Genomic DNA, 142,044 nt, shown 5'->3' on the forward strand with positions numbered 1-142,044 from the left:
TCTAGCCTCTGACCTCCTCATTCTGCTGAAATAGTTCTCTCCAAAGTTACCATTGAACTTTTAAATGCCAAGTGGCCTTTGACACTCAATCACCCTCTCCTCTCTGATTCTCCCTTCTCTCTGGGTTTGCAAGACACTACCGTCTCCTGGTTCTCCTCCTGCCCCTCTGACTGCTCCTTCTCAGTCTCTTTTGCTGGCTCCTTCTCTAGCTCATGCCCTCTACCTGCAGGTGTCCCTCAGGGTTCTGTCCTGGACCCTCTTCTCCCACTCTACTACTTCACTGGGTGATCTCCTCAGCTGCCATGGATTTAATGACCATCTCTATGCTGCTGAATCTCCATTCTCTCTGTCCTGCCCCAACCTCTCTGCTGATCTTCAATCTCTCATCACCAACTGCCTTTCAGAATCCTGACCTGGATGTTGAGTAGACTATTGAATGGAAGCTCTTTGAGCATAGGGACTGTTTTATATCGGTATTCCCAGCCCCTAACCCAGGGCCTGGCCCTTGGAAGGCACTAAATTAATACCTGTTGGATCAAATCAATCATAAGGGCCAGGGGTAGGATTTGACTCCAAATCTAGGACTTTTTCTATTTTGTTTCTCTAAGGGCATCCATTCAATGTACAAATATACCAGCAGACGAGAGGGTGAGGTAAGTTCAGGAATACTTTGTTCATGTGTTCACAATCCTCCTCTCAAGATGAGGTGGACAAAAACGTTGGGGAAAGAGGTAGGCTTTTGAGACCGTGTGTTTCTTCAACAAATGCTAAGTCCTCATATGTGCAGTGAACTGGAGGCAATACAAGGCTCAGCCACCTGGGGGTCCTTGCCCTCCTGGATATTACATATATGCAAATAAGCCCAGCAGAAAAGAGCAGCTAAGCAAGGGGAGTCTGGTGGCTGCCAGAATCCGAGGGGAAAGCACACATCCCTGAATACAGGGGATCAGGAAAGATAGTTTTGAGTTAGGCTTTGGAGAAGTATAAATCCAAAGGGCTGAGAGTGGACTGGGTGTGGTGAACTGGAGGGAGGGCAGAAGTGGGGATTTGGGGCATGAGGAGCATAAACCAAAGCAGAGGCAGAAAAAGGCCAGAAATGGCTGAGAACCGGGAACTACTCCAACATGGCTGGAGTATGAACTGAGTGAGATGGGAGAGAATGCCAGGCAAAGGATTTTCAACTTGCTATAGGAGACAAAAGAATCCCAAAGATGCCTAAAGTCACCTAGTTGGTTCCAGGCAGAGCTGGGCCTGCTCATTTCCTAATTTCCAAGGGATTTCTTATAGCAGCCTCCCTTTCTTGGAAGACCTGAGGAGGGCACTGAGGTTTCAAACTCAACGGGTGGCTCAGTGGACGGTGCCGCCACTAGCAGTCAAGTCAAGCAGAAGAGCAGCTTTGAAGTGGAGAGACAATCGATTCGTTATGGGACTTGGTATTGCTTGGTTCCGGAGTGGGGGTTCTTTTAGGCTGGTGGAGAAGAGGGTTATGGAACTATGAAGAGTGGACATGCTGGGAAATGCAGACTGGGGAGTCATCTGCATGGAAGTGATGGTTTAAAGAGGGAGATCCTTAGGACAACATCAGGGCCAAAAGAGGCCTTTTAAGAAAGAGAGCAGAGAGCAAGAGCCTGTAGAAATAAGCAGCAATTTGTGAGCTGGTGATACAGAGGCAGCTATGAGGAAGGCAAAAGGGAGGCAATCCATGGAGGCTCCCAGGCTTTCCAGCTGAGGCTTACCACTTCCCTCACTGTTACACATGGGGGAGTTGCTAGAAAAAAACAAAAACAAAAACAAAAAAAACAAGCAGCAGGTGGCTAAGAAAGAGTCACTTCTAAATAACCCAAAAGGTGTCTCCAAGGCCACTGGCAGGAGGCTACACTGATAGGAAACCTGGTTCCCTCCCTGTGTCTTTATCTTTGCACAACACAGGCCTAGAAGGGCTCTTTTGAGTGATGTTCCTGCTGTTTGGAGCTGTTAGTCTAGTGAAGCTGGTACAGAGTTTGGGAGAATGCATATCTTCAATCTTGCCTTTTTGCAAAGGACTCAGGGTAAATCGTTTTTAATGAGCACCAGCTCTTTTGGTAGTTCTGTCTGACCTCCCTTTTGTTTCTTTGTACAGCCACAGTCTGGAGACTCCAACCTTGGGGCTGATCGGATCCCATTGTTTGTTTTCTTCAGTAGTTTTTGCTCTGGATACCTGACCAACCGCAAGGGATTTGGGCAAAAGCTTCTGGCAAAGTGAAACTGTTTGAAGAACACAACCCTGGTTTTTGTGCCCATTTCAAAATGGGACCTTGGAGTCTGAGAGCCTGGGGTCCAGTCTCAGTCTGTGAGGAAGGGCCAACTTACTTTCCCTGTCTGGGGCTCAGTTTCTTTATCTATAAAATGAAGAGACTGGAGAGATGAATTCTACAGCCCTTCCTTTGCGTCTGAAGATAGCTCTTGCCTCATTTAGGACTCCTCTTTGCCATTAGTAATATCAAGGGGATGAAGTTAAGGAAAATGCTTATTTATTTAGACTTTTCTTTCAATCTGTTGTGAGCACAAAGATTTTTAAGAAAAATCAGTAATCACTGTAGGGCAGAAAACCCACAACAGCTATTTCAAAAGTGAGGCGAGGGGAAGTAGCCTAAAATGTTATGACCAGCAATTTCTACCCAGAAAAACTGATCTATGAGGTGTGATGTGACCCCCCTAAGTAAAGAGGTTCGTAGATGGGACTGTAATGTTTCTCGAGGACAGGACTCCTTAGAGATGGTATTTGGCCCAACTTCGGATGGGATACTGGGCTCTCAGACTCCCTTCTTCAGCGCAGATCAGGCACATACATTACTTTGTTAGTTTGAACTCTTCTGGGGATGGTTTGTCACTTCTACGAGGAGGTGACAGTTCCTAAATTCTTTTCCAAAACATTCTAAAATTTTGTCCTGGGAAGGAAAGCCACAGGGGTCCAATCTGTACCCAAACCAGAAGGTCTCTCTCTCTCTCTCTCCAAGAGTCCTTCTCCCCAACATTAGTTCCCTTAGCAATCTTTCTGAAGAGGTGCATCTGGTTTGGGGTTAATAAAATTACATGCTGTAGCATGCCATCCCAGTGGAGAGGAGGAGGGTTAGTCTATAACCTATTATGCTACAGATAATGCATTAGTGTCAGGGAAGCTCTCTACATTTGGAGATGGAGGAAAGAATGGAGCTTCTGCTTAAGGCTCTGGTTGAAGGCACCTGATAGGGAGCAGGACTTGACTTTGTCCATTGTAGGAGGACTTCTCCAAGATCTCCAATGACCATATGCAGTGAGTTTTTCTCAGTGTTCAACTTTTCCTTTGAAACTTGCTCTCTCCTATCTTGGCTGCAGCAATGCTACACTCTCCTGCCTCCATTCTCCTGTTCCCTTCCTAGAAAGGTCTCTCCCATCTGTTTTTTTCCTGGCCATTTCCCCTGCCACCACAGCACTTTGGACTTTCACTCCTGTATGAATTGCCACCAGTCTTCTTCTTAGCTCCCTTCAAGGTCACCATCTGGCTTCACCTTATTTCCTATTCACTTTCTGCAACCTTATTTCCCATCAGTCCCCACGGAACTGCCTCCTGCTTTTCGGAGCCCTGGATCCTGCTTCCTTCTCTCTAGATTCGAGTTCTAGGTATCCACTGAATCTCACCTTCCTTTTAAAGCCACCTCGGACCATCTAAAGCAGAATAAACCTTACTTCCCTTCATCATTCCCATGATGCACCAGAACTTGGCACTCCAGTCCTGCCTTGCACTCTTTTTAGTCTGGGTGGTATGTGAGCCTCCCTTTATAGAGTTCCCCTGACCTCAACTTTCTTATCTGTGCGAATTCTCGGGATGGCGGAGAGACCTGGGGTCGTTAAGTGGATGAGCCGGGCTGGAGGCTGTGGTCCAAGATCAACACCCAGCACCGGTCCGGGCTCGGGAGTGTGTGTGGGGGGGGCGTGTGGTGGAGACGGGTTCAGCCTCCGCCAAAATGGAGCAGCAGCGGCGGCTGGGCCGGCGTGGGGTGGACTGAGGAGGGGTGAAGGCGGGGCCGGGACCGGACCTCTTACGCGGCTCCCCGATGTCACTCACGCGCCGTTCCAGCCCCCCGCAGCAACTTGGGGTCCAGCTCCAGGCTTGGCATGGGGCAAAGAGAAGATGACTAAGCCCTGTGTAGGGCAGCGGAGCGGATCGGGGGGTGATGGGGAGGTAATGGGGGGGGGGAGAAGAGCCCCTCCCTTCCCGAGCCCGGGCCTGCCTTTTGCGGACTCATTGGCTCCCGGCTGTCACAGACGACGACTCGCCCTCTCCCCCCTCCCCCCCACCCCACCCCGCCCCAGCTGCTAACTTGCGCCACGGCGGGTTCGGCTCAGCTCCGGGAGCCAGTCAAGGGCCGGGCGCGGGCTCCGGATGGGGGCTGCTGATGTCACGCATGCGCCCCGGTCCCAGCTCCTGTTTGTCGCAATGCCCACTCCCCCGCCCCTTTACACCCCCCCCCTTGCGCGGAAGATTACATCGCGTGCTTCGGTTTTCATTGTAATCATTTGGTGGCTTCAGAGAGCCTACCCGAGAGAAGCCAAAAGTCACCTCCTCCGCCTAGGGACTTAATTGTAGCAGGAAGTAGTTCCGGCTGGTGTTGTCTTGGGTTGGGAGCCTCCACCACCGCCGCCATTTCAAGAGCCTGAGAGCTGAGGGGCGGCGCGGAGCTAGCGAAGCCCTGCGGTGCTTCGTCAGTACAGCGGCTGAGAGTGAAGCAGTCCCGGCTAGCCCGGCTGCTCGCCCGCCCGCCCGCCCGCCCGCCCGCCGGTCGGCGCTGCAGCTCGCTTCCCGTCCGTCCCTGTCGCCGACTTCGGAGGCGGCCCCGGTGGCGGCGGGACGCAGCGGCGCGGGGCTCCCCCTGGCCCGCCCTCCCTCAGGAGGCTCCCGATGGCGTCTTCGGTGGGCAACGTGGCCGACAGCACAGGTATTTAGGCGGCCAGGTGGCCGCGACTTTGCGCTCCCCTGCACGCGCGCTGCCGCAAACTCCCTAGGCTGGACAGCTGTCTCTTTAACCCCGAACCCCGCCATGTTAACCCTAGCCCCGCGGGTGCCCGCGGGGTGACCCGAGTAGGCGAGGGGAGGATTCGGGGCGCTACCGTTCCGTGCGCCTTCCCCTCCCTACCCCGGCACCCTAGGAGCCCCCACCGCTTAGGGAGAGGCTATCTTTCCCCCAGAGGAGGGCTATCGTGGATTGAGGGAACTCTGAGGCCACGCCCTCGTGTCCTCCAGGAGGAAACTGAGGCAGGCCCAGGTGGAGTGCCTAGCCCACGGTCCCGCGGCTAGCGGGTCACTTTCAGAGACCGGATTTGAACTCGGGTCTCGGCGAGGCCGGGCGCGGCGCTGTGCCCCCCTCCCTGGCCTTTTCCCCCCCCTCCCCCCTCCTCCCCTTCTCCCCTGCGGCGCCAGGCTTCCTGTGGCTGGGTGGTGGCGGCGCGGACCTGTGGGCCTGGGGAGGGAGGAAGGTGGAAATTTCCAGGGGCGCCGGCCCCCCCAGGGCTTGCCCTTTCCTGGACCCGCGTCCTCCTTTTCTTTGCAACTCGCTCTAGCCCGAGGCTCACAGCCCGGCTCCCTCGGCGGGCTCCGGGGCCCGGGGCCAGACTTCTTTGGGACTTTGCCCCTTGCTCTCCTCGGGGGGTCCCCCGCCTGCCCTTCCCCTTCCGTTGCTTTCCGCCTCATTGTCTGCTTTCCCGAGGTGTAAGGTTAATTAGCATTTGAAGTTTGCCTCGCACGCCCGAACCTTGGGGTAAGCCACCGCCCGGGCTGGCTGACTCCGAAATGGCCATTTTTCTTTTGGCTTTTGAGCTATGCGGGATTGGGAGCTCTCTTCCCCTCCCCTCCCCCCACTCCCCCAAAAGACCTTTTTGATTCTGGAGCCAAGTACCTTCCTGTGTTCAAACTTTCTTGGGCAGGGGCCCCTTTAAGATGACGGTTCGGAGCAGTTGCTTCATGAATGCTACAGAAATGGGTTTCTTTTCTGCATTGTTGAGCACCAATCACTCCTATTTGGGAACTATCTCATCCGTTATTTACAGCTCTAAAGGGTGGCATTTTCGGGCTTTTCCCCTCTCCTGAGGTAGTATTAACGCTGAGGATTTCGTTTATAACTCTCTTGCCAGGAGAATCAAACGAAATGCCATTTATCCATTGTTTAAGCACAGGATGGTGGATGCGATATTAAAAACACCAGCTATTAATATTAGTTGAGAAAGCTTCGATTTCAAGCATTAAGATGCTATTTACGCCGTTTTAAACCCGGTTTGTTAATTGAGGAAAAACAGCTGGAAGTGCTGGTTTTTTTTGTTTTTTTTTTTTAGTGTGCAATATTTGCTTCCCCCCCTCCCCCCATTTTCACAAATATGGCTGATGTTTGGCAGTTGAGTTTCTTATCCTCTCACTTTTGGTTGAATTCCATGGTCATTGTCTCCAGATCCCAAGCCTGCCATTTTTCCCTCCCGTGGAGCCAAGTTCTGATTCCGGATTTGTTTTTTCGACTCCGTTTTTTCCATTCTTTCGACCATCTTTCGACATATAATTTTAAAAATAGCAGAAAGTCCAATCAGAGCGGCTGTTTTCTAACCAATTCTGAGGGTACAGTCGCTTCTGGGGCTGTTCAGTTGGGCAACGCCATTTGAGTAGCCCCGTAGTATTAGCTTGAGTCATTCGTATTTTCATTTCGTTCTTGTTGATCTGAAAACCGTTTTTTCCCTCCAACGCCGAAGCTGTTACTTTAGAGTACTAAATTAGCATTTATTAAGTTTTGAAAATGATGGGATAGTTGAGGGAGGCGATTGTTACATTTCTTAGCTACTTTTTTTTCCCTTTAGATTTCGTTACTGACGTTTGCCTCCTCCTGATTTGTTTAAGATCAAATCTCCCCTTTGGATAATTATATTCGGCAGTACAGGCTGGCGTTCCTCTCCTCTGGGTTGCTGCACAAGCCAGCTGCACCCAGCACCTTCCCCACCTTGAACCTCAGTTTCTTCCTCTGTAAATAGAGACGATAATATTGCGCGAGCAACGGGGACCTCCCAGAATTGTGGTGGGGAAAGGTCCTTGTAAACGATTATGGAGAGGTGCTTCTATTTCATCCGTTTTAAGTGGTCTATTGGTCTAGGCTTGCAAAGCTCACGTAGATACTTTTGTGGTAATAAGATCAGGATTCTGCTTGGCTAAAGCCAAGTTAATTTTTAACACTGTAATTCCAAGTTGAAACTGGCAAACTGCCTCTTTGCCTGAGTGAAATGTGTTGCACTCGGGAGTTCCTTTGCAAAGGTTATTAATTGAATACTTTACCAAAGGTTTTGGACTGGATATCATAGTATCTCTTACTTAGCACTGCAGTCACAGGTGACTTCGCAACAGGCATATATATGGTTGTTTTTGCAGTATTTTAATCCTCCTGTAGAGCTGTTGGGAAAAGTGCCCCTTATACACATTCAGCAAGGATTAGAGGGGATACCTTGAGGGATTGGGGAGGGGAAGAGCAAATGGCTTCCCAGTCCTTCATTTAAAACTTTTTCTTGACCTGGTTTAAAGACTTAGGAATCTTAACAGATCAATTTGCCTTTCTTATTTTATCAACTGCCTTAAAAATAAATAGCAGCTTAATTTTCAAGTTATTTCTGCCCTCTAACACCATTGGCTTCTAGTCTCACTTAATTAGTTTCCATATTTCTTCAGGAATTTTATAGTTTCACAAAGTGGTTTAGGAAATCCCAGAAACCTTAACTTGGGAAAGCATGTTATAAAAATACATAAGCAGATTTACCCTCCCAAAGATTATTGTGGCCAATATCATTAAGCATTTTTCCATCTGTTTCAGAACTACACGGCTTTATCTTGTTTCTTAATAGAATAAGGTGGTAAGGTTGGGAGGACTGTCATTCTAGAGGAAGCTCCAGAAATAGCATGTAGAATTTAACGGGCACCTAGCGTCACTTCTAGAAGATGATCTAAAAATAACCATATGGCTAATTTATGGCACATGAGTATTTAAATACCTAATACTTTCTCGTTTAGTTTGAGAAAAACATGTTTCTGAATGTGCTCCTGAAATGTTTATTCTGTACTTGATGTGAGGATGGGCTATATTGATGTAGTTAATACATTCTAGTGCTTTACTTAAGGATTTTGATCTTTTGGTTCTATTTGCCCATTTTCTTTTTTTTCCTTTTTTTTTTTTTTTTTTTAATAATTTGTCATTTGTGTTTTCTAATGTTTTGACCTGCCCCCCCCCCAAAAAAAAAAAAAGAAAAGAAAAATGTTTTGGTGAATTCTCCACAACCAATGAAACCTATGCTTTCATATGCTTTTCTTCCAAGGGTTAGCTGAGTTGGCTCATCGTGAATATCAGGCAGGAGATTTTGAAGCAGCTGAGAGACACTGCATGCAGCTGTGGAGACAAGAGCCAGATAATACTGGTGTGCTTTTATTACTCTCATCTATACACTTCCAATGTCGCAGACTGGACAGGTAGGAGACTTGGGTTTATCCCTTTGGTATTTAAATTGCAGAATTTTTCGTTTTTTCCAAAGTACACTTGAGTTATTGATATTACTGCGTTATCCTCATACAAGCATGAAAAAAATGTTTCTGAACCTGTGTTGATTCATTACAATTCCTCGGTTTGTTATGTTCCACTTGTGCCTCCTGGCAGCTCCTTTCTTAGTTTTTATTAGGCACAGGCTTCACTGCTAAAGAGTTTAGGAGGGAAGGCTAAAGGGACTTTGCAAACTTGTCCATCTGGGCCTGTTATTTCCTGTTCAGGTTACAATCTGTTCTTGGTACTACTGTTTCTTTTCACACTTGAATTGATTGCCGTGGAGGAAATGAAGAAAAATGGTTCATAAGTGGAAATGCATAATGTGACAATAGGAAATGTATGTACTTCAAATAACTACTACCAAAACATAAATTTGAATCTTTTGGATCAAATTACTAAACCGAGTAAAAGAATTACGCTGCAATATAATAAATGCTGTGTATACTTGAGTACTCTGAAAACGGGTTTGGGGTTCATTTAGTGTTAGTGCTTTCACTGTTGGGATATTCTGGAGTGGAAATGTACCTATTAACTACTTACTGTGTTAATCACTGGTACCAAAAGGACAAAATTGATATAGTTCCTGCTCTCAAGTTCACATTCCAATTAAAGGAGACCACACAGAGAGTAGGTTTCATCTTCAGGCATAGATGGAAAAGCCGATAGTCCTTAAGTACAGGCTTAATCATATTTGACAATATCATGGAGGATGGCTTGGGTGGGAGTCCCAGTGGCAAGGGCCTAGCCATGGATGGGCCGCTAGTTGTTCCTTTCTGCTTTATGACCATTTCTTCAGAACGTTATACATTCTCCTTGGTGAGAGACATATGTTGAGAAGAGAGCCACCCAAATAATCTCTACAGGAACAACAAACTCTCAGTGCCCATTGCCCAGACTGATGTGCATTTGAATGGCTAGCTTATTAGTACAGCTATATATCTGTCTGGCTCAGTTACTACAGGTGTCTAATGAATTGGGCCCAGTATTGAATAGGAGATTGAATGGGCTAGATTGTGTTTGAGAAATTGTGTAGTACCTCTTGATTCCAAAGTGCTCTCTGATATATGAACCTTATTAGAACCATTTTTCTGTGAATCCTTGAAATACTGGACATTGAAGTAGAAAATTAGATGCAGTAACGCTTTATTTCTTGAGACTAGATAGATCATTCTTTATTCAATCTACTATGCTCAGAAGACTAAAGACTAGATGATGGAGTTCTCTCCTATCCCTCCCCCTCCTCCAACTTCTGAAAGCCAGTGCTTTTGTTGCTTGCTCTTTTCTTGAATACTCTGTTATTTAAGTTCTATGTAGTTTCCAAGTGTCTCCCAGTTAGGTGGATAATTGTCATGTGGTGAAGAGAGCCTGCTGCATTTTGGAGCCACAAGACCTTGGCTTTTGGCGTGTCCCTTATGGAGCCTGGATTTGATGAGTTTTGAGACTCTTTATAAACTGGTGCCGAAAGTTGACATTCTGGAATTTTGGAGGACTTGTTGTGGTAGACCAGGTCAGGTTTCAGGATGTGCCTTTCTCTAGATCATCCTCATCACCAGTTTTCTCTCTTTCTTTTCCAGGTCTGCTCACTTTAGCACTTTGGCCATTAAGCAGAATCCACTTCTGGCAGAAGCCTATTCCAATTTGGGAAACGTGTACAAGGAGCGTGGACAGTTGCAGGAAGCTATTGAGCATTACCGACATGCACTGCGCCTCAAACCCGATTTCATCGATGGCTATATTAACTTGGCAGCCGCTTTGGTTGCAGCAGGAGACATGGAAGGGGCAGTGCAAGCTTATGTGTCTGCCCTTCAGTACAATCCTGTGAGTAAAATTTGGTAGTGACTATCTTACTCCCACAGAAACCCAGGAAGCTGCTTTGGGTTTGCTAATCTGTTGCAAAGCCAAAAACAGCTTTTTGAGTTTGGAAAATGGGGTCTTTCTAGAAAATGAGCACCATTACTTTAAGCTGAGGTCTTAAATAAGCAAATTCCTCTAATAAGCAGAGAAGGAAAAGGATAAAATCTACCCTTGTTGCAGATACTATGTGTATGTAGTATGGTAGGCAAGGAATCGGATATCAAACACACTCAGTTTCTTCTTGTGGGTCACTCTGGTAAGTCTTGTTGAACTCCAGAAAATTCTCTTAACTATTGTAGCTCTCTGAATTCTCTCAGCTTGGGAATGCTAAATATTTGTGGCGGTGATTATTGAAACTTGGTAATAACATCACCATTCTTAATAGAACTGTTTTATGGACTGGCTCCAATCATATGTTAGGATTTGAAGTAATGTTTAGGAGCATGGTTATACAATAGGGGTTAGGGTTAGAGATAGGGCAAAGCTTTCTGTAATCTGGTAGAAAAGGGGGTAGGAGGTGGGAAAAATCAATGTGAAAACACTTGAAGACTTAATACTACTATTAGGTAGTATGTTATATACACTTAAGCTTCTAAGTGGTTTTTAGGGAGTACCTAAAATAGTGTGTTGTATTTATCTACTGTTGATATGTAGAATTTCTTTAGAACAGATGTCAAAGCATAACGTTAGATCCTTTTTTCTTCATCTTGTCATATCCAGCCAGCATAGAAGATAGAATTGCTAATGAGGTGAAAATGGTTTCACTAGGCTTTTTGTTCAGTTCCCATATTTCTCTTTATAATCGGAAATTAGTCAACAGATTTATTGCATATCCATCCTGTAAAAGATAAAGAGCCCTTGCTCTCAAGGCATTTACAACCTAATTGAAGAGTCATGGCACACATAGAAATAGAACTAGCGCTATAAGGCCTTGTGTCTAACTAAGGTAAGTGCTGAACGAATAGATACAGAAAACAAATGGCAAGCCTGGTTAGTTAGTCTGAGGATGGCCCAGATAAGGCCTTTGCCGTCTCATTTACCGGTCCAGTGGGTAGTTTTGTCAAAGATCTGAAGCTTTCTTAAATTAGCAGTTTTTTCTGTACTTTAATGCTTTGTTATTCTCCCTATACAAGGGGCTCAGCTCCAATAGTAAGTAGCTCTCTCAGTTCAGAACCTCAGTTGCTAATACTTAATGGCAGTAGAGAATGAAGGATAATTAATATGTTGAATGACTGAATTACAATTCCCCAAAATTATCAACGGTCTAGCATGATGGGCTGAATCTGATAAGGTAAAATTTTATATAGTCAAATATAGGACCAAGTGCTTAGGTTTAAAAACAAACTAAAATTCAACCAAACAGATACTTAGTGGTAGAAGTCTCAACTGTAGGATTTTTTTATGTTTTTTTTTTTTTTTTTTTGTTTTTGTTTTTGTTTTTAAAAAGATGATTTTTATTGGACTCAGTGAACTCAGTGCAAATCAGCAGTGTGCTCTGGCAACCCAGAAAGCTGAGGAGGTTTTTGCCTGCACCAATAGAAATCTAGTACAGAGGGAGGAGATAACTCCCTAAGCTGCATTGCTTCAATACTATCTGGGATGCTGCCCTTAAGGGATTTTTGAAAAGCTAAAGCACTTCTAGAATGGTTCAAGAAACTAGAAACTATGTTTACAAATGAGAAGAGATTTAGAGGAACTGGAATTGGTTAGACTGGAAAAGAAAACGGTTTGTGATTGCACTCTTCAGATAGCTGACGACCTTTCAGTCTTTTGGAAAAGAATTCCTTTTGTATCTACTGCTACAGTTTTTTCTAAACTATACTAACCTTTTGATCTCTGGATCCTCATTCTGTCAATTAAGATAAGAACTTACCCTTCATGCTTTGCTGTTGTCAATACTGGCAACTAAAGGCCTGAACTAAATTTTTTATTTGATTCCAGAAGGCAGAACTAGTAGCGGTGGGTTGTAGAGAGAAAATTGAGCATAATATAAGGGAAAACTTCAAACTGTCTCAAAGTGAACATGGGGTACCAGGGCCTCAACCCTGGAAGACTTCATGTGGCAGCTGCAAGCCCAATTGTGGAATATTTCTTGGGAGGGAGGGGAGAAGTGTTCCCGTTCAGGAATAAGTTGCTTTAAACAATTAATAGGTTCTTTCCAATTCTGAGGCTGTATAGAAATGAGAGTGAGAAAAGATGTTAGAAAAAGAACTGTGATTCTGAAGGAGCTTCCCAATTAGCACAAAGCTCAATGTAAATCTGTCCTGTCCTGCCAGAGAAGCAAGTTGGATTACTCTGAATCATTTATTGGATGGTCTCGTGCCATGTTCAAACCCCATAACATAAGAAAGGAGCTGCTTGTTTACCGGGTGAACTGAAAACATTGACATAATTTCAGCTTTTAATACTTATTCATCATGAGTAAATGTTCTAGGGCATCCTCACCTGAAGGTGCTAAGTGAAGGTGCTAAGAGTGCCTTGACCTTTGCCATTTGACTGGTTGAAAAAACTAGAAATAACACCAGGTCCTCATTGCTCCTGGATATCATTGTCTTTGTATAGTAATAGCTATGTTTATATACCGCTTATGTAACGCTTGAAGGTTTGCAGGGCACTTCACAAATATGATCTTAGTTGATCCTCACAGTAACCCTGGAGGTGGTTGCTATTCTGATCCCCAGTATACGGTTGAGGAAACGGAGGCAGAGACGGCTTAAGTGATTTGCCCAGAGCCACACAGCTAAGAATGTCTGCAGCTGCATTTGAGTTCCGGTCTTCCCGACTCCAGGTCCAGTATTCTATTTACTGTGCCCCAGCTGCCTCTAAATGGTCTGAGACACTCAGACAACTTTGCAATGGCGAAGAAGTGCTATATTGATGACTGTGATAGTCAAAGTGCTTTACCACATCTGCATTTTCTAGAGTAGTGATACAGGTAACTTTGTATCTAGTGCTATCTCATTTCTAATAAAAAGGTATGCCACATTCAGGCCTAATTTTTTTTTTTACTCGATTGGAGCAATTGCCTTGATACATTTGAGCTGTTAGATTTTTTTTTTTCCCCCTTTTTGCATCATCAGTAGCTTCTAGTAATGTTTGGTGTGTTGACTTAGCATAAATGCTAAGTCTGGCATTCCCAAGGTGCTTTTTGCTAACAGTCTTGATCACAGAGGTGATGGAACCGATTGGGGATTATTTCTCGGCAAGGGATTGTCCTCCCGGGCTATTCTGGAAGTTTCACTTTTACTGTGATTACCCTTTTTCCAGTGACTGGTCTGTTCACTATTTTGGCATCCTGATATCAAAAATGTCAGGGGGCTGTTACTTCTGCAGCTGAGCTCTGACGGACCATTCATTTCTATGCTTTTGCTGCTGTTGGTTAAATTTAGCACATATGTCAGAGGTCAGTAAATATTTGAGTGCCTACTGTGTGCATTGCTAGAAGCTCTGGGGAGATCTCAAAAACTATTGGGATTCCTTTTCTTGCTTATGATCTCATGAGAGAGGATATACACATGAGAGAGGCAACAGGTACAAAGGAAACTGCTAAAGCTAGCTATAATGTAAGCCTGCTGGAGAACTTTGGAGAAAGGGTCGGAGCTCAGACCTGAGGTCTAAAAAGCAGTATTAGTCATCTTAAATCCCTCCAAGGATTTTCCTTTGTTGTGGATGACCATGGCCTCCTTCAACAACCACAGCAACGGCTCTATTGCTGATACCCTAAAAGAAAGTCTTAAGTTGGCTCAACCATGATATCGACCCAGTGTAGCAGTTCTCCTAATCTTTGCTTATAGTTAAGACTTGATGATTCTGAGAAGCAATTGAGAATTCAGTATTGTGCATCGGGTGTCGTTCTTGGCACTGCGAAAATACTAGCTTTGGGGTGCCAGTTGCTAGGATATTTAGTTAAGACGAGTCCACTTATGGACGAACGATTTTTATTTTGTTTTTTAACTGTTGAGGCTGTTTGGGCAAATCAGGACAAATGCCAAAAATAGTCCAAGGACATCGTTCGCTGCAGTTTGGGTAACTGCATCTGGTTACCATCTGTACAAATTCAACTTTCTCTAAGGAGCAGAATTAACTGCTATAAATTTCAGTTAGCCCACCCTAAGCTGCCCACTGGTCATGCACTGAGAGTGCTGATGAATAATACAGTGGTAAGCAGCAGTGGGGGAGGGGGGTGCGAAAAGTGTGGAAAAGGACAAGGAGTTGAGTAATTTCCTCTTACATAACAGCTAAGTATAATTTTCAAGTTTCTAAACTTAAATAGGAAGCTCAGGATCTGGCTGTTTTGTCTTGCAAGTTTTTCTGTGTCAGTGGAAATTTGCTCTTTAGTATGACTCAACACTGTGGTGGTTATGACGAATGAGCCCATTAAGTTGAATCTGATTATTTGGTTTATGACCACTGATCTTTTTGAGGGCCAAAGGAGTGTAGAAGTCCAGAGTGTGAGGGCAAGGTCTCTGAAGTTATGCCCCAACAAGAGTATATGCAGTTAATGATAAAGTGTCTCTGATTTCTAGGATTTGTACTGTGTTCGCAGTGACCTGGGGAACCTGCTCAAAGCCCTGGGTCGCTTGGAAGAAGCCAAGGTAGGTCTTGCATAGAATGCATTTACACATCAGTGTTTTGAAAATCTGTACTCTTGCCATGTCTTCAAATCTTCATTGAATTATCTTCACAACCAGTCCTGAGAAACTGAGGAAAAACTGACAGCATGAATCGCCTCAGTCTAGAGCAAGGCCAGGCTTTGGTGCTCCTGCTCTAAATGTAGGGGTAAAGCAAGGACCTGCACATTGTGGAGTCCTGCTGAGCTAGATCACCCCTAGATCACTGGGCTCCGGCACGATCTTATCTGGGCATTCCTTCATATGTGAGGCTTGCCTGCTGGTGACAAGCAGCGGCGCCATTGAAAATGCTGCTCTTCTAAGTCCTTTGTGGCTTGTAAGTGGAGAAGAAAGTCATCAGAATGTTACCCTGTAATACTGGCATTTAAACTTTTTATTCTTTAACCTTCCTCCCCTCATCCCTGCCCCCTCCCCCCTTTTTACAGTGGAAGAAAGGCTGGTTAATGATCACAAATTCCATGATTGGCGCCTCCCCACCCCCACCTCCCCACCTTCCTTCCTCCCTCCCTCCCTCCTTCCTTCCTTCCGGTTCCCCCTCCCCCCTTCTCTGCAGTTTCCTTTAGTCTTCTCCCTCCCTTATTTCCTTCTCTTTCCCTGCCTGGCTCCCTTGAAAAAAACAAAACAAAACATCAAAGGGCAGAAGGACAAAGCTGGTTTGTTTGGGAAATGGACTGATCGAAAGAAAACTTGCTAAAGTGGAAAGGTGGCTTTTAGCAGTCTTTTGTTTCCAAATGATGAGAATTTGAATACCAGGTTGGGTTTGAAAGCTTTCGGCCTAATTGAAACCTTAAATTACAAACTGAAATTGTCTTGTTACAAGCCACCTTACGCAATCGCGCTGCAGGGGTGAGGAGTGGGGAGAAACCAGAGAGCCTCTGAACCTCCCACCTGTTGCTCTGAGCCCCACGCGCATGCTGATGCGTGGAGTGTATGCGCAGCGTAGCTGTCTGTTTGATCACCTCATGGTAGGGAGAGCGAAGGCTTTTCTTCGGCACCACGTGATGGGAAAAAGCCCTGGTGTGTTTTTTTTTGGTTGTGTTTTTGTTTTTTGTTTTTGTTTTTGTTTTTTTGCAAAGTGCAGAGTTCATAAATTCATTGCACTGGCCATTTGGATCAACCCGCATAGGTTTCCACCCTATGAATTCCATCCGATTGATTAAAAACGAGCTGAAAAGATGCCTCGTTGGCGATTTCCATAGGAACTAGATCTTCCAGGCCCGGTTCATTTTCATCCCACCAAGCGGACAGCTAACACGAATTGCACTTCACTGCAGCTTTAGAGACCGGTTTAGGCTGAGACACTGCGCCTGCCTTAGGTTGCTGACTTCTTTATTTCAGAGCTCTGGAGACACCTAGTTTGAAAAGCGTTATACTGGTTTTGTGAGAACTTAGTAAACAAGACACCTATGGAGTGAAATGCAACGTATTTCTTTTGCAATCAGTGCATTTAAAAATTCAAGCCAGCAAATTCTTAGCAGCTAGAAGCAAATTTGTTTTACAGCAATCTCAGAGCCTTTCTTCCAGCAAAGTCCCTGCTGTATGCAATAGTCCTGATTATAACCCTCTCCCTTCTGCATGACTCCCATGTTACAGACTGAGACTGTCCTCATTCCCATATGTTATAGACATATCCAAAGAATTTCAATTGCTTTGTTGAACTTTTACTAATGATCTTGTTTTATTTTCTCTCTTGTTTTTGGTTTTTCACCATTGATATTGTATTTAGAAGGTTTCAGGTGGGTGAAACCTCCTATTCCATGCGTAAGGTGCCTCGCTGAAGGGAGCTCGAGGCCTGGATCTAGGGCAGACACACACCTCCTCCTCCTCTTCCAGCAAGGAACGCACCGAAAAGTCACATGATGAGAAATATGGTAACGGGTTTGTAACTGCCACAGCAAAACAATTTGCCTCCATGCCTGAATCTTCTGTCTTGTGGCTTCAGAAAAAGCTTAAAACTATTTTATTTACGAGCAAGTAATGTAAGAGAATGTTTTATACTTTAGCCACAATTCTTTCAAAGAAATAAAGTTAAAGTAAATTAAACTATTAAAAATTAATTGGAGATAATTTACTAGTAAAAAGCTTCTAACTCTCCTTGTTGTTCATTTTTTTTTCCTTTTTTCTTCTTTGTTTGGATTGCAGCGTTCTGCTCTTCTGATGACGCGCTGTGACCCTGCAGTAGCGCAAAGGCTGCGCAGCGTTGATCGCGCTATGCGTGCGAATGAACCCCTGCGAACGGTTGACTAGATGAGTAATCTGATTGACTGGCTCCCTCAGTCCTATTCTGTAGCCTTTTTGGACCAAATTGGGTTTTAGCCTCAGCACTTTGAGTCGAACTGATCTCATTACCAACAAACACTCAATGCGGGCCTGTCTAGTAGATTAATGGATCTCGTCGGCCGTTTGCCGTGCCTAAGGGTGTTCTGCGAAGCGCAGCAGCAGCAGGCGCAGCAGGCGCAGCGATGGCGCAAGCGCGATGCTGTTAGGAGGCGCTGGCGACACTTGCGCTTGCATTACAGGGACCTCAACCCAGGTGCATTCCTGTCATTCGAGGTTTCAGCTTCATTCCCCTCTGGGTGTGGGCCAGGACAAAGTAGAGCTTACTATTCAGCCTGAGGTAACTAACCCGTAGAGAGCAAGAGCACAAGCATGTAGAGAGCAAGCACACTCCAGGTGATCTGCATCAAGAGAACGAAGTAAGCTCCTATTGCAGGATTTGGGTTTTGCTGAAAATCTTTAGTTTGAGGAAAGCGGTGGGTTTCACTCGGTGACCCCAGAAGAAGATTTGCTATCTGTGATAAGTAGGCCTAGCGGGTAGGTTGAGAAATGATGACAAGTGAGAAATCCAGCTCTAGATCGAAGCAACTGGCTTTCCAGGTGAGTTCCCCGCCGAAGAGTTCATCCTTGTTCGGCAGAACTGAACATGGTGGTTTGCACTTGGGTTCTGGTTGGCGCGGGCGCAGGAGCAGCCAGCTGTGGCAGCGCAATTTAGTTTTGGCGCAAGCGAGCCTATGCTGCAGGGTCACTTTTGGCCGGTCAGAGAAGGAATACTGACATCGACTTTTTTTTTCCCCTTGATCTTTTTTTTTCTTTACAAATTTTCCCCTTTCCCTATACCTTTTCCCCTCCCATCTTTTTTCTTCTTTCATTAACCCTTCCAAGGCATGTTACTTGAAAGCAATTGAGACGCAACCAAACTTTGCTGTAGCTTGGAGTAATCTTGGCTGTGTTTTTAATGCCCAAGGAGAGATTTGGCTCGCAATTCATCATTTTGAAAAGGTAAGTCATTGAATGGTTAAGTTCGAAAGTATCTCTAGGCAGAAAGCCTGATCCTTTAAATGTTACATATGGATATTTATATATACCAACTATCTATGGAGGGATATGGGAGAGGGGTGGTGAGTTTATATACACACACACAGACAAATGTAAATTCCTAGGTACATATGCATGTATATGTACACATAGCCTACATCTCTCATGTAATCTCTCCATCTCTGGATAACGTGAAGTAGATTTACTTTTTTTTTAAATTTTTTTTTAAAGCTTATTTTCAAAACATATGCATAGTTTTCAACATCCACCCGTGCAAAATTTTGTGTTCCAAATTTTTTCTCCTTTCCTTCTCCCCACTCCCTCCTTTTAGACAGCAAGTAATCCAATATATGTTAAAACATGTGCAGTTGTTCTATATGTATTTCCATATTTTAAATTCACTCTCTAGTTAGAAACTCAGGCGATTATGGCAGCCATTGAAAATAGCTCACAGTAGATGAATAAATCTATCAATGGGACTGCTATTCATTTAGGTTGAAGAAGTAGTCATCAGTTGGTATGGTCCATTTGTCCTCTGTGACTTTACATTACATTTACATTACTAATACTGTGATATTCAATATAAATATCTAGAGGCCCCCCACCCTTCGGGGTTTCTGATCTCTTTTAATCCCCATGGGCAGGGATTGTGACTCAAGGAATTGATGTAATTGGAGTAAAATGATCATAATAATATTAGCTAAGATTTGTTATGGTCCTTAGAGGTTTGTAGATATTCTCTTTTAATCCTCACAGCTTTGGAGGTAGATGATACTACTATACTTCCAGTACCACCACCACTACCACCACCACCACCACCACCCTCCTCTTTGTTTTTTTTAACAGATAAGGAAAATGAGGCAGACTAGTTAAGTGACTTGTGCAGGGAGCTAGTAAGTATCCCAGGCTAGACTTCAACTCAAGGTCATATGGAATTGTCACTTAAATCAGTTGTCATACTCTGCTCAGAAGCCCTCTGATGCTGTTATGATGAAGGCCAGCTCCTTAAGTTGGCTTATCCAAGGTCCTCTCTCATCTAGACTCCTCTGGTCTTCCAATGCAGTCTTACCTCAAGGACTCCTTTACATACAACCCAGCGTCTGGGACAGTGAAATCTGGCTCTTGGAGAAGAAAGATCACCAGAACCCGGTGCTATTGAGTCTGTAACTCTGGTCCTTTCACCTATAATGTGACGTTTTGGACCGTGAACTTGTTGAGTTGGAGGGCATGGGTTTAAATGCTGTTTCTGCTAACTTGTGTCATCCAAGCAAGTCACTGAACTTGGTTGTTTCCTTTTTATTTTTCCTTTAAAATGAGCTGGTTAGCCTAGATGACTTCTGATGGCCTTTTATACACTCTAGAGCCCTGATCTTAAGCTGACTTCCCAGGGTAGTTTTTATTAAAACGTTTTGGTCTTTTTCTTTTATTGTGGACTTAATCTTGGAACAACTTCTGTATAACAAATCAAAGTGGACTTCTCTTACTATGCAGTTAAAACTGTTTTTATTCTGAACTTAATATTAAATAAAATGAACATTTCTATATTCGAAGTAAACTCAAGGATTATACAAGAAATGCTGAAGCTTGGTTTTCCTTTTAAGGACATACTTATTTCAACAGGGAACTCTTCCCCTTCCCCTCGCCACTCTATTTTGTGACTTTATAAGATGGCTTGCTTCTATGTTTATTTCTGATTTCTGGTATCTTTTGTGTATCTTTTTTTTTTTTCTCTAAGTTCTTCAGTGACCCCCCCCCCCCTTTTACTTTTTCTTTGGCAACCTATTGTTAGCCTTCCTTTCAGGTCCCCATTAATTTGTAAACAGAACTAACCTCCTTACATAGTAAGAACTATATGTAGTCAAGCGAAACATGTTGACTGTCTGAAAATGTCTGTGTCATGCCGAACTCCATCTGTGCCCTCTGTGGCAGGAGGTGGGTGGGGAGCCCACTTCATCTTCAGTCTTCTGGAATCATGGGTGGCCATGGCATTCAGCAGCTTTCCTAAGACTTTCAGATGTGTTGGTATCACCCAAATAAATGCTTCTGGGTCTGCTCCCATTTGCCATGGAGTGATTCTTTCCAAGTTTCCTCATCTGTACCTTTCATCATTTCTTATAGCACGGTAAGAGGCTGTTGCCCTCATATGCCATAATTTGTTTAGCTCTGCCCAAGTGAGGGGGGCCTCTTAGTTTCCAGTCCTTTGCCATAACAAAAAGAACTGTTGTAAATAGTTTTGTATGTATGGGTCCTTTTCTTCTTTCTTTGGGCTCTTTAGAGCATGAGCCTAGTAGTTGTATCCCTAGAGATAGTTGTCAAAAGCGTGTATTAAATTTAATACTATGGTAACATAGTTGTCCTGTCCTGGATTTTTTTGTTCCGTCTACTTGTTTGGTTAATGTACTTCCCTTTTTTTTGATTTCTTTAAAAAGCTTGGTACCTCTTCACTATCTATGAGCCTTCTCAAGAGCTCTCCTTTGTAACATGTACAGTTAGTACTGCTCATTTCATTCAGCATTAGTTCTTATGAATGTTCTCAAGACTCCTCAAGTAGCCTCTTGAAAAAGGCAGAAAGTAGCATCCATTAAGCACTTGTCTGTGGAAATCTAAATGACTGTTGCTTGTATTAGACCCAAAGGAATTTTTGCGGGGGTTCTTTTCCATTTACCCAATAGATCGTTTGAAAGGTCATTTCTGTTTTCTGAGCCAAAACTTGAGCTTGAACATGAAATGGGTTTTTCTTTGCCATCATGTTAGGTGACCTCTTTAAACCTGTGGGGAGCAGTTCATCCAATGTGTGCTACTTAAGAAAAAAGAAAAAAAAAAAAGGTGGAGTGATGCTTTTTAGCTTCTATACCAGGTTGAAAAAATTGGGTTACAGCCTTCTCCTTCCCCTCTTTAAAAACCCATCAAATGGCTGAGTCAGACACCTGAGGATGCTGCCACACTCCAGACTTACAAGCCATTCCCAAAGACCACCTTGTGTATTCTGAGCTTGAAGAGATTAAAGAAAACATGTAGTTTAATGTTCTTCTCTTACAGGTGAAGAGATGGGCCCAGTGAGGTAAAGTGGTCACACAGGGAGGGAGGTATCACAGTGAGATTGGAATCTGGTTCTCTGATTTTTCCAACTGTCTCCTGGAGGCATGAAAATAAATGATCCCAAGCTTTGGTTTCCTTCCAGGGCTGGAAAGACCAGAGTTTCAGACTCAGCTTGTTCAGGTGTGCACAGGCCTAGGGAAGTACCTCCACAGATGTGCTTCCCTTCTTCCCCTCCCCTCTTAATCCTAATTTAGCTTTTTGCCTGAACTTTGGCAGTGACTCCTTATGGCGACTGCTTTCCCATTTCCCTTGAAATGGGACTGTTAGACGTCCTCAAAGCAAAGTTGCTAATTGAAGTATGAAGTTTGTTAGGATAGTTTTTCTTTTAAACCAACAGTTGCTCGGAGTAAACTAGAAGGAACCCCCATGGCCATTAGCCATGACTGAAGAAGTACCCCTTCTATGCTATAGTACTATAGTATTTATCTACAATAAGTTGTCTGCCAAGCTGTCAGCTAATCTCTGCTGGAAAGAGCTCCGATGAGGGGGAAATCCATATCAGCAAAAATACGCTGCTTTGTAACTTTTTACAATTGTTCTCTCCTCTATGGCTACATAAGTCTAATCTCTCCTCCACACATCAGGCTTTGTATTTCCCTAAGTCTGAATGGTGACTTCATTTAAAACATTGTGAGGAGTAATACAGTAACTTCAAATGTTATCTGTTTTTTAAAACCGATCTTTCTAATTTTAGAACACAGAGGAATAATGGAATAATAGAATAACTTTGGTAGTGGCTGTTTAAAATGGTTAGTTTTCCTATCTAAATATAAACCTTAATAGGCTATTCTAGGGAGTTTTGTAATTACTCTGAAAGGATTAGTTAGAATTGAGATTAGAGAATCAGGACTTGAGTTTTTTATGTAACTCCTTGTTAAATCAATATTTGATGGGTAGAATTATTGAGAAGTCAGTGGTTGGTGCCCTCCTGGAAGGTTTTTGGAGGGACTGATCTCTTTGGATGATTAATTCTTAGATTCTTAGTCTCTTCAGACTTCTGAAGTCACATATCCCAAGTGTCTATACATAGTAGATACGAAGTGCTTAAGACATACATGTTTAATTGCTATGGGACCAACTTGAAAGGAATTCCCTCCTGCTTTTAATCTCTTAGAAGGTCTTTTAGCTTACCATGATCTCAGCCCACTGTACTTTTTGGATGGTTATGATTGTTAAGAAAGTTTTTCTTTATTTGCTTCTCTTATTTTTACCCCTATGACCAAACAAAACCAATGTAGTCTTGTACGACCTTCTGACTACGCAAAGGCAGCTCTCCTGTGTCCCCAAGGTCTTTTTTTATTTTCTTTTCAGGTCAACACCCAGCCCTTTGGCTGATTTGAGTCCCCTCTTCACCTTTTTGGTTTGCCTCTCTGTGGGGGCGCTTCTTAAAATGGTTCCCAGAGAGAGTCTCAAAACTGATTCTGTTAAATGTCGGAGAATACATTAGCTTTTATGGCTACCATGCTATACTGATACTCGCAAAGAACTGGTTCATGTGTTATTACAATTTCTGTTTCTAGATCTAACATGTTTTTAGGCCCTGATCTATACAACTTGACAGGTTAAGAGTCTTGAAGTCAGTCATTTGATAAAACTGCTGACCATAGCTTAAAAGCTTGAAAATTCAGGTCCTCAGAGGCCTTCTATTTAGTTGATCCCTCAAACCCTTCTTTGTTATTTTTTTCCTGTTTTAAAAAATTCTGTACTTAAACATAAAATGAACACTTACATTTACACTATAGAAGAGAAAGAAGGTGGCACGTGGAACTATATATCTCTTATGTATGGCTTGTTTGGGATTTTTTTAGATCTACCGATGAGTTCAACATGTTAAATTTAAAGCAGTCTTGTTTGTCCGTGGAGCCTTTCCTGGCCATCTGTTTGGAGCAGTGCTTCAATGACCCTTATTTTCTTTCTCTTCCCTTTCTCCCCATTTCCAGCCCCCAAATGAGACAAATTATTAAAAAAAAAAACACCAAAAAACATTTCTTAACAATTATACAAAGTCAAGCAATACATTGTGCATTAAAATAGGTGTTTGTTTCCATTTGGAGTTCCTCACCTCTTTATCAGGAAGTGGCTAGTAGTCGGCTTCATCATCTGTCTTCTGAGGAAAGGGCACCCTAGAGACAGGTGCTCAGTGACGAACAGTGAATGGCATGAGCTAAGACACTATCAGGGCGTATTTGAACTTGGATCCCCTCTCCCTGTAGAACTGGATTGAGGGTCAAGGGTAAAAGATAGATAAAAGCTTGATAAAGATTGGTGTGGTCCTCAAACCTAGTTTGCTTAAGTACACTATGATTTAGTCTATGTCCCTTTGTCTTGTCTGCAAGAATTGTCTGGAGGATTTTGTTAAAATTTAATCTCTGTCTGTGGTTCTCCTGATATATCAAACTAGTAATCCAAAGGAGGAAATGTTAGGTTGAATCCTTTAATAATTTGCTTATTTTTCCAGAAGTTGGCCTGTGATTTTAGTCATCTCCTCCCACTACCCCCCTTTTTTTTTTTTAGTTTAAAGCAGTTCTACCTTCTCTCTGATACCCATTGTAATCCCTCTCTTCGTTTTCACCCTTTGGAGCTTTAAAAGCAATTTTTTTTTTTTTTTTTTTTGCTTCTCTGCAGTTTAGCTTTTCTGTTCCTTGCTTCAGCCTTTTGTATGTTTTTAAAGATACTCCTTTTCTCATGCTGTACTTGCTTTTCCCTACTCCCTACCCCCCACCCGCTTTTATCCCCCCAAAAAGTTAAGTGAGATCTTGTGATACTGCATCTGACAAAATGTGTACCATTCCCTACTGTAATTCACCTTTCTCAAGAAAATTCTTTGAGAGAAGAATTCTGTTCTAACATTAGTGATTTGGAACATAGTTGCATCCCTTATCATAAGAAATGAATTAAAGGAGAAAAAAAGTTTAAAAGTTTTCTTTCTTGGGACCTTGGTTTCTTCCTAATTAAAATGAAAACTGTAGACCATGTGGTTTATTTTCTTTTTGATTTTAACTCATTCACTGAATAGTTAAAAATACAAGAATATATTATATATATATATATATCATAAAGCATTTTATACATTTTCATGCATAATTGCAGGTTTTATGTTTACTTATACCCAGAAAGTAGCCTTTGAGAAATTCTTGCAAACACATTTTACCTAATTCTTACAAAATGGGGCAATATATATTATTTAAGTCTCTCTCTCTCTTATTTTTAGGCCGTGACTCTTGATCCTAATTTTCTCGATGCCTACATCAATTTGGGAAATGTCCTAAAGGAGGCACGTATATTTGACAGGTGAGGGAATATTTATTAGAAACAATGGTTATGGAAATATCCTTACTTCCTTTAGAGTCCCTTCACCTTACTTCCCGAGACTGCTTCACAATACTTACACAAATTCTTACACATGTACTTACACAAGTGCATAATATTTTTCCTTGTTTTTTCCAGGGGCATTTGAGTTATTTCATAATATTCATTTCTCCCTTGTTGGCCCTCATAGAGCACTAATGCTTCTTTGTAGCATTAGTACTTTGTACTAGTATTTAAAGGTTATATAATGTAGGAACCTGATAACAGAGTAATAACCCAAACCTGATTCTCACTCTCCAAAAGAAGGTTGGAAGCTTAGTGTAGACCTCGAGTGGCCCAGGAGTGCTGAGGTTTTAAGGCTTGACACCAAAAAGATAGAAAAGCAGAGAAGTGAATAAGAAAGAGCAAGGGAACTCTGTTTTAAGGCAATTCTGACAATGTGAGTACTTTAAATCTTAGTGTGATGGAATTCAGGAGCAATGTGCCATGTTGTCTTTTGTATGGCATGAGTTATTCTTTCCCTTTTTTAATGATGGTTTTCAGGGGCCACATGTTGCTGTGAAAGAATTGCCTTTTCTTTTTGAATTGGTATAGATAAATATGTTCCCTCGTTTAGAACAGACCTTTCTTCATTTTGGAGGTCGTTTTAGACTTTGAAATATTATTTCGTAGGACTTGATCTTGAAAAGCGGTTGACAGGGGTTGGTTGAAATGAAGTTGCCCTGGCCCTCAATCACTTGCAGGGAAATAGGGAGGATTGGCTGACTTGCCTCCAAGTTATCTATAGCAGAGAAAGAACTTGGATGAGATTTGTGTCGGTGAGACCCTTCTGCCCAAGACATGAACAGCCTGACAAGGGGATGTGTAAGATGCCCTCCCCCTTTTAACTTGTACCTGTTAGTAAGGAAGGACCAAATGTGGAAAAAGTACCTTTCTTCTGGGGCCAAAATCTTTTTTGCCCAGTATATCGTGTAATTAGAATGACATTAAACATGTTTTTTATGTACTGGATGATATAAATGTGCTTTTGTGTTTACAGAGCTGTAGCAGCTTACCTTCGAGCCCTGAGCCTGAGTCCTAATCATGCAGTGGTGCATGGCAACTTGGCGTGTGTATACTATGAACAAGGCCTCATAGACCTTGCAATAGACACCTACAGGCGTGCTATTGAGCTACAACCTCATTTTCCAGATGCTTACTGCAACCTAGCCAATGCTTTGAAAGAGAAGGGCAGTGTAAGGAGGATTTTCTTTTTCTTTCCTTCTTTCCTTCCTTCCCTTTCTTTCTTTCCTTCTTGTTCTCTTCCTTCTTTCTCTTTCTTTCTCTTCTCTTTCTCCTCTTTGTTTTTTTTCTAAGATGATAGGATCAAAAAAAAAAGCTGCATGTATTTTTTATTAGTAGTGACTGGGAGGAATGATGTAAATGGTGGAAAACAAAATTAAATTTGTATTTTGGTAGGAGAAAATGAAGCAAACATCATCTTAGGGTGGACCAGGGAATACTCTGTACTTATTATATAAAGTTCTTATTTACTAATTTTTTTCCCCTGGGAAGTTTTCACATGGTACAATGAAGGGATGGGTAGAATGATGGTAATGGTGTTACCATTTGGGAACTTTTGGAAAGAAAATGATTTTCCAGCCGTTGGGCTTTAAAGGTAGATCAGGACGACAGCAAGTCTGAGATTCAATGACTTCTAAATAATCTCGGTTTCGTTTTCTAGGTTGCTGAGGCAGAGGATTGTTATAATACAGCTCTCCGGCTTTGTCCCACCCATGCAGACTCTCTAAATAACTTGGCCAACATTAAACGAGAACAGGGGAACATTGAAGAAGCAGTCCGCCTGTATCGTAAAGCGCTTGAAGTATGTTGACGGTGCTGGGTTCTGTCGTGTGTGATAATGGAGCTCCGAAGCTTGAGTATAGTTTAGTAATTGGAGCTAGCTAGCACTGGTAGGATGCTTTAAGGTTTGCAAAACACTTTACAATTTTTATCTCATTTTATCCTCATAACCACCTGAGGAGGTAGGTGTTGGAAATATTCTCCTTTTGGGGGTTAAGGTTAGCATTGGGTTCGACTCTTATGATTTTGCAGAAGAAGAAATTGAAGTGAACTTGCTGAGGGTCACACAGCTAAGTAAGGCTCTTGAGGTCAGATCTACATTTGGCTCTTCTTGACCCGCTCACTGAGGCGCCTCCCAGTTGCCACTCCCATGAGATTAGATAGTTTGGAGAAGATACTTTATATTTGACTCTTCCTGATGTATGACCCCCGTATTGACTCTCCTATGTGGGAAAAGAACAAGGATTTCATCCTCAAGGAGTCCATTTTAGTGGAAGGACAGGATGTACTGAGAGCATTGAGTAAGAACGGAATTCAGCAGATGGTATCAAATGAGTAATCTGTGCCGGGTAGCAACAATGGCAGTGGGGGAATCCATGTGGCCAACAGAGGAAGTGAACCCTCGGAGGAGGTGGGTGGTGATTAGTGAAAATGGTGAGCTCAATAAACTCAATTTCAGATATTTGTGATGACTTTTTCTAGGTGTTCCCTGAATTTGCTGCTGCCCATTCAAATTTAGCCAGTGTATTACAACAACAGGGAAAATTGCAGGAAGCCCTGATGCATTATAAGGAAGCGATTAGGTAAGGACTTAGAGCCTAGAATTCTGGTAAGAGCCACGGAGAAGCATAAAGCATGGGAAGCATTTCAGTCTGCAAACTGACCATATGTCCGTGGGTTTTGGGACAGCACAGAATGCTCAAGTGGCTTCTAGCAGGAGGACAGAGTAAATCGAACATTTGAAGAGATTAAAGATTTTCAGTTCTTTGAAAAGAAAAAAAGGATGATTTTGATTCTCTGACTCAGGATCAGCCCTACCTTTGCCGATGCTTATTCCAACATGGGAAACACTTTGAAGGAGATGCAGGACGTTCAGGGGGCCTTGCAGTGTTACACCCGAGCCATCCAGATTAACCCAGCCTTTGCAGATGCACACAGCAACTTGGCTTCCATTCACAAGGTAACACTTAGAATAATTTCTCTCTTGTTGATTTCTCTTGCTCCCCCTTTTTCGGTTTCCTTTTTTCTTCGTTCATTTTTTGGAGCTCTTGTGATGTTTTCTTTCTGTTCCTAGGATTCAGGTAACATTCCAGAAGCGATCGCTTCTTACCGAACTGCTCTGAAGCTAAAGCCCGACTTTCCTGATGCTTACTGTAACTTGGCCCATTGCCTGCAGGTAAGGGGTGTACTACCATCAGCTGAGTTGCAACTCTCCTGATGAGTCCCTTCTGGATAAGGCACATCAAAAGTTAAGTCCTCTGTTTAAGGTTGAATCAGCCTTTTTTTTTTTTTTTTTTTTTTTTGACTCTTAGATTGTTTGTGATTGGACTGACTATGATGAACGGATGAAGAAATTAGTTAGCATTGTAGCTGATCAGCTGGAGAAGAATAGGTTACCTTCTGTGCATCCTCATCACAGCATGCTATATCCTCTTTCTCATGGATTTAGGAAGGCCATTGCTGAAAGACATGGAAACCTCTGCTTGGACAAGGTGGGGCCTGATTAGATCTCAACTTGGCTTGTTCCTGTTCACTCACCTGTTCTTTTATAGCGGTAGCCCCCTTTGGGTGTCAGTACTCTAGCTTGCTTAGGATGCTGAAAGCAGTTTTTTTGAATAGTTAGTTTAAAGGCTTGGTATCCTTTCATAGTAGTTTCAAGCTGCTCCATTGCTTCCGTGAACAAATTAAGAGCATAAGGTGCACTGCACAGATTACACAGTGGTTCAGGTTGCCCTGAACTGGTGTTATGATTAAAATAAGTTTTTTCAGCTGCTCACACTTGGCATTGAATTTTTACTTTGATATATGAAGTATGGATTCTTTAGACTTAACCAATGTGCGCTGGATTCCTTTGTTAGATAAATGTCCTTCACAAGCCGCCATATGAACATCCAAAAGATTTGAAAGTCAGTGAGGGTCGACTTCGTGTAGGATATGTGAGTTCTGACTTTGGAAATCATCCAACTTCCCATCTCATGCAATCTATTCCCGGGATGCATAACTCCGATAAATTTGAGGTAAGCATTGTGCTCAGGTGGGTAAGTCTCAGGCACCAAGTGCTTCCAGTGTGCCAGGCACAGATGAATAATTAGTGTCAGTGGGTGTGTCAGGTACCAGGATCCATCGAGAGCGGTCAGTGACTTGGGTTCGAGTGACTCTATGTGATGGGAAAGCAAGTTGCTTGAATTCTGGCCTCAGCTTCGTTTTTTAGGGGATAGATTTAGTCATCTAAAACGCCAACCTGGGTGTACTTTGGCAACAATTTACCGGCAGTACCAAAAATGCCAGAAGTGGAACTGTACCTCAGCTGAGTGAGGATTTCAGGTTAACTTCAGATAACTGAGCAATTCGCATCTCTTTTCTGCCCTTTGGTTTCTTGGGTGGTTTCTTGTTTTTCATGAGTCCCTGGACTCATGGGGGATTTCTTAGCTGAGAAAAGAGAGGGTTATAAATTCTTGCTCTGGGCTCTTGGGAGACTTCTGTGATTCTAGGTTTTCTGCCTCAGGAAATTCCCACGCCCAGTCAGATTCTGACCACTCCTTAGATAGCTTTTGGCCTCGGGAAACTCCTACAGATTCCACTCCTTGAGACCAAAGTCTGATAATCTGGTCAGTGAGAAGCTCCTTCCTACCTATGAGTCATAGAGTTAGCATATCAATGCAAAAAAGCTGGATAGGTGTGTCTCCTTGCTTTTGAATTCCCTTACAATTCAGTCCACATGTAATGGTGATACAATTCCTATTGCAATCAAACTTTGCCCCTGCACTAGGAGATGGGTTCAAGCCTGCAAATTCTTTTTGAGACTTATGAGACTTTGAGGTTATGACCCCTTCCCAACTTCACCAAAAGGAGGCAAAAGACAATCCTTGTTCTCCAGGGGCTCCCCCATTAGGGAGGAGGCAACATGCAAACATGTATGAAGCAAATTATAGACAGGGGAAATTATTAACAGGGTAGGCACTGAAATGAACAAGGATGGGAAAGTGGGATTTGAATTGGGTTTTCCTGGAGGCCAGGGAGATAGCTTCTTACTGTCCTGCCCTACCAGTCTCTCTTCTGCTCAGAATACCAAAGGAAGATTATGCGCCAATTCTTGAAGGCAGAACCCAGGCTATCTAGATTCAGAATGGGGAGAGTCAGGAAACTGGGGTCATGAGGAGCAGCCAAAGGGCCTGAGCAGCTTGAAGTTGCAGAGTGGCAAACTTGGGCTGCTTGTTATAGAAACATTTCATTCCAATTAGAGCCCTCCCATAGGTGGAATGGCTTATCTTGGGAGGGCAGGCAGTGGCATTTTTCCTTGCCTTCCACCAAACACATGTGAGGTTTTAGAAAGAAGTTTGCTGGGCCTGATCCCCTTCCAACTATGAGATTCTGATTCTGTTGGATTGGCTCAAGTCCTCGATGGGGGTCTGCTGATGCATTTTGGGAGTGGAACCCAGAACCCTTGCCTATATCCCCTTTCAGGCACCATGTGTTCCAGCGAGTTGGCACAATGCATAGAGTGAGGAAGACTTGAGTTCAAATCCACTCTCAGAAAATTACTAGCTAAGTGACCCTGGCTAACTCATTTAACTCTGTTTACCTCAGATTTCTCATCTCTAAAATGAGCTGGAGAAGGAAATGACAAATCACTCCAGTATCTTTGACAACCCCAAATGGGGTTACAAACAGTTGGACATAACTGAAACAGTTGAACTAAATATGTTGGAAGCAACATGAGTCTCAGTTGGGTCTGCCTTTTAATTTTTTTTTTTTTTTCCTGAGGCTGGGGTTAAGTGACTTGCCCAGGGTCACACAGCTAGGAAGTGTTAAGTGTCTGAGACCAGATTTGAACTCAGGTCCTCCTGACTTCAGGGCTGGTGCTCTAGCCACTGCGCCACCTAGCTGCCCCGGGTCTGCCTTTTTAGGGCATGGCTGACATAGTGTGCTTGATTTCCAGGTCTTCTGTTATGCCCTCAGCCCAGATGATGGCACAAACTTCCGTGTGAAAGTGATGGCAGAAGCAAACCATTTCATTGACCTTTCTCAGGTAAGTCTCTCCAATAGATGGTTTCGGTGGAATGAGTAGATAGTTTATATGTCTGCATGTGGTATCACGTACGAATAAAAAGGACCTATAGGAATTAGCTTTTGATCTGTGAGTTTCTTGCTCACCTTAATTCTCGATAACGGTGGGGGGCCTGGTGGCTATCTACCCATATCTAGAAAATTAAAAAAAGATATATACATATCAATGACTGCTTTATTTCTGGGGACGAAAAGGAGGTTTCATTAAAGTAACTCCCCTAGAGCAAGATTCTCATTCATATATATATATTAAACACCAGTGGAATAGAATAGATGTCTTGGGAGAGTAACAAGTGAAATATGTAAGGACCCACATCTTCTCTCCTGGTTTTCCCTTTCTCCTGCCCAGGAGGCTCCTGCCTCTTCTTTTTCTCTTGCTGTAAACCAGAGTGTGGTTGGGACAAAGGTAAAGTTAAGGACTGAATTGCTGAGAAGGAAGATTTGTTTTTCCTCTTGGCCGGAGTCTGTTGTTCACTCTGGCATATGGCAGAGGAAGTTAAGGGGGTTAGACTAGATGGTCTCTAAGGACTCTTCCTGTTTGAGATCTGTGGTACTGGGAAATCACAGCAGAATGGCTTGTGATTGTGGTTCCTGTGAAGTTTTCCCAATAATTTCTTGGCTAGTGGCTTTCCAACGTCAACATACCTTCGTGAGAAGCTTTGAATTTGTGTTTTTGCTTTGAGTGTAAAGACAGTATTTTCTACCTGATATGCTGGACACTCTATTGTTCCTTAGATTCCGTGTAATGGGAAAGCAGCAGATAGAATTCATCAGGATGGGATCCACATCCTTGTGAATATGAACGGCTATACCAAGGGTGCACGCAATGAACTCTTTGCTCTGCGACCAGCTCCCATTCAGGTATCATTACATGTTGCTCATCGCCCAAAAAGCGTTCTGATTCCATGAAGACACCTGCAATATTTAGTCCAGACCAGTGAGACGGGCAAATTATCTTGGCCGGAAGGACCGGTCTCCGTCTGCAGGGATCCTGAACTTCAAAAACAGACACTACTCTGGCCGTTGCGTTCTCCATGGGAGTGGATGGGGAGAAGCCTTCAAAGTTAATTTTTTTACTCTATGTCCTCTTGCTTAAAGAAGTAAATTCTTTGTTTAGTGTGTTGCATTATTGAGAACTTTTCAGGATTTTGGAATGAAGATTCTTGTTTTTAATGCATAATTGTTTTGGTTGGATTTTTGTAGGCAATGTGGCTGGGATACCCTGGGACTAGTGGTGCACTTTTCATGGATTATATTATCACGGATCAGGAAACTTCTCCAGCAGAGGTTGCTGAGCAATACTCGGAGAAATTGGCTTATATGCCCAACACTTTCTTTATTGGTGATCATGCCAACATGTTTCCTCACTTGAAGGTTTGTAGAGAACACAGGGGTTTGGGGAATAGTCTGGTCTTCTGTTTCAGTTTGGGTAAAGCTGAAAATTGCTCTAGGGTAGTTACTTTAATAAAACCTCCTTTTCCCTCCCCAGAAAAAAGCTGTCATTGATTTCAAATCCAACGGACACATTTATGACAACCGGATTGTCCTGAATGGCATCGACCTCAAGGCCTTTCTAGATAGTCTACCCGATGTCAAGATTGTTAAGGTAAGAGAGTCTCCGTAATTTAGGGTACTGGTTTTTATGTTCTGAGGAAAATGCTTTGTGAACCTTAAAGAGCTAAGTTGTTGATGAAGCTCATTGTCATTATCGCCATTATTAGATGAAGTGCCCCGATGCAGGAGACAACGCAGACAGCAACGCAGCTCTCAGTATGCCCGTTATTCCCATGAATACTATTGCGGAAGCTGTGATTGAAATGATTAACAGAGGACAGATTCAAATAACAATCAATGGATTCAATATTAGCAACGGACTAGCGACCACTCAGGTGAGACTCTGCAAATGACTGCTCTGAGTTTTGCTCATAAATTCACTCAAAAATCAGGCCTTCTGTTGGGAGCGTTGACTGCTTGGGAGATTGCCGCAAAAAAAGGGGTTCAAGAGTGAGGTCACGATGTGATGTGAGATCGCGTTGTGAATTCGAGATTTGTGTGGCACTGTTGTGGAAGGTAGGTTGGGATGGTGGCTGATCCACACCAGATGTGTAAAACATACGAAACTTGGCTGCAGATCTGTCCCCCCACTTCCTCTTGATCCTCTTGATTTAATTGGACCTCACAAGATGATTTGGATTTAGGTAGACAAAATTTCAAGATGGGCAAAACAAAAGGGATGGACTTTGGAATATGGACTTGGTGCTATGTTTTGGAGAGTGAGTTAGATGAATGGATTTGGGGGAAAGTAGGGAGGATTAAAAGCCTCGTGGTAGCTTTGGCTACCTTGAAAGCAGTAGCCAACGTGGAGAGTTGGGGGCCTTGATTTTCATTTCTCTGTCATGGTTGCTCCTTCAGGCACTGATAAGCTAGGTGCCATTTACCCCTTAGTTCTTGAGAGGACTCCTGGAGAGCAAGGAGAGCGACTGTGTGCTGCTCAGTTGGGCATTTTGGCTCATTGGTGGTTTCTCATGCCATGGAATCAGTTGGAAGGACCCCCAGGAAGGAACCGGTCTTTCTTGTTCATTGAAATAATGTTCATTTGCCCAGTGTTCTTGGCCTCTACTCCATCCATTCCCTTCTTTCTGGTCTCTTCTCTCCTGGGTCCCAGTCCTCTGGGCACCTGCTTCTGCCAGTGGCTAGTTTTCTTCTTTAAGGCAAAAAAACCAGCAAAAGGACACAAGAGCAACAGGGATTTTGGTCTTGGCGAACCTTTTCCTATTATTCCTTGACCCCTTTGCTCTTTCTTCCCCACAACCATGTCAAGAAGTAGCATGATAACCTGTTCACTTTATTTTATTTATTTTTTAAAAAATAAGAGCCTTTTATTTTCAAAAACTACAAAGGTAGTTTTCAGCATTCCCTCTTGCAAACCTTGTTTTTCTAGATTATTCTCCCTGCCCCCACCCCAGACAGCAAGTAATCTTATTCAGTTTTAACCAGCTTTCCACTGAGCGACTCCTTTGTGAACTGTTCACCTGGGAATTAGATGGGGGGTGTGTGTGTTAAGGCCTAAGCCTGGTGTTTCCTTGCTGTAAGGGGTGCCACTTGTTCAGGCTGGCACCTGCTCTATAATTTAGTCTGAAGGGATTGTTTAGAGGCCCGAGAGCTTTAGTCACTTGGCCAGGTTCACAATGGGGGGTGAGGGGTATGGCAGGAGGCAGGGAGGCTCAGATGTAGCCCTTTTACCCGAGGCCTCTCAGTGCCCAGTCTACCTCTCTGCTCTTTCTAAGTTTCTCTGAGGATTGACCAGTTTACAGCCTTTGAATCTTGTACTGTTTGTCAAAGTTGCACCACTTTGTGAAATGAAACTTTTGTGGATAAAGAGTTTTTTTAATTGCAGATAAACAACAAAGCTGCAACAGGAGAGGAGGTGCCCCGGACCATTATTGTTACCACTCGTTCTCAGTATGGCTTACCAGAAGATGCCATTGTGTACTGTAATTTTAACCAGCTATATAAAATCGACCCTTCCACCCTGCAGATGTGGGCTAATGTAAGTACGGGCAGCTGCTTTGTCCCTTGAGCAGACCGTTCTTCCCCCTGGCAGGGAGCTGCCCTTCATCCCAGGAGTAGCTGCTTCGTTAATACCCTAGTTTGCTCTTCTCAGATATCAGAGACTCTTGATCGATTTTTCGGGTTACTGTGGTTATGTGTTTTGTGTACGGGAGGTGGGAGACAGATCGCAGAGAGTAGGGGCTGATCCCATGAAGCCTTTGTCTGTTTGGCTTTGTTTGTTTCAGAAGTTTCCTAATGCAGAATTTGAAGTTTGCCATGGGAAATCTGTGCTTCTTTGGGGAAAGCTGCTGTTACTCTCAAAATGCTTATGAAACAGCTGAGAAGAGGGAGATGTGTTGTGTTGCATTAGGTGGGAGGAAGAAACAGTGAGCTGATACTGAGCTGCTCATTAGATGAGAAAACTAGACTCTTAGCCCTTCAGGAACTGCTTTTGGGGGGCCAGAGAAGAAAGAAAGCAAATGGAGGACTATTTACAGGCTTAGGAGGAAATTGGCACATTGTGTTTATTGTTGTTGAATTTTTTTCACTGAAATGGGCAGAAACTTAATTTCCTGGTGTTTGAAAAGGAAAATCAGTTGCCTTTTCTTGGCCCGCTAGTTTTTCTTTATCCCTTATTAGGACAAAGTGAAGCTAGCCTAACATAGCCCCTCTTGGGGATGAAACAATAAAACAAAGGTTCCTTTTATCCTCTTGGTTTACAGATTCTCAAGCGGGTTCCCAACAGTGTGCTGTGGCTATTGCGTTTCCCAGCTGTAGGAGAACCCAATATTCAGCAGTATGCACAGAACATGGGCCTTCCCCAGAATCGGATCATCTTTTCTCCAGTTGCTCCAAAGGAGGAGCATGTGAGGCGAGGTCAGCTAGCTGATGTCTGCCTAGATACCCCACTCTGCAATGGGCACACCACTGGCATGGATGTGCTGTGGGCAGGAACCCCCATGGTGACTATGCCAGGTAAGCCTCCCCCTCTGCTTTGTTCAGGGGATGTTCCTAGGGAAGAGCGTCGAAGACGACCAAGAAATCTCATTTATTAGGATGGTCTGCTGTCTTCGTTTGTTCATCTCCTTAGCAAGGATGATTAATCTTTCAAGTCCTACTTAAGTAGATTTTCTGCAAGAAGCATAAAATGTTACCCTTCCCATTACAGGAGAGACTCTCGCTTCCCGGGTTGCTGCCTCTCAGCTCACTTGCCTCGGTTGCCTTGAGCTTATTGCAAAAAATAGGCAAGAGTATGAAGATATTGCTGTGAAACTGGGGACTGATCTAGAATAGTAAGTAAATTTTTTCTTAGATAACTTTAAGACTGTAAAGTGGAGGGAATAAAGAATTTAAGGAAGGGTTGGCATTAATCTAACCCATTTAACATGTCTCCAAAAAAAGGTAAGTGACAGAAGTTTGGGGTTTTTGTCCTGTTGCTATCTTACAAATGCTCATTGACAGAGGGCTTTCTTTTCCTTCCTCTAAGCATTTCAAAGACCAGAAGTTGGGTGAAATCAAGAAAGAACGCGGTCTCTTGGCCGTAGAGTTGGTTTTTTTTTTTTGGGGGGGGGGAAGGAGCACAAAGCAAATAAATCCTGTTTCAAGGGGTTGGGGATAGGCAGGATTAGAAGTCCTGTCAGTGAATTCAGCTTTGTCTCTGTCTACAGCCATGAGGCTATATATAGGAGGCAGAGCAGAGAAGAGAACTGTTTGAAACGAGAAAGAAACAGATGCTCAGAATTTGATTTAAAAAGTCTACCCTAGTTAGGACATCCAATTGTGGTCCTTCCATTTTGGTTTTCTTATTTTTTTTTTTTTTTTTCTCTTTCTCTCTCCTGTATCTCTTTTTTTCTATTTTTAATCCAGCCTGAAGAAAATTCGTGGCAAAGTCTGGAAGCAGAGAATATCCAGCCCTCTTTTCAACACCAAACAGTACACAATGGAACTAGAACGCCTTTATCTTCAAATGTGGGATCACTATGCAGCTGGAAACAAACCAGACCACATGATTAAGCCGGTTGAGGCCACAGAGTCGGCATAAAAGATTCAGTACACATAGGAGAATTATCCCAAGGCAAGAGCCTCTCAAGCCTCTGTTGCAAAGGAAAAGGGAACTAGAGACCCCTACATTTCTACATTTCTGCTCAATACCATGTGACGTACACAATGGTAATAAAATAGCACAGCAAGCCTACTTCCTGCACAATAGGGAGAGACAGTAAAGATGGGAAACTGCTATTCCACAAGGAATCTGCATACAGTTCAGCAGTGCCCACAGGTGTTGTGTAGGTATGGAAGACGTGATTAAATGGGATGCTTGGTGTAGGGGAGAGAGATTTGCCGAGAGCCATTTGCAATTCTATGGATTGATTGAGTCTTCTATCAATTATTTTTTCCTTCTTATATTGGGAATTGGAGCTTTTAAAAATGTTTAATTTCAGGTATTCCCATTGGCGTGTGTGGTTCTCTTCCAGGATTAGATTTCCAGCTAAACTTTTCCAGCTAAACAATTCCAGCTAAAATGTTCTTTACTCCATGACCTTTCAGCTTTTGAGCCACAGATTAAAAGGGCATCTTTGCTGGTATAGGCTTTTTATAGGTTTTATAAACCGCTTGAGTCTATGTCAGCCTTGTAGTGTCTGACCTGTTGATTGGAGCTGTTTGTGCTGTTGGTTTTGATGATGACTTTTTGTTCTGTATTTTTGTTTTGTCCCTCTTCCCCCTTCCCCCTCCTCCCCGGTCAGTCTTCCACTACTTCTTGGTTTTTCTTAAAAAAAAAGAAAAAAAGAAAAAAAAAAAGAAAAGGAAAAGGAAAAAAAAAAAAAAAAAAAGGAAAAAGAATAATAATCCAAAAACAAAAAATAAAAAACCCTCAAAAACAAACAAAAAACCCCGCAAAAACAAAAAACAAAAAAAACACAACACAATCCTTCCTGAGAATCATTGAATTGGCTTCTTTGGCAGGAAAACCAGACTTAGGATTTCACACATATTCTCAGAGTGTTTACTTTAAACACACTGGTGCCAAATGCCAGTTTTTTAGAAATGATTATTAATTATGTAAAGACAGTCATGGTACTGTTTCACAGAATAAATCATTTTTGTTTTCTAAGTTTTGACCCCCCTTCCCAGCGTTTACTGTTGTCAGAAAGTTAATAGTGTGCGCAACATTTTGGCTCCATTTTGATGATTTAGATTTTTCTTGAAATTTTCCTTGTTCTTCCTATTTCTTTTAGCAGAAATGAAAGCCCAGGTAAGTATTCAGTCATTTCATTCAATAAGTCATGATTGCCTCCAATACATTCAATCAGTTTTATTCAGAAATAGTGTCATGCCAGAAGCTCTGCAGGACCACTGCAGAACCTTTCAAGGCATTGCACAAAATGGTCTTTCCATCCGGACCTTCAAGTATGTGATGTACAGATTTTGCCTCAATAGTGGCTTGACTGCATTGCTACTTGAAATATGTATCAGACCTCAGCACTGCTAGTGCTGGAGTGTCTTCTGGGAAACTACAGGAATAGAAATATTCCAGAATTTCAACAAAGGGCTTGAAGTTTAAAATAAGCCAACATATGAGTGTGTATCATGTCTAGCTGTTCTGTTTTTATTGCTACTTGGTAAGAAGTAAGTATTTGTCTGCTAGCCGGGCTGCTTGTAGGTGACCAATGGTGGCTAAGGCCCAGCGTTTGTTTCACCTGTTCCGTAGCAGCTCGGGCTTTGACTGGCTCCTAGCTGACAAATTCTTGATTAAATCACTGTCAGAGACTTTGAGGTTCTGACAGAATCTGAACAGGAACCCTCAGAATTCTGAAGCCAGAATTTCTTAGGCATAAACTGCTCCTTTTAGCAGTTTGGGAACTCTTTAATTTATTTTTCACCTTTTTCCAATCATTAAAGGACGCCAGGACATTTCCATGAATGATGTTTTCAGTTCACAGATTGCCGAAAATGGATTAGAATCAAAACTGTCCCTTTGTGATGCCCTGGAGGCTGTGAGCTCCAGCCATTTCACATAGCACATCACTCCTGCATTGGAGGAATGTTTTTTCCTGGTGTGGAAAGTATCTGCTGTGGTTGAAGCTTTGCTTAAATGTAACAAAAGAGGTTTTTGTTTCCAGGTAACGCGTCTGAGGAAGACTTAATTCTGAATAGAAACCTAGATATCACTGGAAACTAATTTGTCTTTTCTATTGTATTCCGCTTTATCAAAAACAGTAAAATATTTAAATTGTGCTACAGAAATTCAAATATTGTCTTGCAGTCTTTAAACAATAAACAGAATCATTTTCCTCTGAACTTAAAAAATGTCTGTGTGCTAAATGCTAGCTGGGTAGTTTCAGAAGTCAGAGTATGATGTGTTTATGTGAGTCTGGGGTGGGGGGGCCGAGAGGGTTAACTATGACTTAACTAGCCTATCTCCTACTCTAACTGCCTTGAGAAGGCCGAAGACTTAAATGAGGAGAATGGTTTGATCCTCTGGTTTGGAATCTGATGTTCCTCCATTCCAGCTATAATCATGATGGCTAATGCTTCTGTAGTGACCTGCTGTGCTTGGTGCCCTTATCCTTATTTTAGTGATTAAATATTAATAAATTATTATTATTATTTTAAATACTTTTTTTTTTTTTTTCTCTTCTGAGGCTGGGGTTAAGTGACTTGCCCAGGGTCACACAGCTAGGAAGTGTTAAGTGTCTGAGACCAGATTTGAACTCAGGTCCTCCTGAATTCAAGGCTGGTGCTCTATCCACTGCGCCCCCTAGCTGCCCCTAAATATTAATAAATTATTGATTAAAGTGACTTGTCCAGGGTCACAAAGCTAGGAAGCGGTAAGCTTAAATTTGAGACTCCAAGGCCAGTCCTTTCTCCACTGTGCTTCTTGCTCAGGTTAATTACACTCAATTTATTAAGCACCTAATACATGCCAGGCATTGTGCCTAAATGAAAACATATTCCCTGCTCTGAAGGAGCTTTCAATCTAAGGGAGGTGGTGTGGGGGGAGGGAGGGAGAGACGAGAAAGAAAGGGAGAAGGGTGGCAAAGAAGGTACCTGGCTGGGTTCCTTCTGAAGACTGAACAAGATAAGCTTTCGAAGAGAGAAAAAGAGGCACAAGCTGAGCCCTGCCCTCAAGGAGTAGTGCATTAGATGGAGTAGCTTCTGAGTGTCCTCATGCTGATATCAGTAGCTCTTTTTACTGAGCAAGGCAAAGTGGGAATTGAAATTTCATACCGGTGTTGGGAAGAATGGGGATGGAGTGGGCAGGTGGCAAATCCATAGGGCTACTTCCTCCTCCTTAGGACAACTAACTAGACTAAAGGCCTTAACTTGCAGTTTTTTAAAGAGCAGTCTGCACTGAGTGTCGCTTATGTTTGAAATTCTTTATTTCCTCTGATACAACTTTCCTGTTAGGCTAATCTGTCTCTGTGTTCCTTTTGAGCCACTCAGCACACTGCCACCCTCAGCAGGGAGATGTATGTGGTTCATCTGTTATTAAAAATATATCAGTAGATGGCTGAGATCCCAAAGGAAAGAAAGGATCCCATATGTGCAAAAATGGGACTGCCTTTTTAGTAGTGGCAAGGACCTGGAAACTCGAGTGGAGGCCCATCAGTTGGAAAATGGCTGAATAACTTATGGTATATAAAGGTTATGGAATATTATTCTTCTATAACAAATAACGAGCCAGCCGATTTCTGAGAGGCCTGGAGACACTATGGGAACTGATGCGGAGTCAAGTGAGCCGAACCAGGAGATCATGGTACACTGCAACAAGATTATAGGATGATCAATTCTGATGGGTGCACTTCTTTCCAACAATGAGATGATCCAGGCCAATGCCAATGATCTTGTGATGAAGAGAGCCATCTGCATCCAGAGAGGAGTGTGGGAACTGAGTGTGGCTCACAACATAACATTTTCATTCTTTTTGTTGTTGCTTGCATTTCATTTCATTTCATTTTCTTTTTTTTTCCCCAGTTTGATTTGATTTTTCTCTTGTGCAGCATGATAAATGTATAAATGGGTATACATATATTGGATTTAATATATATTATGTTAACATGTTTAACATATATTGGATTACTTGCCATCTAGGAGAGGGAGGGGAGAATTTGGAACACAAGGTTTTGCAAGGGTGAATGTTGAAAAATTATCCATGCATTTTTTTTTGAAAAAAAGCTGTACAAAAAAAAGGGGGGGCAGCTAAGTGGCTCAGTGGCTAGAGCACCAGCCTTGAATTCAGGAGGACCCGAGTTCAAATTTGGTCTCAGACACTTAACACTTCCTAGCTGTGTGACCCTGGGCAAGGCACTTAACAGGACTCAGGAAAAACAAACAAACAAACAAAAAAACCCTCAATAGAGCTTCCAGCAAAATAGCTGCAAAATCTGGCTTCTCATCTTTAAAGCAGAGGGGAATAAAGGGAGCAACAGTGCTTTGTAGCATCTGCAAAGTCTGTTTCTTAATTTGTCAGCTTTTATATTTTGTTTCTAGTAAGCAGCTTTTTTCATGGCCTCCTATGGCCTTCTGACTTCTCCACTCATATACTTGCAGCTGATCGTCCCTGGCTGCTAATGTCTCAAAGTTAGGATCTGTTCCTGAGCAGACATTTGCTTGTTGGTTACTTTCAACTTGGAAAAAAGACCAAAGACACAATTCTCCCAGGTGTCAGAAACGAGGTACCCGGATTTCCATAGTTCACTGTGATTCATAGTTTCCTTAGGGTTTAAACCCCCGCCTGAAGTCATATTTACATAAGTAAACTACAATTCCTGGAGGCCATGTTCCCTTCTAGTCAGGCTTTTTGTTCCTTTCTCCCTCCCCCGCCCCCACTTTTTTTTTTTTTTTTTTTGAGACTCATCTCAAGCGTTTTGAATTTGGTTTCTTCAAGTTCAACTTTTAGAACCCAAAGGCTCGCCACCTTTTTTATTTTATTTATTTATTTATTTATTTATTTATTTATTTATTTATTTATTTATTTATTTATTTATTTTTTTGAGACTCATCTCAAGCTTTAGAACCCAAAGGCTCGGCACCTTTTTTATTTTATTTATTTATTTATTTATTTATTTATTTTTTTTTTTTTTGAGACTTATCTCAAGCTTTAGAACCCAAAGGCTCGGCACCTTTTTTATTTTATTTATTTATTTATTTATTTATTTTTTGAGACCCATCTCAAGCTTTAGAACCCAAAGGCTCGGCACCTTTTTTATTTTATTTATTTATTTATTTATTTATTTTTGAGACTCATCTCAAGCTTTAGAACCCAAAGGCTCGGCACCTTTTTTATTTTATTTATTTATTTATTTTTTGAGACTCATCTCAAGCTTTAGAACCCAAAGGCTCGGCACCTTTTTTATTTTATTTATTTATTTATTTATTTATTTTTTGAGACTCATCTCAAGCTTTAGAACCCAAAGGCTCGGCACCTTTTTTATTTTATTTATTTATTTATTTATTTGTTTTTTGAGACTCATCTCAAGCTTTAGAACCCAAAGGCTCGGCACCTTTTTTATTTTATTTATTTATTTATTTATTTTTTGAGACTCATCTCAAGCTTTAGAACCCAAAGGCTCGGCACCTTTTTTATTTTATTTATTTATTTATTTATTTATTTATTTATTTTTTTGAGACTCATCTCAAGCTTTAGAACCCAAAGGCTCGGCACCTTTTTTATTTTATTTATTTATTTATTTTTGAGACTCATCTCAAGCTTTAGAACCCAAAGGCTCGGCACCTTTTTTTATTTTATTTATTTATTTATTTATTTATTTTTTGAGACTCATCTCAAGCTTTAGAACCCAAAGGCTCGGCACCTTTTTTATTTTATTTATTTATTTATTTATTTATTTTTTGAGACTCATCTCAAGCTTTAGAACCCAAAGGCTCGGCACCTTTTTTATTTTATTTTTTTTTTTTTGAGACTCATCTCAAGCGTTTTGAATTTGGTTTCTTCAAGTTCAACTTTTAGAACCCAAAGGCTCGGCACCTTTTTTTTTTTTCGATGCATCTGATGAGGAGGTCTAGCTAAGGGATACCTAAATATAATTAGGATTAATTGAGGGCTAGTGGCAGGTTCGGGGTACAGGGAGTCAAATGGAGCTCCCTGCAACCGCTTTGGATTCGGCGGCGAAACGATACAAAGTTAATTAAGTTCTAGTGGCTGCGAGTCCCCTGGAAAGGAATTTACAGGCCCAGAAAACTAGATTGATAAAAAAGGTTTATTGTAGAGTTTGGAAGCAAGGTTCAAGTCTGGTTATTAAAAGGAGTTAGAGAAAGAAATACACCATAAGCGGCGGACAGAGAGTCTGGGATGCAAAGCGTGGGGCTCGCATGTTTCGACCCTCTGCCAAGAGATGATTCCAGCTTGGCTCTTTTATTTGCTCGAAGGGGCCTATGGGTGGAGTCCTAGGTTGATTCCTCGAGGGCCAGAACCCCCCAGGTGGGGGTTGGGAAACCTGAGCAATCATTAGAGTGGGGGCTGGGTACAGCCCAAATTAGCTCAGATCCGGATCTCTCCCCTTGGAATACAAAAGGGTGCTTTTGGGCAGGTCTTATAAATCAAAGGTCAGTCCCTATGGGGTTGGAGATGAGAAAGGAGTCTTAAAGGGAGCTCCGCCTGCATCACATCCTTCCAAAATCAAGGAGCCATCCTAGCTTGGTGACAAATTGGAGGAGGCAACCAGGCTGTGAAAGTGAAGCTCACTATCTGAGACATTAAATGGAATTTTATATTGCTAACTGTGCAAAGCAGATGGTACAATCTAAAAATAAAGGCTTTTTTTTTTGGTAGGATGTGATGACAGCATCCGTGTTAGTGGAAAACAGACTCATATTTCGTAGCACCCACGCATCTACCATAATAGGAGAGAAGCTGTAAGGTTTATAAAGCAATTTAATTATTTTGAGTTTGGAAACTTTTAACAGGAAATGAAACTACGAGAAGGGTTACTTGAAACGCTCCCATAAACTCCCATTGGCCGAGCTAACTTTCACAGTTTTTTTTTTTTTTTTGCCGATCAGCTCTTTCCACTTTTCGGCCGCATCCGGTTTCACTTTCGCTCTTAAGAAGTCTGGAGAGAGCGATCGTGGTAAACTAAATGGTCGCTCTCTCCGGACTTCTTCCTGGAGGCTTGACCACTTATTCAGTGCCTTTTAAGGCTCTCTACAGAGACCTGCTCCATTTAGGGCCTTCCCCACTCCGCCCCTCCCGCATAGAGCTTCCAATCTGGTCCGATTTTCCCGCCCCGCCCTCCCCTTTCCTCCATCTTCTCGTCTGCAGGGCCGTGATAGAGCCGATGGCTGGCCCCCTTCTGCCCTTAGCAGATGGCAGGGACCGCCTCGCAAACTCTGCGCTTAAGTATGAGCCGGATTGGTTCGAACGGAAGTGGAAAGAGCAGCGGGCGTCGGGAGGCGGAAGCTAAGATTGAAGGCTAGGCCCTTTCTCCCCTGCCCTGGAACCTAGAGGGAGTCCCAGAGCAAAGGGGGCGGGGCCAGAATTCCAGCAGGAAGGAGACTCGAAGAAGCACCGGAACTGGGGCCATCCCACAGCGCCGCCGGAAGTGGCGTCGGTCTGGCGCCGGCGCCAGATTCAAAAGAGCCGCCCGTGAGAAAGACAACCGCTAGCTGCGCCGGAAGTGGAAAGGACGTCACGCTACGCGCGCGCCAAAATTCGAATGTGATGACGCGCCGTAGCTGCGGAAACCAGTGTTGTCCTGCGCGTCTCCGCGGCTGCCTGTAGTGGGTTCTCGGTGTCCGGGCCTGCGCAGCTCGCCGGCTATGGCGCGGGTTTTCAGGCGAGAAACCGAGGACATCACCCCTGGTGAGTAGGGGAACAGGGGCGGAGACGGGGGTAGGGGCAGGCTCTCCTTTCATCTACTTGGGAGGGACTCTACCTGTCTGCGGGAGGGCGGAGGGAAGAGGTGGGGCCTAGGCGGTGGGTGGGGAACAGTGGGAGGGGAACAGTGGGAGGGAGGCTGGGGCAGAGGGATGGGATGAGCAGGTGTCGCCTTTACGCCGCCTCCTCACTCCGGTTTCCTTCCCTCCCTGGCTCCGCTGGGTCCCGGGAAGGCCTTGGGGCAGGGTTTCGGTTTGGGAGTTGCGTCCTGCCGTTTGTTTTTTGTTTGTTTGTCCCAACGTTATTAATGGATCCCCAACAAACCGGTAATAAACTTTTGTAAAGTGCTTACTTTTAGCCAGGTAGCGTGCTAAGTGTTGGGGAACTAAACGGGGATTAAAAAAACCCCCAAAACAAACCGGGCTTTGAGAAATGGATGGGCGTTTATTTGGTGGTCCACGAGGACATCAAAGGGGGAAGTTATCTCTAGTAAGATAGTAAAGGAAGTTAAGAATGTAAGCTCCTTGGGGGCCGGTATTGGCTATGTAATGAGAGGTGGAATTTTAAGTCTGTTTGCTGATGGTTTTAGAAAGATGCTACTGATCATTTTAAGGAAAACTCCATTTATTCCTAGGCTCTAGTGCATGTGTGTTTGTTTTTTAAATATGGCTGTTGGATTTTGTCAAATGTTTTTTTCTGCGTCTGTTAAGATAATCCTAAGTTTGGTTACTGTTAATGTTTGGTTGTTGATATAGTCATTATTCTAATAGTTTTCCTAATGTTGAACCAGCCCTGCATTCTTGGTTCAAAACAAAACAAAACAAACCTCTTTGGTCATGGTGTATTTATTATCCTGGTGATAACTTGCTGTAATCTCTTTGCTAATATTTTAAGATTTTTTGTATCAGTATTCATTAGGTAAATTGGTGTATAATTTACTAAGTTTTGGTCCTAATCTGGTTTAGCTATCAGCATCATAATCTGAGTTATAAATTGTCAGGACTGCATCATAAAAGGAATTGAATTGTCAGGACACCTCCTTTCCTTGTTTTTCCAAATAGTTTACATAGTATTGGAATTAATTAAAGATGTTTGGTAGAATTCACCTGTAAATCCATCTGGCCCTGGAGAGTTTTTCCTAGGGGATTGATTAATTAACTTTGATTGTTATTGATTAATAATTAACTTGTTCAATTCTTTTTCTAAAATTATTTTTATATTTAAATAATTTTAGGTAATTTATTTCCTCTGTTAATTTGGCAATCTATATTTTTAGAAATATTCTTCCATTTTACTTAGATTGTTAAGAATTATTGGCATTACATTTGGGCAAAATAGCTCCTAATTATTGCTCTGATTTCCTCTTCATTGGGGGAAAGTGCACCCTTTTCATTTTTGATACTAACAATTTGATTTTTTTCCCCTTTTAATCAAATTAAAGGTTTGTTTTGTTGTTGTTTTCATAAAACCAACTCATAATTTTGCTTGTTATTTCAATATTTTCCTTACTTTCAATTTTTACTAATCTCCCCTTTTCATAATTTCAAATTTAGTATTTTGGGAGTTTTTAATTTCTTGTTTTTCTAGCATTGTCTAAAAGATTATGCATAATTTTGCTGGGTATTTGATTCTTGCCTATAGTCCAATCTCCTTTGCCTTCCGGAACATCATATTCCAGGCCCTTAGGGTACTTTAAAGTGGAAGCTGCTAGGTCCTAGGTAATCCTGATTGTGGCTCCTTGATATTTGAATTGTTTTTGGCTGCTTGCAGTATTTTCTCCTTGATCTGATAATTCTGGGATTTAGTTACAATATTATTTGTTTAGACATTGTTTAGCCATTCCCCAATTTACCCACTTCTCTGTGTACCTTAGTAGTGGTATTGTTGGGGGTCAAGGGGGACCCCCAAAAGGTTGGGGTTCCAGATCGGTGTCGCAAGATGTCTCAAAAGAATTTGCAGGCTGGAAGCCATCTCTAAGTCAAGGAGCAAAGTTTATTATGTGATTAGTATATGCCCATTAAAGCCCACTAAGTTCCAAAACTTATAGGAGAAAGATCAGGTGCTTCATGTCTCTGATCTGCTAATTTTATGGCTTAGAGGTGGAGTTGAGGAATGGTCTGGTATTAAATTCCATGGGTTAGAGGTGGAATTGCATTGCATTGTTGAATTTCATGGCTTATATTGTCTCTGAAACTTTATTACTGACCCACAGATTGTTATCTGATTGCTAGCTTGGTCCAGGGCCTTTCTCTAGAATGGTGGGTGGACTTTATGATCCATCAATCAATCATATGCAAATTCTACTAATAGCTTAGGGCTAGATACAGTAATATTTTTTTGTTTGCTTTAACGGATTTTTAAAAATAATAGTTCTTTATTAAAACATATGCAAATTAACCAATAATTATATTCAAATATGCAAATTTAGTAATTAATCTAATCAAACATGCAAATTTATGATAATTTATTGAAATATATGCAAATTTATGATAATTTTATTAAAATATATGTAAATTTATTGATTTTGCTGATTGTTGTGTTTGGATACTCAGGCATATAACTTCTTTCAGAGATCTAGCAGTCAAAATATTCAAATATGCAAATTTCAATAATTTATGCAAATAACTGCTAATTCATGCAAATTTATACACAAAACAACCAAGATTACAGATTATTTTGTTAATATATGCAAATTTATTAATCACCTCATTTGCATATTTAATTGAGGTTTTCGACTGATTAGGTATTCAACTTTATCAATTTTAAAATGCATAATGTTGTTTGATTTAATTAGTTTAACCAATTATGCAAATTATGTTAATTAGATGATTCATCTATTGTTTTGATCAGTAAATTTGAATATTTAACTAAAATAATCAACAAATTTACATAATTGATTATGCTAATTAATCGAATCCATAAATCTGTATATTGTTGGTTTGATATATTATGTTAATTTAAATATTTAAATTTACAGGTATTTTTAATAGTAGATATGTAAATTTGTTGATTTAATTAGCTTAAGGAGGTATGTAGATCAGCAAATAATTGATTACTCAAATTAGTTTTAAACATGCAGATTTATTAATTATTTTAATTAAATATTTAAATCAATGTTTACATTTTTAAAAGTTACAATTGATGATAGGCTTATTCAACCACTTGCCTTGGCAGTATGACTAACGGCTGGCCACCACCTAATTGGTTCAGCTGCACTAGCACTTATATCTATTAGCCTCATAGAATCTATGAGATTTGCTTATTTTCCAATACATACACACCATTTTTTGTGAGCCAGGAAAGGGTTGAGTGACAATTTTTACTAACAGGGCCCCCCAGAAGTCTGACATCCTATAACCAAAAGCAGGCTATTTGCTGCCAGAGTTTTTAAAGTAGCAGCAAACTACTTTTCTGTTGCCCTAAAGTTAACATCTTAGAGTTTCTGTTAACACTATCAGTGTTAATTGATTACAACTTACATGTTCCTTTAGTGGGTTTCCTGGTCACTTGGGGTTGGGGGGAATGGGGCCTAGAAGTTCCTTTTTATATTAATGGCTGCTACTTTGTTGATGAGTAGGGATCATGACAATAATGGGATTGGGAGGTCCCCAATGAAGAGATGTCCTGAGGCCCTTGCTTGCTCCCCGTGCCTTTCCATCCCCATCTAAAATGTGTCCTGTGTTTTTCCTACAGAATCTAATTTTCCAAGGAGAAAGCAAGAAGAGAAGAAAAACAGGGTCACACCGTAAGTGTAGATAAGGAATACATATTGTTGAATTTGAAAGTGAATTTCAGCACTTCACCTGAATGGTTCATGGGACAAATATTTTATGTGGGTAGCTAGGCAGTTCTCTCAACCACTTGCTAACATTGTTTTCAACTTTATTATCTCCTCATTTGCTTAACTGCCATTTTGTTGACATGCTCATAAATTGAGATTCTAGGCAGCTAAATCTTAATCACTAGCCTAAGCTGTCCAAAGACCAAAAGGAGGCCCATTTTCCTCCTCTGACAGCCTCTGCAGCGTACCAGTGTGTCTCCTAAACGTGAGTTCCACACCTGAACTCACTATTGCAGATGTCTTATTAGGGAAAGAACTATGGGCCTGCTGTCTCCCTCATTAAGCTGCCTCTCAATTTAAGCTTTTATGATAGGTCAGTATCAATCCGGAGTATGAAATGGCTTTCAGTCTCTGAAATATCCATATCTTTTTTGGACAGATTTGCTTCCTAACCATTCAGTCCCCCATCTGACATTTGTAAAGATTTTTGAATGTAACACTTTACATTCATTCTAAGTTATTGATAAAACATGTCAGATAATTTAGGGTCAAGGGCAGATGATTGGGACATTCTGCAGGAACTTTCCAAGTTATTGTCAGTGCATTAAGGACTGTACTTTGGGGACCTTTATCTCATCAGTTTAACCCCCCCCCCCCAATCTAAACCTCACTGAAGAGGATCTAGAAATTGTTAATTACCTACCACACAGTATCTGCATACATAGAACATCAACTATTTAACTGTAAATTAATACCAGTATCCAATTCCATTGAAAAAGATTTACCCCCAAAGGGACAATTAGTAGACCCCAGGCTTCTTATTTTTAGGAAACCCGTTGATGATGATGCTAGCTGGCTTTCCTTTAGCTTGTTAAGAGTTATCAAGTGTTTGACAGTGACAATTTGAGACCCAAAACTACTTTGTAAGTAAGCAGGACCCCTGGGGGTATCCAGCTTTGCTCATGGGGGAACCATTACATTTCAGTAATTTACTCTCCACCTCGCCCCCCCAGGTAAGCAGTCAGATGTACCATATACATGTACCATTACATAAAAACATTTCCATATAGTCATTTTGTACAAGATTCAAAAGGAAAAAAAAAAAAAAAACCTGAAAAAGTGAAAACTAGCATGCTTCAGTCTGTATTCAATACCAGATTGTTTTGATGATTACTGTTTTATACTAGATCTGGTATGTTTAGACCACCTTCTTTTTTTTTTTTTCCCGCCCATTGGTTTCCTTTAGGTAGAATTGTCATTTATTATGTCAATTGTAATGATTAGGCTTGCCCCTAAGCAATGAATATGTTTTCCAGTTGTTCAGAGCTAATATAATTTGTGTGAAAAGTAGTTTATAATTGTATTCATATAGTTCCTAGGTTCATCTTCGCAGGAATTTTCCTTGGGAAGTTCATCGATGGTTTGTTCAATTTCTATTTCTCAAGTGGGGTTATCTAAGTATTTTGTTTTTTCTTCTGTTAATCTGGGTAACTTCTATTTTTGTAGATATTCATACATTTTATTTAGATTGTCAAATTTACTGGTATATAATTGGGCAAAATAGCTCTTTAAAATTGTCTTAGTTTCCTCTTAGTTGATGGTGAATTCACTCCCTTTCATTTTTGATTCTAGTAATTTGGTTTTCTTCTTTTTAGTCAAATTAGCCAATAGCATTATTTTATGTTTTTCATAAAACCAGCTTCCAGTTTTATTTATTATTTCAATGGTTTTCTTTCAATTTTATTAATTTCTCCTTTAATTTTCAGGATTTCTAATTCGGTGTTTAATTGGGGATTTTTAATTTGTTCTTTTCCCAATTTGAATTGCCCAATTCATTGGTCTGCTTTTTTTCTGTCTTATTGATAATAAGCAATTAGATATATAAGATTTCCCCTAAGTGCCACTCTAACTGTATCCCATAAATTTTGGTATGTTGTCTTATTGTAGTTGTCATTTTCTTTAATGAAATTGTTTCTATGATTTGTTCTTTGTTGAAGGCCCAAGAAATCTTTTTTTATTTTCAGACACAGTACAATGTTGCTTATGATTCATTTGAATGCATATGATGCTGGTGGCCCTGGAAGTTAGATAAATACCCCTGTTAATACTTCCCTTTTATCTTTGCAGACCGATCATAGTTTTGGATTCTAGCAGCGATGAAGAATTTGAAAAGAGTAAGTACTGCCTATTCCAAACTTTTCATTTACATTTTCATTGACATTTCGGAGGATATGGTTGTAGAGCAGGTTGAGTTGCCATGTGGAAAGATTCAGGATGAACTAACTGACTTCAGGTTAGTCATCCCAGTTCAGTCAATGAAGTGTTAGAAAGCTTATTCCTCTTATGCGTTAGGATTGAGGCTTTCCCTGGTATGGCTGTACTTTTAGTTCCTGGGTTCCTTCCCTTATTTTCCTTCTGCTTTTCCTGGGGAAAGTACTTGATAGATAGTTTTACACAGGCTGGGCCATGTGGCTTCTCCAGTGCTAGGGTTCTTTGGCTATTATATAGCCCTATTTTGCTAAGCTGTCACTTTTAAAACGGAACCTACTTTCTAATGCTTAATGTTTCCTTCTTTACGATTAAGTGTTGTCTCAAGTAATTCCAAAGATCTCTTCTGGGGAGAAAAGAAATGACCAGTGAGTATGAAAATTATGGAGAGGACTTTTTAAAATGGACATCATGCCCTCCTTTCTTTGCCTTAACCAATTCTCTGTCCTCCTTTGCAGATGTGATGCAAGTACTAGCTCGGTTGATAAGTCGCCTGGAAAAAAAGAGTCTGGGGAGAATCCTAAAGGCAAGTGTTCCCTACACCATTCTGTGACACATTCAGCTTAGAACAGGGGCAGCAAGGGCTGCAGTCCTTAATCAGACAGTTAGAGCTTCACATAAGTGCCACCTTGTGGGAAAGTACCAGGGCTTCTCTATTATTCTCTGCCCCCTTCGCTGCACAGCATATATATCCTCCAGTTAAAAATCTAAGGTCTCATTCAGTTTCTCTCCCTGAGCCTCACCTCCCCATCTCAAAGATGGGAGAAGAGGGGGGCTGGTAGAATAGTTTCTGAGATCCCTTCAAGCCCTAAATCTAATCGAGATGCTTTTGAATACAGATCTTGGCACCTTCTAGATTTACATATAGGTGCTTCCAGGTTGAACTTCTAGTCTTTCCTTGGTGCTGGTGGCCTGTAGTTTGGGTGCAAGTTAGCTTACTCTTCTCCATTCAGATATCCTTTACACTCAGCATTTTCAAGTCCATTTTGTTTGTGCTTTTAGAAAAGAAAACCTGCAAGAGTCCTTCTGAGGATATGCTCATTTCTGTTGATGATTTTGATGATCCAAAGCCTGGATCTTCCGGCGTTTCAGGGCCGAGGCCCGCTCTGCCAACTATTTTGCTCACGCCAATTGATCTGCAGAGCCGAAAAAGGTATGTGATTGATCGTGATCCAAGTCCTTGGTGTGTACTTGGGCCCAGCGTATGTTGGGTGTTGTGGGAAATGATCCAGCAGAAGCCTCTGCTTAGATCTTATGGTCTAGTGGAGGAAAGAAAATGGAACTACACAGGAGCCAAATGACAATACAAAGATAGGTATAATTAAATCCAAAATGAGAGGTGTTGGTAGATACCAGATCAGGGGATCGGGGAAGGGGACCTCACTGTACATTAGGCCCTTCCCTTTCCTCCACTTGTGCTCCTTTGTCAGTCTGTAGGCTTAATGTCATATACAGGATTGTTCCTGTTGAGATTGTGATACTGTGGGGGCCTGTTGGTGCCTCTGATTTGGGCGGATAGAGTGTTTGAGGGGAAAGGATTCAGGGCTTCAAGGCCCAGTTTGCATAGATACCTGTAGGTTTGTGTTTGCAGACATGTTTCAGATCGTTTTCAAAATTTGAGTTTGGGACAAAACACCTTCGGCAGGTATCATAGAAGGAATTGAAGACCCCATTTGCCTTTTTACCATATTTGCTACTTCCCCCATTTCAGGGAGTTTGTGGTTAAAGGTTTTCTGTTAAAAATTGCAGGCTTTTACTGCCCTGACTCCCTTAATTGGGATTGTTCATCCTTTTCTGGGACCTTTTCAGTTTGTCCCCACCAAGATTTTTCTATTTAACTTAATTCAACCAGTGTTTATTGAGTAATTAAAGACCTTTTCTGGGCCAAGGTTCATGCTAACTATTTCCAGAAATCTGCTATATGGTTCCTACCCTAAAGGATCTCAGAGCCTGGTAGGAGTCAGTATGTGAGTGACTAACACAGGCCTTAGAGACACAGTACTAGCCCAGCTTTCAGATCTCTGCAGAAGAGTAGCAAACATGGTAGAGAAGAAGAACTAGAAATCACAGTGGCCTGAAGTCAAGGAAGGACTGGAGGAGCTTTTAAACTTAATTGCTGAAGGATGGTGAAAATTTGGAAAAAGGAAGGGAGACAAAAGGTGAAACCCAGGCCCCGCAGGAGGCAGTAAAGAATGGGGTCAAGTTCATGGGCCTAGATGCTCACATTTCTTTTCTATTGTGACCTTCCTTATGATGGCAACTCTTATCTTTCTCTCTGAGAGCAAATGAAAACTCGAAGTTACTGCTGCGACTCTTCACCCTGTCCTTTTGTCAGCTCTCTAAGCTTTTAGTCAACAGTGGGTCTTAAAAATGCTCCATTAAGTGATGTGGGGCTGAGATATGAGGGTGCCATCAGTGTGTGCCTAACACTGTGAGTTGTCTTGCATGGGAGTTAATAGGAATACACCTTACATTGGCCCTGAAGACCATTTCTGCTCATAGGTGGGGCTTTGCTGGCTAGGACCCCTAGGCTGTGTCAACCTTCACTCCTTCCTAGCAACCCACCTCAGCTCTGGATTTGAACCACCCATCAATGTCCACATGAAAATTTAGAAAAGGTGACTAAACCCAGTGGCTTCTTGTCAGTCTGCCTTGACCTCTCTGGACAGCAAAGCCTCTCCCGTGAACCGAAGTTGTCTTCAGAGACACTGGAAACGTGTATTCCTATTAACTCCCTTCTAAGAAACCATCAATTACCCTCTCCTCCTGGATATTCCCTTTGCTCAACATCATATTCTCCTGAGTTTCCTCCCCAGTATCATTTACTGAATCTTATTCCAGGTCATGAACACTGACCAAAGGTGTCTTGGACCCACTTCCTCTATAGCAAGAACTCTCCAACATTACCTCCTGCCACGCCCGGAGGGGCTAGATTAACATGTAATTGGGAAATTAGATTAGAATAAAATTACATATACAAGGAAACAAAACTAATGTTACATTTGAAATCCAAGGCACCAAGCAGGCGCACAGGGATCCTTTTGTACAGATAAGTGGCCCCCATTTTTTGATATTTTGACCCCACTACTCTACACCAGTGGTCCTCAGACTTTTTAAATAGGGGGCCAGTTCACTGTCGCGACGGTTGGAGGGCCGGACTACAGTAAAAACAATAACTCAAACTCTGTTTCTGCCCCTCAAGCCATTTGCCATAACCCGGGGGGGGGGGGGCCCATAAACAGCCTCAGCAGGCTGCATTAACATCCTCAGGGGCCTCATCTGGCCCGTAGGCCATAGTTTGAGAAACCCTGTTATAATATAATGTAATATTGTATGTATTATATTATGTTATGATGATCTCTTCTGTTCTATTTCTTTCTAATCACATTATATACTCACAGCCTGGTGCTCCCTGCACTGTAATACTTCCCAACTGTCTCTCATATGTAGTATAGATATAACATAATATAATGTAATATAATATTGTATGTGTTATAGTATGTTTTAGTGTTCTCTTCTATTTCCTTCTAATTACATTATATACTCACACCCGGGGCCCTCTGCACTATAGTATCTCCCAACTGTCTATTGTATGTATTATGTTATGTTTCAGTGTTCTGTTCTATTTCCTTCTACTTACATTATTTTCTCACACCCGGGGCCCTCTGTATTGTAGTACCTCCCAACTGTCTCTCATATGTATTATAGATATAACATAATATAAAATAACTTAATATTGTATGTATTATGTTATATTTCAGTGTTCTGTTCTGTTCTACTTCCTTCTAATTACTTTATATTCTCACACCCGGGGCTCTCTGCACTGTAGTACCTCCCAACTGTCAATTGTATGTATTATACATATAACAAAGTATAATATAATGTAAAATTATTAGTATTATATTATGTTATGACATTCTGTTCTGTTCTATTTCCTTCTAATTACATTATATTCCCACACCCGGGGCCCTCTGCACTGTAGTACCTCCCAACTGTCAATTGTATGTATTATAGATACAACAAAGTATAATATAATGTAAAATTATTAGTATTATATTATGTTATGACATTCTGTTCTGTTCTATTTCCTTCTAATTACATTATATTCCCACACCCGGGGCTCTCTGCACTGTAGTACCTCCCAACTGTCTCTCATATGTATTATAGATATAACATAATATAAAATAACTTAATATGGTATGTATTATGTTATATTTCAGTGTTCTGTTCTGTTCTATTTCCTTCTAATTACATTATATTCCCAAACCCGGGGCTCTCTGCACTGTAGTACCTCCCGACTGTCTCTAGCAAGTATTATAGATATAACATAGTACAATATAATGTAAAATTATTAGTATTATATTATGTTATGACATTCTGGTCCGTTCTATTTCCTTCTAATAACATTATATTCTCACACCCGGGGCCCTCTGCACTATAGTACCTCCCAACTGTCTCTCATATGTATTATAGATATAACATAATATAAAATAACTTAATATTGTATGTATTATGTTATATTTCAGTGTTCTGTTCTGTTCTATTTCCTTCTAATTACTTTATATTCTCACACCTGGGGCCCTCTGCACTGTAGTACCTCCCAACTGTCAATTGTATGTATTATAGATACAACAAAGTATAATATACTGTAAAATTATTAGTATTATATTATGTTATGACATTCTGTTCTGTTCTATTTCCTTCTAATTACATTATATTCTCACACCCAGGGCTCTCTGCACTGTAGTACCTCCCAACTGTCTCTCATATGTATTATACATATAACATAATATAACTTAATATTGTATGTATTATGTTATGTTTCAGTGTTCTGTTCCGTTCTATTTCCTTCTAATAACATTATATTGTCACAACCCAGGGCTCTCTGCACTGCAGTACCTCCCAATTGTCTCTCATATGTATTATAGATATAACATAATATAAAATAACTTAATATTGTATGTATTATGTTATACTTCAGTGTTCTGTTCTGTTCTATTTCCTTCTAATTACTTTATATTCTCACACCCGAGGCCCTCTGCACTGTAGTACCTCCCAACTGTCTCCCATATGTATTATACATATAACATAATATAAAATAACTCAATATTGTATGTATTATGTTATATTTCAGTGTTCTGTTCTGTTCTATTTCCTTCTAATTACATTATATTCCCACACCGGGGCTCTCTGCACTGTAGTACCTCCCAACTGTCTCTAGCATGTATTATAGATATAACATAGAACAATATAATGTAAAATTATTAGTATTATATTATGTTATGACATTCTGTTCTGTTCGATTTCCTTCTAATTACATTATATTCTCACACCCAGGGCTCTCTGCACTGTAGTACCTCCCAACTGTCTCTCATATGTATTATAGATATAACATAATATAATATAATGTAAAATTATTTGTAATATATTTTGTTATGACATTCTGTTCTGTTCTATTTCCTTCTAATTACATTATATTCTCACACCCGGTGCCCTCTGCACTATAGTACCTCCCAACTGTCTCTCATATGTATTATAGATATAACATAATATAATATACCTTAATATTGTAGGTATTATGTTATATTTCAATGTTCTGTTCTGTTCTATTTCCTTCTAATTACATTATATTCCCAAACCCGGGGCTCTCTACACTGTAGTACCTCCCAACTGTCTCTAGCAAGTATTATATATATAACATAATATAATATAATGTAAAATTATTTGTAATATATTATGTTATGACATTCTGTTCTGTTCTATTTCCTTCTAATTACATTATATTCCCAAACCTGGGGCTCTCTGCACTGTAGTACCTCCCAACTGTCTCTAGCATGTATTATAGATATAACATAGTACAATATAATGTAAAATTATTAGTATTATATTATGTTATGATATTCTGTTCTGTTCTATTTCCTTCTAATTACATTATATTCTCACACCCGGGGCCCTCTGCACTGCAGTACCTCCCAACTGTCTCTCATATGTATTATAGATATAACATAATATAATATAATGTAAAATTATTTGTAATATATTTTGTTATGACATTCTGTTCTGTTCTATTTCCTTCTAATTACATTATATTCTCACACCCGGGGCCCTCTGCACTATAGTACCTCCCTACTGTCTCCCATATGTATTATACATATAACATAATATAAAATAACTCAATATTGTATGTATTATGTTATATTTCAGTGTTCTGTTCTGTTCTATTTCCTTCTAATTACATCATATTCCCAAACCCGAGGCCCTCTGCACTGTAGTATCTCCCAACTGTCTCTCATATGTATTATAGATATAACATAATATAAAATAACTTAATATTGTATGTATTATGTTATATTTCAGTGTTCTGTTCTGTTCTATTTCCTTCTAATTACTTTATATTCTCACACCCGGGGCCCTCTGCACTGTAGTACCTCCCAACTGTCAATTGTATGTATTATAGATACAACAAAGTATAATATAATGTAAAATTATTAGTATTATATTATGTTATGACATTCTGTTCTGTTCTATTTCCTTCTAATTACATTATATTCCCACACCCGGGGCTCTCTGCACTGTAGTACCTCCCAACTGTCTCTCATATGTATTATACATATAACATAATATAACTTAATATTGTATGTATTATGTTATGTTTCAGTGTTCTGTTCCGTTCTATTTCCTTCTAATAACATTATATTGTCACAACCCAGGGCTCTCTGCACTGCAGTACCTCCCAATTGTCTCTCATATGTATTATAGATATAACATAATATAATATAATGTAAAATTATTTGTAATATATTATGTTATGACATTCTGTTCTGTTCTATTTCCTTCTAATTACATTATATTCTCACACCCGGGGCCCTCTGCACTATAGTACCTCCCAACTGTCTCTCATATGTATTATAGATATAACATAATATAAAATAACTTAATATTGTATGTATTATGTTATATTTCAGTGTTCTGTTCTGTTCTATTTCCTTCTAATTACTTTATATTCTCACACCCGAGGCCCTCTGCACTGTAGTACCTCCCAACTGTCTCCCATATGTATTATAGATATAACATAATATAAAATAACTCAATATTGTATGTATTATGTTATATTTCAGTGTTCTGTTCTGTTCTATTTCCTTCTAATTACATTATATTCCCACACCGGGGCTCTCTGCACTGTAGTACCTCCCAACTGTCTCTAGCATGTATTATAGATATAACATAGAACAATATAATGTAAAATTATTAGTATTATATTATGTTATGACATTCTGTTCTGTTCTATTTCCTTCTAATTACATTATATTCTCACAACCCAGGGCTCTCTGCAATGTAGTACCTCCCAACTGTCTCTCATATGTATTATAGATATAACATAATATAATATAATGTAAAATTATTTGTAATATATTTTGTTATGACATTCTGTTCTGTTCTATTTCCTTCTAATTACATTATATTCTCACACCCGGGGCCCTCTGCACTATAGTACCTCCCAACTGTCTCCCATATGTATTATACATATAACATAATATAAAATAACTCAATATTGTATGTATTATGTTATATTTCAGTGTTCTGTTCTGTTCTATTTCCTTCTAATTACATCATATTCCCAAACCCGGGGCCCTCTGCACTGTAGTATCTCCCAACTGTCTCTCATATGTATTATAGATATAACATAATATAAAATAACTTAATATTGTATGTATTATGTTATATTTCAGTGTTCTGTTCTGTTCTATTTCCTTCTAATTACTTTATATTCTCACACCCGAGGCCCTCTGCACTGTAGTACGTCCCAACTGTCTCCCATATGTATTATAGATATAACATAATATAAAATAACTTAATATTGTATGTATTATGTTATATTTCAGTGTTCTGTTCTGTTCTATTTCCTTCTAATTACTTTATATTCTCACACCCGAGGCCCTCTGCACTGTAGTACGTCCCAACTGTCTCCCATATGTATTATAGATATAACATAATATAAAATAACTTAATATTGTATGTATTATGTTATATTTCAGTGTTCTGTTCTGTTCTATTTCCTTCTAATTACATTATATTCCCAAACCTGGGGCTCTCTGCACTGTAGTACCTCCCAACTGTCTCTAGCATGTATTATAGATATAACATAGTTCAATATAATGTAAAATTATTAGTATTATATTATGTTATGATATTCTGTTCTGTTCTATTTCCTTCTAATTACATTACATTCCCACACCCGGGGCTCTCTGCACTGTAGTACCTCCCAACTGTCTCTCATATGTATTATAGATATAACATAATATAAAATAACTTAATATTGTATGTATTATGTTATATTTCAGTGTTCTGTTCTGTTCTATTTCCTTCTAATTACTTTATATTCTCACACCCGAGGCCCTCTGCACTGTAGTACGTCCCAACTGTCTCCCATATGTATTATAGATATAACATAATATAAAATAACTTAATATTGTATGTATTATGTTATATTTCAGTGTTCTGTTCTGTTCTATTTCCTTCTAATTACATTATATTCCCAAACCTGGGGCTCTCTGCACTGTAGTACCTCCCAACTGTCTCTAGCATGTATTATAGATATAACATAGTACAATATAATGTAAAATTATTAGTATTATATTATGTTATGATATTCTGTTCTGTTCTATTTCCTTCTAATTACATTACATTCCCACACCCGGGGCTCTCTGCACTGTAGTACCTCCCAACTGTCTCTCATATGTATTATACATATAACATAATATAATATAACTTATTATTGTATGTATTATGTTATATTTCAATGTTCTGTTCTGTTCTATTTCCTTCTAATTACATTATATTCTCACAACCCAGGGCTCTCTGCACTGCAGTAACTCCCAACTGTCTCTCATATGTATTATACATATAACATCATATAATATAATGTAAAATTATTTGTAATATATTATGTTATGACATTCTGTTCTGTTCTATTTCCTTCTAATTACATTATATTCTCACACCCGGGGCCCTCTGCACTATAATACCTCCAAACTGTCTCTCATATGTATTATAGATATAACATAATATAAAATAACTTAATATTGTATGTATTATGTTATATTTCAGTGTTCTGTTCTGTTCTATTTCCTTCTAATTACATCATATTCCCAAACCCGGGGCCCTCTGCACTGTAGTACCTCCCAACTGTCAATTGTATGTATTATAGATACAACAAAGTATAATATAATGTAAAATTATTAGTATTATATTATGTTAGGACATTCTGTTCTGTTCTATTTCCTTCTAATTACATTATATTCTCACAACCCAGGGCTCTCTGCACTGCAGTAACTCCCAACTGTCTCTCATATGTATTATAGATATAACATCATATAATATAATGTAAAATTATTAGTATTATATTATGTTAGGACATTCTGTTACGTTCTATTTCCTTCTAATAACATTATATTCTCACACCCGGGGCCCTCTGCACTATAATATCTCCCAACTGTCTCCCATATGTATTATAGATATAACATAATATAATATACCTTAATATTGTAGGTATTATGTTATATTTCAGTGTTCTGTTCTGTTCTATTTCCTTCTAATTACATCATATTCCCAAACCCGGGGCCCTCTGCACTGTATATCTCCCAACTGTCTCTCATATGTATTATAGATATAACATAATATAAAATAACTTAATATTGTATGTATTATGTTATATTTCAGTGTTCTGTTCTGTTCTATTTCCTTCTAATTACATCATATTCCCAAACCCGGGGCCCTCTGCACTGTAGTATCTCCCAACTGTCTATTGTATGTATTATAGATACAACAAAGTATAATATAATGTAAAATTATTAGTATTATATTATGTTAGGACATTCTGTTCTGTTCTATTTCCTTCTAATTACATTATATTCCCACACCCGGGGCTCTCTGCACTATAGTACCTCCCAACTGTCTCTCATATGTATTATAGATATAACATCATATAATATAATGTAAAATTATTTGTAATATATTATGTTATGACATTCTGTTCTGTTGTATTTCCTTCTAATTACATTATATTCTCACACCCGGGGCCCTCTGCACTATAGTACCTCCCAACTGTCTCTCATATGTATTATAGATATAACATAATATAAAATAACTTAATATTGTATGTATTATGTTATATTTCAGTGTTCTGTTCTGTTCTATTTCCTTCTAATTACATCATATTCCCAAACCCGGGGCCCTCTGCACTGTAGTATCTCCCAACTGTCTCTCATATGTATTATAGATATAACATAATATAAAATAACTTAATATTGTATGTATTATGTTATATTTCAGTGTTCTGTTCTGTTCTATTTCCTTCTAATTACATTATATTCCCAAACCCGGGGCTCTCTGCACTGTAGTACCTCCCAACTGTCTCTCATATGTATTATACATATAACATAATATAAAATAACTTAATATTGTATGTATTATGTTATATTTCAGTGTTCTGTTCTGTTCTATTTCCTTCTAATTACTTTATATTCTCACACCCGAGGCCCTCTGCACTGTAGTACGTCCCAACTGTCTCCCATATGTATTATAGATATAACATAATATAAAATAACTTAATATTGTATGTATTATGTTATATTTCAGTGTTCTGTTCTGTTCTATTTCCTTCTAATTACATTATATTCCCAAACCTGGGGCTCTCTGCACTGTAGTACCTCCCAACTGTCTCTAGCATGTATTATAGATATAACATAGTACAATATAATGTAAAATTATTAGTATTATATTATGTTATGATATTCTGTTCTGTTCTATTTCCTTCTAATTACATTACATTCCCACACCCGGGGCTCTCTGCACTGTAGTACCTCCCAACTGTCTCTCATATGTATTATAGATATAACATAATATAAAATAACTTAATATTGTATGTATTATGTTATATTTCAGTGTTCTGTTCTGTTCTATTTCCTTCTAATTACTTTATATTCTCACACCCGAGGCCCTCTGCACTGTAGTACGTCCCAACTGTCTCCCATATGTATTATAGATATAACATAATATAAAATAACTTAATATTGTATGTATTATGTTATATTTCAGTGTTCTGTTCTGTTCTATTTCCTTCTAATTACATTATATTCCCAAACCTGGGGCTCTCTGCACTGTAGTACCTCCCAACTGTCTCTAGCATGTATTATAGATATAACATAGTACAATATAATGTAAAATTATTAGTATTATATTATGTTATGATATTCTGTTCTGTTCTATTTCCTTCTAATTACATTACATTCCCACACCCGGGGCTCTCTGCACTGTAGTACCTCCCAACTGTCTCTCATATGTATTATACATATAACATAATATAATATAACTTATTATTGTATGTATTATGTTATATTTCAATGTTCTGTTCTGTTCTATTTCCTTCTAATTACATTATATTCTCACAACCCAGGGCTCTCTGCACTGCAGTAACTCCCAACTGTCTCTCATATGTATTATACATATAACATCATATAATATAATGTAAAATTATTTGTAATATATTATGTTATGACATTCTGTTCTGTTCTATTTCCTTCTAATTACATTATATTCTCACACCCGGGGCCCTCTGCACTATAATACCTCCAAACTGTCTCTCATATGTATTATAGATATAACATAATATAAAATAACTTAATATTGTATGTATTATGTTATATTTCAGTGTTCTGTTCTGTTCTACTTCCTTCTAATTACATCATATTCCCAAACCCGGGGCCCTCTGCACTGTAGTACCTCCCAACTGTCAATTGTATGTATTATAGATACAACAAAGTATAATATAATGTAAAATTATTAGTATTATATTATGTTAGGACATTCTGTTCTGTTCTATTTCCTTCTAATTACATTATATTCTCACAACCCAGGGCTCTCTGCACTGCAGTAACTCCCAACTGTCTCTCATATGTATTATAGATATAACATCATATAATATAATGTAAAATTATTTGTAATATATTATGTTATGACATTCTGTTCTGTTCTATTTCCTTCTAATTACATTATATTTTCACACCCGGGGCCCTCTGCACTATAATATCTCCCAACTGTCTCTAATATGTATTATAGATATAACATAATATAATATACCTTAATATTGTAGGTATTATGTTATATTTCAGTATTCTGTTCTCTTCTATTTCCTTCTAATTACATCATATTCCCAAACCCGGGGCCCTCTGCACTGTATATCTCCCAACTGTCTCTCATATGTATTATAGATATAACATAATATAAAATAACTTAATATTGTATGTATTATGTTATATTTCAGTGTTCTGTTCTGTTCTATTTCCTTCTAATTACATCATATTCCCAAACCCGGGGCTCTCTGCACTGTAGTATCTCCCAACTGTCTATTGTATGTATTATAGATACAACAAAGTATAATATAATGTAAAATTATTAGTATTATATTATGTTAGGACATTCTGTTCTGTTCTATTTCCTTCTAATTACATTATATTCCCACACCCGGGGCTCTCTGCACTATAGTACCTCCCAACTGTCTCTCATATGTATTATAGATATAACATCATATAATATAATGTAAAATTATTTGTAATATATTATGTTATGACATTCTGTTCTGTTGTATTTCCTTCTAATTACATTATATTCTCACACCCGGGGCCCTCTGCACTATAGTACCTCCCAACTGTCTCTCATATGTATTATAGATATAACATAATATAAAATAACTTAATATTGTATGTATTATGTTATATTTCAGTGTTCTGTTCTGTTCTATTTCCTTCTAATTACTTTATATTCTCACACCCGAGGCCCTCTGCACTGTAGTACGTCCCAACTGTCTCCCATATGTATTATAGATATAACATAATAAAAAATAACTTAATATTGTATGTATTATGTTATATTTCAGTGTTCTGTTCTGTTCTATTTCCTTCTAATTACATTATATTCCCACACCGGGGCTCTCTGCACTGTAGTACCTCCCAACTGTCTCTAGCATGTATTATAGATATAACATAGTACAATATAATGTAAAATTATTAGTATTATATTATATTAGGACATTCTGTTCTGTTCTATTTCCTTCTAATTACATTATATTCCCACACCGGGGCTCTCTGCACTGTAGTACCTCCCAACTGTCTCTAGCATGTATTATAGATATAACATAGTACAATATAATGTAAAATTATTAGTATTATATTATGTTATGACATTCTGTTCTGTTCTATTTCCTTCTAATTACATTATATTCCCACACCCGGGGCTCTCTGCACTGTAGTACCTCCCAACTGTCTCTAGCAAGTATTATAGATATAACATAGTACAATATAATGTAAAATTATTAGTATTATATTATGTTAGGACATTCTGTTCTGTTCTATTTCCTTCTAATTACATTATATTCCCAAACCCGGGGCTCTCTGCACTGTAGTACCTCCCAACTGTCTCTAGCAAGTATTATAGATATAACATAGTACAATATAATGTAAAATTATTAGTATTATATTATGTTAGGACATTCTGTTACGTTCTATTTCCTTCTAATAACATTATATTCTCACACCCGGGGCCCTCTGCACTATAATATCTCCCAACTGTCTCCCATATGTATTATAGATATAACATAATATAATATACCTTAATATTGTAGGTATTATGTTATATTTCAGTGTTCTGTTCTGTTCTATTTCCTTCTAATAACATTATATTCCCACAAACCAGGGCTCTCTGCACTGTAGTACCTCCCAACTGTCTCTCATATGTATTATAGATATAACATAATATAATATAATGTAAAATTATTTGTAATATATTATGTTATAACATTCTGTTCTGTTCTATTTCCTTCTAATTACATTATATTCTCACACCCGGGGCCCTCTGCACTATAGTACCTCCCAACTGTCTCTCATATGTATTATTGATACAACATAATATAAAATAACTTAATATTGTATGTATTTTGTTATATTTCAGTGTTCTGTTCTATTTCCTTCTAATTACTTTATATTCTCAAACCCGAGGCCCTCTGCACTGTAGTATGTCCCAACTGTCTCCCATATGTATTATAGATATAATATAATATAAAATAACTTAATATTGTATGTATTATGTTATGTTTCAGTGTTCTGTTCCGTTCTATTTCCTTCTAATTACATTATATTCTCACACCCGGGGCCCTCCGCAGTGTAGTACCTCCCAACTGTCTCTCATATGTATTATACATATAACATAATATAAAATAACTTAATATGGTATGTATTATGTTATATTTCAGTGTTCTGTTCTGTTCTATTTCCTTCTAATAACATTATATTCTCACAACCCAGGGCTCTCTGCACTGTAGTATCTCCCAACTGTCTATTGTATGTATTATAGATACAACAAAGTATAATATAATGTAAAATTATTAGTATTATATTATGTTATGACATTCTTTTCCATTCTATTTCCTTCTAATAACATAATATTCTCACAACCCAGGCTTCTCTGCACTGTAGTATCTCCCAACTGTCTCTCATATATATTACAGATATAACATAATGTAATATAATGTAATGTTAATTGTTTTATTTTATATTACATGTTCTGTTCTATTTCCTTCTAATTACATTATATTCTCACATCTGGGCCCTTCTGCACTATAGTATCTCCCAACTGTCAATTGTATGTATTATAGATACAACAAAGTATAATATAATGTAAAATTAGTAGTATTATATTATGTTATGACATTCTGTTCTGTTCTAGTTCCTTCTAATTACATTATATTCTCACACCCGGGGCCCTCTGCACTGTAGTACCTCCAAACTGTCTCTCAAATGCAATATAGATATAATATAGTATAATATAATGTAAAATTATTAGTATTATATTATATTAGGACATTCTGTTCTGTTCTATTTCCTTCTAATTACATTATATTGTCACACCCGGGGCCCTCTGCACTGTAGTACCTCCCAACTGTCTCTCATATGTATTATAGATATAATATAATGTAATATTAATTATATTATATTATATTACATGTTCTGTTCTGTTCTATTTCCTTCTAATTACATTATATTGTCACATCCGGGCCCTTCTGCACTATAGTACCTCCCAACTGTCTCTCATATGTATTATAGATATAACATAGTATAATATAATGTAAAATTATTAGTATTATATTAAGTTAGGACATTCTGTTCTGTTCTATTTCCTTCTAATTACTTTATATTCTCACACCCGGGGCCCTCTCCACTATAGTACGTCCCAACTGTCTCCCATATGTATTATAGATATAACATAATATAATATACCTTAATATTGTATGTATTATGTTATATTTCAGTGTTCTGTTCTGTTCTATTTCCTTCTAATTACATTATATTCTCACACCTGGGGCTCTCTGCACTGCAGTACCTCCCAACTGTCTCTCATATGTATTATAGATATAATATAATGTAATATTAATTATATTATATAATATTACATGTTCTGTTCTGTTCTATTTCCTTCTAATTACATTATATTGTCACATCCGGGCCCTTCTGCACTATAGTACCTCCCAACTGTCTCTCATATGTATTATAGATATAACATAGTATAATATAATGTAAAATTATTAGTATTATATTAAGTTAGGACATTCTGTTCTGTTCTATTTCCTTCTAATTACTTTATATTCTCACACCCGGGGCCCTCTCCACTATAGTACGTCCCAACTGTCTCCCATATGTATTATAGATATAACATAATATAATATACCTTAATATTGTATGTATTATGTTATATTTCAGTGTTCTGTTCTGTTCTATTTCCTTCTAATTACATTATATTCTCACACCCGGGGCCCTCCGCAGTGTAGTACGTCCCAACTGTCAATTGTATGTATTATAGATACAACAAAGTATAATATAATGTAAAATTATTAGTATTATATTATGTTAGGACATTCTGTTCTGTTCTATTTCCTTCTAATTACATTATATTCTCACAACCCAGGGCTCTCTGCACTATAGTACCTGCCAACTGTCTCTCATATGTATTATAGATATAACATAATATAATATAATGTAAAATTATTTGTAATATATTATGTTATGACATTCTGTTCTGTTCTATTTACTTCTAATTACATTATATTCTCACAAACCAGGGCTCTCTGCACTGTAGTACCTCCCAACTGTCTCTCATATGTATTATAGATATAACATAATATAATATAATGTAAAATTATTTGTAATATATTATGTTATAACATTCTGTTCTGTTCTATTTCCTTCTAATTACATTATATTCTCACACCCGGGGCCCTCTGCACTATAGTACCTCCCAACTGTCTCTCATATGTATTATTGATACAACATAATATAAAATAACTTAATATTGTATGTATTTTGTTATATTTCAGTGTTCTGTTCTATTTCCTTCTAATTACTTTATATTCTCAAACCCGAGGCCCTCTGCACTGTAGTATGTCCCAACTGTCTCCCATATGTATTATAGATATAATATAATATAAAATAACTTAATATTGTATGTATTATGTTATGTTTCAGTGTTCTGTTCCGTTCTATTTCCTTCTAATTACATTATATTCTCACACCCGGGGCCCTCCGCAGTGTAGTACCTCCCAACTGTCTCTCATATGTATTATACATATAACATAATATAAAATAACTTAATATGGTATGTATTATGTTATATTTCAGTGTTCTGTTCTGTTCTATTTCCTTCTAATAACATTATATTCTCACAACCCAGGGCTCTCTGCACTGTAGTATCTCCCAACTGTCTATTGTATGTATTATAGATACAACAAAGTATAATATAATGTAAAATTATTAGTATTATATTATGTTATGACATTCTTTTCCATTCTATTTCCTTCTAATAACATAATATTCTCACAACCCAGGCTTCTCTGCACTGTAGTATCTCCCAACTGTCTCTCATATATATTACAGATATAACATAATGTAATATAATGTAATGTTAATTGTTTTATTTTATATTACATGTTCTGTTCTATTTCCTTCTAATTACATTATATTCTCACATCTGGGCCCTTCTGCACTATAGTATCTCCCAACTGTCAATTGTATGTATTATAGATACAACAAAGTATAATATAATGTAAAATTAGTAGTATTATATTATGTTATGACATTCTGTTCTGTTCTAGTTCCTTCTAATTACATTATATTCTCACACCCGGGGCCCTCTGCACTGTAGTACCTCCAAACTGTCTCTCAAATGCAATATAGATATAATATAGTATAATATAATGTAAAATTATTAGTATTATATTATATTAGGACATTCTGTTCTGTTCTATTTCCTTCTAATTACTTTATATTCTCACACCCGGGGCCCTCTGCACTGTAGTACCTCCCAACTGTCTCTCATATGTATTATAGATATAATATAATGTAATATTAATTATATTATATTATATTACATGTTCTGTTCTGTTCTATTTCCTTCTAATTACATTATATTGTCACATCCGGGCCCTTCTGCACTATAGTACCTCCCAACTGTCTCTCATATGTATTATAGATATAACATAGTATAATATAATGTAAAATTATTAGTATTATATTAAGTTAGGACATTCTGTTCTGTTCTATTTCCTTCTAATTACTTTATATTCTCACACCCGGGGCCCTCTGCACTATAGTATCTCCCAACTGTCAATTGTATGTATTATAGATACAACAAAGTATAATATAATGTAAAATTATTAGTATTATATTATGTTATGACATTCTTTTCTGTTCTATTTCCTTCTAATTACATTATATTCCCACACCCGGGGCCCTCTGCACTGTAGTACCTCCCAACTGTCTCTCATATGTATTATACATATAACATAACATAATATACCTTAATATTTTATGTATTATGTTATGTTTCAGTGTTCTGTTCCGTTCTATTTCCTTCTAATTACATTATATTCCCACACCCGGAGCTCTCTGCACTGTAGTACCTCCCAACTGTCTCTCATATGTATTATAGATATAACATAATATAATATAACTTAATATTGCATGTATTATGTTATGTTTCAGTGTTCTGTACTGTTCTATTTCCTTCTAATAATATTATATTGTCACACCCGGGGCCCTCTGCACTGTAGTATCTCCTAACTGTCTATTGTATGTATTATAGATACAACAAAGCATAATATAATGTAAAATTATTAGTATTATATTATGTTATGACATTCTGTTCTGTTCTATTTCCTTCTAATTACTTTATATTCCCACACCCGGGGCTCTCTGCACTGTAGTACCTCCCAACTGTCTCTCATATGTATTACAGATATAACATAATACAATATAATGTAAAATTATTAGTATTATATTATGTTATGACATTCTGTTCCGTTCTATTTCCTTCTAATAACATTATATTCTCACAACCCAGGGCTCTCTGCACTGTAGTATCTCTTAACTGTCTCTCATATATATTATAGATATAACATAATGTAATATAATGTAATATTAATTGTTTTATTTTATATTACATGTTGTGTTCTGTTCTATTTCCTTCTAATTACATTACATTCTCACATCTGGCAGCTTCTGCACTGTAGTACCTCAGAACTGTCTCTCAAATGCATTATAGATATAACATAGTATAATATAATGTAAAATTATTAGTATTATATTATGTTATGACATTCTGTTCTGTTCTGTTTCCTTCTAATTACATTATATTCTCACACCCGGGGCCCTCTGCACTGTAGTACCTCCCAACTGTCTCTCAAATGCATTATAGATGTAACATAATATAATATAATGTAATATTAATCGTTTTATTTTATATTACATGTTCTGTTCTGTTCTATTTCCTTCTAATTACATTATATTCTCAAATCCGGGGCCCTCTGCACTATAGTATCTCCCAACTGTCTCTCATGTGTATTATAGATATAACATATTATAATATAATGTAAAATTATCAGTATTATATTATGTTATGACATTCTGTTCTGTTCTATTTCCTTTTAATTACATTATATTCTCACATCCGGGGCCCTCTGCACTATAGTATCTCCTAACTGTCTCTCATATGTATTATAGATATAACATAATGTAATATAATGTAAAATTATTAGTATTATATTATGTTAGGACATTCTGTTCCGTTCTATTTCCTTCTAATTACATTATATTCCCAAACCCGGGGCTCTCTGCACTGTAGTACCTCCCAACTGTCTCTAGCAAGTATTATAGATATAACATAGTACAATATAATGTAAAATTATTAGTATTATATTATGTTAGGACATTCTGTTCCGTTCTATTTCCTTCTAATAACATTATATTCTCACACCCGGGGCCCTCTGCACTATAATATCTCCCAACTGTCTCCCATATGTATTATAGATATAACATAATATAATATAACTTATTATTGTATGTATTATGTTATATTTCAGTATTCTGTTCTGTTCTATTTCCTTCTAATTACATCATATTCCCAAACCCGGGGCCCTCTGCACTGTAGTATCTCCCAACTGTCTATTGTATGTATTATAGATACAACAAAGTATAATATAATGTAAAATTATTAGTATTATATTATGTTAGGACATTCTGTTCTGTTCTATTTCCTTTTAATTACATTATATTCTCACATCCGGGGCCCTCTGCACTATAGTATCTCCTAACTGTCTCTCATATGTATTATAGATATAACATAATGTAATATAATGTAAAATTATTAGTATTATATTATGTTAGGACATTCTGTTCCGTTCTATTTCCTTCTAATTACATTATATTCCCATACCCGGGGCCCTCTACACTATAGTATCTCCCAACTGTCTCTCATGTGTATTATAGATATAACATATTATAATATAATGTAAAATTATCAGTATTATATTATGTTATGACATTCTGTTCTGTTCTATTTCCTTTTAATTACATTATATTCTCACATCCGGGGCCCTCTGCACTATAGTATCTCCCAACTGTCTCTCATATGTATTATAGATATAACATAATGTAATATAATGTAAAATTATTAGTATTATATTATGTTAGGACATTTTGTTCCGTTCTATTTCCTTCTAATTACATTATATTCTCACAACCCGGGCCCTCTGCACTGTAGTATCTCCCAACTGTCTATTATATGTATTATAGATACAACAAAGCATAATATAATGTAAAATTATTAGTATTATATTATGTTATGACATTCTGTTCTGTTCTATTTCCTTCTAATTAACATTATATTCCCACACCTGGGGCTCTCTGCACTGTAGTACCTCCCAACTGTCTCTCAAATGCATTATAGATGTAACATAATGTAATATAATGTAATATTAATTGATTTATTTTACATTACATGTTCTGTTCTGTTCTATTTCCTTCTAATTACATTATATTCTCACATCCGGGGCCCTCTGCACTATAATATCTCCCAACTGTCTCTCATATGTATTATAGATATAACATAATATAATATAACTTAATATTGTATATTATGTTACGTTTTAGTGTTCTGTTCTGTTCTATTTCCTTCTAATTACATTATATTCTCACACCCGGGGCCCTCTGCACTGTAGTACCTCCCAACTGTCTCTCATATGTATTACAGATATAACATAATACAATATAATGTAAAATTATTAGTATTATATTATGTTAGGACATTCTGTTCCGTTCTATTTCCTTCTAATAACATTATATTCTCACAACCCAGGGCTCTCTGCACTATAGTATCTCCCAACTGTCTCTCATATATATTACAGATATAACATAATGTAATATAATGTAATATTAATTGTTTTATTTTATATTACATGTTTTGTTCTGTTCTATTTCCTTCTAATTAGATTCTATTCTCACATCCGGCCCCTTCTGCACTATAGTATCTCCCAACTGTCTCTCTTATGTATTATAGATATAACATAATATAATATAATGTAACATTATTAGTATTATATTATGTTATGACATTCTGTTCTGTTCTATTTCCTTCTAATTACATTATATTCTCACACCCTGGGTCCTCTGCACTGTAGTACTTCCCAACTGTCTATTGTATGTATTATAGAGACAACATAGTATAATTTAATGTAAAATTATTAGTATTATATTATGTAATGACATTCTGTTCTGTTCTATTTCCTTCTAATTGCATTATATTCTCACAGCCTGGTGCCCTCTGCAGTATAATACCTCCCAACTGTCTCTCATATGTATTATAGGTATAATATAATATTGTTTGTATTATATCATGTTATGGTGTTCTGTTCTATTTCTTTCTAATTACATTATATACCCGCAGCCTGGTGTTCCCTGCACTGCAGTACCTCCTAACTCTCTCTTATATTTATTATAGTTATAACATAATGTAATACATACAATATTTCCTTCTGATTTCATTATATAATCACAACCTGGTGCCCTCTGCCCTGCTCTACTTCCTAACTGTCTCATATGTGTTATAGATTTAACATATTATAATACAGTGGTCCTCAAAGTTTTTCAATAGGGGCCAGTTCACTGTCCCTCAGATTATGGGAGGGCTGGACCATAGTAAAAACAAAAACTCACCCTCTGTCTCTGCCCCCTCAGTCCAATTGCCTTAACCCAGCGAGCCATAGTTTCAGACCCCCTGCTCTATACCATCGCCCTTGGTTACCTCATCAGCTTCCAATGAATCAGTTCTCATCTTATCGCAGGTGCCTCCCTCTTCCTAAGCTTTGTCTTGGATTACTCTTGGCTTTTGATCATCTTGACTTCGTTGTCTCTTAGGAATCTCAAACTGAACATGTCCAAAACAGAACTTATCTTTATCCCTAGAGTCTTCCCTCTTCCAGTTGAGGGCATTACCATTCTCCCAGTCACCCTGGCTATTGTCTAGGCAAATTGATGCTCTTCTGCCAATGTCTCCCACATGCATCTCCTAGTAGCTCTCACAGCTGGCATTCTGGTACCATTCCTCGTCACCTTATGCTGCTCTCCCTGCCTCGTGTCTCTCTAATCCTCCTTCCATCCTTAGCTGCCAAATTGCTTTTCCTATCATGTAGGTCTGGTCGGATCACCCCCTATTCCAGTACAGCGACTTTAGGATAAATAGAAAATTTTCTTTGGCTTTTAAAGCTCTCTCTATAGCTTGACTCCTTTCTTTGTCTTTCATTCTTTCTCAGTATTTGCATAATACGTTTCCCCCAATAGAATTTGAGCTCCTTGGGGGCAGGGGCGTTTCTTTGTGTCCCAATGTTGAATGCAGTGCTGGGCATCTTATAAGCTCTCATGAACAATTTTTGAATGCGCACGCTGACCGAGAACAGGAAAGACACACAATGAAAGTAGCTTGACTGCTTTTTTGGTGAACTTACCTTACAAATGGAGCACAGGCTCAGAATGGAAGTTTTCAGGGAAGTAGGTCCGCTCTCCATGTCATGTTCTGCCCGGCCCCCTCCCTTGCTTCTTTTTCCTTTGGAGTTCTGGCTGCACCACCCGAAGGGCTTGTTTGAATCCAAGGACTTGAACCCATTGGTGGCTTCCTAGGAACGTAAGCTGGAGAGGACAACCCAAGTCTTCTCTAGGAATGTGCCAATAGACTAGAGCACGATCATGGATTGAGAAAAGGACCCGACGAGGACTCTGAGACCCTTGGGAGGATCGTTGGCAGAGCAAAAAGGATCCCTGTGGGCCGCCTGTTGATGTAAAAACAAAACAAAAAAAAAAAGAAAACACCAATTCAAACTTTCTATGTTGTGTTGGATTTTTATTTGTTTTGTTCAACATTTCCCAATTGTGTTTTAATCTGGTTTGGCCAACCACCTCTGCATTAGAGAAAGATCATTGGATTTGGGTCAACAAGTAAGTGTCTACTATGTGCCAGTCACTGTATTAAGTGCTGGGGTTTGCAGATAGAAATGAAGTCAGTTTCTCTCTTCAAGGAGTTTGTATTTTTTTTTTCATCTTAGAGAATTTTATTTTTCCACATTTGTTATGTTATACAAGAAAAGTCAGACCAAAAGGAGGGGAAAAAAAAAAACAAACAAAGGTGAAAAGCTTGTACTTTGATCCATATTCAGTCTCCCTAGTTCTCTCTCTAGATGTGGATGGTATTTTCCATCTCAAGTCTATTGGACCTCATTGTTAAGAGCTAAGTCATCACACAATGCTGCTGTTACTACATACAAGGGTCTCTTGGTTCTACTCCCTTCACTCAGCATCAGTTCATGTAAGTCTCTCGAGGCCTTCCTAAAATCAGCCTGCATGTGTCATTTCTTACACAACAATAATATTCCCTAACATTCATAGACCATCACTTATTCAACCATTCTCCAACTGATGGGCATCCACTCTGTTTCCAGGTCCTTGCCACTACAAAAGGGGCTGCTACAGTTTTTGTAAAAGTGGGTCCTTTTCCCTTTTTTATGATCCCTTAGGGTTAGACTCACTGCTGGATCAAAGGGTATGCACAGTTTGATAGCTTTTTGGGCATAGTAAGGAGTTTATCTTTTAATGGGGGAAAAGCAAAACATCAAAGGAAGTTGAAAAAATAAGGGTGGTTATCATGATGGGGGAAGGGAGTGTCAGGAAGGGATACCGGAGAGGAATGAAGTAGTGAACATTGGCCTGGGAGGAATTGACTGGGCAGAAGATAGGGCCATGGGCAGGAGGGCTCTTCAGAGGGGGAAGGCCTCTGGTCAGTGGTTGGGAAAGAAATCTAGAGAGTAAGAGCAGCTGAGTTCAGAAGCCTTTCTCTGCCATTTAACTCCCTGTGTGACTGGGCAAGTCACAGCTTCAGATGGGCTTGGAGGGCTGATTTTGGAGTCAGAAAGGTCAGAGTTTGAATTTTGCCTCAAACACTTAATAGCTTGGGCAACTCATTTAATTGCTCAGTGCCTCGGTTTCCTCAGCTCTAAAATGAAGGGCTTGGACTTGATGGTCTCTGAGGCCCTTTCCAGCTCTAAATCTGTGATCTCAGATCTTAAAATGGAAGAGACCAGAACCCAGCTCCTCTGCTTTGACATCATGGTGGCCGTTTGAAGTGCCTAGTGCTCCGTGGGACGTCTGGCATATCAGGTTGGAAAGTTTTGACTTCATTGTCTGAGATTGTCCTTGTTTTTGGTTGTTTGACTTCAGTTTACCAAAAGCTATTGATCGCATACTTTTGCCACTGGCTCTTTCATCAGGCTGTGAGAGCAGGGACCCTGTTTTTGCCTTTTGGTGAAGCCCCAGCATTTTACATGGTGCTTGGTGACAGAATGGGCGTCATTTCAGTTGGGCAGCATTGATCGAATTCTGAAATCTAGTTGGTGGGGGATAAGGAAGAGATGGAACTGCCCAAAGGTTGATCGGCTCTTTAAGTTGAGTGGAAATCCAGGTTTGAGTTGGCACACCGTAATCATTTCTTTATGTTTTTATAAAGTATTTTATATCTGGTATATCCCAGAAGGGTGTTTGAAAAGCTAAGAACACTAAGACTTTAGTAACACCCTGTTAATACAGATCACCCAGGCAAATGGTCTAGCTCTACTTTCGTACTGACTTCTCTTTTCAAACATTAGACCAGTCCTTTTGGTTTTGTTTTTTCAAATTTAACTTAATTTTCTTTCAGTAAAAATTAACTCTCTCTTTTCCATCTCTGCCTCTCCTTTCCCCCTTTCCACAGGGGGAAGAAAAAACAAAACCCACGTACCAAACATACATGGTCAAGCAAAATTCCTACACTGGCCATATCTTCAAAAGAAACATTTCATTCTGCCTTTGATCCATTTGGATTAATAGAATAATAAGTGTTTCTTCTGAGCTGTCTGGGGTGTGAAAGCAAGGGAGGAGCCAAGGGCTGCTTTCAGATGTGCATGACTGGTACAGTGATGCATTCTTAACCGGAAAGGGGAGGGATTGAAGGCTTTTGGTCGCTTGAACTCTATGGGCTGATCTGAGCTTTGTCTCTACAGGACCAAGATGTGCCGTGTAGCCGGTTGCTTCTTGGCTGACCTGTCAAATCCGACATGCGAATATGTGAGATACTTTCAATGGAAAAAGACGGAGCTGACCTGGAAGCTCTATCACTTCTTTAACGACACAATATTTGACAAAAAGGTAGAGTGGGTCAATTGGCAAAAGACCGCATGGGAGGTCCAGAATGGGGCGGGTACATAAGATATATTAGACACTGGGTAGCCCCACCCAGGTGGCTGGCAAGCTTTCTACTGTCAGGACAGGGTGGGCCATCAAACTTCTGATTCCTTTTCATGGGTTCTTTGCCCTTAGTTACCGGAAAAAATGACCATCAACTGGAATAACAAAATGCGGACTACAGCAGGCTACTGCCATTTTTCTGGCAAAAAGGGAGGTTCCCAGGCAGGACGTAGTGTCCAGATTGAGCTGTCTGAAAAAGTCTGCGACTCTGCAGGTAAGAGAGCGAAACGTGCAGTATTTGCACTGAAAACTTTCCCCAAGGTGACGCCAATCCCTCAGGTCCCACCTGCCCACTTCAGCTGGGCACCTAAGCTTGAAATTGGATACTGCCAACTCCAGACTTATCATCTTGCCTCTAGATGAACGGGGGTAGGGGGTGGGGGTGGGCTGCCTGCCTCGAGGCCCTCCCCACTCAGTTGCCCAAGTGCCCTTCCTGAAACACAGGTGTTTGCCACCCTCCGTCTACTTGGTTAACTCCAGGATCACATGGAAAAGCTTCTTTTTGCTGTTCATAGTCCTTCAAGGGCCTTTGGTAACTTTGGAGAGTTACCAAAAGTTTTTGAATGATGAGGACCACAAGCTAGCTCATGGGGGGGAGGCGGGGGGTGGGGAGCGGGATGTTTAGAATTAAGTGAGAAGAAAGGAAGTAGAGGCCCAGGCCCCCTGTAAAGAATTGTGGTTTCAAGGAGAAGGGAAGTTAAGTAGGCTAGCTAGTGGTCAGGTCAAGTTAGGGAGAGAATGGGAGGACAGAGAGGGCCCCCCTGTTTGAGAAGGTGGGCTGAGCTGGGAATGGGGAAGATGGCAAAAGCTTGTTTTGTTGCAGTGTTGGCAACAAAGTCTTGGGGCTCCCAGGCAGGAGGCCTGGGGGATTTCCTCCAGTCTCCATTCAGTAGTACCCGAGTGAACAGTGGGAAGAGAGACGGTGGGGGCTGACATTAACAGTAAGACTTGAGTGTGAAGCTGGTTCACCAAGGGGAGTCAAGATAGAGTCAAGAGGGGGCAGAGCAGAGACCTGGGTTAAAACTGAGAAGTAGCAGAGAGGCCTAAGAACAGGTTTAAAGCAAAGGAAAAGAAAAAGGCAGAGCAGAGATGGGGGGCGGTGGGGAAGAGCTCCTGGGAAATTAATTTGAAAAGAATCTCAGTCTGGTTGCCCCTCAGCTAGGGGGCAAGACTTGAAGGTATATATTGAATTCATTAAATCTGGGGCTGGTTAAGGGGTCAGATTAGAATCTGAGGCTCAAAAGATAATCTCCCGAGTGAGTGTGGGTAGAGAGTGGGGGGTGGGGCGGGGAGGGGGGAAAGAAGGAATATTCTGACTCTACCATGGCTGGTGAATCAGAGGAAAACGTAGGCAGTGCTGGCAAGGGGGTCCCTTGTGAGGTCAGCTAAAGGAAAGAAGGATAAGTCAGTTGTAAATCAGCAGCAGAGAGAGGTCACAAGTAGTGGGATAGGGTTGGAAGAGGCAGTTAAGAGTGAGCCATCCAGGAGTCAGTTGAAGCCCTCCCTCAACTACTGACCTTGTAGCATCGTGATGATGCATCTTTGGAGACCCCCACAGGTGCCTTCACATGGGGAGGAGAAGATGTTAAAGCCCAGTCAGGAGGCAGTGGTCCCTTTCCTGACCAGGAAAAGGCCCTTGGGAAGAGGGCCAACAGAGGCTGGGGCACACTGCCATTGGAGAAGGCCTCAGGATGGGGTCAAAGAACACCCAGAAGCACAGGCCTAGTCTTAGCTAGGGCCTTGCCTTCCTTTGTCTGATGGAGCCAGCTCCCAGGGTTCCTTCCCCCCGAGCCCTTTTTGTCTCTGGGGCCACCCATTAACTGTCAGCTCCTCTTCATGTGACCCCCACGGTGCTGGCCCCGTCCTGTAAAATGAGTTCCTTGACAGTTGAAATTGATTTTTGCCTTTGTATCCCTGGTGCCCTGTACACAGTAGGTGTTTAGTAAATGCTTGCTGCTCTGTTTGAATCTTAAGTTTGTCTCTCTCAGAGGGGTTGAGTTGGAGTGGAGGAAATTTTCCATCCTTTGAAAGCAAAATAATGTGACTCCTGTGTCTATGGAGAAAGTGTCTGTCTGCTGGGGGAGAAAGTTTGGGGCTATTGCGTGTTCTGGGCCACAAGGGGAACGGTTCAGGTGCTCATGAGCTCTCTTCCTCTCTCTTTTCCAGACCGGCTCCGGGACACCCTGATCCACGAATTGTGCCATGGGGCTACTTGGCTGTTCCATGGCATCAGAGACTGTCATGGTCCCTTTTGGAGGGTCTATGCCCAAAGATCTGCTTTGGTGCACCCTGAATTGCCCGTGGTGAAACGCTGTCATACTTATGAGATTCATTATAAATTTATCTACGAATGTTCTTGCTGTGAAGCCAGGTAACGCAGTCCCTCTGCCCTCCCCTTCTCGCCTTTTGCCCACAGACCCATCTTTAGCATTTCCCTCAGACCTCTGGGTATCAGAGACTAAACCCAGTTTCTCACTTTTCTCCTCCTTCCCTCCCCCCATGGGTGCCCCTCCTCCTGTGGCAAACAGTGCCGAGCTCACCTTTGTTCCTGCCATCTGAGTCCATGTTTTCCCACTTTAGGATTGGCCGCCATTCTAAGTCGGTGAATACCAGTCGCTTGATGTGCTCTCTGTGCCACGGGCACCTACGCCTGCTCCCACCCAATCAGAACATGAACATTAACTTATCTAAAGTCACGCAGGCCATTCCCATCGATTCCCGTGTGAAAAGACGTCCACCTCCTAAGAAGGCCAAGATTGAGTCGCCCTCAAAAGGGCCCACAAAGAAGAAGGGGGGGCGGGAAGGGGGGGGATCCGGAAGCCAGGGCTCTGGCCACGCTTCAGGCAGCGCTGTTTAGATAGGATACCTTTAGATAATTTTAAAATTCTGTTGAAATGTTGGGAGTCAATTTTACTGCTGCTTTTAGAATCACACGCCTTTAAGCAGTGATTTCCAGTCACTGCTCAGGGAACACCACTGTGAAGTCTAGCTTTACTTCCCTCTGAAGGAGGAGCTGGACGGGGAAGGGGGGGAGGAGGGAACCCAGAACAGGGAGGCCGCTTGGGGGGGGGGGTATCTTGGGAAGAAAGTTTTAATGTGAAATTTTAGTCCGTTATTTCTGTGTTGAATGTTCTCTTACATAAAAATTAAATACCAAGTATTTGATTTTATTGTGAAGAATAAAAGTTTTTTCCGGCCTCACCCAAGTCTTTTGTTTGGCGGGTGGCATCGGGCACTCCTCTCTTGTGGGATCCCTCCCTACCTTTCCCTGCCCTGTCACCCTTGGGGGGGTGCTTCTTACTTGCTTTGCCTCCGATAGGGGGGGTCAGCTCTGTCTCTTGAGTCCCATGCCTCGTCCTCCTTCCTTCACCTGCCACAGCCTCGGCACATTCTGGTTTTGGTGACCACAGACCTGGGTCGGCTCTAGCCTTGCCCACACGGTGCCCTTCGGCAGGCTGGGCAAGGGAGAAAAAAAGCAGAAGTTCCTCATCTAAGGAAACACTAGATTTCAGTTAGAGGTTAGCACGTGGCAAGCCGCCCCCTTTTTTTTTTCCCTCTCAAATTCACAAGCCCCAAGTCAAAAAGCCCCGCCGGGGCTGGCGTCCATGCAGGCCAAGGCCCGTGTTGCCTTCACAGCCCAGAATGTGAAGCTTCCGTGGTCTCAGACCAGGAGGAGTCTCGCCGGGAAGATGACGGAGTGGGGCGCAGGATGGCCGCCTGGCCTGGGCAGCCCAGCTTCCCTAGCAGAGCCCGCATCTGGCCTCGGAACTTGACCCCCACAAAGGCATAGAGCAGGGGGTTGAGGCAGCAGTGCACAAAGCCGAGGACTGAGGTGACGGATCTGGCCACGGCCAGCTGGCTCTCCCACTCGCAGTCCCGGCTCACCGCCTTCAGGTCAATGAGCAGGTCCACCAGTGTGGCCAGGTGGTAGGGTGTCCAGCAGAGGGCAAAGGCCACCACCACGGTCACCACCACCCTCATGGCTCGAAGTCGCCGCTGCCCCCGGGAGCCCAGCAGCACCAGCAGGATGCGGGTGTAACAGTAGGCCATGGTGAAGAGGGGGAAGAGGAAGCCAGCCAGGAGCTGCAGGACTTGCAGGGCCGTGCGGCCAGTCTGGGGGAAGGTGTGGTAGCAGCGGGTGGCGTTGAGGCGTGGTTCGTGCTGGGCGGACAGGAAGAGCAGGTCCGGAAAGGCCAGCAGCAGGCAGAGTCCCCAGACGGCGGCACATGTGAAGGTCACGCGGGGCCCGGGGCCCCGCCGGTAGAGGTGGGTGGCATGTACGATGTTCAGGTAGCGGTCGAAGCTGATACAGGCCAGTAAGAAGGCTCCCGCGTAGAAATTGATTTTGAAGAGGGCCCCCGCCACCTTGCAAAGGCCGGAACCGAAGACCCACTCCCAAGCAGCCTCCACAGCCCAGAGCGGGAGGGTCAGCACTAGCAACATGTCGGCCAGAGCCAGATGGAGCAGGAAGGTGTCGGTGCCGCTCGGGGCCCGGTGCTGCCGCAGCAGGACAGCAGCCACAGCTCCGTTGCCCAAAAGCCCAAAGAAGAATAGGAGGCCGTAGAGGGTGGGCAAGAAGGTCAGGTCAAAGGTCAGGCTGAAGTCATGGCTGCAGGGTGGAGAGAAGCAGCAGGGAGTAGACTCATTTTCCAAATAGTCGGAGGAAAAGCTGCTCTCCAGGAAGCTGAAGTCCTCCAAGACCAAGTGGTCACTGACCTGTGGAGATAGTGGAAGGGCTGGGACCCAAAAGTTCAGTAGCCCTGCCCCAGGGAGCTTCCCCTCCACTTCCCATTCCACCTCACGGGCCCCCAGAAGCCCTTCTCTCCCCTTTGGCATCTCCTTCCAGCTCACTGCCAGGAAACTGCGGGTCCCAGGAGGTAGCTGGACACGTTTCCCCCCGCCCCCCCAGGTGGGCTCCAACACTTACCTGGGACATGGTGGCAGGCCCGGAGCTGAAGACGGCAGGCTGCTCCTGTCTACTGGCAGCCGGCTGCAGGGCTGAAATCCAGACTGAGCGCTTCAGAGGAAGTGAGAGGTGCACAGAGATGTGGGTCTGACACTCCCACCCCCGCCCCACCTGGCCCCCAGCACGCTTTCCTACACAAAACCTCAAGAAAAGTCCGGCTCTCCCAGGTGACAAATGACAGGAAGTCGATCCTGGGGAGAGGAGTGGGAAGGGGCACTGCTCGTGCCAGCTGGGGGGGCAGGGCGGCGCTCCGGACCTTCTGGGCTGGCACTGGCGGGGGCTTAGCGGGCCCAGAGCTCGCACCGGGCCACCTTGGGGTTCTTTTTCATTTCCTCTTCTCCTTTCTTATGGGTTATATGTGATTAGATTAGGATTCTAGGTCTCCAAGGGATCTAGAACTGCCAGATCCAGCGGCTTGTTTTGTTTTAAGGCAGTTGAGGCAGAGCTGAAGTGGCCAGCCTAAGATCGCCAAAGCCGGTTTGAACCCCGGGAGGGCGTCCAGGCTATGGGGTGGCACATAGCATAAGGCTGGGGGGGAGGGGGGGAATGACGATACTCCAACACAATGTTCTTCCCCTTCTCTACTGAATGACTAGCTCAGATGATTCATGCTCTTTCCCCCCACCCCCAGAGAACAGTCAGAAGACGGCCATTCCCCAAACACAGATCCCCTGACCCACGGGCATCCAGGCCCCAGAGTCTAGAACAACCAATCGTCTACCAGGGCAGCCCATGACAACTCCCAGCAGACCTTGTTTGAGTCCATTTTTTTTTTTTTTTTTAAATTTCAAAGCAAAATACAGAATGCTGGGAATCCTTCAAGCCAAGTGTGGGTCAGTAAGCACAAAGAAGGTAGAAAAGGCAGCCTGGGATCCAGAGGAAGGGTTTGCAGGTTGAGAGGAAGTGGGCAGAACCTCTGTGCCCCTGGAGCCCACACCCCTGCCCTCTTATCACCTCTCCCTCCTGCTGCCTTCACCTGAATGTCCTGTGGTGAGGAGGGGCCAGCTCACCCAGGGGAGCCATTTGGGTAACTGGCCGATCAGCAAGGACTTCTGGGGAAGCCCTGGCCCCTGTGCTAAGCTCCGGAAACAAACAGCAAAGCTTTTCGGGATTGTGGGAGCAGCCAAAACGCAGCCAGAGCAGGTGCTGAGAAGTCCCGGCAGAAAACAGCATGATGGAGCAGTGTGGTACAATAAGGGAAAAGTGGGACTTGGGAGTCAGGATTTCCTGGCCTCCTGTCTCCACTTTTGCTGGGTCATGGACAGGCCATTTGGTCTCAGTTTCCCTCATCTGGAAAATGGATAAGCCCTCCTCACAGGCTTGTTGTGGGGCCACAGGGAGAATGCCCGGCGGCTTTGGGAAGCCCAGAGCTTCCACTGATGGGTTCCTGTACATGGAGCCGGAAGGACCCTCAGAGGTCCACTAGTCCTCAAACCTTCTTTCAACAGATGAAACTGAGGAAGCCGTGGGAGGGAGGGGCGTCGAATCTCTGAGGCAACTGGCAGAGCCCAACTCAGGCTGAGGGTCCAGTTGGCCATCCCCAGCCCTGCTGGAGCAAGCAGGGTGCTGGGCAGGGGCCAGGAAAAAGCTTTGCAGGCTGCCCCTCCCCCAATTCTGAAGAGAGAAAGCCAGCCCAAGGGAGGAAGTTAGTCAGAAGGAAGCCGCTTCAGGCCCCACCTGCGGCCAAGGTGTGAAGTCTCCGCCATGCACCTGTATCCTCTCCCCTCCCTGGCCTCCTCCAGGCAGGAAGGTTGGGGGCTGATCCAGCCTCCTGTTGTTTTCACACCTTAGGGTTTGTGGTTTTCAGGGAGGGAGGCAGAAGAGGGCCTTAAGAGCTACTGTCCCAAATCTGGGTTCTGCAAACAAGTCAGAGGGCAGGAGGGCATCTCCTCGCAGGGGAGGCCGTGGGCTTTAGAGGATCTGTCCAGAGACAGCCTCTAGTCGGGCAGAGGGGAGCTTGCCCCAGGAGGCCAATGGCCTGGGTCAGGGGGAAGGGAGGGGCTAGGAACCCACAGACTTGAAGCCCAAAAGCCAGAAATAGGAAGCCCTGCCCTTGGCCCGGAGAGGCAGCTTCTAGATGGATAACTTGGGGCCTGCCGAAGTGCCAGTCTGAAAAATTGGGGAGAAACCGAGTGGCCCTGAAAGCTGGCCCATGGGCTCTTGGGAAGGTCCCTCTGCTTAAATCCGAGGCACCGAAGTAAAAAACAAAACAAAAAACCCAACTATAAAGTTTGGTAAAGGTTGAGCTCACAGCCTCCCCAGGCACTGCATTTCTTTCCCCCTCCCTACCCAGAGCCCTGGCAGTCCCTGTAAAGGCAGGTGGGAATCAAGCCTGGAAGACCCTCCCCTTGTTTGCCAAGGCCCGAGGACTGCCCTCTGTCCAACCTGGCAAGGGGCTCAAGAGAAAGGACGGCATTGGACATGTGGATCTGGGCCTTAGCTGCATTGGGGCAGTCATTGAATCCAAGAGTCGCAGAGCTCAGTGGTCAGCCAAAAAAAGGCAGAGGTGGGGTGGGGTGGGGCAGTGGGAGAAGGGATGATGGAGATGGAGGGGGGAGGGAGAAGAGAGACCGAGAAGGACAGAGGCAGCTCCATTCAGAGGGACAACTAGCTAAACATTGCCAGGTATAAGATGGAGGTTGCCAAGAAAAGGCAAGAGAGATGTGGATACACAGTGAGAAGAACAGAGATGGACAGAAATCGTGGGGTTTGGGGACATAGGAACAAAGCCCAGGTGGTGGTGGAGAAACTGAGGCAAGACAGAGATTAGAGGGATTTTAATATTTGAATAGAAGAGAGTTTGGACTGGCGGCCAAACGGGATCCATGTTGACCCCAAGCCAGCTGAATCGGACCCTTGTCTCAAAGTGTTCAGTGACCATTAAGGGATTCCAGAGACCTTTAGGGCTCCAGCGATCAGGGAAACAAAGGCAGGGGCTGAGCACCGGGGAGCGGAAATTCCAGGAAGGACCATAATTTTTTAATTCTGACAGGTTGTGCGAGGGGGAGGAAGAGAGGAAGAAGGAAGGATCATAAATTCTGATAAATTGGGAGGGAAGAAGCTTGGATACTAGATGTCTGAGCCCAAAGATAGAAGGTCCATCTAAGTATCTGAGATAAGCCATCTGCATTATGACTCTTTGGAGTGCCAGAGTGGCCAGGGTTCCACAGCTCCAATTATTTCAGTCCTAATGGCCAGGAAGGGAGCTTGTCACCAGGGAAACTGAGGCAGAACAATCCAGGGAAACTGAGGCAGAACAAAACCAGGGAAACTGAGGCAGAACAAGCCAGGGAAACCGAGGCATTACAATCCAGGGAAACTGAGGCATTATAGTTCAGGGAAACAGGCAGAACAAACCAGGGAAACTGAGGCATTACAATCCACGGAAACTGAGGCATTATAGTTCAGGGAAACAGGCAGAACAAGTCAGGGAAACTGAGGCAGAACAAGCCAGGGAAACTGAGGCATTACAATCCAGGGAAACTGAGGCAGAACAATCCTGAGAAACCGAGGCAGAAACAATCCAGAGAAACTGAGGCATTACAGTCCAGGGAAACAGGCAGAACAAAACCAGGGAAACTGAGGCAGAACAAGCCAGGGAAACTGAGGCATTATAGTTCAGGGAAACAGGCAGAACAAACCAGGGAAACTGAGGCATTACAATCCAGGGAAACTGAGTCTCAACACCCAGACACAGATGTGGATCAGAGTCCTAGAACAGACCAGTTCTCGGAATCTGTGAACAACTTGGGGTCTGACAGGGTCTCCATGTCAACATCAGGTCCCACATGGTGCTTCCACATTGGCTGGAAGCCACCAGTGAGGACAAGGGCAGCAGCTCAGCGCCCACTGCCTGCTTTGGGACTGCTGGGCACTTAGGAAGCCTAAACCGACCCCCCCACACACAACATTCATCTCCTGTTCCATGGTCTGCCACTTTAGCATAAAGCACATTAAATTGCATCCTTCCCCCCCCCCTTCAGAAAAAACAATTGATGACTTTGAGCATTTGAAAAACCAACAAAAATCACATCCTGACCCAATTTTTGTCACTGAACCTCTGAAACACAGGCCACAGCTGCGTATGTAAACCTCTTTCGGATGGCTGCTGTTGTAACTGACTATTTTATGGAACTAAAGACTGTTTCTCTTAAACATTTGACGTTCTCTACTGCAGGGGGGGCTCCCAGCACAACTGAATCAGGTTCCAGGGTGGGGATCACGTTTAACCAAACGAGCAAAACCATGGTCAGACATAACCAATGACAACCCCTGGTTTCCCAAGCCTGTGTGCTTTTGAGTTTAAGAGCAGGCCTAAACCATATGCATCTTCCCTCTATTGATTTTTCTTTCCCAATTGCCATAGTGCGTATTTGTAGAACTTGACACACACAAGTAACCCCACCCAACATTTTCACACTTCTGGAGGGTTGGCAAAGCACCTTCCATCCATTTATTTTCTCAATAGTGAAGAAGAGGGAAAAGCTGATCACAATAAGGAAAGTCCTTTTATTCCCATCTTTTTTTTTTTTTTTTTAATTTTAAAAATATGAACAAGGGCTATGTCCCATCAGGTTTCTTTTAAATCTACTTCTGCGATCGAATAATTTCACTTTTTGGGTTATTAATATGACTTAAGCTGTTTTGAGCTTGCTAAAGTTTGGACCGTTTCTCCACTGCCCCTTCTTTGAGGGTCATTTCATCATGAGCTCCTCGAGAGCAGGGCCCGATTCGAGCTCGTTTTATCCCCGCTGCTTGGCTGAGCGACTAGCACATTCGCTCTGCCATTTTTCAGCTGTACTTCCCTCTTTGTGACCCCATTTGAAACTGTCTTTTGGCAGGCGTAAAGGAGTGTTTTATCACTGATATACATTTTGCACACGGTATGTATTCCAATGATCTTAACTTCTTTCTTGCTGGTGATCTATCTACCTCCCTTTCTAGCTATCCAGCCCCCAATGACACCATTTCTGGCACATCTGGTCTACTTCTGTATCAGACTCAAATAGGGTAGCTAGCAAATCGTCTTAAGCTCCAAACGTCCATTCTCTAGGTTGGATTCTACGGTCTTGAGTTTGTTAAACTTTTCCCAGTGACACTGTAGTTTGGGCAACAGGCTGGCACTTTGACGCTTCTCTCACCCACCGGACACTACCCTCTAGGCGACCCCACACTTTCATCCTTTCAAATCTATGCCAGACAACATCAGCAAAGAAATACTGATGTGAAAAACATGGCCTTTTGTTTCTCGATGTCATTCAAAGTACCATCAATTCCGAGCTCAGACAAGGCAGCAATAAAAATAGGAACCGTTCAGAGAGATTAATTAGGGAAACTCCACTGTGCTTAAAAAGGCCACAGCCAATAAACTAGCAATACTCAATATGTACTAAAGGGTATTGCATCTGGGGCCTCAAAGGAAAATCACACTGAATTACAGAGAGAAAAAGAAAGCAAAACTTTAACCTTTGAGGCCTAGACATATCTAACAAAGAGCTAAGAAAGTTAAAGACTGTAAGACACTTTTAGAAAAGTTGGAAATGGATATTTGTCAGTTCCTGAAAGGCAATTAAAAATAGTACTCAAAATCAATCACATGCTAGGGCTTAAAAACTCTTAAATAACAACAAAAAACCAAACCATTTTGTCCTGTCCACAAACGGAAGATCTTAGCCTTAAGATGAGTTGACACTGAACACTTTTCAGACTGTGTAGAGACCTCAGGTTCGGCGAAATAAGAGGCCCATGGGCTAGAACACAGATTTGGAGAATTGTAAGGGCTCTCCCTACTTGATCGTTCAGCTATTTCAGTTTACACATAAAATAATCCCCCTTGAACATACCTGGTAAGTGGTCGTCTGGCCCCTGCTTAGAGACATCCTTAGGAAGGGGAAGTTCATTCCACTCAATGACCTTGGTCCTGGTATTCAGGCCAAAGTGGCCTCTTCACAATTTCTGCCCGATCCTCCTGTGCAAAACAGAGTAACTCTAACCTTCCTTTGCACGAATATGTGGACGCCTCTTGTGAGTCTTCCTTTCTCCAGGGGGATTGGGAGCGCTGGTGGAGAAGATCTACGGAGCTCCAACCTACGTGGCAGCCACCCAAAAGACCAATAGATAAGAGGTCTACTGTGCAAAACTGTTTATGGCAGCCCTTTTTGTAGTGGCCAGAAACAGGAAGCTGAGTGGTCGCCCATCAGTTGGGGAATGTCTGAATAAATGATGGTATATGAATGTGATGGAATATTCTTATCCTATAACAAATGACTGACAGGAGGATTTCAGAGAAGCCTGAAGAGACTTCTATGAACTGATGCCGAGTGAAATGAGCAGAACCAGGAGATCATTGTACACCGCCACAAGATTATACAATGATCAATTCTGATGGACGTGGCTCTTTTCAAACAGGGAGGTGATTCAATCCAGTTCCAATGACCTTGTGTTGGAGAGAGCCATCAGCATCCAGAGAGAGGACTGTGGGAACTGAGTGTGGACCACAACATAACATTCTCACTCTTTTTGTTGTTGTTTGCTTGCATTTTGTTTTTTTCTCATTTTTTTTCCTTTTTGATCTGATTTTTCTTGGGCAGCAAGCTAGTTGTGGAAACGTGTACAGAAGAACTGCATGCTTAACATATATTGGATTACTCGCCATCTAGGGGAGGGGTGGGAGGAGGGAGGGAAAAATTGAAACACAAGGTTTTAAAAGGGTGAATGTTGAAAATTATCCATGCATTTGTTTTGAAAATAAAAAGTGATAATTGAAAGAAAGAAAGAGGCTTATTGCCCAACTCAACTTTCCAGGTGAAATAGCCCCAGTTCTTTCATCGAGTCTTTACATGCCATGGACTCTAGGGCCCTCTGGACATGGCAAGGGGGGGGGTGTCCCAGAAGTAAACAATGCAGGTGAGGTCTGAGGAGGCTGGAGGCCAGTGGGACTCATGCCTCCCTTTTCCCAGACTGGATTCCCTTTGGGAGCTACTGGCTCACATCACATTTACAACTTTCCAGAATCACTAGGACTTTTTCAGACAAATAGTCATCTCTGTCTCATCCACCCTGTCCTTGTGAGGTTGATTTTCTTTACCCACATACCAGGGAGTAGCAAAATGGCTCCAGAGAGCTTTTCCTGTGAAGCTCCAGGATTCAGAGATTATGGTATAGATTCTCATAGAAAAGGTAAAGCAAGGGTCTCTACTCTTCAGGGGACTCAAGGGGAACAGAAAAAAAGCATCCAAGTTTTTGACTTCCTCTGGAGAGTAGATGTGCACAAGCGACACCCAATGGTGGCTGACTGTATTCCTACCTGGTGTTATGGGAAAAATATTAGTGTATGGCTTCCCTTCCCAATATTTTTTTTGCTCATTTATTGACATTTTTTGAGCAAGTTACTTAGGGAGAATGAAGTCTACTGCACAAATGAAGGCTATGGCAGCTTGGCAGCTGGACTACCTCAATCCTATCTTGCTAAACAGCGGGGATACTGAGGCTTGAGAAGATAGCTTAGTGGGATCAATACACAGACATTGTGCACATGTCTCTAATATCACCAAGAAGGGGGTCATAGGTTTCAGTCTAAATGTATCCAGTACCTGTTAATGGAAGGGGGAGGTGAGAATCATCCCAACAATCATGAAGACGGCTGAAGCAGGCACTGTGAAGAACTTGGAACTTGATCACACAAGACATCATGGTCATCCACTGCATTCCAGTCCATTGCTACTCATCCACTGGACCTCTGGGACTCTGGAAGAGAGAGTAAAGCTGACGATTTGGTGCAACTCCGTCTCACTTAAATCCAACTTGTGTACAAGTTGAGACATTACCCCATGATATCATTGGTCCTCTTCAAAATGAAAGATGGACAACAACGGGAAAAAAAAAAACTACTTAGAAAATAGAATAAGGGCTGGTTAATAATGGTCTTGTGAGTGGTCTGGCTGTCAAAGGTGGTTGTCTAGCTAACTTCTAACTCCTGGGGTAAGGACTCTAACAAAAACTACTGAGAAAAACTGGGAAGTCATCTGGCAAAAAGTAGGGTTAGACCAACATTTACTCTGTATGTCTAAATGAGTTCCAAATGGATATTGACAATTAAAATGGACATATGACAAAAAAAACCTCATAAACAAATTAGAGGAGCGAGGAAGAAATTACCTTTCAATCATATGGCATGTTCAAACAAAGGACAGAGAAATAACAAGAGATAAAAAGGTTAATTTTGATGATATAAAATTAAAAATCACATAGAAAAATAAAACCCAAGCAATTAAAACGAGAAGGTACCCAACCAATTACTAGGGGAAAAAAACATCTTTGTACTAGTTTCTTTGATAAAGGTTTATCTCTACAATATACAAAGAATCGACTCAGTTTGTTTCTTTCCCTAGGCTTGAAGTTTCCAGTTCTCTATGTATCTAGAGCTGTAGTTTCTGATGCTTCCAAGAATCTAGGTATTCAAGTACAGGGATTTAGTCCCCCCTCCCCTCAGGTGCCAATTTCTAAATCTCCAAGTCTATCTCTAAGGCTTTAGTTATCTTAATTCTTGGGATTTACTCTCTGGAGGCTTTCCTGGCTAAGTCTCTGAGTGTTCAAATTCATTGATCCCTAAGTCTCTGTGTCTAAATGAAGGGGTTTTGGTTTCTAGATATCCAAGGCCTGAGATTCAGCCCTTCATCTTTAGGTCAAATGCTCTCAGGCTTTCTATTTCTACACAACTAGGACCCTTAGGGATCTGTATCTAGCTCCTAGGTTCCCATGCCTAGTTCATCGTTCTCTAGACCTCGAGATGCTCAGATGTCAAAATGTGCAGTGGGAGACTGAGATTTGGGGCTTTTAAGACCTACGCCTCTAGCTGTATTGAATCCAGATCTAGATTTGGTGACTCCAAATCTATAGGCTTTAAACCTGGACACACATGTAGACCCATGTCTCATTCCCCGTTTCACTAGTTGTCTCTTTGCTGTGGTTCTGTTAGCGAGGAGGGGAGGAAGGAGAGAAAGGATTACCCCAATGCCTTTCAATGTTTTGTCTTCTGACATGGTCATGCTTTTAAAAACATTATCTCTTCATTTTGGTTCTTATTCATGGACCCTTAGAGAGAGAAAATGATGCTCACCTTATCTCCTCATTGTAGTCTTGACAGCCAAGGCAAAGGGAGGGAGAGAGAGTCTCCCCCAGTGGATTTGCTAGTTTGGTCTATGGAAAGAAGGTCATCTTCCATCTTTAATCTTCCTTTTATCTTTCCAGATACTTGTCTCAACTTCTTGCCAAGGTATTACCAGCCAAAGGTATTTGCCACAACCTTGTTACTAGGATTTATACATTGTGGGAGGAAAGAAAGAAGAAGGGGAAAGAGAAACAGTGACAGAAAGAGACAGATACAGAGACGGGGAAAGAAGGACAGAGAGGGACAGAGAGAAAGACCCCCCCTACAAAGAGAGAGCCCCCACAGAAAGTCCCCCCCCAGACACCACCAGAGACCCCCCCCATAGTGCAAGCAAGGGCATATGGAAGCTGCTCTCTACCTCTCCTCCTGGTGAGTTTTTAGAAGCAGCAAGTGCTATGTCTTCCAGGGCCATGGAGATGGAAAGGGTCTCATTGGTCATGTGATCTGCTCTTTGGACCAGAAAAAGAAAGAGGGGCTTCATCAACCCCAGTGCTCTTTGTTAGGCCCAGGCAGGCAGCCCCTGTTCCCTCTGTGCCTCCTAGTTTTGAGTATCATTTTGACACAATCTTGTTGACTGGGTCCTAGGAGAGAAGAAGAGAGAGGGGGAGAATCTTCCTCTTTAGCCACTCACCGCATCCTTGCTTTAGTCCTATCTGCTGGACCCTGCAAATGAGGAAGGGCCATCTCTCTCCTTCACATCCTAGTCGTCCCTTTGCTCCTAGACTGGAATAAATGAAGTGGAAAACCTAGGGATGTGTAAGGGAGATGCTTTCCCACCTCATAACTCCCGGACATCTCTTGTAGCAAACAATGAAGGGGGTCTCCAGACACAAAACTTCTGGTACGTCCTTCCCAGGTAGGCTTCTGCTAGCTGGGCTTCCTGAAAGTAGGAAAGAAGTAGAGGCAGAAAGGCATCAAGACAAGGTGAAGAATAATAATATTTCACTTCAATTCTCTTTTTTGCTTGTGCTTCTACTGGTTGGACTGGGATTTTTCTTTGCTCAGACAATGGCCATTGCTTTGTGGTAGCTAAGCAAGAGAAAGGGAAAGAGAGAAATAAGTGAGATTCTCTATCACATCTCATAATTGCCTCCAATCTGAAGATGCTGAAAAAATAAAGAGCCTAAGTATACCTTTCTTTAGTTCATCACATTTAGTCTTTTGTAAGTGGGGCCTGTTGGGAGCAGGAAAGAGCAAGAGGAAGAGGAGGATGAAGTTGGAAAGACATAGGGAGAGTGACACACAAAGAAACAAAAAAGATCTACAGAAAGACAGAATAAAGGAAAGAAAGACCAGAAGTGGATCTTCCTTTTCCAGCTGTTCATCTCCTTGTGGTTGTCCCATTGGCCTGACTCAGGAAAAGAGAATCTTCTCCAGTGTTTATCCATTTGCTATACTTTTGTGAATGAGAAAAAGAAATATGGGTGAAAGATGATCTCCTTGTATTTACAAGCTGTTGACAAGGCCAAAAAATAAACAGGGTCTCCTCATACCTGTTTTCTGGTTCTCTTTTCACAGCTAAATTGGTCCGTCTGGGTAGGGAAGAGAAAGAGGAATAAAAGAATGAAATAGGGAAAGAGAGACAGACAAAGAGACAATTTTTCACTCCTGGTCCTTTTTTTCCCTGTGGTTCTCTTGGCCCAACTATATATATAGAGAGAAGTAGATACTCATACATTGGTATCTCTCTGTTGTTTGTGGGAGAGAGGGAAATTTAGATGAGAGACTCTACTCTAGCTCATAACTTCCTCCAATCTGGTGACAAGGTCTGCAAAGGAAGAGGGTCTCCTTATACCTGCCTGGTATTCCTCACAGTCAGGCTTCTGCCAGATTGGTAGGCCTAGTTAGGTTAAGAAAAAGAGGAATAAAAGAATAAACTATAGGGAGAGAAACAGAGAAGGAAGAAGAGAAGGAGGAAGAGGATGAGGAGGGGAAGAGACAGAAGTGGGGGGACATCTCTCTTCCAGCCTATCTTCCTTCTTCAATACTACTGGCCTTACTCCTGAAAAATGAGAGTCCTCTCTCTTGATCATATATTGATCGCCTCAATACCTTGTTTTGTGGGAGAGGTAAAGCAATTTGGTTGAGAGACTGTTCTCCCTCGATTTCCTTTAATCAGTTGACAAGACCCAGAAATAAAGAGGGTCTTGGGAGAAAAAAATATTTCTTTTTTGCATTTAATAAGTAATTATTGTATAATAAGCAAAGTTTTTACCCTTCTCTATTTCCTCGTCCAGAAATTAACCAGTGTGACAAACCTATCTTAGAGCTGTATGGATGCCGAGATCTGAGCAGATAGTAAAGAAATTCTACTTTGGGGCTTTTCGGTACTTTCCTGCTCATTGTGTTTTCTCAGACGGGTCTGAGAAGCGTTCTTTATTCTGTCATAGCAGCAATAATGAAAATTGACAATTTTCCTAAAGTGATCCAAGTAATGGAACCCAAAGACCCTCATTTAATTGAATATTCATTTTCTTTTGGACCAGAGCTTATTGCCACCTCCAGGAATGCCTACTCTTTCAAGGGCATGTGAACTGTGAGCCCATTGCCTTCAGGAATTTTTGGTCTAAGGATGACAGCTAAGTTGCTATTATTAATGAACAAATATGCGGGCCTTAATAATAAAATCAAACTACAGAGAAACTATGTCTCTCAGAATTTTGTAGTTGTCACACTTGGCAATCAAGAAGGAACTTTAGAGAGAAAAAAAGACAGCTCTTTCATAAAAAATCTGAGAAAATCTGAGATTTTGATTCTCTCCTCAATCTAAAACTTCTGACTTTAACCTTCAATCATCTCTGGGTGAGTATAATGAGTCTATGTTTCTGTTTTTATTGTCTATTGTTTTCTTATCTGTTTATTGTTATTGTAGCTTTCTAACTCACTTTCACATGGGGCGGGGAGGGGGGGCAGCATTTTGACAAGCCGTGTCTACATTGGGATGAGAGAGAAACCTGTGTATATAGTAAAGAGCCACCTGGAAAATTCAGGATATTTTGGATTTGATTTTATTTCATCCAACTTGGTGGTATGAGACTCCAATGTACTGACAATATATTCTGAATTTTTTGCAGTAGTAGGGTTTCCAGAAAGGGACATCTGGGTCATTAACCTATGATATAATCTCTAAAGCTATAATCCTTGCTTCCAAGTTTTTGGGGTTATATATAAATTAAGCTGTGTGTGTATAAGAACTTAACTAGAGGAAAAAATAGGTATTTTTATTCTGAATAGGTTAGGACTGAGTGTATCTAAAAGGGATAGTGTCATATTAAAATGAATAAATTCTGTGACATATTGAGGCAAAGAATGAGTGCAGGATCTGAACTCCAAAAATATTGGGGTTCTGGGCCAGTGTTGTGAGGTATCTCAGAAGAATTTGTAGGCTTACACCATCTCCCAACCAAGAGGCAAAAGATTTATTATTATGCCATTGCCTGGCAGGCTAAGTTCCAAAAAGGAGTTAGCAAAGAAGTAGGTGACTAGTAGCTACTTTCATAGGAGACTAATAATCTTGGGGATTGACATCTCTCTCTTAGTCTTCCAACTGTATATAGTAACTGGAAATTCAACAAGGGTCCATTGTGACAAAGGCCCACTTAAATTCAACAAAGGCCATCTCCTCTCAATGTCCCTCCCTATGGCCCATCTAACTACCAAGGATCTGCTCTTTTGTTGGGGTCTTATTTACCCCATTGTTCCCCCCTCAAACAAATGGGACCCAAAAACTGGGGATATGGGACGGAGGTCTCATCTTCTGAAACTTCTTCCTGCTGAGATTGGGCGTAGAGTTGTCCCTGCCTCACGGGTCCGTTCAAGGGCTTAGGTCCTTAATGTATGTTAACGGTGGGTTTCAACTCAAGCAAGGCTTGAGCAAACATCTGGACAGGTATATCTTGGTATATAGAGGAGTCGAGTCTAGCAAGGAGTTTGAGCAAACACAAGTGTCAAAATGCAAGAGTAGGAAGGTGTATATAATTTCACGTCTTTCCATCTACTCATCTGCCTGAGGGAACTAGATTCTTTCTAGACAGTAGTATGAGGCCCTCTACAGGTTTGTAGGAATATCCTGGAGTATCTGGGTGGGAATCCAAAGATGACATTAGTTTCATCCTGGAGTTATGAGTCCAACTGGAGAGGCCCCTCAGAGCTTTACTGCTGTTGGAGCAATGAATGTAAGTTGGTAGGGTCTTTTCCAGTTGACATCTAAGTATTCCCCTTTTTGAGTTTTCCAAGATTTCTAGTATACCTACTCTTCTGGTTGTACAGATGCAGAGTTTTTCCTGTTTCTCGTCAAAAGATTTTGGGAGAGGTCAGTACATTCTGTTAAGGCATGCCAGACTGCTCTAAGCTGAGTTCTGAATTAGGTGACTAGATGTTGTTCATGTCAGGTGTTAGGAAGGGTGTCCTATATAGAAACTCAAATTGGCTAAGCTTAATGCTTTGCCAAGGTGTGATACAGAGTCTAAGCAGTTGGATTGGGAGATTTTTCACCTAGTTCTCGGGAGTTTCTAGGTCCACCTTAGTAAGGACTCCCTTGAGGGTGTAATACATTTTTTCCACCTTCCCAGGGGACTAAGGGTGGCAGGCAGAGTGAAGATGATGAGTAAAGGGCCTCTGTCACTGCTCAAGTTATTTGTGAAGTCTGGACCACTATCGCTTTGTAGAGAGCTAGGCAGAGCGAAGCAAGGTATAAGCTTTGATACCTCCTGAGCTTTTTCAGTCCTACAAGGAAAGTCTTCCACCCAACTGGTGAAGGTATCAACAAAAAACCAGAAGGAAGTGGGAACCCCGGCATGGGGGCCTATGTAAAATCTATCTGCCGATTTTCTCCTGGATACTACATCTCCTCTGAACACGTTTTAAAATAGAGAGGGGTTAATGAAACCCTCAGGATTCAGTTGGCACAGACTGGGCAGTCTTGACAAACCTAACTGATGGTGTTTCCTAGCTTGTGACCAACGAAAATAGATTTTACAAAGGCCGGGAGGGGGTTCTTTCCCAAGTGAGTAGCCTGGTGTAGTGTAGCCAAAGAGGTTTCCAGCGACTTGCTTCTGGGATTAGAAGCCAGCCCGACATTATTTTGAAACCATCTAGAGGGGAAAAAAAGTACATGCTCTCTCTTTAGCAAGGGCCTGTTCTTGAGAACAATGGCAAGGTATATAAGAGTCAGGAGTTGGGGAAGCAATGGCGCTATGATTAGGAGCAAATGTGCAGCAGCTGAGTCTGTTTCTCTTAGTCTGAAGTGAGTCCCCCTTTTGATGTCCTTTACAATATATATATATATATATATCATATATACTACATGCAATATATACACTATAGGCAATATATACAATATCTACAATATGTATACACACACATATATATATTATATATATATACACATACTATATGCAATATATACAATTTATATACAATATATAATGGAAACTTTTCTAGGTAAGCTTGCACTAACTACAGGATTTTCCTTGTATGCATAATGGGGGAACGTTTAGCTGTCAAAAATCCCCTTTCTTTCCATAAAGCCCTGTGAGTATATAAAACAAGAAAGGCTTATTTGGAGTCATTATGGATGTTAATGCTCGGTTCTAAAGCTCTAGTGAGGGCACTCATGAGTTTGGCCCCCTGTGCAAAGGTCGAGAAGGTGTGGGGGAGAAATAGTTTAGCCTTAAGGTGCTATTAAAGCTAATCACAGAGTAGCCTGCTTCCCTTTCCCACATCTTCAACAAAGCCGGCCACATTAGTGTACCATCATCTAGGTTGTTAAAAAGAATGTCCCACAAGTCAGGGTGACTAGAGTAGACAGAATCTAATCTCCTCACAAGTGTGACTATCATCCAATTGTAATGTTGAAAAGCAAGGAGGCTGGACTGAGGATGTGGTATACTCCAAGAGTTCAATCAGGAGTGTCTGGTAAGATCAGGGCCAGATATTTAGAAAGCCTTTCACTAGCCAGCCACTGACAGCCTTTAGCTTCCAAAATACTCTGAATTTGGTGGGGAGTAAATATCTCCAAAGGTTGGCCAAGTGAGTTTAGAGGCTTCCTCAATTTAAAAGGCCGTGGCAGAAAGAGCTCTGAGAAAAGAAGGCCACTTTGAAATCATTGGATCAAGTTGTTTCTAGAAGTATGCCATAGGCCTGGGATGAGGCTTAGGGACTGAATTAAAACTCCTAATGCTTGACCCCCTCAACACACAGAATAAAAGTTTTTTTCCCCCAAATTTAGTCAATTTAGTTTTCAAAGTTTCAAAAGCTCTGGGGGAAATGTGTCAGGACTTGAATAGGATTCCATGAACAGAATCATAAAGAAGTTTTGCAATAATCCCAAAATCAAATTTGCAGACTTTATGAAATCAAGACATGTCTAGAAGCACACACAGCTGTTTCTTTGTGGCTAGTTCAGGAAGTGACAAGAGAGCTTGTTTTCTCTCTGAAGTGAGTAAGAGAGAGATGGGGGCCAGTTTACAGCCCAGATGCTTAACAGACTGACAGGTGATGTGCGCTTTAGATAAGGATATCAGATGAATGGAATAGAATATTATTGTTCTATAAGAAATGGTGAACTGATTCCAGAAAAGCCTGATAAGACTTAACATGAAGTAATGCTGAGTGAGGTGAGCAGAACCAGGAGAACATTGTGCACAACAAGATTTTGTGATGATCAATTCTGATGGACGTGACTCTTTTCAGCAAAGAGGTGATTCAGGCCAAATTTAATAGACTTGTGTTGGAGAGGGCCATCTGCACCCAGAGAGAGGACTATGGGGACTGAATGGGGATCGCCTTTTTGCTGTCATTGTTGTTTGCTTGTTTTTTTTCTGTCATGTTTTTCCTGATTTTTTTTTTTTTTTTTGCATAGCATGACAAAATATACTTATATTAAATTTAAATTAAATTAAATTTAAAAAAATTTAATTTAATAAAATTTAAATAAATATATTTAGAAGAATTGCATTTGTTTAACCTACATCAGCTTGCTTGCTATGTTGGGGAGGGGGAAGGCGGGGAAAGAGGGAGAAGAATTTGAAACAAGGTTTTGCAAAAGTGGATGTTGAAAACTATCTGTTTATATTTGGAAAAGTAAAATACCAGATAAGGATACCAGATAACCCAGGGAGCCTAGAGAATTAAGAGCTTGCATGGCAGCACCAGAGAAGCCTCCCAAGTTGAGCAGCACATAAGAACATCATCTACATATGGGACTAGACTGCCGTCAATTAGTTACACATCTTTTCCTGCCCAAATAAGTGGGGGCTGTTCCAGAAGCCCTTGGGTAGGACTACCTATGTCACTTGGTAGGCTTGGGTTCCCCATTCTAAAAGGAAAAGAAATTATGAATTCTCACAGAGTGGAATGCAAAAGAAAGTATCGTTAAGATCAAAGATGGAAAACTATTGGGTATTCTCTGGAATCTGAGTAAAGATGGCACAGGGATTAGGCACTATCGGATGAATAGGAGTAAACCTCATTAATAGCTCTGAGGTCTTATACCATATGGTACTTCCCACTTGACTTTTTAACCAGGATGCTGGGACTATTTACAAGGAGACTTACATGGAGTCAGAAGCTTTTATGTTAGAAAAATTTCAATCAAGGCTTGTAGTCTCTCTCTGGCCTCAGGTTTTATTGGGCATTGGAACTAGTCTGGGAATATTTTAGGATCTTGGAGGCTCACTATGGCCAGGGCAGAGTGAGTAGCTCACACTGGGATTCTCTGGTCCCAGAGCAGTTCATTTCCAGATTTCAGGTGGAATATTGGAGGGCTTCAAGAAAAGTATAAAAGTACTCTCAGAAGTCTGAGAAGGGAGAACTGGATTCCCAATTTTACCATCAGATCATACTCCAATAAGGGGGCTGGGTAAGGGGAGAATATAAGAAAAGTGTTTAGATGACAGGGCAGAGGAAAGGTCTCAAAACATTTCCTAAGTTTCCATTTATTCCACTAACCTGGGCCGGGCGGTGTGTGTGGGGCGGGAGTGCTAGAGCAGGACAGAATAAGTGACTCCTGTATCAACAAGAAAATTAACGGACTTACCTGCTTCATCCAAAATTACCCACGGTTCGGCCATGGTGATGAAGTAAGGGGGAGCCTTGCCAAATCCTGGGCCCTGAGATTCCTGGTTCTGAGGAGATGCGGAGACAGGAAACGGGAAGAAGTAGCTTGACCCCTCTGTGGGCAGTCTCTTTTCCGGTGCCCCTCCCAGGGGCATAGGGCAGGGGTCTTCCTTTGAGGACAGTTTCAAGACCAATGGCTCCGACTTTGGCATGGAAAATACAAGCCTCCATGTTTAGATTCCCTCTGGGTCCCATATAAGGCAGCAACCAAAATCTGAGCCTGTTCTCTGTTCCCAGCCCTACTCCTGAGGTCCTGCTCTTTGGCTGCAGCTTGGTCTCTCATTAAAAACTCCCAAACTTCTTTCCCAAAGCTGGACCAAGAGAATTTGAGGACCCATGGCTAAACTGGTACAGCTTCCTCTAGATATCCTGGGCCACACTGAGGACATGGCTCCTAAGTGTGGGGTCCACCTCAGCATATTTCTTTTTTCTTTTTTTTTTTTTAATAGCCTTTTATTTACAAGATATATGCATGGGTAATTTTTCAGCACTGACAATTGCAAAACCTTCTGTTCCAATTTCCCCCCCTTTCTCCTACCGCCCCCCAGATGGCAGGTTGACCAATACATGACCAATACATGTTAAATATGTTAAAGTATAAGTTAAATACGACATATGTATACATGTCCATACAGTTATTTTGCCCTCAACATATTTCTTAAGAGCCTCTGTAAATCATCCCTGAAAGAAGGCAGGGATTTCTTTGGCTCTCTGGTTAACTTCCTTAAATTTCTCATAATTAAGCTGCTTCTTAATTCCCTTTCCTCATAGCATCAGTGAAGCAACTCAGCATGTGGTCCCTCCTTTCTGGTCTCTGATTCTCTTTTGGGAATCTCACCTGGAGTCTGCAACTGGGACAGCAATAGCTCCTGGGGAGTATCTACCAGAAGAAGAAGATTCGTCCATATCATTGCCAGGCTTTTGGGCTAAATCCCAGATTCCTCTTTTCTCTTCTATTGTACAGCAGGAGGAGATGATAATTTTAACGTCTCCTAGAGTAAAATCAAAATGAAAGGAGATGGTTTTAAAGCCCTCGGTAAACTTAGTGGGACCTTCAGAATAATGCCCAAGTCTTTCTTTAATTTGGGAAAGATCTGGCATTGAAAAAGGGACATATACCCCGAGTGTTTAACCTTGAGAGTCTGTTACTTCTCTCAATGGGCAGAGTTTAAAAGGGATGTCTATATCAGGGTCTTCAGGAGGAAGAAAAGAGGTCCCACTCCCTGTATGGCAGGGACTGTGAGGTTGTAGAATCTGGCTCAGCATGTGAAGGAACCACAGGAAGAAGACTGGGGATTTTGGGAAATATTGTTAAACAGAGTCCAGATCCTGATATGGGAGGTGGTCCCAGGTCTCCTGGTAGGGCCAGGGGGGGGGTGTCCCTGGAGTGGGGGAGAATAGAGAATTATCTAGGTCAGTCTCATTCTCCATCTTCAATTCCCTTCCACTAAACTTAACCATGACCATCCTACACTGTTATCTTGAATTAGAATCTTGATATAAGGCCTTGAAGGCCTAGATGTGTAGAACTTCATTCAGTCCATTTGCTTTCTAGGCAGCAAAATAGATTAGGTGGTTAAGTTAGTATTACAAGTTTAGAGATCCATATTTCCAGATCCTCCAGGGTATATTGAAGCCAGGAGCTGTTACAAAAGAAAACAAACCTTACCTTTTTGAGAGCTTGTAGGCTAAATTTTTTCCTGTTTTTTATCCTGAGACAAATCCAATGAGAGTAAAGTTCAAACAATGCTCCTTCCCTTCCCTTTCCCTCTACTGTAATGGATCTTTTATGTTTCTTCATGTGATGTAATTTACTTCATTTTACTTCCCCTTTACAAGACTCCATATGGGGTCTTGTAACTGAATGGGGGGGGGAAGAGTTATGAAATTATGGTTTATAAATGTTTGATCTGTATATTTTATATATGCCATGTAGAAATTTCTCAGGTGAAAGAGGGTCAGGAGTAGAAAAAGTTTTAAAAGCCCTGGTCCGTTGGACTTTTTAGAAAGAGTTTTTTTCCTTATCTCTTTTAATTAGATCTATTTTTGTTTTTGCTTTGCCTGAGATCATGACTGCTTCCCTTGCTTTTTTTCTTTTAAATTTCATCTGAAGCATAATATAATGTTTCAGTTTTTTATCTTGTGTGTGTGTGTGTGTGTGTCCACTTCAAAAGGAGAGTTTCTGGTTGTTTTTTTTTTTTTGTTTTTTTTTTTTTTTTTGTTTGTTTGTTTTTGTTTTTGTTTTTTTTTTTTTGAGGGAGAGACTTCATCTCATTCAAAGTTACAATCATTAACTGTGTTTTTTCTTACATCTTATTTTCTCCATTTATATTTTTCTCTCTCCTTTTATAATGTCCCTCCTCACCTGTTTTCCTTCTGACCACTGCCTCCATTCATCTGTCCTCCCTTCTATAAGCCCCACGAAGAAGATATCTATACCTAACTGGATGCATGTTATTCCCTTTTTTGCTAAATCCAATGAGAATAATGTTCAAACAATTCTGACTCCGCCCTTTCCCTCTACTGTAATAGGTTTTTTGTGCCTCTTCATGTGATGTAATTTATCCTATTTTACATCTCCCTTCCTCTTCTCCCAATACAATTCTTTCTACCCCTAATTTCTTTCTTTCTTTCTTTTTTTTTTTTTTTAACTATCATCACCTTGTAACTTATAATTACACCCTCTAAGTATATACCTCTTCTGCTTTGACAAAGATGTAGTTCTCAAGAATTACAAATATTATCTTCCCATGTAGGGAAATAAACATCTTAACCTTTAAAAAACATTTTTTCTTCCCTTTTTACTTTTTTATGATTCTCTCCCGTCACGTATTTCTGTTTAGCTCTGGTCTTTTCATCAGAAATGATTGAAAATTCTCTATTTCATTGAATGTCTATCCTTCTCTCCCCCACCCTGAATGATAATGCTTAGTTTTGCTAGGTAGTTCTAGGCCCTGTGGTCCTTTAATATGGAAGTTGCTAGGTCCTGGGTAATGCAGATTATGGCTCCTCAATATTTATACTATGGAAATTTGGCAAATGATTGTATCAGATGAAGTTAGAAAAGTAATTTCTTTTAGACCTCTGGATGTTGTTAGACTAGAGATTGTGCTGTTAAAAGAAGGTTAAAGTTTGAAAACTGTCAGATCACTTAATCAGCCCTGCAGAACCTGTGCTGTAATATTCTGAAGCAATGTAATCAAGAACTTAAACTTCCAAGTTTTGCCTGTATTTAAAAGGAAGGTTTGCCTAAAAATATTTAGCTATCTACTTATGAAAATTATGAGATTATTAACATTATGACAATAATTTCAAATAATTTAGTTAAAAACATATCAAGTATTTCCATATGTATTTTTTAAAAGAGATAATTTGTAACTGGACAAAGAAAACGCTTCATAAAAGCCTCCTTTGTAAACTTACAAGGATTCTTAGAACCATCTAGTCTCAAATTCTTATCAACCCTGTGCAAGAGTTTATTGTAATATGGAATTTCTACTGAATAAATGGGATACAAATAATACTTGGAGGAAATGGGGATGTAATTTTCAAGTCTGCTTATGATGCAGAGTAAGTTTCATCTAATAGGGTGTAGGGTGTGTGTGTGTGTGTGTGTGTTAATCTGGAAGTTTATAGCAACTGTCCAGTGTTGTTTTTTCTAGGGATTAAAGTGAATTATCAAATATTCACTATGTGGGATTCCAAAATATAATTATTTTCCTAAATTCTACTGATTTGAATTTGTACTCTAGGAGATGACAAAAGGAAGAAAAAGTTAGTAAGTAAAATTTTAAAGGTAAACTTTGCTAATTTAATCATTTTAGGCTTTAAAAAACCTGAATATCCTCCCCGTTACAAATACCTTTTGACTCAAGGAGGGTGCTATTTAGGAATCTGTGATGATTTTTTTTTGTTTTTATTGTACTTTGGGGATTCATTTATGATACTCAAAGCCATTTTACACCAACTTAGTTTTGATAAATTCTAATTTTCAAGATTTATTTTTATTTTAAAGTTGAATAAGAGACATCCAAGTTTAGAAGTTTACAGCTAATTTATTTCATGAGAGTTTTGCGATTATCGTTTTAACATCAGAATAAAATTTGAGCTGTTTTTAAGAAAAACATTTTTAGGAAGAAATGCTTAAGTAAAAATCTTGTGTACATTTTTAGGTAAAGATCTTTTATATGATTTTAAGAAGGTCTGATAAATTTCACTTGCAAACTAATTTATTGCACAATATTTTATTGATAACAATTGTGTCCAGACCTACTGTAATTGCTGAGACTTTCATTTTTAGGTTTGCTGTGTCCTTGGACCAATCTTAAATAGGTGCTTTATGAAAAACACCAGCAGTCAGTGAGATCTAAAGCTAGTGAATATTTGTCCCAGGGCATAAGGTAGAGAAGTTACTTTGCAAATACTAAGGTTGGACTCTCCATAATTCATTTTGCCATGCAAGAAATCTGTCCACCTGCTAGGCTATTTATAGTGGTATAGGCCTTAAGAACCACTCCTGAAGATGTTAGATCCACATCTCTGCTTAAAATTCATAGCACGTTTCTATTTTCTGGGTAGACAAAGTGAAAGTTTGCCATTGTAACACCGGATCTACTAGATTATGAGATTAATATTAAAGCATCTAAATTACCGGAATAAGCTGCAAGTGGCAAGACCTAGTAGTTTGGAACTGAATTTGTAGTTATTTCATAGCTTAACCAAGAATTCAGTTAATGCTAGAATTTGTCATATGTAAGAGATTCAGCTCTTGAAGTATCTCGTTCTTTCAGAATGATATGAATAAGAAGTTTGTGGGAAAAAAAAAAGATGTGAAAATATTAAGTCAAGAAGTTAAAGGGAAGAGGAGAGAGAAAGAAAATCTTCCTCTTGCAGCCCATTAACTCCTTCCTGTAGTCTTTTTGGTTTGCCCTTGCAAAGGAGAAAATCCTCTCTGAACACAAATACCAGTCATCTCTCTGCTGGACAGGGAGAGAAAAATGAAACTTAAGTTCCTACTTCCCTTTTGTTATCTTTTTGCAGCAGCCAGCAGCAGGCTTGCTCCTTGGTTGTGGAGACGGAAAATTCTCAATCTGATCTTATACTATCATCTGTTGTCTGGGAATAGATACACAATGAGGGGTTGTACTCACCCCTGCCAAGAAGGTTCAGGGGGGCATCTCCTCACTCTCACTCTTGGCCTCTGCTGGACACCATTTTACTACAGTCCTTTTGGTTCAAGGAGAGCTGGGGGGTGGAAAGAGAGAGACAGAGACAGAGTTCCTCTTCTGTTTGATTATCTCCTCACTGTTGTCCTGTAGGCTCAACACTAAGGGAAAAAAAGAAAAGAGAAAAGAGCTTTTGCCCTTGCGGACACATTAGTCTTATCTGTGCTGTAGTTTTCTGTGAGAGAGAGTGAGAGAAAGATGGGCGAGAGGCTTTTTTTTCTCTCTTCATTTCCTCCAATTTAGGGACAAGGCCCAGATATAAAGAGGGATTCCCCAAACCTCACTTCTGGTCCTTTATTCACACTCAGGCTTCTAGTACTTGGGCCTGCTGGGCAATAAAAAGAGAAAGAAAGAAAAGGAGAATCATCAACGTTAAGTTGATCATGTCATTGGTTTAGACTCACCACTTCATGATGATCACAGCAAGTGCTATGTCTTCCAGGGCCAAGGAGATGGAAAGGGTCTCATTGGTCATGTGATCTGCTCTTTGGACCAGGAAAAGAGAGAGGGACTGTTTTTCAGGCCCAGTCAGGCAGCCCCTGTTCCCTCTGTGCCTCCCTAGTTTTGAGTATCATTTTGACACAATCTTGTTGACTGGGTCCTGGGAGAGAAGGAGAGAGAGGGGGAGAATCTTCCTTTTTAGACACTCACCGCGTCCTTGCTTTAGTCCTATCTGTCGGACCCTGCAAATGAGGAAGGGCCATCTCTCTCCTTCATATCCTGGTCTTCCTTTTGCTCCTAGACCGGAATAAATGAAGTGGAAAACCTAGGGATGTGTAAGGGAGAAGCTTTCCCACCTCATAACTCCCGGACATCTCTTGTAGCAAACAATGAAGGGGGTCTCCAGACACAAAACTTCTGGTACGTCCTTCCCAGGTAGGTTTCTGCTAGCTGGGCTTCCTGAAAGTAGGAAAGAAGTAGAGACAGAAAGGCATCACGACAAGGTGAAGAATAATAATATTTCACTTCAATTCTCTTTTTTGCTTGTGCTTCTACTGGCTGGACTGGGATGAAAGAAAAACTCATTTTTCTTGCTCAGACAATGGTCATTGCTTTGTGGTACCTAAGCAAGAGACATACAGAGATAAAGATATAAGTGAATGACTCTGGCCCAACTCATATTGTCCTATTTTCTAGCAAATATGCTCAAAAATAAAAAATTTATACATACCTTTCCTTTAGTCCTTTTCTACTATTTTGTAATCAGGGCTTGCTGAGAAGAAGTATTTGAGGAAGAAGAGGATGAGGTGGGAGAGATGGAGAAAGAAGAACAGAGAGAAAGAGAGAGACAGAGAGACACAGTAAGACAAACAGACAGAAATAGAGGCAAAGACAAAGAAAATTTTAAATTTTGAGCCAGTCCTCTCCTTGGAGGAAGGATATTCTCTCATTTACTCCATGGCCATTATTTTGCTGTCCTCATATGGTAGGCTAGAATAAAAGAAGGGAGAAAGGTAGAAATATGTGTAAGAGCCTCTGTCTCATTTCATCAATTCCAGAAATTTTTTGAATAAGATAAAAAATAAATGAGGGCTCCAGATACCTTTCTTCTGCTATATTCTTCGCAGTTAGACTTCAGCAAGCTGGGCGTGCTGGGGTATGAAAGCAATAGAGGCAGAAAGAGAAGGTCAACAATATTTCACTTCAATCCTTTCTTTCCTGGTTGTGGTTCTACTGCCTGGCCTGGGATGACAATCATTTTTCTTGCTCACACAATGGTCATCTTTTTGCAGTAGCTATCAAAGAAATGGAGAGAGGTACCAATGACCAATTCTGTCCCAACTCATAATTTTCTCCCATCTAGTGAAGACACTCAAAAATAAAAAGGATCAACACATACCTTTCTTCAGTTCATTCATCACCTTTAGTCTTTTGTAAGCAGGGCCTGCTGGGAGCGGGGAAAAACAAGAGGAAGAGGAGGATAAAGTTGGAAAGATACAGGGAGAGAGACACACAAAGAAACAAACAAACAAAAAAAAAGATCTACAGAAAGACAGAATGAAGGAAAGAAAGACTAGAAGAGTCTTTCTTTTCCAGCTGGTCATCTCTTTGCTGTTGTCCCATTGGCCTGAATCAGGAAAAGAGAATCTCCTCCAGTGTTCAGCCATCTGTTTGCTATCCACCTTTGGAGTGAGAAAAAGAAATATGGGTGAAAGACAATCTCCTCATATCTATAAGCTGTTGTCAAGGCCAAAAAGTAAACAGGGTCTCCCCATACCTGTTTTCTGGTTCTCTCTTCACAGACAGGTTTCTGCTAGATTGGTCCATCTGGGTAGGGAAGAAAAAGAGGAATAAAAGAATGAAATAGGGAGAGAGAGAGAAAGAGTCAGACACAGAGAGACAGGGAAAAAAAAGATATAAAAGGAGGCTACTTACATCTTTCTTCTGGTTGTTAGATGTAAGTTGGCCATGCTGAAAGTAGGGAATGTGAAGAGATGAATTAGGGGGTAAGGAGAGAAACACACAGATACAGACACTGAAGAGATGTTCACTCCTCTCTCCTTCCTTTCTGGAGGCAGTAGTTTTATTTCCTGCATCAGAGAGATGGACAAAGTATCATTTAGGTCTTATTGTTCTATCTGCCTGACTAAGTGGCTCCGTTGACCCTATTTTCTTTGTTTCGCCCAAAAGGGGACCTTCTGATTGTCTGTATTTTGGTCATTACTTCACTATAGTCTTCTCGGCCTGGTCCAGGAAGTAAAACAGATAATGAACAAGAGCCATTCCTATTTTTCAATCATAATTTATTTTTTTCCAGTTACATGTAAAAACAATTTTTACATTTATTTTTAAAAACATTTTGAGTTCAATACTTTTGTCTTTCCTGCCATCATCCATAAATAAGCCATCATATATATCTGCCATAATACAAACATATTTCCATAATAGTTCTAACATGAAATGAGAGGAAAAAAGGGAAAATTTTGAAAAAAAAAACCCCATGAAAATAATATGTTTTGATCTGTCTTCAGACTCCATATGTTCTTTCTCTGGATGTGCATTGCACTTTTCATTATGAACCTTTTGGAATCATCTTTGGTCACTGTCTTATACAGAAGAGCTAAGTCAATCTTAGCTTATCATCGCACAGTGTTGGTGTTCTGTGGAAAATGTTCTCCTGGTTCTGTTCACTTTACTCAACATCAGTTTGTATAAGTCTTTCAAGGTTTTTGTTTTTTTTTCTTGAAATCTGTCTCTTCATTTCTCCACCGCCTCCATCATTTAATATTTTGTTTTTTCCCCATTTACATTAAAAAACAATTTTACCAATCTTTTTTTCAGATTCTGAGTTTTAAATTTCCCTCCTCCCTCTTTTCATTGAAAAGGCAAACAATTTGAAATGTCATACAAGTGTGATAACGAAAAACACATTTCCACGTAAGACATGTTTTTGAAAGAGAATACAGACAAAAATAATTCCAGAAAAATAAAGTAAAGAAAAAGTATCAGGCTCAGTTCTTTCTCTACTTTTCGCCATAAATCCTTCAGAACTGTTTTGGATCATGGTATTGCTGAAAATAGTTCAGTTCTTTGCAGTAGGTCATCATAAAATATTGCTGTTAACTGGGTACAATGTCTTTCTGGTTCTGCCTCTTTCACTTTGCATAAATTCACGTAAGTCTTTTCCTGTTCTTTTCAGCGCATCCTGCTTGTCATTTCTGAAATCAGAATAATATACCGTCACAATCATATATAACAACTTATTCAGCCATTCTTCAATTGCTGGACATCTCCTCACTTTCCAACTCTTTGCCACCACTAAAAGCTGTTACAAACATTTTTGTTTTGTTAAAATCTCTTTGGGGATACAGACCTAATAGCGGTATTGATTAATCAAAGCCCACATCTGCATGGTTTTATCTCTGGGCATAGTTCCAGAATGGCTGAACCACATACAACTTCATTCATACAACTGTATTAGTGTTATAATTTTCCCACATCCCTTCCAACATTTGCCATTTTCTTTTTCTGTAATACAAGCCAATCTGATAGGTGGTATTTCCCTCCATTCTATTTTTTTGTTTGTTTGTTTTTACCTACTCTCTCTTCTTTCATAATGTCCATTCTCAAAAATTTCTTGTTTTTGACTTTTATCTCTCTCAATCTGCCCTTCCTTCTTGTATCAGTCCTCTTACCCCCTTCTCTTATCCCATTCCCCTCCTACTTTGCTGTATGATTGTACACCCAACTGATTGTGTATGTTATTTCTTCTTTAAGCAAATTTTTTTCTTTTTCTTTTTTTTAAGCCAATCCTGAGAGTTTCACATGCTTTCCCCCCTACCTCACCCACCTTCCCCTCTACTGTAAAAAGTCTTCTGTATGCTTATAAGATATCTTGAATTGGAAAACTGTTTTACCTTATCTTTTTTGTGAGTTCACTTCCCTTCAGTGAAAGAACTCCAGAATTTGCTTAGAGGCTTGATTGAATGTTGTTTTGAGAGTAACTGAGAACCGTCCAGGCAACTTGCTGGTTTTCCTCTGCCATCTTTGAGAATCTTCCTCTTTGAGCTGGTTATCTCCTTGCTGTGGTCCTTGCTGTGACCATACCATCAGAAAGAGAGCAGGTTTTCTGGGGACCTTGGGAAGAAGTGACACATTTTATTAAAAAGATGGCTAGTGAACATGTAGAAAAGGGGATGATGAGAAAATATATATATGTATATATATACCATTTGCTGTGGTCCTATTGGCCTGATGAGGACAAGAGGAAGAATCGTCAGTCTTGCTCACACATTGGCCATTTCTCCGCAGTAGTTCTTCTAGGAGAGAGAAAGAATCATATACGTGTGAGACTCTATATCACCTAATAATTTCCTCCAAACTGGTGACAAGGCCTCAGAATAGAGTATCCCCATACCTGTCTTCTGGTAAACTCTTCACGGTTAGCCTTCTGCTCACTTCATTTGTTGGCGAGGGGAAAGAGGAAGAAAGGAAGTGAATCTTCCTCTTCCAGCCCTTCTCTTCCTTGCTGTCCTCCTATTGGTCTGATCCTGCAAAAGAGAGAATCTTCCCTTTGCTCCTCTCTCCCCTCTCTCATATGCTGGGACTAACTTTGCTAGGAAGAGAGCAGAAAGAAGCTTCTCTTTACCTCCTCCTCCTTGTTGTCTTCTTGAAGCAGCAGTCTTGCTTCCTAGGCCAAGGAGACAGAGAGGGTCTCATTGAGGTCTCATCATTTTTATCGGCTCTTTGGGCCCAGGGAAACAAAGAAGAATATCAACTTCTGTTCTGTGGGTCAGGTACAGAGGGGGCATCTCCCTATTCTCATTTTTCCTCTCCCCACCTTGGACATCATGTTAGTACAATTGTCTGGGCTGGGTCCAGGGAAAGAATGAGAATGTGAGAGAAGGAGAAGAGAGAGGATTGAGAACTGAGGATGACTGGAGGGTCACCAAGGACCACCGAGGACGACCACTGAGACCCACCGACAATGACCAACAATTCCTGACCGACGACCACGACTGACGACGACCAATGACGATGACCGACAACCCCCAATGACGACGACCGATGACCACCACCAACACCGACCACGACCAAAGACTGAAGAACAGGAGGAGGTGGGGGAAGGGGGGGAGAGAGAGAGAAAGAAAGAAGAGTCTTCCTTTTCCAGCAGGTCATCTTCTTGCTGTTGCCCCATTGGTCTGACTCAGGAAAAGAGAAGCTCCTCCATCATTCATCTGTCTGCTATACCTTTGTGAATGACAAAGAGAAAAAGAAATATGGGTGAGAGACTCTTTACCTCCTCATGTTTTCAATCTGTTGACAAGGCCAAGAAATAAAGAGCGCCTCCCCATACCTGTTTTCTGGTACTCCCTTCACAGTCAGGCTTCTGCAAGCTGGCTCCACCAAGGACGACCAATGACCCCCGAGGACGAGCAAGGACGATCAACGACACCCGAGCACAACCGAGGACCCCCAAGGACCACCAAGGACGAACAAGGACGACTGACGACCCCTGAGGACGACCGAGGACCACTGAGGGCCCCTGAGGACAAGTGAGGATGACTGACAACACCCAAAGATGACCAAGGACCACCAAGGATGAGCGAGGATGACCAACGACCATCCAACAACCAATGAAGATGAGCTAGGACGAGCAAGGACGACCGATGACCAGTGAGGATGACCGACGGCCCTTGAGGACGACCAAGGACGAGCGAGGATGACCAAGGACCTCGAAGGACGAGGGACGATGAGCGATGACCACTGGCAACCACGATGACCAACGATCCCCAATGACGATTGATGACCCCCGACGACGACCAACGATCACGACGACGACCCCCGACGATCCCTGATGATGACTGATGATCCCCGACGACGACCGACGACCCCCAACGATGACCCTCGACGATCCCTGACGACGACTGATGATCCCCGACGATGAATGATGGACCCCCGACGACGACCGACGATCCCGACGACGAACGATGGACCCCCGATGACGACCGACGACCCCCGACGATGACCGATGGACCCCTGACGATGACCGACGATCCCGACGATGACCGACGACCCCCGACGATCCCTGATGATGACCGACGATCCCCGATGACGACCGACGATCCCGACGACGACCGATGATCCCGACGACGACCGACGACCCCCGACGATCCCCGATGATGACCGACGATCCCCGATGACGACCGACGATCCCCGATGACGACCGACGATCCCCGATGACGACCGACGATCCCGACGACGACCGACGATCCCGACGACGACCGACGATCCCGACGACGACCGACGATCCCGACGACGACCGACGATCCCGACGACGACCGACGATCCCGACGACGACCGACGATCCCCGACGACGACCGACGACCCCCGACGACGACCGACGATCCCGACGACGACCGACGATCCCGACGACGACCGACGACCCCCGACGATGACCGACGATGCCCGATGATGAACGATGGACCCCCGACGACGACCGACGATCCTGATGACGACTGACAATCCCCGATGAATGATGGACCCCCGACGACGACCGACGATCCCAACGACGACCGACGATCCCCGACGATGAACGATGGACCCCCAACGATGACTGACGATCCTGACGACGACCGACGACCCCCAACGACGACCGACGATCCCTGACGGTGACCGATGGATCCCCCAACGACGACCAATGGTCCCCCGACGACCGACTGACAACCCCCGATTACTGATGACCCTCGATGATGACGAGTGACGATGACGACCCCAGACGACAACCAACGACCCCTGATGACCAACGACCCTCAACCATGACCGACGATGACCAAAAATTCCTGACCGATGACCATGACCGACGACAACTGATGACCACCAACAACACCGACCACGACCAAAGACTGAAGAACATGAGGGGGGGGAAGGGGGAGAGGGAAAGAGAAAGAAAGAAGAGTCTTCCTTTTCTAGCAGGTCATCTTCTTGCTGTTGTCCCATTGGTCTGACTCAGGAAAAGAGAAGCTCCTCCATCATTCATCTGTCTGCTATACCTTTGTGAATGAGAAAGAAAAAAAGAAATATGGGTGAGAGACTCTTTACCTCCTCATGTTTTCAAACTGTTGACAAGGCCAAGAAATAAAGAGCGTCTCCCCATACCTGTTTTCCGGTTCTCCCTTCACAGTCAGGCTTCTGCAAGCTGGCTCTTCTGGAGAGGGGGGGAAGAGGAGCACAAAAGGAGCTAGAGCCCCTTCTCCTCTTCCTGCCCCTTCTCCTCCTTGTGGTTTTCCTATTGGTGTCACCCTGAAAAATAGATTCTTTCTCTTTCCCCCCCTCCCCATTTTCATGTGCTGGTCACATCTTTGCTGTCAAGGGAGGGAGAGTGAGCACATGGAAACTCCTCTCTCCCTCCCTTCTGGTTGTCTTCCAGTTGTGGCAGTCTTGCTTCCTGGGCCAGAGATACAGAGAGGGTCTTCTGTTGGGTCTTGTCATTTGATCTCCTCTTTCGGACCAGGGAAACAAAAAGGAGCTTCATCAACCCCTGTTCCATTTGTCAGGTTCAGGGGAGCGCCTCTCCTTATTCTCTCTCTCTCCCTGTTTTAGCAATCCTCTTCGTGGATCCAGGGAGAGAATGAGAGAATGAAACGGAGATGGAGACACAGAATCTTCCTCTTCTTGATAGTTATCTTCTTGCTGTGGTCCCATTGTTTTGACCCTGAAAAAAAAGAATCTTCCCCCTAGCTCTCCCTCCCCAATACTTACACCCTGGTCATCTCCATGCTGGAGAGAGCAAGAGAGGAAAGAAAAGTTCCTCTCTTCCTCCCTCCTGGTTGTTTTTTGGTTGTGGCAGTCTTGCTTCTTGGGCCAGGGATACATAAAGGGTATCTGTTGGGTTTGTCCTTCAACCTGGTGGAATAAAAGTAATAAAGAGGGATGGATGATACCCATGTCATCTTGTTTTTCATACCCAAGGGGGGCATCTCCTGATTCTCTCTTTTCTGGACTTCTCTTTACTATAGTCATGTTGGCTGGATCCAGTGAAAAAGGAATGATGAAAAGAGAGAGATGGATCAGAGACTTTTCCCCCTTCCATAATTTCTTTAAATATGGTGAGAAGGCCCAGAAATAAAGAGGGTTTTCCCATTCCTGCCTTTTGGTATTTTCCTCTCACTCAGACTTTTGCTAGCCAAGTTTTCCAGTGGGGAGAAGAGTCAGAGACAGAGAGGCTGGGACAGATGAAAAGAAATAGAAACAGAAAGCTGCTGTCTATTTGCAAGGAAAGTGGTTGTTTCCTTGCAACAATCTTGCTGGCCAGGCCCAAGGAAACAATGCGTTTTTTCCCAACCATTCCTTTCTGTCCTTTTGGATGGACCAAGGTAGAAATCTAGTTCCCTATTACTTTTCTCATTGCCTGAGCAGGCCCAGTTCAGCTTAGGAAGAAAACATTCATGGGGAAACGGGTAGGATAGCAATGGGAGAGAGTTAATGTGAGTCTCCCCAATCCCATAATTCTAGCTATTTCTATGAATCTTGTGCACAAGAAGAAAGTCTCACTGCTACCTTCATTCCAGGATTCTATCACCGTGTTGAGGGATGGAGGGAGAAAGATAAGCACTTCCTCTTACCTCCTCACCGATCGTCTGTCTCCATTAGGAAAGATGGAAACGGACGTCCTCCTTGTCTTATCTTTTCTTGGGCCTTCTGGCTGGCTTCAGGGACAGAAGCAGTGTTTCCACTCACTCCTGTCCCTCTGGTCAGGCCTAGGAGGGGTGCTGATTCCCCATCTTTTTTTTAGACTTCTCTTTACTGTATTCTTGTTGGCTGGATCCAGGAGGAGAGAGAAAGAGAGAGAAAAGGAGGCAAAGAGGGAAAGAGGGAGACACTGTCTCCCTCTTTCCTCTGTTCCAGCTGGTCATCTTGCTGTTCTGGTGCTGGTGGCCTCATTCTGGAAAAGAGAAAGTAAGTCTTCTCTCCCACCCCTCACCCTCACCCCAATTGTTCATCTCTTTGTTGTGGTCCTGTTGGCCGTGCAGGGAGAGGCAGGGAGAATCAGAGGAAGAGTGATTAAGAATCATCAGTTTCTCTGTCATTCTGTTGGCTGGTTTGAGGGGGAAAAAGTTTTCTTTCCCTCAGCTTTTCTTCTTCTTGCTGTGGTCCCCCTGACCTTACTCTGGAAAGCAGAAAAAGAAAGAATTTCTTCCCTCCAGCCCCAGTCCCACCCCTGGCTTCCAGTTCTGGTCTTTTACATTTCTCAACTATGGGCCTGCTGGCCTGGCCTGCGAGAAAGTATCTCACTCCCTCTTTGTTTTTCAAAAGTAGCTTTATTCTGAACTTAAAACACCCAAAATAACAGTGGATTCCATATGAAATCACAAACCTCAATTTCTTACTTCTTGCTTTAAAAAAATATAATAAATTTCAAACAAAATAAATTCACAATAATCCCCCTTGCCGATCTACCTGTTCCTTTCCCCACTTTCTTGCATATCCTTTCTTCCTTTTTATTCTTTGTTGGTTTTTTATCTTCATCTGTCCTTATCTCAATTAATCTCTAATAATACAATATATATGGTACTTTAAGATCTTCAAGAAGAGAGAAAATTCTGGGAAGGTGGTGGAGGTCAGAAAATTCCAAGCTCTCTAGTTCCCCCCCCCCCAACACAAACAAAGCAAAATTGTGCCTCAGGGAGAATGTAGACTGATGAAAAACATGATCTGGGGCAGAACAGTGATCCTCCTAAGAAGATTTGAAAAAAGAGGGAAGATTGAGGGAGGTGTTCTCAGAAGCAAAACACTAGTGAGGAAGAAAAGGGTTAAAGGAGAGAGAAAAGCACACCTTGGGAAAAATAGGATGGTGGGAAATACAGAATTAGTAATTTTAACTATGAATGTGAATGGGATGAACTCTCCCATAAAATGCAAGCAGATATCAGAGTGGATTAAGTGGATTAAGAGCCAGAATCCTATGCTGTTTACAAGAAACACATTTGAAGCAGAGATACATAAAAAAAAAAAGCAGAGGTAGCAATCCTGATCTCAGATAAAGCAAAAGGAAAAATAGATTTAATCAAAAGAGATATGGAAGGAAACTGTATCTTGCTAAAGGGTACCACAGATAATGAAACAATATTAATACTAAACATATATGCCCCAAGTGGTATAGCATTTAAATTCCTAAAGGAGAAGTTAAGAGCACTGCAAGAAGAAATAGACAGCAAAACAATACTATTAGGGGATCTCAACCTTGCCCTCTCAGAACTAGATAAATTGAACCAAAAAATAAATAAGAAAGAAGTTAAGGAGGAGCATAGAATTTTAGTAAAATTAGGTATGATAGATACTTGGAGAAAACTGAATGGGAATAGAAAGGAACATATGTATACTTCAACAACAATACTATATGATGACCAATTCTGATGGATGTGGCCATTTTCAACAATGAGATGAACCAAATCAGTTCCAATAGAGCAGTAAAGAATTGAACCAGCTACAACCAGCAAAAGGACTCTAGGAGATGATTATGAACCACTACCTAGAATTCCTAATCATTCTAATTTTGTTCCCCTGCATTTTGGATTTCCTTCACAGGTACACTATTTCAAAGTCTGATTCTTTTTGTACAGCAAAACAACTGTTTGGACATGTATTCATATATTGTATTTAATTTATACTCTAACATATTTAACATGTATTGGTCAACCTGCCATGGCGGGGGGGGGGGTGGAGGAGGGGGAAAATTAGAACAAAAGGTTTAGCAATTGTCAATGTCATAAAAGTACCCATGCATATATCTGGTAAATAAAAATTATTAAAAAAAAAAAGAAAGGAACATACTATTTTTTTTGCTCAGTGGTATACAGCACCTATACAAAAATTGACCATATAGTGGGGTATAAAAACTTCACAATGAAATGCAGAAAGACAGAAATAGTAAAGAAATCATGATGCAATCAAAATTACATTCAAAAAGGGCCAAGGAAGGCAAGAAAAAAAACTGAATTGAAATTTAGATATTCTAATCCTAAAGAATGAGTGGGTAAAAAAACAAATCATAGAAACAACCGATAATTTCATCCAAGAGAATGATAATAATGAGACAATATACCAAAACTTATGGTAAGAAGCCAAAGCAGTTATTAGGGCAAATTTTTTTTTAATCTCTAGATGCTTACTTGAATAAAATAGAGAAAAAGAAGATCACTGAATTGGGCATGCTACTTAAAAAGAACAAATTAAAAACCTCTAATTAAATATCAAATTAGAAATTTTAAAAATCAAAGGAGAGATTAATAAAATTAAAAGAAAATTATTGAATTAATTAATAAAACTAAGAGTTGGTTTTCTAAAAAAAAAAAAAAAAAAAAAAAAAGATAAACCTTTGGTTAATTTTATTAGAAAAAGGAAAGAAAACTAAGTTACTTGATCAAAAATGAAAATCTTATCACCAATGAAGAAAAAATTAAAGCAATAATTAGGGGTTATTTTGTCCTATATTTATTGTAGGCCAATAAATCTGATAATCTAAGTGAAATGGATAAATACCTCCAAAATTATAGATCGCTCAGATTCATTGACAAGGAAATAATTACTTAAATAGTTCCATTTTAGAAAAATAAATTGAACAAGCCATTAATGAATTCCCTAAGAAAAAATCTGCCAGATAGATTTAAAAGTGAATTCTACCAAATATTTTAAAAAATTAATTCCAATATTATGCAAACTATATGGAAAAATAGGGGAAGGAGGAGTCCTATCAAATTTCTTTTATGCCACAGATATGTGCTGATAGCTAAAGTAGGAAAGGCCAAAACAGAGGAAGAAAATTAGAGGCCAAATTTCCCTAATAAATATTGATGTAAAAAATTAGCAAAGAGGTAACAGTAACTTATAATACCAGGATAATACACTATGACCAAGTAAGATTTGTACCAAGATTGCAGGGCTGGTTCAATATCGGGAAAGCTATCAGCACAATTGACCATATCAAAAACCAAACGAACACAAATCATATGATTATATCAATAAATGTAGAAAAAGCATTTGGCAAAATATAAATCTATTGCTTTTAAAAACACTAAACAGCATAGGAACGAATGGAGTTTTCCTAAAATCATTAGTAGCATGAGGACTGTCCTCTAGGGCTCGAGCACTCCCTGTGGGTTCATTTCAGCCTCACTTCATCCTAACCACGTTCTACAAAACAGGATTCCTGTCTCCCTTCACAAACCTCACACTGTCCCATTCTCTCCATTTATTTCTTTGTTACTGCAGCATGTTCTTCTCTAACATGTCTTCTTTTCCTGGACCCTGCTCCAAACTGTCTCTCACTCTCAATTGTCTCTCACTCTTCTTCCATTCAGGGAACCAAGTGGCAAACAGCTGGTTTTCCCTTCAGGTACCTCTCAAAGTGCAAATTCTCTCTTCCTCTCCCTATTTTTCTCCCTCTTTTCTTCTCTCTCTTATACTCTCTCTCCCTCTCTGTCTCTTTTTCTTTCTCTCCCACTTTCACTCTCTCTCTCTCTCACTCACTATTATTACCTCTCTCTGTGTCTGTCTCTTCTCTCCTCTCTCTCTTTTCTCTCCGCCCTCCCTCCTTCCTTCTCTCTCTTCCTCTCCCTATTTTTCTCTCTTTTCTTCTCTCTCTTATACTCTATTTCTCTCTCTCCCCCTCTCTTTCACTCTCTATTTTTCCCCTATCTTCCTCTCTTTTCCCCTTCTTTCTTCCTTTCTCTTTTTCTCTCTCTTCCACTCTCTATTTTTCCCTCTCTCATCCTCTCTCTCTTCCTCTTTTTCCTCCCCCCCACCCCCCCTCTCTCTCTCATCTCTCTTCCCCTCTCTCTCAATCGCTCTTCCTCTTCTATATTTCCCCCTCTCTTCTTTTCTCTTCCTCTGTGTCTGTCTCTTCTCTTCTCTCTCTTTTCTCTCTCCCCCTCCCTCCTTCCTTCTCTACCTATTTTCCTCTCTTTCTTCTCTCTCCCTCTCTCTTCCACTCCCTATTTTTCTCCCTCTCTCTTTTTCTTTTTCTCTCTCTTCCTCTTTATTTCCCCTCTATCTTCCTTTCTCCTTTTCTCTCTCTTCCTCTCTCTCTTCCACTATCTTCCTCTCTCTCCACCTCTCTTCCTTCCTTTCTTCCTCTCTCTATTATCTCTCTTCTACTCTCTCTCCAGTGCTCTTCCTCTCTCTCCTCCTCTTCTCCATTTCCCCCTCTCTCTTTTCTTCTCTCTCTCTCCCCCCTCCCTCTTTCTCTCTCTTCCTCTTCTTCTATTTTTCTCTCTCTTCTCTCTCTCTCCCTTCCAGTCTATCTCTCTCTCTCTTTCTCTCCCTATTTTCTCTCTTTTTTTCTTTCTCTTCCACTCTATTTCTCTCTCTCTCCATCTCTCTTTTTCTCTCTCTTTCACTCTCCATTTTTCTCTCTCTCCCACTTTCTCTTTGTCTCTCTCCCACTATCTTTCTCTCTCCACCTCTCTTCTTTTCTTTCTTCCTCTCTCTCTCTCATTATTAATATCTCTCTCTTCCACTCTCTCTCCTCCTCTTCTCTATTTCCCCCTCTCTTTCTCTTCCTTTCTCTCCCTCTGTGTCTCTCTCTCTCTTCCCTTCCCTATTTTTCTCTCTTCCACTATATCTCTCTCCCTCTCTCTGTCTCTTTCTTCCACTCTCTTTTTCTCTCTCTCACGCTTCCTCTATCTCTCTTGCTCTCCCTCTCTCTTCTTCCCTCTCTTCCTTTTTTCCCCTCTTTCTTCCTTTCTTTTTCTCTCTCTTCCTATCTCTCTTCTACTATCTTTCTCTCCACCTCTCTTCCTTTCTTTCTTCCTCTCTCTTTCTCACTATTATTTTTCTCTTCCACTCTCTCCATCACTCTTCCTCTCTCTCCTCCTCTTGTCTATTTCCCCCTCTCTTTCTCTTGCTTTCTCTCCCTCTGTGTCTGTCTCTTTTCTTCTCTCTCTCTTTTCTCTCTCCACACTCCCTCCCTCCTTCTCTCTCTTCCTCTCCCTATTTTCCTCTCTCTTTTCTTCTCTCTCTTCTACTCTCTCTCCCTCTCTGTCTCTCTTTTTCTCTCTTCCAATCTCTTTTTCTTTCTCTCCCACTTTCTCTCTCTCTCTCACTCAATATTATTATCTCTCTCTGTGTCTGTCTCTTCTCTTCTCTCTCCCCCCTCCCTCCTTCCTTCTCTCTCTTCCTCTCCCTATTTTTCTCTCTTTTCTTCTCTCTCTTACACTCTATTTCTCTCTCTCCCCCTCTCTTCCTCTTTTTCCCCTTACTTCCTTTCTCTTTTTCTCTCTATCTTCCCCCCGCCTCTCTCTCTCACATCTCTCTTCCACTCTCTCTCCATTGCTCTTCCTCTCTCTCTACCTCTTCTATATTTCCCCCTCTCTTCTTTTCTCTCCCTCTGTGTCTGTCTCTTCTGTTCTCTCTCTCTTTTCTCTCCCCCTCCCTCCTTCCTTCTCTCCCTATTTTCCTCTCTTTGCTTCTCTCTCCCACTTTCTCTCTCTCTCCCTCTCTCTTCCACTCCCTATTTTTCTCCCTCTCTTTTTCTTTTTCTCTCTCTTCCTCTTTATTTCCCCTCTTTCTTCCTTTCTCTTTTTCTCTCTCTTCCACTATATTTCTCTCTCCACCTCTCTTCCTTCCTTTCTTCCTCTCTCTCTATTATCTCTCTTCCACTCTCTCTCCAGTGCTCTTCCTCTCTCTCCTCCTCTTCTCCATTTCCCCCTCTCTCTTTTCTTCTCTCTCTCTCTCCCCCTCCCTCTTTCTCTCTCTTCCTCTTCTTCTATTTTTCTCTCTCTTCTCTCTCTCTCCCTTCCAGTCTATTTCTCTCTCTCTTTCTCTCCCTATTTTCTCTCTCTTTTTTTCTTTCTCTTCCACTCTATTTCTCTCACTCTCTCTCCGTCTCTCTTTTTCTCTCTCTTTCACTCTCCATTTTTCTCTCTCTCCCACTTTCTCTTTGTCTCTCTCCCTTTCTCTCTTCCACTATCTTTCTCTCTCCACCTCTCTTCTTTTCTTTCTTCCTCTCTCTCTCTCATTATTAATAATCTCTCTCTTCCACTCTCTCTCCTCCTCTTCTCTATTTCCCCCTCTCTCTCTCTTCCCCTCCTTATTTTTCTCTCTTCCACTATATCTCTCTCCCTCTCTCTGTCTCTTTCTTCCACTCTCTTTTTCTCTCTCTCACGCTTCCTCTATCTCTCTTGCTCTCCCTCTCTCTTCTTCCCTCTCTTCCTTTTTTCCCCTCTTTCTTCCTTTCTTTTTCTCTCTCTTCCTATCTCTCTTCTACTATCTTTCTCTCCACCTCTCTTCCTTTCTTTCTTCTTCTCTCTTTCTCACTATTATTTTTCTCTTCCACTCTCTCTCCATCGCTCTCTCTCTCTGCCTCTTCTATATTTCCCCCTCTCTTCTTTTCTCTCCCTCTGTGTCTGTCTCTTCTGTTCTCTCTCTCTTTTCTCTCCCCCTCCCTCCTTCCTTCTCTCCCTATTTTCCTCTCTTTGCTTCTCTCTCTCCCACTTTCTCTCTCTCTCCCTCTCTCTTCCACTCCCTATTTTTCTCTCTCTCTTTTTCTTTTTCTCTCTCTTCCTCTTTATTTCCCCTCTTTCTTCCTTTCTCTTTTTCTCTCTCTTCCTCTCTCTTCCACTATCGTTCTCTCTCCACCTCTCTTCCTTCCTTTCTTCCTCTCTATTATCTCTCTTCCACTCTCTCTCCATCACTCTTCCTCTCTCTCCTCCTCTTTTCTATTTCCCCCTCTCTCTTCTTTTCTCCCTCTGTGGCTGTCTCATTTCTTCTCTCCCTCTCTCCTCCATCCTTCTCTCTCTTCCTCTCCTTCTATTTTTCTCTCTCTCCCTTCCACTCTCTATTTCTCTCTCTCCATCTCTCTTTTTCTTTCTTTCTTCCACTCTCTCTTTTTCCCTCTCCTCTCTTTTCCACTCTCTCTTTTTCTCCCTGTCTCTTCCACTCTCTATTTTTTCCCTCTCTGCCTCTTTCTTATTTCCCCTTTTTCTTCCTTTCTCTTTTTCTCTCTTCCTCTCACTCTTTTACTATCTCTCTCTCTCTCTCTCTTATTATCTCTCTCTTCCACTCTCTCTCTCCATCGCTCATCCTCTCTCTCCTCCTCTTCTCTATTTCCCCCTCTCTTTCTCTTCCTTTCTCTCCCTCTGTGCCTGTCTCTTTTCTTCTCTCTCTTTTTTCTCTCTGCCCATTCCCTCCCTCCTTCTGTTTCTTCCTCTTCTTCTATTTTTCTCTTCCTCTCTCTCTCCCTTCCACTCTCTATTTTTCTGTCTTCTTCTCTCTCTTCCACTCGATATCTCTCTCTCCCCGTCTTTTTTTCTTTCTTCTACTCTTTCTTTCTCTCTCTCCCTCTCTTCTACTCTCTATTATTTCCCTCTCTCTTCCACTCTCTATTTCTCTCTTCCTCTCTTTTTTCCTCTCTTTCATCCTTTCTTTTTTCTCTATCTCTTCCACTATCTTTCTCTCTCTCCACCTCTCTTCCTTTCTTTCTTCCTCTCTCTCTCACTATTATTTTTCTCTTCCACTCTCTTTCCATCGCTCTTCCTCTCTCTCCTTCTCTTTTCTATTTCCCCCCTCTCTCTTCCTTTCTCTCCCTGTCTGTCTCTTTTCTTCTCTCTCTCTCCCCCTCTCTCTTCTCCTCTCTCTTCCTCTTCTTCTATTTTTCTCTCTCTTCTTCTCTCTCTCTCTGCTGGTCTCTATTTCTCTTTCTCACTCTCTCTCCGTCTCTTTTTCTCTCTTTCTTTCACTCTATTTTTCTCTCTCTCCCACTTTCTCTTTCCGTCTCTCTCCCTCTCTCTCTCTCTCTCTTCCACTCTCTATTTTCTCCCTCTCTCTTCCACTCTCTATTTTCTCCCTCTCTCTCTCCTCTCCTCTATCTCTCTCTCTCTCTCTCTCTCTCTCTCTCTCTCTCTCTCTCTCTCTCTCTCTCTCTCTCTCTCTCTCTCTCTCTCTCTCTCTCTCTCTCTCTCTCTCTCTCTCTCTCTCTCTCTCCTAATCTCTCTCTCTTCCACACTCTCTCATCCTCTTCTCTATTTCCCCCTCTCTCTCTCTCTCTCTGTGTCTCTCTTCTCTCTCTACCCCTCCCTCCTTCCTTCTCTCCTCCTCTCCCTATTTTCTCTCTTTTCTTCTCTCTCTTCCACTCTATTTCTCTCTCCCTCTCTCTTTGTCGCTCTTTCTTCCACTCTCTCTTTTTCTCTCTCTCGCGCTTCCTCTTTCTATCTCTCTCACTCTCCCTCTCTCTTCCACTCTATTTTTCCTCTCCCTCTTTCTTTTTTCCCCTCTTTCATCCTCTCTTTTTCTCTCTCTTCCTCTCTTCTATTATCTTTCTCTCTCTCCACCTCTCTTCCTTTCTTTCTTCCTCTCTCTCTCACTATTATTTTTCTCTTCCACTCTCTTTCCATTGCTCTTCCTCTCTCTCCTCCTCTTGTCTATTTCCCCCTCTCTCTTCCTTTCTCTCCCTCTGTGTCTGTCTCTTTTCTTCTCTCTCTTTTCTCTCTCTGTACTCCCTCCCTCCTTCTCTCTCTTCCTCTCCCTATTTTCCTCCCTCTTTTCTTCTCTCTCTCTCCCTCTCTGTTTCTCTTTTTCTCTCTTCCATTCTCTTTTCCTTTCTCTCCCACTTTCTCTCTCTCTCCTTCTCTCTTTTCCACTCTCTGATTTTCTCCCTCTCTCTTCCACTCTCTATTTTTTCCCTCTCTCTTCCTCTCTTTTTCCCTTTTCTTCCTTTCTCTTTTTCTCTCTCTCTTTCCCTTTCTTTCTTTCTTCCTCTCTCTCTCTCTCTCCTTCTCTCTCTCTCACTCACTATTATTATCTCTCTCTTCCACTCTCTCTCCATCGCTCTTCCTCTCTCTCTGCCTCTTCTATATTTCCCCCTCTCTTCTTTTCTCTCCCTCTGTGTCTGTCTCTTCTTTTCTCTCTCTCTTTTCTCTCACCCACCTACGTCCCTCCTCTCTCTTCCTCTCCCTACTTTTTCTCTCTTTTCTTCTCTCTCTTACACTTTATTTCTCTCTCTCCCTCTCTCTCTGTCCCTCTTTTTCTCTCTCCCGCTTTCTCTTCCTGTCACTCTCCCTCTCCCTTCATCTGATTTTCTCCCTCTCTTCGACTCTCTATTTTTCCCTCTCTCTTCCCTCTCTTTTTTTCCCCTTTCTTCCTTCCACTATGTTTCTCTCTCTCCACCTATCTTCCTTTCTTTTTTCCTCTCTCTCTCTCTCACTATTAATATCTCTCTTCCACTCTCTCTCCAGAGCTCTTCGTCTCTCTCCACTTCTCTATTTCCCCCTCTCTCTATTCCTTTGTCTTCCTCTGTGCCTGTCTCTTTTTCTCTCTCTTCCTCCTCTTCTATTTTTCTCTCTCTTCTTCTCTCTCTTCCTTCCACTCTCTATTTTTCTCTCTCTCTTCCTCTCCCTAGTTTTCTCTCTTTTCTTCTCTCTCTTCCACTGTATCTCTCTCCCTCTCTTTGTCTCTCTTTCTTCCACTCTCTCTTTTTCTCCCTCTCCCACTCTTTTACACGCTCTATTTTTTCTCCCTCTCTTTTCTCTCTCTCTATTTTTTTCCCCCTCTTTCTTCCTTTCTGTTTTTTCTCTCTTCCTCTCTCTCTTCCACTAATTTTCTCTCTCTCCACCTCTCTTCCTTTCTTTCTTCCTCTCTCTCTCTCTCTCTCTCTCTCTCTCTCTCTCTCTCTCTCTCTCTCTCTCTCTCTCTCATTCTCTCACTATTAATATCTCTCTTCCACTTTCTCTCCATAGCTCTTCCTCTCTCTCCTCCTCTTCTCTATTTCCCCTGCTCTTTTTCTTCCTTTCTTTCCCACTGTGCCTGTCTCTTCTCTCTCTCCTCCCTCCCACACTCCTTCTCTCTTCCTCTCCCTAGTTTTCTCTCTCTTTTGTTCTCTCTCTTCCACTCTATTTCTCTCTCTCCCTCTCTCTGTCGCTCTTTCTTCCACTATCTCTTTTTCTCTCTCTCCTGCTTTCTCTTTCTGTCTTTCTCCCTCTCTCTTCCACTCCCTATTTTTCTCTCTCTCTTCCTCTCTCTTTTTCTCTCTTCTTCCTTTCCCCTTTTCTTCTTCTCTTTTCTCTCTCTTCCACTATCTTCCTCTCTCTCCACCTCTCTTCCTTCCTTTCTTCCTCTCTCTCTCTATTATCTCTCTTCCACTCTCTCTCCACCGCTCTTCCTCTCTCTCCTCCTCTTCTCCATTCCCCCTCTCTCTTTTCTTCTCTCTCTCCCCCTCCCTCTCTCTCTCTTCCTCTTCTTCTATTTTTCTCTCTCTTCTCTCTCTCTCCCTTCCAGTCTATTTCTCTCTCTCTTTCTCTCCCTATTTTCTCTCTCTTTTCTTCTTTCTCTTCCACTCTATTTCTCTCTCTCACTCTCTCTCCATCTCTCTTTTTCTCTCTTTCTTTCACTCTCTATTTTTCTCTCTCTCCCACTTTCTCTTTGTCTCTCTCCCTCTCTCTCTCTCTTCAACTATCTTTCTCTCTCTCCACCTCTCTTCCTTTCTTTCTTCCCCTCCCTCCCTCCCTCTTTCTCTCTCTCTCTCTCACTATTAATATCTCTCTCTTCCACTCTCTCTCCTCCTCTTCTCTATTTCCCCCTCTCTTTCTCTTCCTTCTCTCCCTCTGTGTCTCTCTCTCTCTTCCCCTCCCTATTTTTCTCTCTTCCACTATATTTCTCTCTCCCTCTCTCTCTCTTTCTTCCACTCTCTTTTCTCTCTCTCACACTTCCTCTTTCTATCTCTCTTGCTCTCCCTCTCTCTTCTTTCCTCTCTTCCTCTTTCTTTTTTCCCCTCTTTCTTCCTTTCTTTTTCTCTCTCTTCCTATCACTCTTCTCCTATCTTTCTCTCCACCTCTCTTCCTTTCTTTCTTCCTCTCTCTTCTCACTATTATTTTTCTCTTCCACTCTCTCTCCATCACTCTTCCTCTCTCTCCTCCTCTTGTCTATTTCCCCCTCTCTTTCTCTTGCTTTCTCTCCCTCTGTGTCTGTCTCTTTTCTTCTCTCTCTCTTTCTCTCTCCGCACTCCCTCCCTCCTTCTCTCTCTTCCTCTCCCTATTTTCTCCCTCTTTTCTTCTCTCTCTTCTACTCTCTCTCCCTCTCTGTCTCTCTTTTTCTTTCTCTCCCCACTTTCACTCTCTCTCTCTCACTCACTCACTATTATTACCTCTCTCTGTGTCTGTCTCTTCTCTTCTCTCTCTCTCTTTTCTCTCTGCCCTCCCTCCTTTCTTCTCTCTCTTCCTCTCCCTATTTTTCTGTCTTTTCTTCTCTCTTACACTATATTTCTCTCTCTCCCCCTCTCTTTCACTCTCTATTTTTCCCCTATCTTCCTCTCTTTTCCCCCTCTTTCTTCCTTTCTCTTTTTCTCTCTCTCTTCCACTCTCTATTTTTCCCTCTCTCATCCTCTCTCTATTCCCCCCCCATCTCTCTCTCTCTGTCTCACATCTCTCTTCCCCTCTCTCTCAATCGCTCTTCCTCTTCTATATTTCCCCCTCTCTTCTTTTCTCTTCCTCTGTGTCTGTGTCTTCTCTTTTCTCTCTCTTTTCTCTCTCCCCTCCCTCCTTCCTTCTCTCCCTTTTTCTCTCTCCCTCTCTCTCCACTCCCTATTTTTCTCCCTCTCTCTTTTTCTTTTTCTCTCTCTTCCTCTTTATTTCCCCTCTATCTTCCTTTCTCTTTTTCTCTCTCTTCCACTATCTTTCTCTCTCCACCTCTCTTCCTTCCTTTCTTCCTCTCTCTCTATTATCTCTCTTCCACTCTCTCTCCATCACTCTTCCTCTCTCTCCTCCTCTTTTCTATTTCCTCCCCTTTCTCTTCTTCTCTCCCTCTGTGTCTGTCTCTTCTCTTCTCTCTCTTTTCTCTCTCCCCCTCCCTCCTTCCTTCTCTCTCTTCCTCTCCCTATTTTTCTCCCTCTCTCTTCCTCTCTCTCTCTCTTCCTCTCTCCCTTTCTCTGTTTCTCTCTCTTTCTCTCTTCCACTATCTTTCTCTCTCTTCCTTTCTCTCCCACTTTCTCTCTCTCCTTCTCTCTTTTCCACTCTCTGATTTTCTCCTCTCTCTCTTCTCTCTCTCTATGTCTCTCTCTCTCTCTCTTCCTCTCTTTCTCCCTCTCTATTTTTCTCTCTCTTCCACTCTCTATTTCTCTCTCTCTCTTTTCTCTCTTTCCATCTCTCTTTTTCTCTCCTTCTCTCCCCTCTTCCTTTCTCTCTCTCTCTCTCTCTCTCACTATTATTATCTCTCTCTTCCACTCTCTCTCCATCGCTCTTCCTCTCTCTCTGCCTCTTCTATATTTCCCCCTCTCTTCTTTCTCTCTCCCTCTCTCTCTCTCTCTCTCTCTCTCTCTCTCTCTCTCTCTCTCCTCTCTCTCTCTCTCTCTCTCTCTCTCTCTGCCTCTCTCCTCCCTATGTCTCTCTCTCTTCTTTCTCTCTTTCCCCTTCCTTCTCTCTCTTCCTCTTCTCTCTCTTCCTCTCCTATTTTTCTCTCTCTCCCTCTCTCTCTGTCTCTTCTCTTTTCTCTCTCTCTCGCTCTCTCTCTCTCCTGTCTCTCTCTCTCCCTCTCCTCTCTTTTCCACTCTCTCTTTTTCTCCCTCTCTTCCACTCTCTATTTTTCCCTCTCTCTTCCTCTCTCTTTTTTCCCCTCCTTCTTTCTTTCTCTTTTTCTCTCTCTCTCTCTCTCTCTCTCTCTCTCTTCCTCTCTCTCACTCACTGTTATCTCTCTCTTCCACTCTCTCTCCATTGCTCTTCCTCTCTCTCCTCTTCTCTATTTCCCCCTCTCTCTCTTCCTTTCTCTCCCTCTGTGCCTGTCTTTTTTCTTCTCTCTCTCTTTCTCTCTCCTCCCTCCCTCCTTCTGTTTCTTCCTCTACTTCTATTTTTCTCTTCCTCTCCCTTCCACTCTCTATTTTTCTCTCTCTCTTCCTCTCCCTAGTTTTCTCTCTCTTTTCTTCTCTCTCTTCCACTCTCTCTCTCTCTCCCTCTCTGTCTCTCTTTCTTCCTCTTCTCTCTTTTTTCCCTCTCTCTTCCTCTCCTTCTATTTTTCTCTCTCCCTTCTTTCTTTCCTCTCTCTTCCTCTCTATTTCTCTCTCTCTATTTTTTCTCTCTTTCTTCCCTCTCTTTTTTCTCTCTTCCTCTCCTTTTTCCCCTCTTTGTTCCTTTCTTTTTCTCTCTCTCTTCCACTATCTTTCTCTCTCTCCCCTCTCCCTTTCTTTCTTCCTCTCTCTCTCACTATTAATATCTCTCTTCCACTCTCTCTCCATCACTCTTCCTCTCTCTCCTTCTCTTTTCTATTTCCCCCCTCTCTCTCCTTCTCTCTCTTCCTCTTCTTCTATTTTTCTCTCTCTTCCTCTCTCTTCCACTCTATTTCTCTCTCTCACTCTCTCTCCGTCTCTCTTTTTCTCTCTTTCTTTCACTCTATTTTTCTCTCTCTCCCACTTTCTCTTTGTCTCTCTCCCTCTCTCTCTCTTCCACTCTCTATTTTTCTCCCTCTCTCTTCCACTATCTTTATCTCTCTCCACCTCTCTTCCTTTCTTTCTTCCCCCCCCCTCTCTCTCTCACTATTAATATCTCTCTTCCACTCTCTCTCCTCCTCTTCTCTATTTCCCCCTCTCTCTCTCTTCCTTTCTCTCCCTCTGTGTCTGTCTCTCTCTCTTCCCCTCCCTATTTTTCTCTCTTCCACTATATTTCTCTCTCCCTCTCTCTGTCTCTTTCTTCCACTCTCTCTTTTTCTCTCTCTCGCGCTTCCTCTTTCTATCTCTCTTGCTCTCCCTCTCTCTTCTTCCCTCTCTTCCTTTTTTCCCTCTTTCTTCCTTTCTTTTTCTCTCTCTTCCTATCTCTCTTCTACTATCTTTCTCTCCACCTCTCTTCCTTTCTTTCTTCCTCTCTCTTTCTCACTATTATTTTTCTCTTCCACTCTCTCTCCATCACTCTTCCTCTCTCTCCTCCTCTTGTCTATTTCCCCCTCTCTTTCTCTTGCTTTCTCTCCCTCTGTGTCTGTCTCTTTTCTTCTCTCTCTCTCTTTTCTCTCTCCGCACTCCCTCCCTCCTTCTCTCTCTTCCTCTCCCTATTTTTCTCCCTCTTTTCTTCTCTCTCTTCTACTCTCTCTCCCTCTCTGTCTCTCTTTTTCTCTCTTCCACTCTCTTTTTCTTTCTCTCCCACTTTCACTCTCTCTCTCTCACTCACTCACTATTATTACCTCTCTCTGTGTCTGTCTCTTCTCTTCTCTCTCTCTCTTTTCTCTCTGCCCTCCCTCCTTTCTTCTCTCTCTTCCTCTCCCTATTTTTCTGTCTTTTCTTCTCTCTCTTACACTCTATTTCTCTCTCTCCCCCTCTCTTTCACTCTCTATTTTTCCCTATCTTCCTCTCTTTTCCCCCTCTTTCTTCCTTTCTCTTTTTCTCTCTCTCTTCCACTCTCTATTTTTCCCTCTCTCATCCTCTCTCTATTCCCCCCCCATCTCTCTCTCTCTGTCTCACATCTCTCTTCCCCTCTCTCTCAATCGCTCTTCCTCTTCTATATTTCCCCCTCTCTTCTTTTCTCTTCCTCTGTGTCTGTGTCTTCTCTTTTCTCTCTCTTTTCCTCTCCCCCCTTCCTTCTCTCCTTCTTCCCTTTTTCCTCTCCCTCTCTCTCCACTCCCTATTTTTCTCCCTCTCTCTTTTTCTTTTTCTCTCTCTTCCTCTTTATTTCCCCTCTATCTTCCTTTCTCTTTTTCTCTCTCTTCCACTATCTTTCTCTCTCCACCTCTCTTCCTTCCTTTCTTCCTCTCTCTCTATTATCTCTCTTCCACTCTCTCTCCATCACTCTTCCTCTCTCTCCTCCTCTTTTCTATTTCCTCCCCTTTCTCTTCTTCTCTCCCTCTGTGTCTGTCTCTTCTCTTCTCTCTCTCTTTTCTCTCTCCCCCTCCCTCCTTCCTTCTCTCTCTTCCTCTCCCTATTTTTCTCCCTCTCTCTTCCTCTCTTTTTCTCTCTTCCTCTTTATTTCCCCTCTTTCTTCCTTTCTCTTTTTCTCTCTCTCTCACCTCTCTTCTTCTTCCTTTCTTCCTCTCTCTATTATCTCTCTTCCACTCTCTCTATCACTCTTCCTCTCTCCTCCTCTTTTCTATTTCCTCCCCTCTCTCTTGTTCTCTCCCTCTGTGTCTGTCTCATTTCTTCTCTCTCTCTCTCTCTCTCTCTCTCTCTCTCTCTCTCTCTCTCTCTCTCTCTCTCTCTCTCTCTCTCTCTCTCTCTCTCTCTCTCTCTCCCCTTCCTCTCTCTCTGCCTCTCTCCTCCCTATGTCTCTCTCTCTGTCTGTCTGTCTCTCTCTCTCTCTCTTTCCCCTCCATCCTTCTCTCTCTTCCTCTCCTATTTTTCTCTCTCTTCCTCTCCTTCTTTTTCTCTCTCCCTTCCTCTCCTTTCTCTTTCTTCTCTCTCCCTCTCCATCTCTCTTTTTCTCTCTTTCTTCCACTCTCTTTTTCTCTCTCCCTCTCCTCTCTTTTCCACTCTCTCTTTTTCTCCCTCTCTTCCACTCTCTATTTTTTCTCTCTCTCCTCTCCTTTTTCCCCTCTTTCTTTCTTTCTCTTTTTCTCTCTTTCTCTCTCACCTCTCTTTCTTCTCTCTTTCTCTCTCTCCACCTTTCTTCCTTTCTTTCTTCCTCTCTCTCTCTCTCTTATTATCTCTCTCTTCCTCTCTCTCTCTCATTTTTCTCTTCCTTCTCTCTCCTCCTCTTCTCTATTTCCTACTCTCTTTCTCTTCCTTTCTCTCCCTCTGTGCCTGTCTTTTTTCTTCTCTCTCTCTTCTCCCTCTCTCTTCCACTATCTATTTTTCTCTCTTCCCTCCTTCTCTTTGTTTTTCTTTTTCTCTCTCTCTTCCACTATCTTTCTCTCTCTCTCTCCCTTTCTCTCTCTCTCTCTCACTATTAATATCTCTCTTCCACTCTCTCTCCATCACTCTTCCTATCTCTACTTCTCTTTTCTATTCCCCCTCTCTCTTTTTCTCTCTTTCTTTCACTCTCTATTTTTCTCTCTCTCCCACTTTCTCTCTCTCTGTCTCTCTCCCTCTCTCTCTCTTCCACTCTCTATTTTTCTCCCTCTCTCTTCCACTATCTTTATCTCTCTCCACCTCTCTTCCTTTCTTTCTTCCCCCCCCTCTCCCTCTCTCTCTCTCACTATTAATATCTCTCTCTTCCACTCTCTCTCCTCCTCTTCTCTATTTCCCCCTCTCTTTCTCTCCCTCTGTGTCTGTCTCTTCTCTCTCTCCCCCTCCCTCCTTCCTTCTCTCCTCCTCTCCGTATTTTTCTCTTTTCTTCTCTTTCTTCCACTCTATTTCTCTCTCCCTCTCTCTTTGTCGCTCTTTCTTCCACTCTCTCTTTTTCTCTCTCTCGCGCTTCCTCTTTCTATCTCTCTCACTCTCCCTCTCTCTTCCACTCTCTATTTTTCCCTCTCCCTCTTTCTTTTTTCCCCTCTTTCATCCTCTCTTTTTCTCTCTCTTCCTCTCTTCTATTATCTTTCTCTCTCTCCACCTCTCTTCCTTTCTTTCTTCCTCTCTCTCTCACTATTATTTTTCTCTTCCACTCTCTTTCCATTGCTCTTCCTCTCTCTCCTCCTCTTTTCTATTTCCCCCTCTCTCTTCCTTTCTCTCCCTCTGTGTCTGTCTCTTTTTTTCTTTCTCTCTTTTCTCTCTCTGTACTCCCTCCCTCCTTCTCTCTCTTCCTCTCCCTATTTTCCTCCCTCTTTTCTTCTCTCTCTCTCTCCCTCTCTGTTTCTCTTTTTCTCTCTTCCATTCTCTTTTCCTTTCTCTCCCACTTTCTCTCTCTCTCCTTCTCTCTTTTCCACTCTCTGATTTTCTCCCTCTCTCTTCCACTCTCTATTTTCCCTCTCTCTTCCTCTTTTTCCCTTTACTTCCTTTCTCTTTTTCTCTCTCTCTTTCCCTTTCTTTCTTTCTTCCTCTCTCTCTCTCTCTCTCTCCTTCTCTCTCTCTCACTCACTATTATTATCTCTCTCTTCCACTCTCTCTCCATCGCTCTTCCTCTCTCTCTGCCTCTTCTATATTTCCCCCTCTCTTCTTTTCTCTCCCTCTGTGTCTGTCTCTTCTTTTCTCTCTCTCTTTTCTCTCACCCACCTACGTCCCTCCTCTCTCTTCCTCTCCCTACTTTTTCTCTCTCTTTTCTTCTCTCTCTTACACTTTATTTCTCTCTCTCCCTCTCTCTCTGTCCCTCTTTTTCTCTCTCCCGCTTTCTCTTCCTGTCACTCTCCCTCTCCCTTCATCTGATTTTCTCCCTCTCTTACACTATTTTCCCTCTCTCTTCCTCTCTCTTTTTTCCCCTCTTTTTTCCTTCCTCTTTTTCTCTCTCTCCACCTATCTTCCTTTCTTTTTTCCTCTCTCTCTCTCTCACTATTAATATCTCTCTTCCACTCTCTCTCCAGAGCTCTTCCTCTCTCTCCACTTCTCTATTTCCCCCTCTCTCTATTCCTTTGTCTTCCTCTGTGCCTGTCTCTTTTTCTCTCTCTTCCTCTTCTTCTATTTTTCTCTCTTCTTCTCTCTCTCCCTTCCACTCTCTATTTTTTCTCTCTCTCTTCCTCTCCCTAGTTTTCTCTCTCTTTTCTTCTCTCTCTTCCACTGTATCTCTCTCTCCCTCTCTTTGTCTCTCTTTCTTCCACTCTCTCTTTTTCTCCCTCTCCCACTCTCTCTCCCGCTTTCTTTCCCTCTCCCTCTCTTTTACACACTCTATTTTTTCTCCCTCTCTCTTCCTCTCTTTTTCTCTCTCTTCTTCTTTCTTTTCCCCCTCTTTCTTCCTTTCTGTTTTTTCTCTCTCTCCACCTCTCTTCCTTTCTTTCTTCCTCTCTCTCTCTCTCTCCACCTCTCTTCCTTTCTTTCTCTCTCTCTCTCCCTCTCTCTCTCTCTCTCTCACTATTAATATCTCTCTCTTCCACTCTCTCTCCATCGCTCTTCCTCTCTCTCCTCCTCTTCTCCATTTCCCCCTCTTTTTCTTCCTTTCTTTCCCAGTGTGCCTGTCTCTTCTCTCTCTCCCCCTCCCTCTCTCTCTCTTCCTCTTCTTCTATTTTTCTCTCTTTTCTTCTGTCTCTTCCACTCTATTTCTCTCTCTCCCTCCCCTCCCTCTTTTTCTCTCTCTTTTCTTCTTTCTCTTCCACTCTATTTCTCTCTCTCACTCTCTCTCCATCTCTCTTTTTCTCTCTCTTCCACTCTCTATTTTTCTCTCTCTCCCACTCTCTCTTTCTCTCTTCTCTCCCTCTCTCTCTTCCTTTCTTTTTCTCTCTCTCCACCTCTCTTCTTTTCTTTCTTCCTCTCTCTCTCTCTCTCTCACTATTAATATCTCTCTCTTCCACTCTCTCTCCTCCTCTTCCTCTCTCTCCTCCTCTCTTTCTCTTCTTTTCTCTCCCTCTGTGTCTCTCTCTCTTCCCCTCCCTCTTTTTCTTTTCTTCTTCTATTTTTCTCTCTCTCCCCTTCTGTCTCTTTCTCTCTCTCTTTCTCTCTCTATTTTCTCTCTCTTTTCTTCTCTCTTCCTCTCCCTTTCTCTCTTTCTTTTCCCCCCTTTCTTCCTTTCTTTTTCTCTCTCTTCCTATCTCTCTTCTACTATTCTTTCTCTCCACCTCTCTTCCTTTCTTTCTTCCTCTCTCTTTCTCACAATTATTTTTCTCTTCCACTCTCTCTCCATCACTCTTCCTCTCTCTCCTCCTCTTGTCTATTTCCCCCCTCTCTTTCTCTTGCTTTCTCTCCCTCTGTGTCTGTCTCTTCTTCTCTCTCTCTTTTCTCTCTCTCCCTCTCTGTCTCTCTTTTTCTTTCTCTCTCTCTCTCTGTCTTCTCTCTCTTCTATCTCTCTCTGTGTCTGTCTCTTCTCTTCTCTCTCTCTTTTCTCTCTCCCCCTCCCTCCTTCCTTCTCTCTTCCTCTCCCTATTTTTCTGTCTTTTCTTCTCTCTCTTACACTCTATTTCTCTCTCTCCCCCTCTCTTTCCTCTCTTTTTCCCCCTTTCTTCCTTTCTCTTTTTCTCTCTCTCTTCCACTCTCTATTTTTCCCTCTCTCATCCTCTCTCTCTCTCTTTTTCCCCTTTCTTCCTTTCTCTTTTTCTCTCTCTCTTCCTCTCTCTCTCTCTCTTCCACTCTCTCTCCATCACTCTTCCTCTCTCTCCTCCTCTTTTCTATTTCCCCCTCTCTCTTTTCTCTCCCTCTGTGTCTGTTTCTCTCTCTCTCCTCCATCCTTCTCTCTCTTCCTCTCCTATTTTTCTCTCTCTCCTCCCTCCTTTTCTCTCTCTCCTCTTTTCTCTCTTTCTTCTCTCTTTTTCCCTCTCCTCTCTTTTCCACTCTCTCTTTTTCTCCCTCTCTCTTTTTCTTTCTTTTCTCTCTTCCTTTTTATTTCCCCTCTATCTTCCTTTCTCTTTTTCTCTCTTCCTCTCTCTTCCACTATCTTTCTCTCTCTCCACCTCTCTTCCTTTCTTTCTTCCTCTCTCTCTCTCTCTCTATTATCTCTCTTCCACTCTCTCTCCATCGCTCTTCCTCTCTCTCCTCCTCTTCTCTATTTCCCCTTCTCTTTCTCTTCTTCTCTCCCTCTGTGTCTGTCTCTTTTCTTCTCTCTCTCTTTTCTCTCTCTCGCTCTCTCTTTTTCTCTCTCTTCCTCTCCCTATTTTATTCTCTCTTTTCTTCTCTCTCCCTCTCCCTCTCTTTTCCACTCTCTATTTTTCCCTCTCTCTTCCTCTCTTTTTCTTTCTCTTCTTCTTTATTTCCCCTCTTTCTTCCTTTCTCTTTTTCTCTCTTTTCCTCTCTCTTCCACTATCTTTCTCTCTCTCCACCTCTCTTCCTTCCTTTCTTCCTCTCTCTCTTCTCTCTCTCTCTCTCTCTCTCTCTCTCTCTCTCTCTCTCTCTCTCCTCTTTTCTCTTTCCTCTTCCTCTCTCTCTTTTCCCCCCTCTCTCTCCTTCTCTCTCTTCCTCTTCTTCTATTTTTCTCTCTTCCTCTCTCTCTCCCTGCTGCTCTCTATTTCTCTCTCTCATTCTCTCTCCGTCTCTCTTTTTCTCTCTCTCTGTTCCACTCTCTATTTTTCTCCCTCTCTCTTCCACTATCTTTATCTCTCTCCACCTCTCTTCCTTTCTTTCTTCCCCCCCCCTCTCTCACTATTAATATCTCTCTCTTCTACTCTCTCTCCTCCTCTTCTCTATTTCCCCCTCTCTTTCTCTCCCTCTGTGTCTGTCTCTTCTCTCTCTCCCCCTCCCTCCTTCCTTCTCTCTCTTCCTCTCCTATTTTTCTCTCTCTTCCTCTCCTTCTATTTTTCTCTCTCCCTCTCTTTTTCACTCTCTATTTTTTCTGTCTCTTCCACTCTATTTTTCTCTCCCTCTCCCTCTCTTTTACACACTCTATTTTTTCTCCCTCTCTCTTCCTCTCTTTTTCTCTCTCTCCTCTCCTTTTTCCCCTCTTTCTTCCTTTCTGTTTTTTCTCTCTTCCTCTCTCTCTTCCACTATTTTTCTCTCTCTCCACCTCTCTCCCTTTCTTTCTTCCTCTCTCTCTCACTATTAATATCTCTCTTCCACTCTCTCTCCATCACTCTTCCTCTCTCTCCTTCCCCCCTCTCTCTTCCTTTCTCTCCCTGTCTGTCTCTTTTCTTCTCTCTCTCTCCCCCTCTCTCTCCTTCTCTCTCTTCCTCTTCTATTTTTCTCTCTCTTCCTCTCTCTCTCCCTGCTGGTCTCTATTTCTCTCTCTCACTCTCTCTCCGTCTCTCTTTTTCTCTCTTTCTTTCACTCTCTATTTTTCTCTCTCTCCCACTTTCTCTTCTGTCTCTCTCCCTCTCTCTCTTCCACTCTCTATTTTTCTCCCTCTCTCTTCCACTCTCTATTTTTCTCCCTCTCTCTTCCACTATCTTTATCTTTCTCCACCTCTCTTCCTTTCTTTCTTCCCCCCCTCTCTCACTGTTAATATCTCTCTCCTCCTCTTCTCCATTTCCCCCTCTTTCTCTCTCTCTCTCTCGCTCTGTGTCTGTCTCTTCTCTCTCTCCCCCTCCCTCCTTCCTTCTCTTCTCCTCTCCCTATTTTTTTCTCTTTTCTTCTTTCTTCCACTCTATTTCTCTCTCCCTCTCTCTTTGACGCTCTTTCTTCCACTCTCTCTTTTTCTCTCTCTCGCGCTTCCTCTTTCTATCTCTCTCACTCTCCCTCTCTCTTCCACTCTCTATTTTTCCCTCTCCCTCTTTCTTTTTTCCCCTCTTTCATCCTCTCTTTTTCTCTCTCTTCCTCTCTTCTATTATCTTTCTCTCTCTCCACCTCTCTTCCTTTCTTTCTTCCTCTCTCTCTCACTATTATTTTTCTCTTCCACTCTCTTTCCATTGCTCTTCCTCTCTCTCTCCTCCTCTTCTCTATTTCCCCCTCTCTTTCTCTTCCTTTCTCTCCCTCTGTGTCTGTCTCTTTTTTTCTTTCTCTCTTTTCTCTCTCTGTACTCCCTCCCTCCTTCTCTCTCTTCCTCTCCCTATTTTCCTCCCTCTTTTCTTCTCTCTCTCTCTCCCTCTCTGTTTCTCTTTTTCTCTCTTCCACTCTCTTTTCCTTTCTCTCCCACTTTCTCTCTCTCTCCTTCTCTCTTTTCCACTCTCTGATTTTCTCCCTCTCTCTTCCACTCACTATTTTCCCTCTCTCTTCCTCTTTTTCCCTTTACTTCCTTTCTCTTTTTCTCTCTCTCTTTCCCTTTCTTTCTTTCTTCCTCTCTCTCTCTCTCTCCTTCTCTCTCTCTCACTCACTATTATTATCTCTCTCTTCCACTCTCTCTCCATCGCTCTTCCTCTCTCTCTGCCTCTTCTATATTTCCCCCTCTCTTCTTTTCTCTCCCTCTGTGTCTGTGTCTTCCTTTCTCTCTCTCTCTTTTCTCTCACCCACCTACGTCCCTCCTCTCTCTTCCTCTCTCTACTTTTTCTCTCTCTTTTCTTCTCTCTCTTACACTTTATTTCTCTCTCTCCCTCTCTCTCTGTCCCTCTTTTTCTCTCTCCCGCTTTCTCTTCCTGTCACTCTCCCTCTCTCTTCATCTGATTTTCTCCCTCTCTTCGACTCTCTATTTTTCCCTCTCTCTTCCCTCTCTTTTTTCCCCTCTTTCTTCCTTCATCTTTCTCTCTCTCTTCACCTATCTTCCTTTCTTTCTTCCTCTCTCTCACTCACTGTTATCTCTCTCTTCCACTCTCTCTCCAGAGCTCTTCCTCTCTCTCCACTTCTCTATTTCCCCTCTCTCTATTCCTTTGTCTTCCTCTGTGCCTGTCTCTTTTTCTCTCTCTTCCTCTTCTTCTATTTTTCTCTCTTCTTCTCTCTCTCCCTTCCACTCTCTATTTTTCTCTCTCTCTTCCTCTCCCTAGTTTTCTCTCTCTTTTCTTCTCTCTCTTCCACTGTATCTCTCTCTCCCTCTCTTTGTCTCTCTTTCTTCCACTCTCTCTTTTTCTCCCTCTCCCACTCTCTCTCCCGCTTTCTTTCCCTCTCCCTCTCTTTTACACACTCTATTTTTTCTCCCTCTCTCTTCCTCTCTTTTTCTCTCTCTTCTTCTTTCTTTTCCCACTCTTTCTTCCTTTCTGTTTTTTTCTCTCTTCCTCTCTCTCTTCCACTATTTTTCTCTCTCTCCACCTCTCTTCCTTTCTTTCTTCCTCTCTCTCTCATTCTCTCACTATTAATATCTCTCTTCCACTTTCTCTCCATAGCTCTTCCTCTCTCTCCTCCTTTTCTCTATTTCCCCTGCTCTTTTTCTTCCTTTCTTTCCCAGTGTGCCTGTCTCTTCTCTCTCTCCTCCCTCCCACACTCCTTCTCTCTTCCTCTCCCTAGTTTTCTCTCTCTTTTGTTCTCTCTCTTCCACTCTATTTCTCTCTCTCCCTCTCTCTGTCGCTCTTTCTTCCACTATCTCTATTTCTCTCTCTCCCACTTTCTCTTTCTGTCTTTCTCCCTCTCTCTTCCACTCCCTATTTTTCTCCCTCTCGCTTCCACTATCTATTTTTTCCCTCTTTCTTCCTTTCTCCTTTTCTCTCTCTTCCTCTCTCTCTTCCACTATCTTCCTCTCTCTCCACCTCTCTTCCTTCCTTTCTTCCTCTCTCTCTCTATTATCTCTCTTCCACTCTCTCTCCATCGCTCTTCCTATCTCTCCTCCTCTTCTCCTTTTCCCCCTCTCTCTTTTCTTCTCTCTCTCTCTCCCCCTCCCTCTTTCTCTCTCTTCCTCTTCTTCTATTTTTCTCTCTCTTCTCTCTCTCTCCCTTCCAGTCTATTTCTCTCTCTCTTTCTCTCCCTATTTTCTCTCTCTTTTCTTCTTTCTCTTCCACTCTATTTCTCTCTCTCACTCTCTCTCCATCTCTCTTTTTCTCTCTCTTTCACTCTCTATTTTTCTCTCTCTCCCACTTTCCCTTTGTCTCTCTCCCTCTCTCTCTATCTTCAACTATCTTTCTCTGCTCTCCACCTCTCTTCCTTTCTTTCTTCCTCCCTCACCCCCCCTCTCTCTCTCACTATTAATATCTCTCTCTTCCACTCTCTCTCCTCCTCTTCTCTATTTCCCCCTCTCTTTCTCTTCCTTTCTCTCCCTCTGTGTCTCTCTCTCTCTTCCCCTCCCTATTTTTCTCTCTTCCACTATATTTCTCTCTCCCTCTCTCTGTCTCTTTCTTCCACTCTCTTTTTCTCTCTCTCACACTTCCTCTTTCTATCTCTCTTGCTCTCCCTCTCTCTTCTTTCCTTTCTTCCTCTTTCTTTTTTCCCCTCTTTCTTCCTTTCTTTTTCTCTCTCTTCCTATCACTCTTCTCCTATCTTTCTCTCCACCTCTCTTCCTTTCTTTCTTCCTCTCTCTTTCTCACTATTATTTTTCTCTTCCACTCTCTCTCCATCACTCTTCCTCTCTCTCCTCCTCTTGTCTATTTCCCCCTCTCTTTCTCTTCCTTTCTCTCCCTCTGTGTCTGTCTCTTTTTCTTTCTCTCTTTTCTCTCTCTGTACTCCCTCCCTCCTTCTCTCTCTTCCTCTCCCTATTTTCCTTCCTCTTTTCTTCTCTCTCTCTCCCTCTCTGTTTCTCTTTTTCTCTCTTCCATTCTCTTTTCCTTTCTCTCCCACTTTCTCTCTCTCTCCTTCTCTCTTTTCCACTCTCTGATTTTCTCCTCTCTTCCACTCTCTATTTTCCCTCTCTCTTTCCTTTCTTCTCTTTCTTCCTCTCTCTCTCTCTCTCTCTCTCTCTCTCTCTCTTCTCTCTCTCTCACTCACTATTATTATCTCTCTCTTCCACTCTCTCTCCATCACTCTTCCTCTCTCTCTGCCTCTTCTATATTTCCCCCTCTCTTCTTTTCTCTCCCTCTGTGTCTGTCTCTTCTTTTCTCTCTCTCTTTTCTCTCACCCACCTACGTCCTCCTCTCTCTTCCTCTCCTACTTTTTCTCTCTCTTTTCTTCTCTCTCTTTTCTCTTTCCCCCTCCCTCCTTCTCTCTGTCCCTCTTTTTCTCTCTCCCGCTTTCTCTTCCTGTCACTCTCCCTCTCCCTTCATCTGATTTTCTCCCTCTCTTACACTATTTTCCCTCTCTCTTCCTCTCTCTTTTTTCCCCTCTTTTTTCCTTCCTCTTTTTCTCTCTCTCCACCTATCTTCCTTTCTTTTTTCCTCTCTCTCTCTCTCACTATTAATATCTCTCTTCCACTCTCTCTCCAGAGCTCTTCCTCTCTCTCCACTTCTCTATTTCCCCCTCTCTCTATTCCTTTGTCTTCCTCTGTGCCTGTCTCTTTTTCTCTCTCTTCCTCTTCTTCTATTTTTCTTTCTTCTTCTCTCTCTTCCTTCCACTCTCTATTTTTCTCTCTCTTCCTCTCCCTAGTTTTCTCTCTTTTCTTCTCTCTCTTCCACTGTATCTCTCTCTCCCTCTCTTTGTCTATCTTTCTTCCACTCTCTTTTTCTCCCTCTCCCACTCTCTCTCCCGCTTTCTTTCCCTCTCCCTCTCTTTTACACACTCTATTTTTTCTCCCTCTCTCTTCCTCTCTTTTTCTCTCTCTTCTTCTTTCTTTTCCCCCTTTCTTCCTTTCTGTTTTTTCTCTCTTCCTCTCTCTCTTCTACTATTTTTCTCTCTCTCCACCTTTCTTCCTTTCTTTCTTCCTCTCTCTCTGTCTCTGTCTCTCTCTCTCTCACTATTAATATCTCTCTTCCACTCTCTCTCCATAGCTCTTCCTCTCTCTCCTCCTCTTCTCTATTTCCCCTGCTCTTTCTCTTCCTTTCTTTCCCACTGTGCCTGTCTCTTCTCTCTCTCCTCCCTCCCACACTCCTTCTCTCTTCCTCTCCCTAGTTTTCTCTCTTTTCTTCTGTCTCTTCCACTCTATTTCTCTCTCTCTCCCTCTCTCTGTCGCTCTTTCTTTCACTCTTTTTCTCTCTCTCCCACTTTCTCTTTCTGTCTTTCTCCCTCTCTCTTCCACTCCCTATTTTTCTCCCTCTCTCTTCCACTATCTATTTTTCCCTCTCTCTTCCTCTCTCTTTTTCTCTCTTCTTCTTTATTTCCCCTCTTTCTTCCTTTCTCCTTTTCTCTCTCCTCCTCTCTCTCTTCCACTATCTTCCTCTCTCCCCACCTCTCTTCCTTCCTTTCTTCCTCTCTCTATTATCTCTCTTCCACTCTCTCTCCACCGCTCTTCCTCTCTCCTCCTCTTCTCCATTTCCCCCCCTCTTTTCTTCTCTCTCTCTCTCTCTCCCCCTCCCTCTTTCTCTCTCTTCCTCTTCTTCTATTTTTCTCTCTCTCTCCCTTCTAGTCTATTTCTCTCTCTCTTTCTCTCACTATTTTCTCTCTCTTTTCTTCTCTCTTCCACTCTATTTCTCTCTTTCTTTCACTCTCTATTTTTCTCTCTCTCCCACTTTCTCTTTGTCTCCCTCCCTCTCTTTCTTCAACTATCTTTCTCTCCACCTCTCTTCCTTTCTTTCTTCCTCCCTCACCCCCCCTCTCTCTCTCATTATTAATATCTCTCTCTTCCACTCTCTCCTCCTCTTCTCTATTTCCCCCTCTCTTTCTCTTCCTTTCTCTCCCTCTGTGTCTCTCTCTCTTCCCCTCCCTATTTTTCTCTCTTCCACTATATTTCTCTCTCCCTCTCTCTGTCTCTTTCTTTCACTCTCTTTTTCTCTCTCTCACACTTCCTCTTTCTATCTCTCTTGCTCTCCCTCTCTCTTCTTTCCTTTCTTCCTCTTTCTTTTTTCCCTCTTTCTTCCTTCTTTTTCTCTCTCTTCCTATCACTCTTCTACTATCTTTCTCTCCACCTCTCTTCCTTTCTTTCTTCCTCTCTCTTTCTCACTATTATTTTTCTCTTCCACTCTCTCTCCATCACTCTTCCTCTCTCTCCTCCTCTTGTCTATTTCCCCTCTCTTTCTCTTGCTTTCTCTCCCTCTGTGTCTGTCTCTTTTCTTCTCTCTCTCTCTTTACTCTCTCCGCACTCCCTCCCTCCTTCTCTCTTCCTCTCCCTATTTTTCTCCCTCTTTTCTTCTCTCTCTTCTACTCTCTCTCCCTCTCTGTCTCTCTTTTTCTCTCTTCCACTCTCTTTTTCTTTCTCTCCCACTTTCACTCTCTCTCTCACTCACTCACTATTATTACCTCTCTCTGTGTCTGTCTCTTCTCTTCTCTCTCTCTCTTTTCGCTCCGCCCTCCCTCCTTCCTTCTCTCTCTTCCTCTCCCTATTTTTCTGTCTTTTCTTCTCTCTCTTACACTCTATTTCTCTCTCTCCCCCTCTCTTTCACTCTCTATTTTCCCCCATCTTCCTCTCTTTTTCCCCTCTTTCTTCCTTTCTCTTTTCTCTTTTTCTCTCTCTCTTCCACTCTCTATTTTCTTCTCTCTTTTTCTCCCCTCTTCTCTCTCCTCTCTCTCTCTCCTCTCTCTCTCTCTCTCTCTCTCTCTCTCTCTCTCTCTCTCTCTCTCTCTCTCTCTCCCTCTCTCTCTCTCTCTCTCTCTCTCTCTCTCATCTCTCTCTCCATCTCTCTCTTCCCCTCTCTCTCAATCGCTCTTCCTCTTCTATATTTCCCCCTCTCTTCTTTTCTCTTCCTCTGTGTCTGTCTCTTCTCTCTCTCTCTCTCTCCCCCTCCCTCCTTCCTTCTCTGCCTATTTTCCTCTTTCTTCTTCTCTCTCCCTCCCTCTCTTCCTTTTTTTCTCTCTTCCTCTTTATTTCCCCTCTATCTTCCTTTCTCTTTTTCTCTTTTTTCCTCTCTCTTCCACTATCTTTCTCTCTCTCTCCACCTCTATTCCTTCCTTTCTTCCTCTCTCTCTCTATTATCTCTCTTCCACTCTCTCTCCATCACTCTTCCTCTCTCTCCTCCTCTTTTCTATTTCCTCCCCTTTCTCTTCTTCTCTCCCTCTGTGTCTGTCTCTTCTCTCTCTCTTTTCTCTCTCCCCCTCCCTCCTTCCTTCTCTCTCTTCCTCTCCCTATTTTCTTCTCTCTTTTCTTCTCTCTCCCACTTTCTCTCTCTCTCCCTCTCTCTTCCACTCCCTATTTTTCCCTCTCTCTTCCTCTCTTTTTCTCTCTCTTCCTCTTTATTTCCCCTCTTTCTTCCTTTCTCTTTTTCTCTCTCTTCCTCTCTCTTCCACTATCTTTCTCTCTCTTCACCTCTCTTCCTTCCTTTCTTCCTCTCTCTATTATCTCTCTTCCACTCTCTCTATCACTCTTCCTCTCTCCTCCTCTTTTCTATTTCCTCCCCTCTCTCTTGTTCTCTCCCTCTGTGTCTGTCTCATTTCTTCTCTCTCTCTCTCTCTCTCTCTCTCTCTCTCTCTCTCTCTCTCTCTCTCTCTCTCTCTCTCTCTCTCTCTCTCTCTCTCCCTCTCTCTCCCTCTCTCTCCCTCCCTCTCCCTCTCCCTCTCCCCTCCCTCTCTCCTCCCTCTGTCTCTCTGTCTGTCTGTCTCTCTCTCTTCTTTCTCTCTCTTTCCCCTCCATCCTTCTCTCTCTTCCTCTCCTATTTTTCTCTCTCTTCCTCTCCTTCTATTTTTCTCTCTCCCTTCCACTCTCTATTTTTTCTCTCTTCCACTCTATTTCTCTCTCTCCATCTCTCTTTTTCTCTCTTTCTTCCACTTTCTCTTTTTCTCTCTCCCTCTCCTCTCTTTTCCACTCTCTCTTTTTCTCCCTCTCTTCCACTCTCTATTTTTTCTCTCTCTCCTCTCCTTTTTCCCCTCTTTCTTCTTTCTTTCTTTCTCTCTCTCTCTTCCTCTATCTTTCTATCTCTCTCTACCTCTCTTTCTTCCTCTCTATTATTATCTCTCTCTTCCTCTCTCTCTCCATCGCTAGTCCTTTCTCTCCTCCTCTTCTCTATTTCCTACTCTCTTTCTCTTCCTTTCTCTCCCTCTGTGCCTGTCTTTTTTCTTCTCTCTCTCTTTTCTCTCTGCCCATTCCCTCCCTCCTTCTGTTTCTTCCTCTACTTCTATTTTTCTCTTCCTCTCTCTCTCCGTTCCACTCTCTACTTTTCTGTCTTATTCTCTCTCTTCCACTCGATTTCTCTCTCCCCGTCTCTCTTTTTTTCTTTCTACCACTTTCTCTCTCTCTGCTCTCTATTTTGCTCCCTCTCTCTTCTACTTGCTATTATTTCCCTCTCTCTTCCACTCTCTATTTTTCTCTCTTCCTCTCCTTTTTCCCCTCTTTGTTCCTTTCTTTTTCTCTCTCTTCCACTATCTTTCTCTCTCTCCACCTCTCTCCCTTTCTTTCTTCCTCTCTCTCTCTCTCACTATTAATATCTCTCTTCCACTCTCTCTCCATCACTCTTCCTATCTCTACTTCTCTTTCCCCCCTCCCTTCCTCTCTCTCCCTCTGTGTCTCTCTCTCTTCCCCTCCCTATTTTTCTCTCTCTTCCTCTCTCTCCCTCTGTCTCTTTCTTCTCTCTCTGTTTCTCTCTCTCGTCTCTCTTTCTCTCTCTTTCTCTCTCTATTTTTCCCTCTCTTCCTCTTTCTTTTTTCCCCTCTTTTTTCCTTTCTTTTTCTCTCTCTTCCTATCTCTCTTCTACTATCTTTCTCTCCACCTCTCTTCCTTTCTTTCTTCCTCTCTCTTTCTCACTATTATTTTTCTCTTCCACTCTCTCTCCATTACTCTTCCTCTCTCTCCTCCTCTTGTCTATTCCCCTCCCTCTTGCTTTCTCTCCCTCTGTGTCTGTCTCTTTTCTTCTCTCTCTCTTTCCTTTCTCCCTCTTCCCTCCTTCTCTCTCTTCCTCTCCCTATTTTTCTATCTCTTTTCTTCTCTCTCTTTTTCTCCCTGTCCCTTTCTCTCTTTCACTATCTCTTTTTCCTCTTTCTCCCACTTTCTCTGTCTCTTTCCCTTTCCCTCTTTCTCCCCTCTCTATTCTTTCCCTCTCTTCCTCTTTCTCTCTCTATCCACCTCTCTTCCTTTCTTTCTTCCACTCTCTCTCTCACTATTATCTCAGTCTTCAACTCTCTCTCCATATCTCTTCCTCTCTCTCCTCTTCTTTATTTTCCTATCTTTCTCTTCCTTTCTCTTCCACTGTGTCTTTCTCTTTTCTTTCTCCCTCCAACCTCTGTCTTTCTCTTCTTCTCCCTATTTTTCTCTCTCTTTTCTTCTCTCTCTTCCACTCTATTTTTCTATCTCTCTCTTTGTGCCTTTTATTCTCTCTTTCTTCCACTCTCTATTTTTCTCTCTCTCCCACACTCTCTCTCCCTCTCCCTTCTACTCTCTATTTTTCTGTCTTCCTCTCCTTTTTCTCCTCTTTCTTCCTTTCTTTTTT

The 142,044-nt window shown here is 41.6% G+C and overlaps 4 protein-coding genes and 2 long non-coding RNA genes across 9 annotated transcripts; 2 read left to right on the forward strand and 4 right to left on the reverse strand.

The window, feature by feature from the left end:
- Positions 1–4,659: 4,659 nt before the first annotated feature.
- On the forward strand, positions 4,660–38,770 carry OGT (O-linked N-acetylglucosamine (GlcNAc) transferase). Its single transcript, XM_074277887.1, has 22 exons — positions 4,660–4,955; positions 8,353–8,503; positions 10,148–10,391; positions 14,954–15,022; positions 18,221–18,337; positions 24,684–24,763; positions 25,821–26,016; positions 26,505–26,645; positions 27,326–27,426; positions 27,650–27,803; positions 27,918–28,019; positions 28,156–28,335; positions 28,702–28,860; positions 30,783–30,872; positions 31,646–31,771; positions 32,114–32,284; positions 32,400–32,516; positions 32,632–32,799; positions 34,308–34,460; positions 35,185–35,437; positions 35,631–35,754; positions 36,329–38,770. Exons 1-22 carry the CDS (start codon positions 4,919–4,921, stop codon positions 36,501–36,503), a joined length of 3,108 nt encoding a protein of 1,035 aa, XP_074133988.1. The 5' UTR covers positions 4,660–4,918; the 3' UTR covers positions 36,504–38,770.
- Positions 38,771–43,948: 5,178 nt separating this feature from the next.
- On the forward strand, positions 43,949–78,752 carry GCNA (germ cell nuclear acidic peptidase). 3 transcript variants are annotated; one of them, XM_074278573.1, is made up of 10 exons: positions 43,949–44,282; positions 47,991–48,042; positions 50,206–50,252; positions 50,663–50,714; positions 50,805–50,872; positions 51,349–51,499; positions 75,308–75,452; positions 75,624–75,765; positions 77,718–77,922; positions 78,132–78,752. In XM_074278573.1, the coding sequence occupies exons 1-10, from the start codon at positions 44,240–44,242 to the stop codon at positions 78,406–78,408; spliced, it is 1,182 nt and encodes a 393-aa protein (XP_074134674.1). In that variant the 5' UTR covers positions 43,949–44,239; the 3' UTR covers positions 78,409–78,752. The 3 variants fall into 3 exon arrangements, with proteins under 3 accessions (XP_074134674.1, XP_074134676.1, XP_074134675.1); XM_074278574.1 differs by lacking the exon at positions 43,949–44,282 and adding an exon at positions 44,469–44,623; XM_074278575.1 differs by lacking the exon at positions 47,991–48,042 and having other exon boundaries at positions 43,966–44,282.
- On the reverse strand, positions 78,703–80,558 carry CXCR3 (C-X-C motif chemokine receptor 3). The gene is made up of 2 exons (XM_074278576.1): positions 80,479–80,558; positions 78,703–80,267 (listed from the first exon to the last, which is right to left on the reverse strand). Exons 1-2 carry the CDS (start codon positions 80,485–80,487, stop codon positions 79,182–79,184), a joined length of 1,095 nt encoding a protein of 364 aa, XP_074134677.1. The 5' UTR covers positions 80,488–80,558; the 3' UTR covers positions 78,703–79,181.
- A 5,867-nt stretch (positions 80,559–86,425) lies between these two features.
- Positions 86,426–89,909, reverse strand: LOC141549173 (uncharacterized). Its single transcript, XR_012484266.1, has 3 exons — positions 89,636–89,909; positions 88,110–88,263; positions 86,426–87,172 (listed from the first exon to the last, which is right to left on the reverse strand). It is a non-coding gene; the product is annotated as an uncharacterized LOC141549173 (long non-coding RNA).
- A 7,535-nt stretch (positions 89,910–97,444) lies between these two features.
- On the reverse strand, positions 97,445–105,297 carry LOC141548547 (uncharacterized). 2 transcript variants are annotated; one of them, XR_012483997.1, is made up of 6 exons: positions 105,248–105,297; positions 104,573–105,152; positions 104,201–104,460; positions 102,955–104,092; positions 98,643–98,796; positions 97,445–97,947 (listed from the first exon to the last, which is right to left on the reverse strand). It is a non-coding gene; the product is annotated as an uncharacterized LOC141548547 (long non-coding RNA). The 2 variants fall into 2 exon arrangements; XR_012483996.1 differs by having other exon boundaries at positions 102,955–104,460.
- Positions 105,298–106,196: 899 nt separating this feature from the next.
- On the reverse strand, positions 106,197–112,559 carry LOC141548641 (uncharacterized). Its single transcript, XM_074277654.1, has 8 exons — positions 112,454–112,559; positions 108,827–110,281; positions 108,453–108,720; positions 108,119–108,160; positions 107,888–108,020; positions 107,700–107,789; positions 107,388–107,607; positions 106,197–106,688 (listed from the first exon to the last, which is right to left on the reverse strand). The coding sequence occupies exons 1-2, from the start codon at positions 112,557–112,559 to the stop codon at positions 108,852–108,854; spliced, it is 1,536 nt and encodes a 511-aa protein (XP_074133755.1). The 3' UTR covers positions 106,197–106,688; positions 107,388–107,607; positions 107,700–107,789; positions 107,888–108,020; positions 108,119–108,160; positions 108,453–108,720; positions 108,827–108,851.
- Positions 112,560–142,044: the final 29,485 nt, after the last annotated feature.

This window comes from Sminthopsis crassicaudata, chromosome X (assembly GCF_048593235.1).
Source record: "Sminthopsis crassicaudata isolate SCR6 chromosome X, ASM4859323v1, whole genome shotgun sequence".
NCBI classification, from domain to species: Eukaryota; Metazoa; Chordata; class Mammalia; order Dasyuromorphia; family Dasyuridae; genus Sminthopsis; species Sminthopsis crassicaudata.

Excerpts from the sequence above, each read along its gene's own strand:
- GCNA (XM_074278573.1), top strand. The coding sequence starts at position 44,240 with ATGGCGCGGGTTTTCAGGCGAGAAACCGAGGACATCACCCCTG. Across the intron at positions 51,500-75,307 it reads GATCTGCAGAGCCGAAAAAG|GACCAAGATGTGCCGTGTAG; the intron begins GTATGTGATTGA and ends TTGTCTCTACAG. Across the intron at positions 75,766-77,717 it reads AAAAGTCTGCGACTCTGCAG|ACCGGCTCCGGGACACCCTG; the intron begins GTAAGAGAGCGA and ends TCTCTTTTCCAG.
- LOC141548641 (XM_074277654.1), bottom strand. The coding sequence starts at position 112,559 with ATGACAGAGAAACTGATGATTCTTAATCACTCTTCCTCTGATTCTCCC. Across the intron at positions 110,282-112,453 it reads GATGAACAATTGGGGTGAGG|GGTCGTTGGTCATCAGGGGT; the intron begins GTGAGGGGTGGG and ends GTCATGGTTGAG.
- OGT (XM_074277887.1), top strand. The coding sequence starts at position 4,919 with ATGGCGTCTTCGGTGGGCAACGTGGCCGACAGCACAG. Across the intron at positions 31,772-32,113 it reads TGCGACCAGCTCCCATTCAG|GCAATGTGGCTGGGATACCC; the intron begins GTATCATTACAT and ends GGATTTTTGTAG. Across the intron at positions 34,461-35,184 it reads CCCTGCAGATGTGGGCTAAT|ATTCTCAAGCGGGTTCCCAA; the intron begins GTAAGTACGGGC and ends CTTGGTTTACAG.